This window comes from Protopterus annectens, chromosome 10.part0, assembly GCF_019279795.1.
Source record: "Protopterus annectens isolate FY-2018-M chromosome 10.part0, PAN1.0, whole genome shotgun sequence".
NCBI lineage: Eukaryota > Metazoa > Chordata > Ceratodontiformes > Protopteridae > Protopterus > Protopterus annectens.
The window spans coordinates 1,675,553,011-1,675,697,189 of NC_056744.1; positions in this window are offsets into that span (position 1 = coordinate 1,675,553,011).

Sequence of the window (144,179 nt, forward strand, 5' to 3'; positions counted from 1 at the left end):
TTCATATTCCTTGATCTTATATTTAAATAACATAAGTTCAATTTGTATAGATATATGGGAGATGAAGTGAACTGAACTAATCAAAATGGCTAACTATAGCATAAAAGCAATATGTAGACACAATGAATGATATTTAAGTGTTGAAAAATTATGCTTTCTAAGTATGCACGCTGTATATACGCAGTTTGGTTTCAAGTTAATATAAGAGCCATCTAGCCTATCTCCAAACATTTTATTTTATGGCATTATTTATGTAATAAAATAGGAAAGGTAAAATTTCTCACATCTAAGTAATAACTTAATGAAATGTTTTCCAACATGCTCTTACTCATTCTGTGTGAAAATTGCTACCAAATTCTTCATGTACGTATTGAATATCTCTTTAATCTGCATGAAAATTACTACTAAATGCTACATTTGTGTGTTGAATGTTACCTTTAATTTAATATATTTTTTGCGCCAATCTCCACTAAAGAGGGATATCATATACATTCAGAATTTCCTAGTAAACAAAAGTCAAATAAATAAATAAATGTTAGGAGGCAAGTGCACTTATTAATTCTACTGTTATAAAGCACAGACATCTATTTCAGATTTAATACCAATCCACTCATATGGCTTAGTCTTTCATTACTTACATTGTGCTTTTGAGGAAGGGAAGCCCTGTGCACTGCATTGTCTTTGAAGTCCTTTCCTGGAGGGAGGTCCCACCATTGTCCTGAAAGGTGTGCTCTGTACTACACAAAATGTGAGTCACAGATAAGGGTGACCTTGCAGAAACTGAAGTGTTTTACTGAACATGATCATTATACATATATTGATGATATTTACCATCAAGATGAAAGCTCTTCCATTTGACTCCTTCTGTAGTTCCTGCTGCTAGATGCAATTCTATCTGAAAAAGAAATATATACAAAAAGAAACACAATTAAAAAAATATTAGTATAGCAGCTATACAGCTTCTCATCTTGCACTACAGACGTAAATGATAACTCATATATTCCACGTGCACTGAATGTTAGAAAAAGTCAAAAACTAGTATAATATAATTGTAGCTATTCAAATGAAATGAAGGGCAAACACTATAGTAAAAATTATAGAAGGGCTGCAAATGATCGTAGAATTATATGAATAGACTTGCCATTAAATCTTGGCACCAGCCAAATAGAGTTGCTGTTCCACTGAATTAAAAGGTGGCTCAAAAATATTGAGGAAAAAGCCAAACTAAAGTAGGAGTTCATGATCTAAACAACAATAGTATGGCTACACAATCAAAATCCACATCATATCCCTGCTACTTCATGAGTGCCATTCAGTGAAATTCTTCATTTTAAACAAGACTAGATGGATGTAAGAAGTTTTATTTAAGGACAGAGTGACAAAAGGAGATACTGCCTGCACAACTATCTGAATTTTGTAAATAATTATATGTCATTTGTGAATATCAACATGATCTATATAAGATGCTTGTGTTAAAAATGTGTTATAAATGTATGTCATATAAGTTGGTTTGTACAGAAATGTGTGCTGAAGAGATATTTTGGAGAGTGCTTGTGCTTAAAATGTAACCACAGCATGCCCTACTGGAATAGAATGGAAATTTTGGTAAAAACTCTGTACCCATGAACTACCACATAGGTGGTAGTCTACTTAACACTGAAAGTGTGACAAGAGACATTGGGACACAGATAGACAGTAGTCTCTCCTTTGATAATCACATCACCACAGTAGTCAGGAAATCCTTCTACATGGCACACCTCATCACAAAAGGTTTCTCATCCAGGAAAAAAGAGGTCATTGTTCCCCTCTACTTGTCACTCATTAAACTCATTATAGAATACAGTGCCCCTTTTGGTATGTACCTCACAAGACATCTACAACTGGAAAGGCTGCAGAAATACCTCACAAAGAGGATTACAAGCCTCAAACGGATGCCCTATGCAGACCGTTTCAAAAAATTCCAGCTTTACTCTGTCGCATATCGCCTACTCAGACGCGATCTCTGCCTAACATACAAAGCTATGTCAAACCCAGAGCTGTTGGACATGCTCCACTTAAAGAAATCCCAATCCCTCCGAGCTACATGCTCTAGGGACCTAAACCTTGTCACAACAATAAACAGAACATGTTCGAGGGATAGATTCCTGCCCCAGAGACTTCCCATACTCTGGAACAAACTATCTATCTATATCAAACAAAGCTCCTCATTAGCACTCTTCAAGAAAAATTTTGATGATTGGATGGGAGATAGAAAATTCACGCCGGGGATCACATCTGTGGCTCTGCTCAACAGGGGCACAGGAAAATAATTTTCTTGGGTGGTGAAAGCCAGGGTACCTTTTTGGCAAGGCTTATATAGACCCTAGGGCCAATAGCCTAGTACCTACCTATGAACCTATGAACCTATGTACATGTACTATTTTAACTGTTTAAATGTATATATTTTAACAGTAGAAACTGGAACACAGGTCGTTAACTTCAGCCTAGCAGAATTCAGAAAGAAAAAGCTGAAATTAAATTATTTTATGGCAGCTAGAGACAGAATGTCTGTACAAGGAAACGTTCGGTATTGTCTTGGAAGTGTTTTATGACTTCCAGCCTCTGCCAAAGATTGAGGAAACACTCTTGTCTATATGCTAAATGCAACCATCAATGGTTGTTTTGTGCCTGGAGACTAGAAGTCAAGAAATGAGGTCGTTCTTCAAGCTAGCCCAGCAATAATATTTGAAATATTAATATTTGAGGGGTCTCTTAGGGAGACACAGCATTCTGTATTCTGTCTTTGGCCTGACAACAACTAGAAGATCCATTTATCACATCTGCTGTTGGCAGTGATAACTACTTTATAGTCTGGGCAAAATGGGGCATAGCTAGTAAACTTGTATCAGCCTTTCTCAAGTGTGTGTGTGTGTGTGTGTGTGTGTGTGTGTGTGTGTATAAATAAAACCTCAAATTGTGTGTGTCAGCTACTTGGGCAGGGACATGAAGCACTGGCTAGACAGAGAGGGTGCCACTCAACTGAGATCTCAACCCTATAGCTGTGCCAGTGGGGAGTCTTATTGAGGATCTGGAGAAAGAGGGAGAAACCAACCCTGGACTGAGTCTGGTCTCTGTGTGCTCTTAAAGGAAATTGCAATTGATGCAAAAAGCTGCATTTGGAAATACTGTGTGCGTACCTTGATATCCTCTCAGTGTATGTCCCCCACTGGTTTCAGTGGTGAGGATTGAGGCTCCTTGATTACTGGTCCGGTGGTGGGGTGTCACATTTATTAGTGAGCAGTGGTGGGATATCCACTTATTGTGATTCAGTGGTGTGGATATTGAATTCCTGTAGCCTGTAAACAGTGGTCACTAAAGAAGGTGCTTGTACTTTCAAGCAGCCACTCAGTGAACATTCAGAGTTTCATATCACTATAGTTTTATTTATTTTTTGTTAGCTTAGTTAGTCAGGGAGAGAAGGCAAGCATGTCAGCAGAGGAGTATGGAAAGCTGACAAGGAGCCAGATGGCTGAGATGTGCCAAGCCAAGGGACTGGTGCATGCCAACCTGACTAAAGCAGAAATGATTGCAGCCTTAACCACAGTTGCATCACAGACCATCAACCAGGAAGACAACCAGACTGGCCTTGGGGATGTACAACTCTTAGAAAAGGGACAGTTCAACTTTGTCTTAGAGGACTTAAAAATCCATCTGGAGTTAAAGAGAGTTGAACTGGAGGCCAAAGGGTTACAACTAGAATCAGCAGAGAGACTGCCGCATTTGGAAGTTGAAGAAAAATGTGAAACAGATGGCATTAGAATCAGCAGAGAGACTGAAACATCTGGAAGCCAAAGAAAATGAGAGGCAGAGGTAACATGAAAAGAAGATGCTGACTCTTTCCAGGGTCATGGAGGTAATGGCGTAGGGAGTAACTGAACCCTGGAAGCAGCAATGGTCAGTAGATGTCTTCCACAATTTACAGATGGTGATAATTTTGATAGTTTTAGTCACATGTTTGAAAGGGTATGTAAACAGTATATTGTTGACCAAGGGCTCTGGGTGTAGCTCCTGACCCCCTTACTCCATGGTAAAGCTGTAACTGCTATTTCTAAATTGTCTGATACTGATTGCTTAAATTATAATACTGTTAAAAATTGTTTATTAGAGTGTTTTAAGTTAACACCTGAAGCTAATAGGAAAAAGTTTTGTGAGCATAGATGCAAGGAAGATGCAAGTATGTGTGAATATATTGCTGAGTTAAGCATTTATTTTCATAGATGGGTGAGTGGATGTCATGTCACCACTTTTGAAGGGCTAGCAGACCTTTTGGTGAGTGGTCAAACCCTTAGCACTTTGCCTGAGGACATGAGAATCTGGTTAGCAAATAGGAAATATAATACTGCAAATGAGTTGGGGAAAAAGGCAGACCTATACTTAGCAAACAGGGCATCACTGCACAGGAGAGGGATACCCAGTGCTGCACATGGATCTAAGGGAACCCATGGTGGGCAGCCTAAAATGCCCCAACCAAGTCCACCAGTAACAGAGGAAGCCACTAATTCAGGTACATGGCCAGGATCAAAGGTTAAATGTTTTAAATGTAACCAGTGGGGCCCAGTATCATATACATGTTCACTGAGGCAAGGTGGGGGTCAAAAGGTGGGAAAGACAGTAAGTGGGATTGATAGAATGCCAGCAGTAAGTTATTTAGAGACAAGGGTACCAGACAACCACCAGAGGTTATATCCTGTCTTAGTTGATGGGAAACAGGCTGCTGCTGAGAGAGAGATAGCCTCTGACCTAACCATTGTGAAGCCTGCAATGGTTAAAGAGCGGCACTACTTGCTTGGGCAATCTCCTCCAGTCAGAGCTTTAGGAGGGCCCCATTCTAAACACCTTTGACTAGGGTTCACCTTGACTGGGAGGATGGAAAGGGAAACAAATGAGTAGGTGTGTTTGAGGATGTCCCTGCAGATGTTCTAATAGGGAATGATTTTGATAATGCAGTACATTGTGTGCATGCAGTAACATGCAGTCAGGCTTGAAAACATGCATGTGGATCTAGTAGCCTGTGGGGGACCTAAACAGACCACACACTTGAAGCTAGGACTGGTGAGGTGGCTACTTCAGAGAGGGAGCTACCCTGTAGCAGTGATCCTGAAGGTGAGCCACAGCTGCTTGTGGATACTGATGTTCCCTTGGACAGATTGACTGCAAGGGCAGAGATAAGTAGTAGTACCCAGGCTGACAGTGAGGCACTGCTGTCAGAGGATACAAGACTTTCTGTGGAAGGGGAACTGGGAAGGGTTATAAAGAGAGAGTTGATAGAGGCTCAGATCCCAGACGCTACATTACAGGGCTTCAGGGAGGTAACCAGGGAGGTGCTTAATTCTCAAGGAAAAGCAGAATCTGTGTACTGGGACAAAGGGTTACTGTACAGAGAGTGGACCTGTGAGGGAGGGCTAGAGGATGAGAGAATACAAGAGTTGGTAGTGCCCAGAGCCTACCATCTGGCACTTCTAGCCATAGCCCATGATATTCCCTTTGCAGGTCATATTGGCATAAAGCATAAAAAGATACATATTATGCAGCACTTTTATTGGCCTAGAATTTCCAGGGATGTAACAGGGTACTACAGGGCTTGTGAGCAGTGCCAGAAAGTAGACAAGGCAGGAGACAAGGTGAAAGCTTTTTTGATGCCTTTGCCTGTAATTAAGGAGCCATTTTAGAGGGTAGCTATGGATATTGTGGGGCCTCCGAGTAACCCAAGTTCCACAGGGAAGAAATATATCTTAGTGGTGCTACCAGATATCCTGAGGTGGTGGCTCTGTCCTCCATTGAGGCAGAAAAGGTGCTAAATGCTTTGTTATAGATTTTCAGCAGGGTAGGTTTCCCAAAAGAAATACTGGCTGACAGATATCTCAATTTCATGTCAGACCTGCTGGCTTGTCTGTGGGAGTGCTGTGGGGTGAAGCACCTAAAGACCACTCCCTACCAACCCCAGACAAATGGTCTGGTGGAGAGGTTAAACTGTACACTAAAGACCATGCTATGAGCATTTGCAGACCAGTTTAAGAGTGAGTAGGACAAATATCTGCCTCATCTGTTGTTTGCTTTCAGGGAAGTGGCTCAGGAATCCACAGGTTTTTCACCCTTTGAGTTGCAGTATGGGCATAGGGTGAGGGGACGTCTAGATTTGAGTTGCAATGAGTAGGAGGGTGAGTGTAAATCCCACAAGGAGTCTGTTGTGTCATATGTCCTAAATGTCAGGGCAAGGCTCAGGGAACTCATGGGCTTGGCCCTGGAGAACTTGGCAGAAGCCCAACAGCAGAAAAAGGTCTGGTATGACAGGAATGCTTGAGCCAGAGAGTATGCTCTGGGGCAGCAAGTTATGGTTCTCATTTCTGTCAGACACAACAAACTACAAGCAGCTTGGGAGGGACCCTGCAAAGTGGTAAGGAAGGTCAGTGATGTTAACTACTTGGTAGAACTGCTAGGCCGAAGGTAGGGGCACAAACTGTACCATGTTAACATGGTGAAACCTTACCATGACAGTGAGACCCTGGTGCTAAGTATTTGCAGTTGAAGGCAGGAGGAGTCTGAGGTGGGTCTATGGCTACAAGGAGCCTGCCAGGAAAATCCCAAGTTGCTATGGTGGAGCCTAGGGTTGCATGCATATGATATGACAATGCAACACTGTAATGGGGTCAAAAATAGCATGACTGCTGGGATCTCAAGACAGGGAATGGGGTAATGAAATCCCACATAGGCGTATCCCTCTCAAGCAACATTTCTCAAGGGTCACTTTGAAACACTAGCTTGAGTCTTTGATAGAGTGAAGAAGTGTGACAAAGAGAGATACCACCAGGACAGCTATCTGTAATTTTGTAAATAATTATATGCCATTTGTGAATATCAACATAATCTATATAAGATGCTTGTGTTGCAAATGTATTAGAACTGTATGTCATAAAATTGGTTTGTGCAGATGTGCGATGAAGATATATTTTGTAGAGTGCCTGTGCTTATAATGTAAGCACAGAATGCCCAAATGGTACAGAACAGAAATGTACATGCACTATTTTAACTGTTTAAATGTATATATTTTAACCATGGAAAATGGAACACAGGAGGTTAACTTCAGTCTAGCAAATTTCAGAAAGAAATAGCTGAAATTAAATTACATTATGGCAGCTAGAGACAGAATGTCTGTACTAGGAAACTTTCTGTATTCTTTTGAAAGTGTCTTATTATCATCTGTCAAAGATGTGAGGAAAAGGCCCTTGTCTGCATATTTTTACAGGCAGATGCTAAATGTTACCAGCCGTCATCAATGGTTTTTGGCCTGGGGACTAGAAGTCAGATGACAAGAAATGATGTCATTCTGCAAGCTAGTCCAGCAGTAATATTTGAGATATTAATTTGAGAGGTCTCTTAGAGAGACACAACATTCTGTATTCTGTCATTGACCTGACAACAACTAGAAGATCCATTTACCACATCTGCCTTGCTCTAAGCAAGTTTCTAGGTTATAGTAATTCTCTTAGATACAGTCAGGAATATAGTGAAGCATAGTTTATATGTTTTTCTTTATTTATTTGAGACTGTCCTGCAATATTGTTTTAAATATTTCCTCTGGTTTAGAACTCTGATGTCACTGTGATTATATACTGAGTATTTTCTTGTTCTTTTACTATTTATTATTAAATATATTTAAACCTTTCATTGTGGCTGATCTATGCAGAGATATTTAAGTTCTGTGAGTACTTGCATATTTATTTGGTGACACTGTGTAGGCCACTCCTATTAGCCTTGCTCTTGGTTGGACTACCATTTCTATTAATAGTAACATTACATAGTAAGATTGGACATCATTTGTTAAGGGTCTTAAAGTTGCTGATAAGGAGTTGGGTGGTGATAACTACCTTATAGTCTGGGCAAAAGGGGGCATAGCTGGTAAACCTGTGCCAGCCTTTCTGGTGTGTGTGCGTGCGTATGTGTGTGTGTTTGTGTGTGTGTGTGTGTGTGTGTGTGTGTGTGTGTGTGTGTGTGTGTGTGTGTGTGTGTGTGTCTGTGTGTGTGTGCGTGTGTGCATGTGTGCATGTGTGTGTGTGTGTGTGTGTGTGTGTGTGTGTGTGTGTGTGTGTGTGTGTGTGTGTGTGTGTGTGTGTGTGTGTGTGTGTGTGTGTGTGTGTGTATAAATCAAACCTCAAAGAGTGTGTGTTTCAACTACTTGGGTAGGGACATGAAGCACTGGTTGGACAGAGAGGGTGCTGGAGGTCTTGGCTTTGCCATTCAGTTGAGATCTCAACCCTATAGCTGTGCCAGTGGGAATTCTTATTGGGGATCTGGAGAAAGAGGGATAAATCAGCCCTGGACTGACTGGTCCCTGTGTGCTCTTAAAGGAAATTATATTTGATGCAGACATCTGCATCTTGAAATACTACTTGTGTACCTTGTTATCCTCTCAGTGTACAACCCCCACTTGTGCCAGTGGTGAGAATTGAGGATCCTTGATTACTGGTCCACTGGTGGGGTGTCACAACCAGTATGAGATTATATTTGTTCAGGATCATATTATTATATGATTGACTGTCTTTTGGCTCAGACAGCATTGGCTTCCCCTTATTCCTCACTTGGCCAGGGGCAATCACCACAAATTACATTACTGGGTGGATCTGTTCACACAAGACAAGGGATCTCTTAGCCATCCACACTTGTCCACTCTTCAACCAATGCTGTGGGTGTTAAGGTTTTGATCCCTTTCAGACACCCCTTTTCTGAAGATCTGCTTCAGGTTCTTCAGGAGTCCAAGAAATCCACTACCAGGAAATCCTATATGTCCAAATGGATGCAATTTTTTTGTCTGGTGCCTCTCTCTCTAACAGGATCCCTTATTTGTTTTATTTGCCCCATACTGGATTGGCATATGCTTCAGTTAAAGTTCACCTGTCAGCAATTTTTGCTTGCCTCATCTTGAATCCTCCCCTTCCCTCTAGATTTGAGGTAAAAAAAATTCTTAAAGGTGTTCTTCACATTAGTACTTCCAGGAAGCCTATTCCACCTTCCAGGGACCTTGGTTCCTAAACTTCAGGATCTCATGGTCATTCTTCTTTTCTTAATTTTCCACAGAGACAGCTGTATAAAATCTTACCATAACAGTAGATGTCCTTCTCTTCACTGTTGCAGTATTTGCTCCCTCCCTCCCTCCTACCCCTCTGTTTGAGCTCTTATCCTGTGCCTTTCTTGCCCTCCTTACTGCACAGTTCTCCTTATTCTTGTTTTTTCCTCCTTCTTGATGCACATTTTCCTTATCCCTATGGGCATTCTGTTCCTCCTGGAGCATTTTCAGTTTGGAGTGTATGCATCCGTATATCAACTCTATCCCCCGGGTCTACTATTCTTCCATGCAGGACTAGCTTAGTCCTGCACGGAAGCAGCCATTTAGGAGCAGGACAGCAGCGCGCCATACATATTAATGAGGGCGCGCTGCCTGAGCTCCTAATCCTACATGGAGCATGTACAAGTGCAGGGGGCGTGTCTGAGAGCAGAGCTCTCAGAATATACATGCCTCCATAATGAAGAACAGCAGAAAGGCCAAAAGAATGAGCGAGACCACTCATAGGTGTCTGCATATCCCCAGCAACATTCTCCCACATGTACAACAGCAATAGTAATACATATAAAATAAACAAACCCTTTTTTTTTATGAACCCAATTAAAGCTAACCGTAGGTGCACAGGTGTACCCATCGGTTAGCTATGGTTAATAAGTTCATAGGTTCATAGGTAGGTACTAGGCTATCTGCCCGAAGGCATTTATAAGCCTAGCCATAATGTGTTGGCTTTCACCGCCCCCTTAGATTAGTTCTCTGTGCCTCTGTCCAGCACAGCCACTGAAGTGATCCCCGACGTAAACTTTCTGTTTCCCATCCACTTGTCAAGGTTTCTCTTGAAGAGTGCTAGTGAGGAGCTCTACCTAATGTAGATTGGAATCTTGTTCCAAAGCATGGGAAGTCTCTGGGACAGGAATCTATCCCTCCAGCATTTCCTATTTATTGTTGTGGTGAGGTTTAGATCCCTAGAGCGTGTGGTTCGAAGGGATAAGGTTTTCTTTAGGTTGAGCATGTCCATCAATTCTGGGTTGGACATGGCCTTGTATGTCAGGCAGAAATCACCTCTGAGCAGGCGGTATGCAACCGAGTACAGCTGGAGTTTCTTCAGTTGAGCTGCATGGGACATCTGTTTGAGGCCAGTGATCCTCTTGGTGAGGTACTTCTGTGGTATTTCTAGCTGTTGCAGGTGTCTTGTAAGGTACATCCCAAATGGGGCATTGTACTCTATGATGGGTCTTATGAGTGATGAGTAGAAGGCACAATGACCTCTTTTGATCTGGATGCAAACCCTTTTGTGATTAGGTGGGCCACATAGAAGGATTTTCTTACCACTTTTGCAATGTGATTATCAAAGGAGAGATTAGTATCTACCTGGGTCTCCAGATCCCTTATAACATTTTCCATATTTAGGGGACTACCACCTATGTGGTAGTTTGTAGCTACTTTGTTATTTCCAAAGGGAATAACTATGCACTTTTTGGCATTTAGCTTGAGGCCATGATTTTGACACCAGATGTCCGTCTCAGTGAGACCCTTTTGGAGGATGTCTGTGTCAGCCAGTGAGTCAATTATAGTCCCTAGTTTGCAGTTGTTCTGTGCTTTTCTGTACCTCTGAGAAGTATATGACGAACAGGAGGGGTCCTAGGACTGAGCCCCGGGGAGTGCCACTTGTAACTGGTTTAGAGTCAGACCTAGCTCCCACAACTCTCACCATGTGGGTTTTGTCTGTGAGCCAATTGGCAACCCATTTTGTGACATAGCTGTTTATGTTCAGGTTGGTGAGCTCGTCTATAATACCATAATGGGGAATGGTGTTGAAGGCCTTTGCAAGGTCTAGGTAGACAGTGTGTACCACCTTTCTCATGTCTATAGCCTTGGTAACCGTCTCAATGAAGTTCACCAGGTTTAGGAGGCATGATCTACCCTTAACAAAGCTGAACTGGGTAGGGTCCAGTGTTTGGAAGTTCCCAATGTCTCTGTTAATGAGTTCCATGATGATGCGCTCCATAGCCTTGTAGACCAAGCTAGTCAGGCTTATAGGGTGATAATTCCTGGGGTCTGTTGTGGCTTCACCTTTGTGGAGTGGAATAACCATTGCTGTGCACCAATCTATGGGTACATAGCCTGTGAAGAGGCTGAGTTTGAACAGTGTGTTTAGGTGAGGTGTTAGTTCATCTTTGAGCTCATGTAGGACACAGCCTGGGACACCATCTAGTCCCATTGATGCTGTGTTTTTGGCTTTGGAGATGGCTATTTTAACCTGAGTGCCTGTGATTTCAGGAGCTCTACATTCTTCAGGTATGATTATGGGCCCTTTTGGGGGTGAGAGGGGGGTGAAGTTTGCACTGAACCTGTCTGCCAGGATGTTGGTGATATCAGTTGGTTCAGTGTATTTTGTGCCATTCTGCACTAACTCTGAACAGATCTGAGCATTGCCACTTAGATTCTTGACATAGCTAAAAATGTTTTGTGGTTATCTTTGGAGTTCTTGGCAAGCTTGCCTTGAATGATTTTATGAGGGATCGTAGTTTCTTGCTGTTGCTGATCAGGGATGTCTTCCCTTCTTGGGATTTTACTCTTTTCTGTACTAGTTTCCTCCTCCTATTATATAGCTTGTTTATGGCAGGGGTTCACCAGACTGGTTTCCTTTTCTTGGAGGAGTGAGTCTTGGTTTTGCTTGGGATAGCATGATCAATGCATTCTTGTAGGTGCCCGTAAAATCCATTAGTAAAGGATTTTGCAACTTGGACAGCATTATCCTCTAGCATGGGGGCTTTGAAACTTTCCACCTCCATCTTAAGTAACATGAAGTTTGCTTTTGAAAAGTTTTTCATGGTGGTTTCCTTGTCCAGGGGTGGGGGCGGAATGTGGATATCCAAAGTGATTTGTTTATGGTCAGATCTAACCAGTGAGAAGGTGACCTCCGGTGTGGAACACTGGTCAACCATGTTGATGATGACCAGGTCCAATATGTTGTCACCTCTGATGGGAGTGTTGCCCAGTTGTTCCAAGGCATTTGAGTTTATAAATTCTGGGAAATGTTGGGCAAGGGAGTTAGTACTTGAGTAGTTGTCCCAGTTAATGTTTGGGTAGTTGAAATCACCCAATATTAGGGTGTTTGGTAGGACCTTTATGTTTCCCAGTGTTTCCAGAAATGTGGAATGGGGGTCCTGGGACATGGTGGGTGATCTGTAGCAAGCAACAATTTGAATTACAGTTTTGCCCATTGTTAGTTGCACGTGGATAATCTCTGAAGCATCGTGCTGTGCCACTAACCTGGAGGTGTGGGTATCTTTGATGAATATGAATACTCACCCACCTTTTGTATTTTGGTCTGGGTTCTGTGACCGAAATTTATGGTATGAGTTGTAGCCTGGTAGCACTGGGAAGCTCTATGGAGCCTTAAACCAGGTTTCTGTTACTGCACATATATCAATTTTCTCCATACTGGGAAGTGCCTTGAGTGCATGCATTTTCAGGTTTAGACTTCTGGCATTGAGTAGTATTACCCTCAGATTTTTGTTACTTGTGCTATTTATGGTGGTAGGTTTGTCTTTGAAGCCTTGCCTAAAAAAGCACTATGGGGGTGGCAAGAGCCTTGGCCAGTATTCGAAAGCCTAAGGATGACAGAGGCAAGACATCTCTAGCAAAGCAGCGTGGCTTGTCCAGCATGTCATTCCAGACAGAAAGACACTGAATCCCCTTTGAATGACACCAGAAACTTAGCCAATTGTTGAAATTGATAACTTTTTTTCTTTATACCGTGGTATCATTCTTGGTTTGGGTAGGATGCTACTCAGGGTCAGGGTCATACCGGCCTGGGCTATGTGATCAGAGAGCTCTTCCATGTCTCTTTTCATGTAGTCCAGGGAGGTATGGCTCAGGTTATTCACACCAACATGGACAATGAAAGAGTCGTATTTGTACTTGTTCTGGAGTTACCTGAGTGCTTGTGTTATGTGGCTGATCCTGGCACCTGACAGGTAACTAACAGTAACCTTCTCCTTATTCAGCATAGTGAGTGGGACATCAGTGTACCTGACTATAGAGTCACCTATTACTAGTATGTTGGGTATGTTATTTTGCCTTGAGGGCCGTGATTGCATGGCACACTGTTTTTTTGAAGTATGTGTTTCATAGTTTGTGTTGGGGGGGTGGAGGTTGCTTAGATGTCTGCTTTGGAGGGCTCTGTTGCTTTTGCAGATTTTTATTTAGAGCATCCGAGTATGTTTTCATGTATTTACGTGTGTTTTTTGCCAGTGCTGGTTTAATGGGTCTATGTGAGACTTGTGGCGTGATGCCAGTATTTCCCTTCTCCTCTTGACTGTCTGATTCAGTCTTGGGTTGAGAGAGCTTAGCCTCCAGTTTGGCTGTATAATTGCATCTCTCGCATGTATTAGTGTTTGGTGATAGGAAGAGAGGGTTGACTGTATGTACATGAATCAGTTGTAACATTGCATCAAAATGCCCAGATTCACCAGTTGGAATGGAGGGTACACCTGAAACTGCCCTTTGGACATGCCTGGATAGGTATAGTAAACTGTTTTACTGAATGGCTGGTAAGGTCGAATAGAGAGCCTTGTCCTTCTGTAGTGCTAGGGTTTATAAGTGCTTGCTATGAGTTTTGAGCAAGTGCCGGGCTGAGAAATGAATGACTTGAGTGCTTATGTTGAAAGTTTGTCTAGTTCTAAAGGAAAATTTGAAGAGCAGACTTTGTGGAGCCGGGAATAGTTATACCCTAGCTAACCGGTGCTGCACAGTGCACAAAACCGGGTAAATTCATTTTTTATAGCAGGGAAATGAAAGAGATAGAAATTAGCCCAAAATGGCCAATAAACTACTACCTTCTGGGCTGAAACCACTCCTGGCTGCTTAAAGCTCCACTCTCTCACAGGTAAACAGAGAAACTTCCTTCTATCCAAGTAAGGTATGGGCAAACACAGAGATTTGTAACACCGCCCTGAATTCAGCATTAACCTGAAAACTGGACTATACTAGCTTAGGAAGGTGGGAACAAGTATATATATATATTTTTTTTTTTCAGAAAATAAAGCAGATACAATCAAAAAACACTTTAAATGTGCATACAAAGATGCTTAATATCTCAGTTCAGAGTTGTAGTCAATGCCCCTAGTAATAAAGTAGGAAAAAACACAAATACAGTAAAAGCAGATGAATAAAGTGCAATATATATATATATATATATATATATATATATATATATATATATATATATATATAAAAACAATAGAAAATGAACAATCTGATTTAAACAAGTTACCCAATTAACGAGAAAAAACTCAAAACTGAGCCGTGTTCCAGCAGTCTTCAATCAGACAAATTCTAACTGCACACTCCCGCTACCAGGTTGCAGGGGAACCTTCTCCAAAAAAGATGGCCTGGATCAGTGTTCAAGTTATACGAACAAAGCTAGATTCAGCAGGCCTGAATCTGGTCCTATGCTACAGCAACAAGGTGCACCAAATTCAGAAAGAAACAGTTGGAATAAGCAGGCACAATAAGCCTGTGACCAGAAATTCCCAGCTCAGAAGGGCAGAATCCTGCCTGTCCTCCACACGAGTGCAGACCATAAATCTTCTTAATGTAAAGTAACTGGCCTGAAGCCCAAGTGCTTAAACCAGAACTAATATAGCAATAACCCATGCCTGGGTGTGGGTAATGCTGGATTTACCCACGGTTGGAGTGGTTTGGTCCCAAGGGCGAAGCCCGAGGGACCAAACAAAGTCAACCGTGGGTAAATACAGCATTACCCACACCCAGAAGTGGGTTATTGCTATTATAATGACATTATTTAAAAAAGAAACTATTACTTTTTAAATAATGGCATAGTATAATGCCTGTTTACTGCCCTTCCGCAGATGTCTGGCATCCGCGGCAGTTCTGATGTACTGCGCCGCGCAGTACATCAGAGTTGTGAGCAAAAGCAACGGAGAAAGCAAGATCTCCATTGCTTTTTACTTTTCACTATGTTAAATGGGTTTAACATAGCGAGACAGGTTTAAAATAAGCAACGGAGATGTCCGTTGCTTATTTTAAAACTGTCTCGCTATGTTAAACCATTTAACATAGCGAAACAGTAAAAAAAGCAACGGAGATCTTGCTTTCTCCGTTGCTTTTTAAAAAACTCGCTATGTTAAATGGGTTTAGCATGCGAGACAGCTTAAAATAAGCAACGGAGATCTCCGTTGCTTATTTTAAAGTCTGTCTATGTTAAACCCATTTAACATAGCAGACAGTGTTTTAAGTAGAGTTATACTAATGGAAAAAAGTCCGGGTGACCGGACCTTTTTCCATTAGTATAACTCGATTTACAATGTGCACGCTGGCCAATCAGCGTGCACGTTTTGGGGGGGTCATGGTATAATACCCATTTAGAATATCAGACACTGAACTTTCAATCAACAATTCCCAGTTTAGAAGGATGTAAGCTACCTGTCCTGCCACAGCAGTGCAGACCACAAACCTTCTTAATGTAAAACAACCGGTATGAAGCCCAAGTGCTTAAACCAAATACTTAGAATAACAGTTACAATTTAATCAGGCTACTACCAAGCAGCAATAAGTGCAGCAGAATAAATAAAACTGAGTACTTTTAAGAAGAGGCAAAAGCAAAATAAAGTGGGAAGAAACACAAATACAGTAAAAGCAGATGATTTTTTTTTTGTTAGTAAAGTGCAAGGAGAGAGGAAGGAAGAACCTAAGTGGGTTGGCCTTTTCAAATCTTCTCTCTGTATTATGTAGAGTGAACACAAGACTCAGAATATGATCTAACTGTATTAGGTTAAGTGAGCAAATGAGATGGACTCAGGAGGAGTATTCAAATACAGACTTACAGGAGGGGTGGGCAATTCCAGAGCCACCAACACTAACACCAAAACAAGAACAGCGAGAGTGGGTGGGGACAAACAAGAAGAAGAATAAGTACAGTTGTACAGATTACAGACATATTAAATCAAAATGCAGACAAAAATGAGAATAAACACTTATCTTTTCTCACTATCACAGCTGGCAGTAGGTCAATCTCTCTGCAGCAGCTTGATCAATAGTTATATCTGATTTAAAACACAGGACAGAAACCAAACAATACAGATGCAGGAATACTTTGGCCAGGTGAAACCAGTTCTGAAAACTTACTGGCACTAAGAAAACAGACAAGGCCTCCAGACAAAGGATTTCACTACATCTGATGTCAACACTAAGATATACAGCTATAACACACAAGAAGAAGTACAGTTGTACAGATTACAGAGATATTAAATCAAAATGCAGACAAAAATGAGAATAAACACTTATCTTTTCTCAATATCACAGCTGGCAGTAGGTCAATCTCTCTGCAGCAGCCTGAACAACAGGTATATCTGATTTAAAACACAGGACAGAAAGCAAACAATACAGATGCAGCAATACTTTGGCCGGATGAAACCAGTTCTGAAATTTTACTGCCACTAAGAAAACAGACAAGGCCTCCAGACAAAGGATTTCACTACAACTGAGTTCAACACTAAGATATACAGCTATAACACACAAGAAGATGAATAAGTACAGTTGTACAGATTACAGAGATATTAAATCAAAATGCAGACAAAAAATGAGAATAAACACTTATCATTTCTCAATATCACAGCTGGCAGTAGGTCAATCTCTCTGCAGCAGTCTGAACAACAGGTATATCTGATTTAATGCAGCTTAAATGGCTGAAGAGGATAACAAGGAAGATATATGCAAATGAAGCAATATAGCAATAGTGTAGTGAGCAGAGCATTTGCTTTACAAGCAGGCATTTCTGGTTCGAGTCCCACTACAACACATTCCATTTTCCATGTGAAATCAGTTTATGAACGTTTTTTGCTGTATAACCTACAAAATACCATATAATTCTGAACTGGAGTACTGCATTAAATGCACATGTGAGGTGTCAGTGTCATAATTTTGCAAAGTCCCCAGATAAGCACATGTGTCCTATACAGTATATGTACACAAAGATCATGGATACAAATGGAAGGTAAAATGTGTAATGAATGACAACTTCATACAGCTTCCAAATCCACCATCTTTCCAAGAACCATTAGATATTACTGTCTAAATCACTGCAGCTGTAAGCGGGAGTAAGCACTAGTAAGCAAGTGTAAACACCAATATGCAGTAGTAAGCATATTTAAGCACTAGTAAGTGTGTTTAAGCCTGTTTGCATGGGGGTAAGGAATGCGCACACAGGTTAAGTAATTTTAAAGCTAACTCCCTGTAAGCATAAGTAGCCAGAGGTTAGCATTGCTTACCCTCGCGCAAACCCGCTTACAACTGATCAAAAGTGCCTTAATCACTCTGTATCTAATGGCCCTTGTTCTGCCCAACAAGAAAATAAACAGCCTTGTGGGTCTTGAACCCAGGATCCTATACAGATAGCAGTTTACCATCAAGCCATCACAGCAGTACAGAAAAATGAGGTATCACTAAACAATTCCTCACTCTAGTAAAATCAAACTGAAGCATTGAAAGGAATCAGTATACAGTTATATGTTCTATAACCCACTACATAACATAAATATGTGAACTGGAGTACACCACTAAGCCGAGATATGAGGTATAATGATAATAGAGTGTTGAAGTCCCCAATAAAACACAAAGACCCCATACAGTGTACGTACACATGAATCATGGATACCAGGTATATATATATATATATATATATATATATATATATATATATATATATATATGTGTGTGTATATAAGACGTAATAAATAAGAAACCAATGCCAGAAAGAAAATATAATGCAAAGTCTAATGTAAGCAATGCTAAGAATTGCACAGGCCAGCTTAGCAGGTGTAAGCAATGTGTAGGCCAGCTAACTCAATGTGACCAGTGTAATACCCCTTTAAACAATGTCAACCTTAGGTAAGCAGGTTTGCCCATAACCTAGTCTTTTCAAAACCATCCAATCATGGCAAAGTGTGGGAAATCATCCCTACTTAAACCCAATAGGCAGGAATACATCTCATAACAGGTTGTAGCTTCCCCTTGCAGGTACCATGTCAGGAAGGGGAGTGCGCTTTCGGGTGCAGAGCTCCTGCATCCAGTAGTCCAGAGTCATGGCAGGAATCCTTGTCAAAGATCATGAGCAGAGACTGCTGCAGGTCCAGTACCAAGGTTCCCAATATAAGGCGGAAGCATGGGACTGTCTTGCCCATGACCTCACCAGTGCCACTGGCATACCCTAAACTGGTGAGCAGGTCAGGTATCACTATGCTAAATTGAAGTGGTGTAAGGGGGACCTCTGGGAGCAGTGGATCCAAGAGGCTAGAATGGCAGGGGATGTCCCAGCTGTGTGTAAGTATCACTCCACCATTTGTATAATAATTGCCAGCTCATGTATATCATGGATAGGAATGGCTAAATATTCCTCTTATGTCCTCCACACCTGCAAGTGAGTGGGCGTGAACCAGGAGGCCAATGGAAGTTGCCTGGAGATGTTGTGACATGAGGCAGGTCAGTAATACAGTACAGTACAGTACAGTAATGTACTGTCATAGGAAATAAATCTAAAAGTATCAGTGCATTAATTGCCTGTATAAAACCTGTATTGTTTAAGGCAAGTACTGCATACACTGGAGAATATGGCAGGAGGAGTCTCATATAGTTTGTATGTAAATAAAAGTGTAATAGCCTGACAATAAAGGTCTAACTGCTGGACTGCATGTGTATACTCTGGTATCATATGGTAATGTAGATTTGCAATCATGTAATAGTAGTTTGTATTAAGCACTGTTACCCACACTGTGCACCATACATAGAATATGTAGGAATGCCTGTATATGACTGCTGTAATCCTCTGAGGCCATTTAGTATAACTGAGAGACACATAGACAGAAAACAGGGAAAAGGCAGGCAACAAAACCTGAATCAAACATGCAAATGAGACGTGAGCTGTTAGAATTTTAGCACACACAGCCATGGTTCAAATCCTGGAAGTGGCAGTGGTCTGCATACAGAATCATGCCCCACAACTGTACAGATATGTCCAGTAAAGTGGCCCATATTTGTTGCCTGTCAGCCTGTTCCACTGGGGAATCAGTGGGATGATCCCAGATGTATAGGCAGCAAACAGGAAATACAACTGATTGACACACATCTATGAGAACAAAGTTGGCACCCTAGCAACTCCCCAAAGCCTTATGAGAGTATGTCTCATTTATACCCCCATGTTGCCAAGCTGTGGCCAGAGTGTGTACAGTAACAGAGTGAGATGTATGTGCATAATAGTAATGTGGAATTTGGTACTGTGTGTGGCAACATTTGGGTAGTGGTAACAAACATTTCTCCCACAGGTCTGTCAGATACCAACACTGTGCCCAGAAATACAAGAATGATACCCTGTACTACTACTGTTTACTTTGGTATTGTATGGCATTGTGACTGATGCAGTTCCTCTGAATAATAAGGTATTACTCATCACTGTCGCCCATACTGTCCTACAAAACATAACTGTCTAGGAACTCTTGCATAAGAGTGTTGTAATAAAAGTTGAGAATGCAAAACCACAGGAGAACTATAAGACAAAAAGCAGATAGGAGATATACAGCAATATCTATATAGCACACGCAACTCTGATGGTCAGTGTTTAAGTTGTAGCAGACACAGTCATGGTCTGAATCCTGGGAGTGGGAGTAAGGCTGCATACAGAATCATACCCCACAACTGTACAGATAAGACCAGAATGTCCTGTATATGGGCCCATATCTGCTGCCTGTCACCCTGTCCCCCTTATATGTCTGTGGGATTATCCCAGATGTTTAGGCAGCAAACAGGGAATGCAACTGATTGTGACACATCTATGAGAACAAACCTGTCTCTCTAGCAACTCCCAAAACTGTTATGAGAGTAATAAGCCAAGTATGTCCTATCTACACCCCCATGTTGTCACACTGTGACCAGAGTGTGTACAGTAACAGAGTGAGATGTATGTGCATAACAAACATTGATCCCACAGGTACATTGGATATGAACATTGTGCCGAGAAATAAAAACCTTGATACCCTGTACTGGTACTGTTTACTCTGGTATTGTATGGAATTGTGAGTGTTGCAGTTGCTCTGAATAATAAAATATCGCTGATAACTGTCACCCACACTGTCCTACATAATATAACTGTGTGGGAAAGCATGTATATATGAGTGGCAAGTCACTAAAGGTTGAAGAGGGCAATAGTCTAGATATGATCCGGTACATCTGCATGTGGTCAAGACAAGGCCAGAGTCTGTGCAGAAAGAGTTGGATAGCTATGTGCACAACATCAACCCAGAATCTAGGAGTATGTGTAGAAACAGTTAGTGTTAAAAACATTCCCTCCGCAAGTATACCAGGTAAGAGGTGTATACTGCAGGTAAAACCAGTTCATGTATAATGATAATGACAGTCATATCACTGTCCAAACTAAGGCTATAGGGTAGTGTAGTAATACTTGTAAGGTACAGATAACAGCACTGACTAGGAAAGTAATGTGGACTACAGGAATATACTAGTTGTTAATTGACATCTTTCGCCCCCCCACCATATCTCCAACCATAAACTACATACCCACTTCATCCAGTATGTAATGACTCCACTCTTCTGATTATGTCCTATTGGTTGATATATATTTAAATTTGTTTCCATGCATGTGCTATATTGAATTATTCCAACATTGGTGACATGGGGCTATCAATGTACCTGCATGCTATTGTTATTACCACTGTGGTCCCATATATGCATGTGTTCCGTTTGCTATGCAACTGTTCCATAGCTGGTGTCTGGGTTAATGGGAATATTTGTGGATGCTGTTATACCTAACCCTGAAATGTGCTGACTATTGCTAACCCACATATGATAATAAAATCTAAACACTATAGCACGTTTGGGAAGGGCGGTCCCAGTGGACCCACCTGTCCCACCTCAGCTGGCCATGGCACCGGGGGCCAGCATCTCTGGGGCCCAACCCGGGACTTCCTCTTCTGTTGGTCCTGCACCACCTTCAGGTGGAACCACCTCAGGGGATGGGGCTCATCCCCCCCTGGGAGCAGGCACAGACAGAAACCTGTCACCCGTCGCAGGTCCGGGTCGTGGTGCATAGCAAGTTCTGCAGGGAGGTCGGAGATCTGCTATGCCAGTTGAGGGCCATGTGTCACAACTAGAGGGTCGGCCTGGCTCTGAGACTTAGCCCCCAGCACAGCCACCTTCGGGGCTATGAAGGTGCAGTGGTGACTGCCCATGGGTGGGGATCTCAGTCCCACTGTATACACTAGGGGGCTCATTGGCTTCTGATTTCCCAACACCCCTCCCCATCAAGGTGTGTACCCCCAACATGTGTCATATACCACCCCTGTATGCATCTTGTTTGTCTTGTCTGTTAACCTACCTAACCTACCTCCCCAAATATACCTACCATCCCTCCCCAACATCCCACTCTCACCTGAAAAAAAAAAGGGCAATCTGTTCCCAAAAAAAAAATCTCGCCCCATACATAGCTGTCCATTTCACAGACATATCCACTGGACACAAATAATCTATTCTAATTGGCATTACACCATATTATTGTTGTCCTCACCCCTCTTTCAGGGGTTTGACTGTCCAAATCTACCTCCAAATGCAGTGTATATGCACAGCTGTTGCTGTAGAGGAAATGGGTAGCTATGGACCTTCTCTACACCCTTCCTGCACATCCCTAGCTATTTTCTATACTATTTATTTATTTATTTATTTGCAGTTGATTTACCAGGATAGTCCATTGGGCCAAAAAGAACCCGTTTTCAATGGAGTCCTGGGGAGAAAAGCTCCATTACAGAAATTTATACAAAATTGTAGATAATAGTCATAGGGAGAAAAGCTCCAACACACACAGAATTAGGTTCATACAAGATTGCTAATATTTATAGAAAAGTGGTAGATAAAACATTTAAATTCACAGTTCATAAACATTCAGAACAATACAAACAAAGAGGATTAATGTGAAGTAAAGGAGTTTTGCATATTGGTGGAAGGATGTGATGTATTCAATCCCATTGGGAAATTAGATGTGAGTGAAGCTGTTTTTGAACATGTATTGGTTAGAGGTGGTACGAATGGATGGTGGGTTACAGGATAGTAAGTGTTTACCTGGGGGATAAGATGGTTTATGAATTTCCAGTAGGTTTTGATTGTTGGACCTTAAGACTCTGTTTGGTAGGTGCATTTTAAAGGCAGAAGATAGGGAGGGACAAAGAGAGGGGTTGAGAATGAGCTTATGAGCTAAGGTCAGCTGTATATAGATGAGATGATTAGATAGTTAATTTAGTTTTCGGAGAGAGAGACAGTGGTGGGTGGAGGATCTATGGCTATTTGCTAATTTGGCAATTTTGTTATAGCAGGAGGAGAGTTGTTTTTAGTGATATCTGAATGTTAGACAATAATGGAGCCCCATAGAGAAGAGAGGGATAAGAAAGGAGGAAGCAAGAGTGATTTTGGAGGAGCTAGTAAGATACTGATTAGTTTTGATGAGTTTTTCAAATACCAGTTCCAAGGGTGAGTTGTCTTGGCTGGTAATAGAGAATGAGTTAATGTCGAAGGAAGTAGATTTTAAATACCATTAGTTTTGTTTTGGAGGCATTGAGTGCTAAGTGATTTGTTTTCATCCAATCTTCAGTAATTGAGAAAGCTTCTTGTGTGAGTTTGAAGAGGAAGAGGTGGCAGAGCAGATAATGGTAGAATCATAAATGGAATAGATTTGTGGAAATCATTGATGAATATATTAAAGAGGAGGGACCAAGAATAGATCCTTGGGGAACTCCAGTGGGGTACTAAGGAATGAGGAAGTGGCCTTCTTCCAAATTACAGCTTGTGTCTGTTAGATAAATAGCTGGAAACCAATCTATGGAGGAGGGAGAAAGGTTAAGTTGTGACAGTTTGGATAAGAGTAGGCTATGTGAGATAGTGTGAAGGCCTTGGAGAGGTCAAGTAATAGGGTAGAGACAATGTGGCTGTGATCTGTTTACAGTCTCAAGAATGGACAGGAGGGCTGTCATGGTACTATGATGAGGCCTGAATCCATGTTGTTTAAGAGGTTATTTTCTAACAGATGTGGAAGGAGTTGAAGCTGGATGCACTTTTCTAGAATTTTAGATAAGTTGTTGATGTTACAATTGTTACCTTTAATTAGAATGCTAATGGGATAGGCAATTGCTTCTGCGGCTATACTTAGGAAGTAAGAGGATATTATCCGGGCGTTGGTGCATGGCTTCAGTTTCTGAAGAAGTTTTTATGGTGGAAGTGGGTATAGGTTTAAATGAGAATGGAGAAGAGTGGGGAGAGAGAGGATTTGAGGAAGATATGGGTGAAGAAGGGTTTTGAATAGTGGATGAGGTGGAAGATGGACAGTGAGATGAAGAGAATGAGGAGACAGAGGAAATAAGGGGAGGGTTATTTGTGGGAGAGGGTACGGATGATTTAGGTGTAGAGGTGGGGCATGTGAAAGAGGATGTGAGTTTGCTGATAGAGTCAATGAAAAGGAGTTGAACTGTGTAGCTAGATCTAAGTCTGGGCTACTTGGGTCTGGGTTTGGGGTGTGTGGCTTACTGGGGTTAAGGAGGGTAGAGATCCTTCCAGAATCTTTGAGGGTTGGTTTTGTTGTTGTTTTGGAGTGTGAAGAAATATTTCTGTCTATCAGAAATTATCAGCTTTTTTACTTTGTTACGGAGGGTTTTGTATGCATTATGTTGTTCTGGGGTTTTATTTCTAAGATAGAGTCCCCAAGCTTTGTTTCTAAGCATACTTGATAGGGTGGTCTTATTTTATTCTTTTTGTTCTTAGAGGGGCTTGAGAATTGAGTATTTCTAAGAAGGTAGAGTTAAAATGAGTAACTGCATCTTCTAGGGGTAGTGTCTTTAGGTTATTCCAGTTGATTGCTTTCAGAGAATATATGAAGGTTGATGGGTTAAAGTTTTTGTCATTGCGGGTAGTGATGAAGTTGTGGGTACGATGAGAGGTACAGGGGAGTCGGCGGGTGAAAGTAGGCAAGTGATCACCAAGGGGGTTAGGAAGAGTACCACTGTCTGAGAAATAATACTGTCTTTCCCTCTTTGAGCCCCTTTTTCACCATTTTCCTATCAACCCTTATTTCTCTTCTTTCAAAGAAATTAGCATGGGGGTAAGCGGGAGTAAGCACTTTTAAGCAACAGTAAGCGGGTTTGAGACTGTTTGCACAGGGGAAAGCAACGCCTACACAGTTTAAGCAAGTGAGAAGCTAAATCAGTATAAGAAACTGTAACTGGAAGTTAGCAGTGCTTACCTCTGTGCAAACCTGCACAAACCCGCTTACAATTGCTTAAAAGTGCCTTCATCACTCTGTATCCAATGGCCCTTGTTCTGCCCAGCAACAAAATAAACAGCCTCTGTAACACTTGAACCAAGGACTCTACACACCATAGCCAAAGTGATTTACCACTAAGACATGTCAGACATACATAACCCTGATGTTTTCACTAACATATCATCCAGCCCAGTCATTCATCAGTACAGGGAATGTATTCCAACATGCAGATGTATGTGTGTGTGTAGATATATTAATATCTAAATAGATATAACATATCTATATATGTAGATATATATATATATATATATATATATATATATATATATATATATACACATATATATGCATATATATATATATATATATATATATATATATATATACACATATATATGTATAGATATGTATAGTAAGATACATATGTAGAAGGTGCACACAATATGGAACAGCCACTAAGCCTACAGTTACCACCTTACCAACTGGACACTGTATGAGCCACCCATACAAATGACAATCGTTGCCTGCAACATATACCCACAGAGAGGTCAAAGGATATAACACCACACACAGGTTTACATACATGGTAAAGCTTTATTTGTGTACTATTACAGTGGTATATGCCATGTCATATAGCTGTTTAGACACTGACATCCATATAAGCAGTGTAATGCAACTGTGAAACAGTTATACTAATACAGTAGGCTTGAAAGATTTACAAATGTTGCTGCCCAGGCTGAGGCCTTCAAGTAGCACAATAGTAAAGCCAGACTGAGTCACAGGATACCAAACAATGAACAGTAAATAATGTAGATGTATAGTTCAGCAGCCTCTATCTATACTCTGTACACAATCCCTAGGGGGTAAAGACCTCAGTTGAAACTATGGGATGTAACTGTTACATAACAAGGCATAATTCACACAATCACAAGCACACTGGCAAACAGAACAGTCTGTATGGCAGGAGGCAGTAGGCCTGCATTTACCCAAGGTGGATTGTATGGTAATGTACATCCAGATACCTTAAGGCAGCTTACCCCTGATACCCCCACATGTTGTAACAGCCTAGGTTAGTTATGGTGCATCCACGCCCCCCAGACTCAATAATACAGGGCCATATACCACTGTTACATACACTGGCCTCTGGAGTGCATAAGGGCACACATGTATTGTGTAGGTGAAGGCCGCACATATCTTGCCCCAACCCCACCGTATGTGTGGGGGACACAACAGCAGTGGACTGATGGCAGGAATGGCAGCATGAAATACTCACAGCCCACTACAGAACAACCACCGACAGCATGTCATATGTGCAAAGCCTGATATTTAGGTGGAGGACAGAGGCTGGAACACAGGCCCATATGTGGAAAACTGTTGTCATACATTAAGCAAATCACTGGTGTTATAAGATAGTCTGCAACATACCCTTAGTCAGGACTTTGAAGTTAGAAACAGAAATGGATGTAGCCATGTACTGACAGAACTCAACACACACTCTGCCAGTGAAATATCTGACACAAGACCTGTGTGGTGGACAGACATAACATAATAGGCACACCTCTGGCCATCCAGAGGATAGGCCCACATTTGAGAGCTATACAGACAGACTCCATTCCAAGTTTAACTAGTATGTACACACAAACCCTGTAACACCAGTACTATACAATGCATACAACTCTACTCACACTCTGTCTGTAGTTCTGGAACATCCTACATATATGTAGCTGGCCTGAGTGTGCAGGTTCTCCTGTAAGAGGTATTGCTATCTGCTGTCTGTAACACTGATGCCCACACACAGGAAGGATGTCCATCACACAGGAAAGGTAAAGGGACCATGCCCACATGATGTAGGGATTTATAGTAGGTGGTTGCCATGACAGTGGTAATTGGAAGTACTACACAGCAAGCTGCATAGAGGTAGCAAGTGGAGGACACTGATTGGTGTAGAGGTCATCACCTGATCATGTGCATCACCTACAAAATCCATGCTGCAATCTATTCAAAGCAGCTCAATCCATTTACTGGAGAGAGGCCGAAAGAGAGAAAGAGAGAGAGAGTGAAAGTGAAAGTGGAAGTGGAAGTGGTAGCAAAAGCCAAAGCCGCAGCACAAATAAAAAAACAAAACATTACTTACATCCTGCAAACTATCCAGAACAGACATCATTCCCACAACAGGTTTGTGACGTATATATCCATGTAGTTGAATATAGTACTTGGTCCGTGATAATGGGTTAGATGATGTGGAATGATTTATATGTAGCAAACCAAAAAAGACACGCAAGGTAGATCCAGTGCAAGGCTCAAACCAAAATGTCAAAACGCACAAAACGAGCCAGCACAAAGGTTTAGGCAAGCAGGAAACTACTTTATTGTGGCATGTTGAAAAACAAAATAAAAAAATAAAAAAACTGCAAACCGGTTTCGGCCAATGTAATGGCCTTCTTCAGTGTGGAAAGAAAAGTTAAAATGATGCATACTGATGTTCCTTATATACTGAGAAATTTAAAGGGATATGTAACCAAAAAAGAAAATTTTTTGTATGAACAATTCTTAAAAGCAGAAAATAGTGACAAAAATGAATATAATCATATTACATTAATATCGATCACATTAATCCCCAGTAAAATAGGGAAAATAAGCTCAGTTCAAACCCTAAAATACAACAATAAATGTATAAATATAGAGTGCCCACATACAGCTTTATCCACATTCATTTAACCCAGGTTTGAACAAAGTACCCGGTTTTGTAATTCATAATGCTTCCATGTTATTGAGCTTATCATGCCAGCCTGCCTTCGTCATCCTTGGCAGCTGAATCTTATCAATGATAGTAAATTGAAATTGGGCAGTTTGGTGAATCAAAGTATGCTTGTATAGGGCATTTGTTAATTTTTTAGTTCTGATAGCACTGAGATGCTCACTTATGCGAAATCTTAGTGGACGAGAGGTTTGGCCGACATAAAATGAAGTACAAGTACAGGTGGCCAAATATACCACCCAATCAGAACTACAATTACCAAAGATCCTAATGTTGAAAACTCGTGAAGTGTTGGCACTTGAGAATTCCTTCATTTTGCTCATATACCTGCATGCACTGCAGTGACCACAGGGAAAGGAACCAATGAGTGGATCCCCAAACAAGGTCATTTGTGTGGTTGTTGTAGAGTGAAATTTTTTATAATGTGTAAAGTGTGAATTTAACGTCCTACCCCTATGGTATGAAAAAGAGCATGTCTCAGGTAATATGTCAGATAAAAATTCATGTGCTCTCAACATACCCCAATGATTATCAACAATATTTCTAAATGAAGGGGTATTATTACCATAGGTAACTGTGAATCTGATAGGTTGTGTTTGGGAATGAGTAAACGCCTTTTGTTCATGTTTGTATGTTAATAATTGGGACCGTGGCATATGTCTGACCTCCTGGATGGTTTTATGAAGTCGACATCTGTTATATCCCCTCTGAATAAATCTATCACAAAGATCTTGTTCACATTCTGCATGAGATTTAATAGAGGAATCCTGAATGCCCTTCCAATCAGGGGTCCCCAGTAGCCAAACGTAAACCTTCAGCAGACCCTTTTGATATAGGAAACGGAGGGGAGGCAGGAAACATAGGGGAAGGGGCTTACAGTTTGCAACAGCTACTACAGAAGATAGTCAAATAATTGATAATGTGCGCAATATATCTTCCTTTGAATTATCCTCTGACCAAAATAAAGTTCTTAACAAGGGTTTGAATTTTGTGCCTTCCTCTTTTGTTTCGGAACAGACTTTTGTTAATGAATTAAATGAATTTTGTCGATTGATTAATCTAAAAATATTTTTTGCAGATTGTGATATCTCTCAAAGTTCATCTGGTTTTCATTTTGGGAAATCGACATTCCAACCACCCATGGACAAGCATGTGGCCATATTCAGGGAGTGTGTGCTCAAAGATCTACATTTTTCACCTGGATATCAGCCTACCAAATATAATTTGACCCCTTTGGAGTGCAAGGGGTTACAGGAACTCAGTTCCAATCATGACATCATCATTTTGCCAGCAGACAAAGGGGGTGGTATTGTGGTTATGGATCGGGTTATGTATATTGCCGAAGCTTACAAACAGTTATCTGATGCTAGGTTTTATATGCATATGGTAATAGACCCGACGCCTAATTTCAAATCACTAATTGACTCCTTCCTGGATATGGCCACTGAAGAAGGGGTCATAGACCAACGCACATGTAAACAGCTTAAGGTCACCAATCCTATTCCTCAATATTTGTATTTGTTGCCAAAAATACATAAACATCCTACATGTCCTCCGGGCTGACCTATTGTTTCTGGCAGAGGCTCCCTAACCGAGCCCCTGTCTGTTTTTCTTACATATTATCTAAAACCATTATTGTCTATGGTCAGGTCCAGGCTTAAGGACACAACTGAATTTCTGAATATTCTTCATGATACTCAGTTGGAATTGGATTGGTGGCTCTGCACACTGGATGTTGCCTCTTTATATACTAGTATCCCACACCAGGCTGGTGTTTTTGGTTAGAAGAATCTAAGCTCTATTCTACTGGATTTAATAATTTTCTTATCAATATGACTGAATATGTACTAACTAAAAATGTCTTTTTCTTTGATGGTCAGATATATTGGAAAACCAGGGGAACAGCCATGGGGGCTTTTTGCCCCGATATATGCTGACCTATTCATGGGTTATTTTGAAAAAATCTACATCTATGATATTGGTAACAACAAATTTCTGGCAGAACTAGACATTTGGAGGAGATACCTGGATGATTGTTGGATGGTGTGGCGGGGAGATATACTTTTGGCTAAAGAGTTTATTCAATATTTGAACAATAATATATTGGGTATCAAGTTCACTTTGGAGGCTCAATATCATGAAATTGTTTTCTTGGATGTCAAGGTTACCAGACAACATGATCACACTCTGGTGACGAGTGTACACAGAAAGTTTCCACAGTATAACTCTCTCTTACATGCCTCTAGTAATCATCCCCGCCACATCATCAGCAACATTCCCAAGTCACAATTCATACGTATGAAACGTATTTGTTCCTCTACTAAATCTCATGCAGAATGTGATCAAGATATTTTTGATAGATTTATTCAGAGGGGATATAACAGATGTTGACTTCATAAAACCATCCAGGAGGTCAGACATATGCCACGGTCCCAATTATTAACATACAAACATGAACAAGAAGCGTTTACTCATTCCCAAGCACAACCTATCAGATTCACAGTTACCTATGGTAATAATACACCTTAATTTAGAAATATTGTTGATAATCATTGGGGTATTTTGAGAGCACATGAGTTTTTATCTGACATATTAACCGAGACATGCTCTTTTTCATACCGTAGGGGTAGGATGTTAAATTCACACTTTACACATTATAAAAAATTTCACTCTACAACAACCACACAAATGACCTTGTTTGGGGATCCACTCATTGGTTCCTTTCCCTGTGGTCACTGCAGTGCATGCAGGTATATGAGCAAAATGAAGGAATTCTCAAGAGCCAACACTTCACGAGTTTTCAGCATCAGGATCTTTGGTAATTGTAGTTCTGATTGGGTGGTATATTTGGCCACCTGTACTTGTACTTCATTTTATGTCGGCCAAACCTCTCATCCACTAAGATTTCGCATAAGTGAGCATCTCAGTACTATCAGAACTAAAAAAATTAACAAATGCCCTATACAAGCATACTTTGATTCACCAAACTGCCCAATTTCAATTTACTATCATTGATAAGATTCAGCTGCCAAGGATGACGAAGGCAGGCTGGCATGATAAGCTCAATAACATGGAAGCATTATGGATTACAAAACTGGGTGCTTTGTTCAAACCTGGGTTAAATAAATGTGGATAAAGCTGTATGTGGACACTCTATATTTTTACATTTATTGTAGTATTTTAGGGTTTGAACTGAGCTTATTTTCCCTATTTTACTGGGGATTAATGTGATCAGTATTAATGTAATATGATTATATTCATTTTTTCACTATTTTCTGCTTTTAAGAATTGTTCATACAAAAAATTTTCTTTTTTGGTTACATATCCCTTTAAATTTCTCAGTATATAAGGAACATCAGTGTGCATCATTTTAACTTTTTCTTTCGGCACTGAAGAAGGCCATTACATTGGCCGAAACCGGTTTGCAGTTTTTTTTGTTTTTTTATTTTGTTTTTCAACATGCCACAGTAAAGTAGTTTTCTGCTTGCCTAAACCTTTGTGCTGGCTCATTTTGTGCGGAATGATTTATATGTGCCATCAAGTGTTGTTGTAATGATGTTCAACTGAACAGCTGCTATGGGCAATAGTGTCTGTCCCTGTGGGTAGTGGGCCATAAGCGTCAACTGTGCAGATCAGCACTGACTGACAAGGTGTACATTATCATAGTGTGTTTCATGTAATGGGAAGTATGTATATTACGTGGCCAACAGCTGGTGGTGGAAGTAATGCCATTATGATGGGCACATGGGATCCACAGTCCACCCCTTGCAGGATACTCAAGTTAATCTGTGATGTAGCATGCAGGAATGCCATAGGTGTATAATAGGGTTACCTGCAATCTGGTCCTACATATACCCCACTAATGTCAGGCTGTGTCCATATGTGGCACCTGTCTGTGTTGTAGCAAGGCAGAACAGTGCAGCTGTGCAGAAAGGTGTTGTGGGTTTGTGGACCTGATGTCTGAATGTACCCCACATATAGGTATGCATATGTGTACATATGTACACATATATTAATATATATATATATATATATATATATATATATATATATATATATATATATATATATATATATATATATATATATATATATATATATATATATATATATATATATATATATATATACATATCGACATGTATGTCCACAAATATACAGATACCCATGTGTAGATATATATATAGGAGCACATATATACAACATCACATATATCTACACATATATAGATTATATACCTATATGCACATGTCTACATATATACAAATACACACACAAACATATATGTATGTAAATACATGTCACCTATATTACTACCACAGTGATGCATGTTATGTGCGAGGCACAAGAACACATAGTAATACACACAGATATCTACAGCTGGCAGTGTGTGCAATATGGATGGGCATGTCAGATATTAACCCCTTGTTGGGACCACATTCCCCTTGTCTGTGAAATATGGAATGGGAATATGGGGAAGTATGGCAGGTATAGTTGTGGATGTGATCAGGGTTGGTAGATATAGAGGACAGTCTACAGGGGTGGTATGTGACACATGTAATGGGTAAACACCTTAGCTGGTGTGTGTGGTCTGTGATGTGGATGCCCCATGGGCCCCAATATGGACACAATGGGAACAAGCCTCCCACCCACTGGTTCTCACAACAGCAGTCCATGTCCTGAAGGTGCCTGGCCTAGAGGCTGAGCAGGAGGAGCATGTTGGCCCTGTGAATGTGTACTGGGTGCCTCAGAGTGATGTAGCACATCCCACACGTGTCTGTGGAACCCATTATTGAACAGACCCTGGACCTGACCTCATGGGACAGGAACATGTCTGTGTGTGCCCCGGGGGGCAACATCCCCTGGGTTGGTTCCACCTGACGGTATTGCTGGAAAAGGACATGAAGAGGCCCTGGGGTGGGACACACATGTGATGTGGCCAGGTAACATGGGTAGATGGGTTTGGAGAGGTGGTTCTGCTGGGCAATAGTACATATATATGTTATTACATCACTGTTATAGAACATATGTTGGTAGTAATAGTCTACACAATCCCGGAACATGTCCAACAGCATGCATAGATATCCCCAATAACACAGAATGTCAGATGTGCAGCAATCACAAAGCAGCCATACCACAGGCATATATGGAGCCATAGTGGCCCTGACAATGGCATGCAGGTGAATAGTCTGTAACAGGCCAGCAATGATAGTGTCCACACAGGGAACATGGCTATAATCACATAGCAGAAAGTGTGGTACAATACAATATCAGTCCCACTGGTAGGTAAGCTGTAGCCATGCCTAATGAGTTGTGTGCACAGTTTGTTGTGGCTGATATGGTGGGGGGGGTGACAGAGATGTGTATTAAGAACTGTGGTAACCTTTCTGTATGAGTTGCTCAGACCTGTTTCCATCTTTATGTCTTTTAGCCAAGATGTCACATGTACATCTGCCAACATATTCAGCAGCTGAAAATGAAGTACTGATCACATATTTAATCTAGCACTACCCTGTGCTGTTTGGTAGGGCTGCCCATGGCCATCAGTAGTGGACAGCTTTGTGGAATGTCCTAGTCCACAGGGTCAATGATGTCGGACTGCACAACCACAGTTATGCCAGTCTGGCATCATTGTACTAACCTGCTTTGCAATGTCCATTGGTGGGCTACTGCAGTCCAGGGGGATCACCTCACCACAGGGGGGCCATGCCATCCATCCCCCCTGACACATTTGGAGTAGCTCCTGGCCAGCCTTGTGGCACCTGCCCATCCAGCCAGCCACCAACTGCCAGACACCTATGTGGAGGTGGGTGCCACTCACACACTGGCCGAGGAGCATGCAGATAAGGACACAGGGCATATCAGTAGACCACTGTTGCTTATACATCTGCATCGGTACAGGTAGATCAGTCATATCTGACATGTCATAGATATATTGTGTTGCTGCATAGTAGTGATAAACAGATGCCCAAATGTGGTAGTATTGTGGAAATGTACCATTGATGTATTGTAATACTGCACCCACCCTGTAGCACTGCCACAGGTGTGGCCACTGACATTGCATCTGTCACCCTCTTATGTAGGTCTCTCCAGGATACCACCAAGGCAGCAGTCTGTAGCTGATGAGCATAGTTTATGTAGATGCTTTTTCAACACACTGGGTATGTAATGGCAATTGTATATTCTATGCACACATCTAACACACCTACCCAGAATGTATGCTGTACATGTGCACGTATTGTTGCTGTGAAATGCAGGGCATCACAGGGGTGACCATGATGGGGTATTGGAAGGGTATTTCAGACACCTGCATGATAACTAACATCCTGACATTGCGGAATATGTCCACAGGGAGCAACATAATGGTGGGAGACATAGCCTACAGTAGGGACATGTTCGGAACGACACCCATATACAGTGCAACACCAGTGCATATACCTGTAGGACAATGGCAACTGCTGCAGAGATACACTATGGTATAAGGCATTCCAGTAGTTCACATTATCAGCTGGGACTAGGCTGCAACATGTACTGTTCAGTATATGGGACACTGCAAAGTGATACACGTGTAGGGCTTACTTGTCATGCATCTGCACAAAGGCTGAAGGAAGGGTAATGTCAGCATGGCATACCAGTGCACTGCAGCAGGGATCCTAAGGATGCTAGGAATGGCTCTATTTGCACATAGTCAGGTTCAGGACCTGTGGCAGCCGTAACCCTACTCCCACAGCAAAAGTGACAGAAGTGTGTGAACACCATGGGATGTGCACATGAGCAGGCCTTGCAGTCATGCAGAATAGGGGGACATGTGTAGGGCAAACTGAACATACACTGGCAACTGCAGATGGCCCATGCTGATATACCCCTGCCAGGAGTATTGACTGCTGTAGTACACACAACAAGATGTGCTATAAACCGTCATGATGAGGGGATGCACACATATGCCCACACAGTCTGTATGCATCATGGTCAGCAGCCACACACCTAACACAATCCGTACACATGTGAAAGTACAGGACATATGTCACATATCGGGCTCATATATTGCTAAGACATGCGGTGATGTGGTCCCAAGACAGATCAAGGATGGGTGCATCAAAACAATAAAGGTGTGTACACCCCCATAGTCATGGTATGCTGTGATGGTTGTCAGTGTAAGAGTACTGGATTGGTCATACATGGTCTGCTGATGTTGAGAGCTGTGCATTAGACATCAGGCATTCACAAATGACATCTGTCCACACATCATGCCAGGTATGTGTTGCTGGAAAACATAGGGGCTGTGAGCATTAAAGCTGACATAATTGACACAGTAGTACACATTCAGCAATGGGCCATACACCTGTGAAGCGTGGTGCACAGTACATGGCAGGGTGCAGAACAGGTGCACCGAAATTCTATGGTCATGGGCACAGTGGTATCCAGGGGAAGGGGCTTCACCTAGTGACATAGCACATGCATTACACACATGTATACTGTTGCCAGCTTGGATTGACTGTAGCTGCACTGCATGCTGTTGGGTACCATATGTTATGCATGTTATGCATGTTGACAGAGGGGTAATAGGAGGACTGTGGGTACTTTCATTGTGCAACCTCACTTGTATGTGTGCATGTGCATCCTGGTGGGTAGTCAGTTTGTCTGTAGGGTCACTCTGGTGAAGTGGAGGGAGGTTGATGCATTTAGGATGCTTGTGTGCATGTGTGTGTATTTGTGTGGCTGGACATGTATGCACATGTGTGATTGTGGGGTGTTCATACAACAGTACCTCCATCTGGAATCATGCAGTACATGTACATGGACTGCCACATTACACACCAGGAATACCTGTCATGTGTGTAATCACATGACAACTGATAGTATAATATGGTCTGTAGCATGGAACAGCATCCAGAGGGAAGGTAGACACCAGGTACTCTCTTAACATCTCATTCAGCAGATAGGTCACCTACAACCCATGTATTCAGCACTACAGATGCATTGGGGAAGTACTAGTCAACACCAGGGAGTGTATCCAAATATTACAGTTGTCACATGACAGGCTGAAGGAGGAGCACAACTGGCATGTACTGAGAATTACATACACATGACACAACAGTGCATGATATTATAGATAGAACATAGTAGCCCACACATATAAGGGCCATGCTCATGATGTCTAGTCATACAGAGGGTGCATACTGAATGACAGCAGTGAGGCCATGTAAAACCACTACACATAGATCAGGCAGGTAAAGTAGCAACAGACCTTGTGTTGTGACCACTTGTGTAGGCATTTAGAGGACTGATATGTTACTGAGTGGTATCAATGTGTGTATGTTAACAAGTGTGGTGCAGGATGGGGTACCACATGGACATATACATGGGACTGTCTGTAAAGTCATGGACATGTAGGTATTACAGAGGTGTGTGAGCGTGTGTGTGTTTGTGTGTGTGTGTGTGTGTGTGTGTGTGTGTGTGTGTGTGTGTGTGTGTGTGTGTGTGTACTGTTAGGCAATGCTGCACAGGTTTTAAAGTGCGTTTATAGTTTTCCCCACAGGTGGCAAGGTGGGTCAGGGTCCCTCCTGCATGCAGTCTGATGGTGTCCATACAGACACCAAAGATGATGATAGTACTGTTGAGGCACAAGTGGTGTTGTCAGGGACCGACAGTGCTCCAACATTTGACATCCCTCTTTTAGCCACCCCAACCCTGCACGCAGTTTCAGTGCCTATACACACCCCATCACCAGTGGCCATAGCAGATAGACAGCTGGCATTCAGTGGCAGTGCACAGGAAAGTGTGGTAAGCATGCCTACTGTGTCAGGTTGCAACAGGCATAGCCGGATGTCCAGCAGTGAACTACATAGGCAGATGTCCCAGGGTGCTCATGGTAGGGCTGCTGGACATCATGCCCCTGGCAGAGGAGACATAGATGGTGCCAGCAGGCGTATGTTTCAAGCTGTCATAGCAGTGCAGGCACAAATAGAACGTTACCATAGACAGGGCCTGAGGCTGCAGAGGGCTGTTCTCACATCTGCAAATGACAATGTCCGTAAACTGTCTGGTGCCATCCGTGGATTAACTGAGTTCATGGATATACGGTCTGGTGAGATGATGACCCTCATCCACCATGGTCTGTCTGTGCTTGAACGTGTGGTGGGAGTGCGGCAACGGTTGCGTGGATGTAGGCCAGCAATGCCAAAGGCTGGTAGCCAATGTAGAAGTGCTAGGACACCAAGGGGATCCCATAGTGGCAATACCAGCCCCGGCACTGTGGGGGAGGCGCTGCCCACACCACACCACAGCAGGCCACGAGCATGTAGTCCTGGCCAGTCCCAGGAGGGACCTGGTACCAGCGGATATTTGTCATCGTCAAGTGAGAGTAGCACATTGAAGCCTGTACCGGGATGTGCTCATGGAACCCCTGGCAGGCACAGTCCATGTGTCCATGGCTGGAGGCAGTGAACTGCACACCCTGCCAGGTATGGTCTGCAGCTGTCCATAAACACCTGTGTAGGGCAGCCACATGGCAAAACTGTGTGCATGCATACCCACACACTATGCATACACACCTAGGTCAACCCCATACCTATGCACACCACATCACCATGCCCAGCTCACTACAGTACACCCCTCACCCACACACATGGTGTCGAATGCATGGCCCACCCTCAGCATGTGGCAAACCAACATCATACCCTGTGCATATGATGATACCTGTGCTACATCCCTGTCATCCATACCATCAATGCAAGGACATGCTGATATGGTTTTGATGTGCATGGTGACTGTACTACAGTATACCACTGTACTGCAGCATAACATGTTGTAGGGAGTAAAGTGTAATGCATATATGGCAGGCAGTGTAGCCATCCAGCAATGATGCCTTATAGCTGTTAGTAACACTGGTTGGTTGTGGTCTCTATATTGTTATCCATTTGTGTTGTAGATGTACATGTGTCAGCACAAGGATGCCCTGTGCATATGATGATACCTGTGCCACATCCCTGTCATCCATACCATCAATGCAGGGACAGGCTAATATGGTTCTGATGCACTCGGTGACTGTACTACAGTGTACCACAGTACTGCAGTGTAACATGTTTTAAGGAATAAAGTGTAATGCATAAATGGCAGGTAGTGTAGCCATCCAGCAATGATGCATTCTAGCCGTTAGTAACACTGGTTAACTGGGGTCCCTATAATGTTATTCATTTGTGTTGTAGGTGTACATGTGTCATCATGAGGATGGTCTGCAGTCATATTCCACAATGGGGTATGGCACTGTGGTAACACCATGACTGTGACATATCTGAGTACAGTTGAACACATGTCACAGGTTACTAAAATGGTTATTGCCTGTGCCACATGGACAGTTGACACACTAAGGCATGTATACCTTGCAACCTGATGTAGACCCATCCACATACATGTACACTGTTACTTGGCAACACTGGGACTAGACCCCTACCTAGCCATGTAGTGATACTGAAGTGTGTGGCTTACATTGCACACACCACACAGCGTTTAGGGTGAGGTGCATCCCAGGTTACATGTTACATGCAGAACATCCCCAGACATGTACAGTATGTTAATGGAGGATGTAATGGGTGTATATGGACAATACATAGTGAGACATACCATCATATACATATTAACAGACACATAACAGCCAGGCACACATCCGAGATACCAAGGCCTATCACCGCTAACTAACTTGACTGTGTGTCCAGTGTGTTACAGGTAGGCTGCACACATCACATGCATTTCTGGCTTGGATTGCAGTATCAGTTACCTGTATGGTTGATGGTGACAGTGGTAACCATAACGTGGTACATGGGACATATATGGGGTGTACCTTGGTGTAATGACAGTGTACACAGCACCCACATCCTCCAGTGGATATTGTACTCCCTGAAACCCATTATGACACTCTGCCATACCCACCATCACACACCAGCCGCTAATGTGATACAACCCATTGTATACCCCAACAGTAGTACTACAGGGATATACATCTAATGCACATGCCACACACGTAGTAGGGTGTTTCTTTGTCATGCCTCAACTATGGGCAGCAACAACACTATCTGTACTACTGTGTGGCAATGGGTATTGTAATAGGAGTATATGGCCCCAGAATGCTGTACCCTACAGATTTACAGACATGCACAACTACACACACACATGCCAGAACACAATGGGTATCCCATGCCTATCAACCCATTTGTAATGCACTGTTGTGCTGGTACTGCAATACTCGTGTAGCCGGTATGTGGGGGAGCTTAACAGGGTACATATAATGTCCCATACAGCAGCAGCCACAACTGACTATGGCAATAGGTGTTATGTTGGTTGTGAAGGCCCTCATAGAATTCCCAAGTACAGGTGTGCTAACACACAGACACTGCTATACTCAGACATGCACATGTACACATGTGTCAGTACAAGGGTGCATCGTTGCAGGTGGTCATAGCTGTGTACCTAGCTAATGTCCAAGGGGAGATGGGTTGTGTAGGGGTTGAGTGTACAGTGTTATCCTGCCACCTGTCAGGTGGAAGCAGGCAATGTATCGACAGACAATACGGTGGTGACCCTCAGGGTGAGAATGACTTGCATCAGCCAATCCTCCAGATGCCTTCTGCACATGGCCACTGAGGTGATCAAATTGACATGTTTGCAACATACATTACAACACATGGTTAGTGTCTGTGATGGAGACCTGTACCCAAGCATGTTCTGTTGACTGTGGTAGTGTAATGGAGGTACCCATGGCATGTGGTGCATACAGGGTGACATCTCATATATGCGCCAGTTCTTACACAGCTGGGCAGACATGTCAGTGTCAATCAAGCTTAGGTTGCCTGTACATATCCCAGCTGGATACCTGCCATCTGCACATCTCTACAGGGACTGACACTCATCAGCTTGGCATGTAGCTATGCAGGAGTATGAGTGTGTTGACAGATAAATGTCTGACAACAATATGTATGCCATGATAACATGTCAGAAGCCCTCACTAACATGTGCTGTACAGATGGTAGTCAGCAGTTAAATTCCACATGACAGATCATTACCCAGTAAGGGGTATATACTGTGACACAGCTCACACACCAAGGATACAACAGGGAGGCCTCAGTGTCCAGCTATGCCCACAGGTGTGCCTGTTGTCAGTACTACATTTAGCACTCTGATCTTGTCTCAGTTAGCACTATCAACAGTAGTACTGTTATGATACACTACATGCCAGTGTGACAGCACTTACCATGGGCAACTACACCTGTATGTGACACATTCACATGGATAACAGTGCTGTACAGGCCTCATATATGTCTGTGTCTCACAAATGACACTCACACCCCTTGCTACTGTAATGACAGCACATAGGCGCATGTATTGTACATGGCATTACATACACATATTACAGATTATCCGACTGGGTCGTGTGAACTGGTTACCAGGGCTAAGCCATGCTTAGCAAGTATCAACATTGCTGCAATATAACAGCTGAGCTGATTTGCGCACTGGTAAGTGAAGGCTACACTGTGTAAGGGCCCGTACGTTTACCCATAGCTCAGGACTGCTTAGCTTTGCACAAACCCGCTCAAGCATGCTTAAAACTGCTCAAAACTGCCTTAAACAGTCTGTATCCAACAACCCTTGTTCTGCCCAGCAACAAAATGAACAGCCCTTACAGGTATTGAACCCAGGACCCTGTACATTGAAGTCACAGCACATAACCACTATGCCATGCCCACTTTGAAAACAGTGCTTGTTTTACCAATATAGCTGTCAATACACATATTGAGTAATATTGAACAATTGCCTTTAGTTGCTAAATTGTGTAGACTTTGTTATTAATATGACTGTTGCATCACATAGGTTGTTTTATCATAATGTACACATAGCAGATACATACAGTGAGATACATCTGGAAGGATATACACAACCATGAGGTTTACTCATGACGGGAATATGGTTGTATACATATAATAGATCTATATATGTCTACATGTACATACACATGTATACCCATGCATATGTCTGTATACACATCTGTGTAGTGCAGCATATATATGGACATGTGTACGTCTCTTCGTATGTATATATATATATATATATATATATATATATATATATATATATATATATATATATATGTGTATATATATATATATATATATATATATATATATATATATATATATATATATATATATATATAGATATATGTATATGTATATATAGATATATGTATTTATAGCTATATATGTATGCACATCCTATGTGTACAGATATGCCTAGTTATGTTGGTATATATGTAGATCTATATAAATATATGTGCATACATATCTATTCTGATATACATACTGCTGTTAATAAATATGTAGATATCCATACATATATATGCATATGTATCTCTATCTGTATATGTGCAGACATATATTGCTCTGTGTATGTATATATCTGAGTGTTTATATGTATATATATATATGTACATATACATATCCTTCCATGTATATGTGTATATATATAGATATCTGGAGAATTATATATGCATATATGCTCACCATATGTCCTGAACATGGAGTGGAGCCCTACCTCAGCCCCTATAGTCCCAATTTCGTAGTGCAAGGGGATGTCAGGTATGCATTGCAGGTATATTTGTAGACTATTGCTACTGTAATAGGGATTGTCTTCACAGACATGATGTGTGTGGGAGGTCACATCTTCCTTTAACATGTGCACCATTGGCTACTGACAGACATCCTAAGGACATCATAGTACAGTACCGCTGCTAGCACAGTAATGCTCCTGTGGACTACAGCAGATATATTGCCCAATATATCTGGACAGTCTGACCCACCATGGGCAGTCCAAAGGTATGCACAGAACCCCTTAGTGCAAGACATGTGGACCAAGCCTTACAATGTGGATGTTAACAGCCATGTAGATGGGTATAACACATACCTACTGGTATACATTTGCCCCCTTAGGTTATGCATTCATGCACTCCTGTCTGTCCTGACACATAATAACTGCTGGTACAGAGGTGCCATGGCCACATAGTACCCACTAGTTATTGACATACATCTGTACTGCATCCCGCTGCTTTGTCTGACATACATGACTGTTATGGTGGCCCAACAGCAGTACATCTGGCAAGTATCTGGACATGACATCTCAGTGGATAAGTACACTAAGCTGCTAGGCATGTAACAAAGCACTGTGTAGGCTACAGGCAAACTGGCTCAACACTGGCCAAATTTCCTATGGGGGAAAACACATGTCCCTGCATATATAGCAGGCTCTACAGGCATGTCGCAGCACAGAGTAACAGACACCTGTGTGAAAGTGCATAACCACAACCAATGTGAACACAGCCACATATGGTAAGCTACCATTATATTGCAGTATATGGACTATCTGTTCAACACCATCCTCATATGTGCAACTCACACACTAACCCTACATATACTGGCCTGCTACACAGTGTGGTCCAATGTCTGTCTGTGGTATGAGACATGTGTGCATTTGGCCCTACAAACATGTAAGCCAATAGGGTAACATACAATACAGCAGCATGTAACATCAGATAGACCAGGACCAAGAACAATGGCATCTACCACAGTCTGTACACAGGCCAAGGTTCATATTAACAATACACACACTGTCGACACTTACCATAAGTACACAGACCTCAGTACTGTACACACAACCACAGAATGTCCAAGTTATGTCATCAAATATAACGCTTACTATACATAACATGAATAGCAGTCTGATATCTCACTGGCTTGTTATCAGATATGATGTCATTAAATATGGTCTACAGCACATATGCACCTCTTTCTGCATGACATATGTACAAAGGGTGACAGAGTTGTGGCTGGAGGCACAAACACAGGGCCAATATTGACATGTGATAACCTCATACATTTACTGTTGCAACAGGGTTTGTTGAACCATATGTCCTATGAGGGATATGAAGTCAATAACTCTCACGGCTGTCACCATCTACAGACTGCAATACTCACACTACCTTCTGCAGTTCACAGTTAGGTGTTCTGTGGGTAAAATATGAAATAACAGACACCACACACTGCCCAGTCTGCGGATGACCCTCCAGATGGGGGTTTCCTCATAAACATAGCACTGACATGACAGGTATTAAAACATGTAGGACAGCCATAACCACACACACCCTGTTAAACCAACATTACTCCAAATGCAGTATAGCAGCACTTACATTTTGTAGTCAGGTCAGCCACATCCCTCTCCCATGTGTTGGCCTGTTTCCACAGTGTATGTTGTTAGAGGTAAATCCCCAATACATTTGTGATGCTGTTTGCCAAACAACAGATTGAGTTCCTGCTTACAGTGAATAAAAAGGCTCAACACCAACATGATGCTCCTAGATTTTGGAGTGTGTTACCATGCAATTGGCTATGGGAATGTTACCACACTGTTTCACATGCATTCAGCTAGAAGAGGGCTGCAATTCATGCAGAGGCCATCAGCTGATCATAAGCATCACTTAGAATACACATGCTACTGCCTAAACAAAGCAGGTGTAAGTCTCCGCATCCACCAGAGAGGGAGTGAGAGAGGCAGACAGAGGCAAAGATAAGTCAGGGAGGGGTGGGAGAGTAGAACATAAGCATGTTTGTGTCACACACCTACCGGTACAGGTTATCAAACCCCTGACGACTATGTAGTGCTATCACATGTCTATGCAGTTATTAGATATACTACATAGGTTACATGTGCAGGAGCCCTCCAAACTTATATGTGATGGTGAGTGACATCTGCAACAGTGATATGGTAGCTATATGGTAGGTGTAGTACACGTGGCTGTCCCCATGAACAGGTGTCAGCATCAACACAGCCACACTCTCACAGGGATGCACACACATTGACAAACTTGGCAGGGCCAGGAATACAACTCATCACTAGTGAGATTGCCACAACACAGTACTGTGCAGGTATCACATCCACCACATGGGTCATACGGATGTTATATGGACAAAGGGTATGTGGAGGTGTCTGACATCAGACAGCATGCTTCAGTATGCCAATGGGGGTTGCAGTGAGTGTGGATGTAGTCACAGGCATTATACAACACACACACAGACACAAGGTGCCAGTACTGACATGCATTGGTCCATTGCTTCACAGCTGTGTAGTGGTCGACTGTGCCAGATGGCTCTACAAGGCTATGTGATGGGCAAACCTTGGCATCAGGCCTCATGGCAATGGTCTGCAGTGTGGCTCGGGAGTGTAGTGTCTGGATTTGCCCACACATGTGGGTGTTGTATTAACCATCCAGTCACCTGGGTAACTATTGTGTGTGACCAATGCTGTGTATTGCTTGCCATGTATGTGTTCCTTAGTCCATGACATGGATGGTGTCTGGGATGTGCACAACTCCCACATGCATGTAAAGTGACATGTGGAACTGTACCTGGGGTGTCTGGCCCATGTTGTGTACACAGATTGTTATCATTAGATGTGCCAGTCCTGGCCTCATGTGGTGGGAACTGTTAATGGACAGCAGGTTGACCCTGTACCTACATTGATAGCATGATGCTGATATTCCCTGGTGTCAGTGGCATCTGTCCATACAGGGCATGTTTTTCAGGCATGGTATGTCCTTTGTGGGTCACATTTGATGGCACCACAGATGTTGCAGGTGTCCAGTGGGTAACATAGGGAAGGTGCACTGTTGGCATGTAAGTGCCTATTGGACTGATGGACAGGGTGCCATGCCCTCTGTAGCCCACTGCAATTACACCATGGTTGCTATCAGTGGGCAATATGCAGGGTACTATCAGCATAGCTGCTGTTGCCTAGGCAACTATTTGCGTGTGTGTGTGTGTGTGTGTGTGTGTGTGTGTGTGTGTGTGTGTGTGTGTGTGTGTGTGTGTGTATGAGACATGGGGTGAGAGTGTTCTCTGGGTAATATAAGGGTTGCTAGCTTTGTTTGCCTGGCCTTGAAGTCACTTGTAGTAGTATGGATTTGCACCAGCTCTCAGCTATTTCACATCTGTTATCCCTGTACGGTGGACATTGTGATGTATACTAGGGCCAGCATATAAGAAATTTGCAAAACCCACTCCACATTGAGTCCAGTTATTACACACTCACATCCACCTCCACACAGGCTATGAATGACAAACACAGACACACACACACCTGTCATGTTTCGGATTAGAAATCTTACCTAACTAGTTTACTATGCTACAGCACTATGCAGTTATACGATGCGCCATGGAGATTACTGGAGTACTTCTTCCCCAAAGTTGCATTTCACAGTGAGTGACATCAACAGGATTGCCAAAGTTGGGCATTTGACTTGTAGTGAGTGTGACTAGCCTAAAATGCATTGCTCCCTACACAGACAAAAACATCCACAACTGCCATGTGTGGGAATAAACCCCCTACCAGAGTTCTATATCACACTACAGCATGAAGCTGTTATAGGACACGCCACGGGGATTATTGGTGTATTCCTTCCACAAAGGTGTATTCCACAGTGAATGACATCAGCAGGATTGCCAAAGTAGGGTACTTGAATTGTAGTGAGTGTGACTAGCCTAAAATGCATTGCTCCCTACACAGACATAGACACGCACAAAAGCATCCACAACTTCCATGTGTGGGAACAGAACCCCAAAAAAGGGTTCCATAGTATGAAGAAGTTACCGAACACACCACAGTGATTACTGGAGTACTTTTCCCCAAAGGTGTATTTCACAGTGAATGACATCAGCAGGATTGCCAAAGTAGGGCATTTGAATTGTAGTGAGTGTAACTAGCATAAAATGCATTGCTCTCTACACAGACATAATAACACACAAAAACACCCACCACTGCCATGTGTGGGAATTGAACCCCTACCAGTGTCCTCTATTACACTACAGCATGAACTTGTTATAGGACACGCTACTGGGACGACTGGAAGGTTCTTTCTCCAAAGGTGTATTTCACAGTGAATGACTTCAGCAGGATTGGCAAAGTAGGGCATTTGAATTGAAGTGAGTGTAACTAGCATAAAATGCATTGCTCCATACACAGACAAAAATGCACATTTGCTATGTCTGGGATTAGAACTCCTACCTCACTAGTTTATCACACTGCAGCAGTATGCAGTTATAGGATGCACTACAGAAATTACTAGGCTACAGTTTTCCGAAAGGTGTATTTCTCAGTGTATGACATCAGCAGCTTTGCTAAAGTAGGGCATTTGAGTTGTAGTGAGTGTGACTAGCCTAAACAGCATTGCTCTCTACACAGACAGCACAGTTACCATGTCTGAGATTAGAACACCTATCTAACTAGTTTATCACACTACAGCAGTACACAGTTATAGGACGTGACACGGAGATTATTGGGCTACAGTTTTCTGAAAGGTGTATTTCACAGTGAATGACATCAGCAGCCTTGCCAAAGTAAGTTATTTGAATTGTAGTGAGTGTAACTAGCCTAAAATACATCGCTCTCTACACAAACAAAAACACACACACAATTGCCATGTCTGGGTTTAGAACTCCCACCCAACTAGTTTATCACACTACAGCAGTACGCAGTTATGGGACATGCCACAGAGATTACTGGACTGCACCTTTCCCAAGGGTGTAGTTCAAAGTGGATGACCTCAGCAGGCTTGTCATAGTAGGGCTATGAGGAGGGCAGTGTGTGCATGGTTGTCACACCACATGCGGGCACACGCAGGGTTATATTTCTCAGGTACGTGTATACAGCTGCTAGATGACTACTTCCTTGTACAGTCATGTTGCACAGCTAGCACTTGCACCACATAGTCCGTAATGCTGACAGATACCGGTGGCTAATGTCTATAGTTCTATAGTGAGTGACATCTGAACATCATGTGGTTGGAGCCATTTGGCTGTGTGTGCTGGGTGGGACATGCCCCATAATGGATGGCTCCTTGTCACAGTCACTCTCTTCCACACATCTATGTACATCTACTTTTGGCTTATTATCGTGTGTTGTCCTTGGATATATGCCTGTATTCCTATCCACTGTGTGTGCAAAGCATGAGTGGTGCATACTGAGGAGTGTCTGCACTAACATCTGCAACTGCCAGATATGTTTGTTTCACTGTTGTTTGCAGACATGGGCTTCATTTGTTTAAGTGTGTGAGTATGCCCAGTATGCCCTTCTGTATTGAATGTGTGGATCGATTCCAGGTAGTTTGTACTCCAGTGCAGTCCCTTGTGTTGTACACCTACAGGAAGCAAACTGTTTCTGCAGGGTACCCATCAATCTTTCGGCAATATGGGGACAAACTGTGAAAGGATAGTGTGTATTGCAGGTGATTGTGTCTGTGCTGCTTCAGCTGTATGGTACTGCTGTTAGCAGAGATATTCAGACATGTGTACTGTTATACACAGTGATGTTTTCTGTCCTCATGTACAGTCAGGTGGACATTCTTGCTCACAGTGATGTCTCAAGGGACAAGGGTGACTACAGCTGCCTCCGGTATTGTGGGCAGACACCTACATATTCATGGTAAGTTATGCCATTCTGGAGGGGGAGCTGCAGACACTTCCTCTTGGGTCTGTGTATCCAGTTCAGCACCTTGGTACAGTGCTGGCAGAGGATCCTATACTTGTACACCCATCAACATGACAGTATGGGCTTATCTTGCTGTGGCAATGCCTCACAGCTGTACAGATTCGCACAGAGGCAGGGCCATGGGTCTGGACATTTACCCTATTATGGTGTACGGGCAGGTGTGTAGCCACCCATTTATGTGTTTGCAGCCAGGGATAGTGTGTGCACACAGCTTGGTGTCAGACCCTGCACATTCCATGCTGCCCATACTCCCATCCTTCTCTATTATTCTATGTTCTTACATACATTATGGATACATTCTCTGATACTTTCCCTAAGGTTATCACCTCATCACAGGTGTGTTTTGGTGCTGGTCCACAGTTCATGCAGTGGGACATGGTGGGCATGTTACTGTGGTTTGTCCACATGGCCTTGCATATGGCTTACGTGGAGTGTGTTATGTTGTTATTTGGGTGTCCATGACATAACATGCATTGGCAGTATGTGTGAGACACAGGCCTTTGGCAGAGGCCTGTGGGGCATTAGGTGTTGCTGAGGGCCAGATATGGCAGGCCATTGCATTCTGTCAGTCCTACATTCTCAGGCCACCATACAGTATATTCCCCTGGCATGACAGGGTAGGTGTGATAGGTGTTCATGCCAATACTTTCTATCAGTCTTGATCAGGTGGTGTGGATGCTGGTAGGGTGCTACTCACAGCTAGGGACACACCTGCATGGGACACCCGCACTGCATGCTGCATTCTTCAGCTATTGCCATATACAGGTGGGGTCATACTGTACCCATTCCGCACAGCAGGGATCTGACCAGAAACGTACCTGTGGGATATGTTTGCATGAGCTGGGTGCATGTGTGCTATGGACACTACTTGCATCTGACACACAGATATGCATGGGGCATTCCAATTATGCTGACATGTGCAGTTACATCAGCTGCTTCCCAATACATCAGTCCTACCTCCTTTGTCATCTGCAAGTGTTCAGGCAGACATCACCAGTATCCCCTACTAAAGGACCAGTTACTTTGATGCATACCTGTATGTACAATTCCAAAGGTGTCTCCATTTCACAGTGACACAATATATATACACTGTATGTCTGGGGTACTTTCCCCCTGTGTACTGCTTGCGTATCTAGCCCAACAGCCATGCCATGTCAGTCTTTCAGATGGTGACACATATTACCACCATACATGTACAATGGCTTACTGCTGTCTTTGGCACTGCAGTTGTGAGGGCTTGTCCCTGTTATCAGCAGTAGTAGGCAATGTATACCAGGTCTTACCTCAACATGCATACATACTGACCACCCTCACACAATATGAAACATACACCATCCTAACACACACAGACCTGCATATTGTGTAAATGCTACAACCTATCCTGCTACTTTGGCCAACTCTAGCCATCTGTGCTCTACTCATATTATACCTACTCATACATGTTACTACATTTCTACACAGGATTGGGGGTGGGCACACCTGACTGTCACGACATTTCTACACTGGATTGGGGGAAGGGCCACACCTGACTGTTTCTATATGTCTACATTGGAGTGGGGGGGCACACCTGACTGTTACTACATTTTTACACCGGATTTGGTGGGGGGAACACCTGACTATTACTAGATTTCCACCCTCGATTGGGGATAGGGGCACACCTGACTGTTTCTACATGTCTACATGGGAGTGGGGGGGGGAGCACACCTGACTGTTACTACATTTCTACATAGGGCTGTGGGGGGACACACCTGACTATTTTTACATTTCTACACAGGATGGGGGGACACATCTGACTGTTTCTACATTTCTACACAGGATTGGGGGGGCACACTTGACTGTTACTACATTTCTACACATGATGGGAGGACACATCTGACTGTTTCAACATTTCTACACATGATTGGGGGGGCACACCTTACTGTTTCTACATGTATACATAGGATGGAGGGGCACACCTGGCACTTGTACACATTTGCTATGACTGTGCTGGCATATCAGGTACTCCATTTCATTTTGTAGTCTAACCTATCATGCTGACTAGAGGCATATCAGTGTACTACAGGTCTTAGGTTTGATTGACCTACATTTCAGTTTCTGACCTACATATTAGTGTCTGACTTCCTACCCTTCAGAACTAACATTCCACTGCCTGACCTGCTGTAGTCTGTCTGTGCAGGCCTGGGGGGGGGGGGGGGTATTCATAGGCGTCATTCAGAGGCAATAGTACAGCCACTGTTTGTGTTTGTCTACACCTGTCCTGTTGGCTGAGACTGTTGTTGGGTATGTGAACCTCCCTCACTGGCATGTGTGAGTTATATGGACACACATGTCACCCAACACATTTCCTGCAGTGGGTTTTGTCACCCTGTGTAGTACTGGCTACTATGGTGACTCCAGTATTTGTTACAGATGTCATGGTACCGCTATGGGTGTCTACTATCTGCAGGCATACCATTCAGCCACCCGATTCCCTTGCATGCTCACATCCATACCATAGATACAGGTAATGACACATTCTACTCCATTCGGAAATTGGTAAGTTGACTGACTTACCTTGTGGGTGTGCCAGTATTGAGGATGGTGTTGCAGGGCTGCCTATGTCGGAGGCACATAGTACACTCCCTATACATGGTTGAGCACAGGTAGTGTCATGTTTGGCATCCTTTTGACTGTATGTGTGAGTCAGAAAGGTGTCATTACCTGGGTCCCTACTGTGTCATTGTATGTACTATGGGTTGCCTCTTTGCCAAGGCCAGGGCATACTGGGCATGCCTCCATCTGCCTACTGGGGCAGGCTCAGGTTGTTCCTCCTCCGAGTCACTCTGTGCCTGTGTGGCCCTGCCCCACGCTGTCCCTGCTGTAGCTGTTTCTGCAGGATCATATTATGTAGCATGGCACATACCATAAAGTTTGAGTACATGTAGCTGGTGAGTACTGAAACTCCTACTTACAACTTCCTGTATGAACACAACACACATCCAATCAGTAATATGTTCCTCTTTTCAAAACTTACTTTGTTGTACCTTCTTCTTTCCTCTTTGCCTCCCTATCCCCCTACTACCAATAACAAACATCTTTAGCAAACACTTACACAACTAATTGTCAAATCACTATGCGTTACCCCTATTTCCATAACTCCTCACCAAATAAACACCACCACAACCCTGAGTAATCAGACCTAAAACATTGCACAGCTCACCACTGTCAGGATTACTCTTTATATGATTATATAGACTCAGCAACATTTTTCTCTCTGCCTGAACACACCAAAGACATCCTTCAGACTATCCTTTCTAATCTTTATACTCATTCTTAAGAGTAACATTGAAACCAACCCAGGCCCAGCAAATCCATTTCCTCAAGATTGAAGCTATTTCCTCCCTACATTGGCCTGTGCCCTTCTCAATGCACATAGCATCAGAAACAAGCCAGACCACATAAGTGCTTTTATTTCACAGCACAACCAGATATTCTAGCAGTCCATAAATCCTGTGTCAAAAAAGACTCCCCCAATTTCCAACACATTGTAACCTCCTACAAGTATGTCAATGATGACAGGCCAGGCAAATGATCATGTGGAGGCTCTCTAGTTAAGTACAAAAATAAATTAAACCCAAAAGTCATTGTCCAAGAAAACTCCAAAAGACCCCAGTCCTTAATAGATTCTCCTAAAATTTTCAGATCACAAAGGAAAACCTCTGTTTATCGATGCAGCCTATCTATCACCCCCTGCTTCCCTAAATAAATTCAAATCACTCATCACTAACATCCTTAATAACTGTCCCAAAATACTAACATAATAATTCTAACTGGCTTCAATCTTAATTATCTTGACCCTCCTTTATCTGGCATGGGTACTTTCCTAGCAGACCTAGGTCTTCTTCAACTGATGAAAGAACCAACAAGACCTAACCTCAGGTCCTAAAACACTCCACACTTCATCTGATTATATTACAAAAGTACCAAATTCCATCGCCAACATAAACAGTCTTCCACTATCACTAAGAGACAACTGCCTAATCATCTTTATAGTTGTCAACTATCCTATAAAACTGACACCAATATTAAAAGCCTTCAGAATCCAGAGTGGCATAAATTTGCTTCTCAACTCCACCAAGACCAAAACTATGCTTTTTGGTACTCTAAAAAAATTCTCTAACCATCTGACTCTTTAACTATCTTTTACCTACACAACCCTTCCATAGAGACAACATCCTCCTTTAAATACCTAAGAATATGGCTTGATCAGTCACTAAACTGAAAACCAAAATAACTCCTTCCTCTTCTGGGCCAAAAAGATCATTTCTATCCCAACCAACCAGAGCAGCCATTGGCAAAGGAGGTCTCCCTTCTCAACTTGAATATTGGCTCCTGATGCTTGCTTCTGTCGCCAGGAAAACATTGCCACACTATCTCTAACAACATCTGCAGACTGATTACAAACTCACTTCTCTGTGAGCATCACTGCATCACCCTAGAAAAAGCCAAATGGCTACCCATAAAACAAAGATTGTGCCTACTTTTAGGATCTCAATCTACAAACTACTCCAACTCCCTAAATTTACTGCTCTTGTAGCTAGACTTAATGAAAAGTCTGGTTATATTGCTCAAGATGCTACTCACAAGCCACACCAACTCCCATTACCCGTAAAACCAGACTACACAGCACTGCATATACCTTCTCCTGTCAGGCACCTACTCTTTAGTAAGCTGTCATCATCAACATTAAGGAAATCAACACTAATTCCAAATTCAGAATACAACTCAAAAAAATGCTTCCTCATCCAAGCCAAATGGTCCTGCTTCAACACAGGACATATCACCTAACATATCTCCTTTTCGAGTCACTTCTCTGTCAAGATTCGGTGAAGACTGGCACACTTTAGAAACTAATGTATATATTGCACATTACACTCTGTACATTGCACTGTGCTTGTTTACTGGAATGTATATACACAGTTTTTCTTTCTAGGTAATTAGTCTGAACTATTCTGTTATTGCTTACATTTCTGTATTTTTTATGTTTTATATTTCACCTAAGATGAGCCTGAAATTGGTCACTGTTGATCAGTGCACTACCCCGATAAACAAATATAAATAAATAAACCAGGCTAGTAATCAGATCCATACCACAGCCTATGGTTACACATAAACAGAGTTAACAATATACAATCTACACATTATACAAAACTGTACAAATGTTTTAACAAATATATTTCTAGATGTTTACAGAAGTCATAACAAGCAATAACTGTAAATTAATCTGAAAACATATTTTACAACATTTAAGAGAAAGGATTGATTAATATTAGATTGAAATACTGAACTGTAAATTACGTTTTGTCAGTTTTTTTTAAATCACATGCAGTAACTCATAAATGACTAACACCATCCCAAAAATATATGTGCTGCTTGGGGGAGTTTGACCCATGCAAGTAGTTGATGTGCCCCCCCCCATATTATTCTTTTTACTAAATATGATAGAAATATACTATTGTTTATATGTTTTAGAATAAAATATTCTGCCAACCTAACTTGGCCTTCTGGATAAAATGTCTGGATATGTTGCTTACAGGTAGATTTTAATTCGAATGAATTCTAAAAACTGAGTTGGAAGGGAAGGGTATGGATCCTTCTATTGAGATGGAAGGAAGTGAGTCCTGTGCCCTTCATGGCAGCCCAGTGCTTCTTGTAGGTATGGCTCAACCAATCATTGTTTTTCTAAATGTCCTCCTGAGCTGCATTTGGTGTGTTTTTGACTTAAGCAGTGTATTTGTCAACATCTTGTCAGATATACACAGATTAAAATCATATTGATATTCATTACCCCTTTTTGTTTTTTATGAGGAAATCTGAGGAAAAATAAAACTAACAAACAAGAAGGAAATGGAAAAGAAAAGAAAAGCAGGAACTGTATCTGATGTGGCAAAGCCATAATCTTCCAGCTAGCAGAACAGGCTAGTACTGATGAATAGCTATGGTGGATGAGATATATGGAGAACATATGACTGCATTTGAGCTTAAGCAAACATAATTTCCTAAAAGAACAAGAAGTGTGACTTAACATACATGGATCCAGATTAATTCTTGAATAGAAGGAGAAGAGTGGCATTTCTATTTACACGTAAGCAGCATTCAGGAACAGTGCAACCCATGGAGTGGCTTCACTATACAAAAAATCAGATATGGTTGGAAAGTATAAATGAGGGATAAAATAAAAAAACTGACCACACATGGTAAAAGAGCAGGATCATCCACAAACAACTTTTCAGACCAGTAGAAGTCAGTTTAGATACCAGCTTAGCAGATATGAACAGTGACTGGGAAGAAGGATTTGGGAGAAAGACATTCAATAGTGTAACTCAATAGTCAGAATAAACAGGAAGACATATAAGATGACCTCATGAGGGTTTAGTGTTACATTTGACTAAACGTTATGCTAGTTTTTTCAAAAGTAGTAATTGAAAAGGCTTAATAGGTGTGTCGACTGACTATCTACTCAATTAAAAACAGAGCTATACAGGATCATAGACTATGTAAGAATTCTTCTGGGGAACCTAACATCTTGTTGGGCTTATGAAAGTGTTCACTTTAATGAACTAATCTGTTTTCAAGGAAATGCTTAATGTTACCCTCAGTATCAGTACAGCACAACTTGGCCTTCTTCAGAAGTGTTTTCACATAAATCATGTGGTGTTCGATACATAAATCATGTGGTGTTCAACTCATAAATCATGGGGTGTTCAACAAATAAGTCATGCGGTGTTCAACATGTAGATTAAAACATTGTCCAGAGTGGTGTCAGAGGAAAATGCATTTATGAATGACTTAGGCAAGTCGGGTGATGTGTTTATAGCTTGGGGGGGTAAATGCATGAGCTCCTTGAGTCTACTAGGCAGGAGTTATTGAAGGTAGAAAAGCAAACTTTTAACCTATATTGTGGGACAACTGTGTCATGCCTCATAATTTGAACAATGACAATTAAATCAATCCATATTACTGACCTGCACAGCAGGTGCAAAGTCAGTAAAGGATATTATTATCAATCACTGGGGAATTTTTCAACATGCTGAGGGAATGAGTGGAGCACTTGGCACATCTTCAATTTTCGTTTCTAAGCAATTAAAAAGCCTAAAGAACTATTTTAAACCTGGCCATTCTAGTTCTGCAGGTCACCACATTAAGGGTTTAATACATCTAGATGTGGCAGGTGCCTTCAATGTCCTCACATTAATGTGTAAATAAGGGCATTGCATTGACACTAACCAAACCTTGTATGCAATATGTAAGGTTCAACTGTACAAGTAATGCTGAAGTTTATTTGGCTTGCTGTGCCTCCTAGGATGCATTTTATGCAGGTAAGACTGAAAGATATTTGAGGGGATATGAATATTTATTTATTTATTTATTTATTTAACATCTGTTTACCAGGAAAGTCTGACTTGGAACAAAGCTGATTTTCAGCAAAGACCCAGGGAGAAATACTCCAGATGCATGTCTTTGAAATGAGGGAAGAAATCAGAGCCCCCAGAGGAAACCCACATGAACGCAGGGAGGACATGCAGACTCTGCACAGAAGGCACTCCAGCTGAGAATCGAACTGGAGAACCTCTAGCTATGAGACAACAACACTACTGTTGTACCACTGCTCCATCCATGTATGAATATCTATATAGAATTTGCAGTGATGACCCCAAAAATGCATTAAGTAAACATGCCAAGACATGTAATCATTTTAGAAAAATTCTATTCACTGTTTTGGACATGGCTCATTTAAGTGATGGCAGCTGGGATAGCACCTTAAATTACAGGGAACTTTATTGGGAACTCAGGTTAAACTCTGGCACTTTGCCTGGACCAAATGAACATATTAGTATTAGCAATATGTTAAAATTATGTACTGCAAAATTGTTATTATATATTCATTGTTTTTTAACAGTTTTAGAATATATTTTTATACATATAAGTTTTTTTTTTCATATTCCACTGTTGTAATGTGTTTTTTAAACCACACTGCTATAAAGTGTTTTTAGGAAGCAGTCAGTTTACTTCTTTTGCTCATGTAATCTTTTAGTATTTAAGTTGGGTTCCATATAATTATTTCATTCAGATGAAGTCCTCTCTTGTTTGGGGTGAAATTACTCAATCAGTTAAAAATTGGTTTAATAAAATACTAGTTTGCATTTCTTTGTAGCTCTGTTCACTTTGCAGGATTTTGTTACTTTTAATTTTAGATTAGAAATTTAGCTCATGTTGTTGTAATTGAGGTATAGTAGAGGACAGACAACAAGGCTAGTGTATATGGGTTATTTCTCTTTTAGAGGTGCATCCTGGCTTGTTACAGGACACTTCAAACTTATCCAGAGCCCATGCAATGACTGCTCAGAGTCAAGAATGTACTTTATGAAGGTTAAAGACAAATCCTTTAATGTAGAGTAGGAACCTGAAAACCTCAGAAAGTAGGTTTTCACCTATAGCTTGTTCTTTGTAGGCAGCATTACATACTCCCAGGTTTGTTTAATGGGTGACTGCAATGAAACTGCCCATGGAAATATCCACCATACAGAATTTCAGAAAAGAAAAAGAAAAAAAATGACTATGTCCAAATGTAATTTAGCTCAAATGGTATAAAGTACAAGGTAAAATTAAGACTTAGAAAATATGTTCACAGATTTATAGGTGTTTACTAGGCTAAAAAGCACAAATGTCTTTTTTAAATTTAGCCATGCATTCCAAATCTCTGACAAGTTCTGGTACCCTTGATAAGTGTAAGCTGTTGTTGGGCGAGAGTTTTCCTGGCTCAATGAGGTCTGAGAGAATTATAAATGTGCCATATGTGACAAAATTAGATGAGCACATTAAGTGGGCATATATTCTGTATATCCACAGAATAAGCAAAGTTCCTGTTACCAGCAAATATATATGAAGTGCTCATTCCAGCTGTTGCTCAGTATAGGCATTCTTTACCGAAATTTCATTGATGGGAACATTGTATTCCTGTATAAGAAACAGATGCTGAATGATGTTGTGTGAGATAATAAAAAAACTCAGTAGGGTCACAGGCTAATGATATTCCAATGAGAAATACTGCTTGTTTTGAAAACACAGAAAGTACACAGTAATATGGTGATTCAGAGTTATGCGGTTATCACTGTTGTGAAAACTAAATATTAAGGATGATGGCTTACCACCATTGTCAACAATTAAATAAATTAAAGAAACAATAGCAAAAGTATTTAAACATCATGCATAACAGTCAATAAAAAAGGCTCTCACAACTGCCAACTGTTTACATAAATACAGTCATGCCTGGAGAACTTAGAAAAAAGAGCAGGCATGAAAATTAGAAGATCAACACTATTAATGTACTGCAGGGAAATAACATTAAGTGTTCAAGCTAGTTCCTGAGGGAGCACTTATCCCATGCCGTCACATTTTATACTTGATTGCTCAAATGCCTGAGAATAAATGCCAATTCATGCATCAGTGAAAGTTATATTTACATCGGCAGTGTATGTTACGACAAGAGCAACACGCGACAAAATCCTGGCCACAACAGTCATTTATTTTTCAGGTGATCATAATGCTATCCCAGAGGATAAGTTCATTTGTTGCACACCCTGTACATTAAGCAAAATCTCTGTTTTACAAATGATTTGGTAAGATATCTGCTGTAGTACCTTAATTCATATGCTGTACCAAGTCAATGATGCTAAAATTAAAATTCCAGCTTCCTGAAATAGATCAGCAGAATAGCTAAATTTTCACATGCACTTTGTCAAGATGAGCTATTAAGCATAATTTTTATGCTACAGCGTTATTTCAGTTGCACAATTCTCCAGGGAATAGTATATGTATACTGCTAAAAATAACTAGAGAACAGCTGGAATTCTATTACCCTGGCTACCTGCTCCTCACGTGTCCATTTGGATATATGCCTTGGCTTTTTCTCACCATAAAGATAGCTTTGTTAGTTAAGGTGGTGCAGGGCGCTTTAGCCCCCTCCATGGGAGGTGTGGGGTGCTCTGTCTGCTTATAAAAAAAAAAAAGACTACTACCAGTTTGATGACTTGGCTATACTGAGCAGCTCTCACTAAACAGCAACTTAGTTTAGTAAAGCATACCAGGCTAAGTTCATGAAATCTCATTCCAGCATTGTGAAACTGCTAAAAAATAATGACTCATTGCAAGTAGGCCAAACTCGAACCTTCCCAAGCACAAAACAGAATCAAATGTCTAAAAAAGGAGTACTTATAGCAATAACTAATAAAGACATTTTGACAGGGAATAGCTTCCTACTCGACTAATATACAAGGACTTTTTCTCTTTAACCATATCATCTTAATATAATTAATGCCGATGACTCTGTGCCTTAGCGGAAAAGGTTATACTCCAACTGCTGCTGCCTCAGAATAGCATATCACGTATCAGGATGCAAACACACACACACACACACACACACACACACACACACACACACACACACACACACACACACACACACACACACACACACACACAAAACTTCACAACTCTTTTATTATTTACACACACACCCTCCACAGAATTAGTCCTCCCAAACTGCCAATGAAAAACAAAAATACTCAGAAAAAATGTTGCCGCTCTCCTGATAATAACTGCAGTCAGAAGCATTATTACAAATGAACACTGTGTCCTGATTGTGATGACACATTCACTGCCGTGAGAGCAGAGTGTGCAATTCATGACCGTGAATCAAAAGTTTGTATACCTTAGAAATAGGCTAATAACATCTGCCTCATGTTCTGATATGTCTGATTTTCAGTACATTTCATGAAATTGCATAAGCAAGACATCCTTCAGTGGTGGAAGGCTACTGTGGGATACTTAAAAACAAGGAAAGAGTAACAGGCACAATTAAAATAAAATTGTAAGGATACAGGTTCCAAGTCCACTTTGACCTACAGCTGGCTTATGTGGGTAAATCAGGAGAATTAATGAATGACCAAGTATCTAATAAGAGGTTATACAGTATTTCTAGTTATATGTTATAATGCATCTTAAGAAAAGAGAACAGCTGTAGTCAACAGGCTAAATTCACTGATTCTTCTGTGAAATTAATAAACTTTTGGGACCAGTGCTCTTTCAAGTATTAAGATGAAGTAAGAAAATTCAGTTAAAAATTTATTTTCAGAAAATTATTTGTCCAAAAGCAATTTCTTTTTTATTTATAGACATGCATTGGATATAATTACAGTAGAATGAAGATATGTTGGATGGGATCCACACAACACAACAATTCCTGGGGAAGCAAGTTATCATTTTTCTTATATATAGTATAAAAAATGATAATTGGAAGGCACAGTAAAATGAAAACTATTTTGATAGTGTTCATAGGTTCACAGGTTCATAGGCAGGTACTAGGCTATCTGCCCGAGGGCATTTATAAGCCTAGTCAGAGTGTGTTAGCTCTCGTCGCCCCATTGATTAATTAACTGAGCTACTGTCAAGAAGAGCCAATGAAGTGATCCCAGGGGTGTATTTTCTGTTACCCATCCACTCATCAAGGTTTCTCTTGAAGAGTGTTAGTGAGTTGCTCTGCCTAATGTAGTTAGGAATTTTGTTCCAAAGCATGGGGAGTGTCTGTGACAGGAATCTGTCCCTCCAGCATGTTCTAGTGATTGATGTGGCGAGGTTTAGCTCACTAGAGTGAGTGACTCGCAGTGACTTAGATTTCTTTAGGTGGAGCATGTCCATCAATTCTGAGTTGAACATGGCTTTGTAAGTCAGGCAGTGATCACCTCTGAATAAGCGATATGCCACTGAGTACAGCTGGAGTTTTTCTAGTCAGGCTGCATAGGACATATGTTGGAGACCAGTAATTCTCTTGGTGAGATACCTTTGTGGTCTTTCCAGCTGTTGGAAGTGTCTTGTGAGGTACATCCCAAACAGGGCATTGTACCCTATGATGGGTCTGATGAGTGACGAGTAGAGGGGCACTATAACTTCTTTATTTCTAGATGCGAACCCTTTAGTAATTAGATGGGCTACATAGAAGGATTTCCTAACTACTTTGGCAATATGATTGTCAAAGGAGAGATTACTATCTACATGGGTCCCCAGATCTCTTATTACCTCTTCTGTATTAAGGGGGCTGCCACCTATGTGGTAATTCATGGGTGTTTTGTTTTTCCCAAACAGGATGACTGCATTTTTTGGCATTTAGCTTGAGACTATGACTTTGACACCAGGTGTCCATCTCAGTCAGTAAGGCCCTTTTGGAGAATTTCCATGTCAGCCAGAGAGTCAGTTATGGTTCCCAGTTTGCAGTCATCGGTAAACTTGGTTAGCCATAGTCCTCCTGTGTTTGCCTGTACTTCTGAGAAGTATATGCCGAACAGTAGGGGTCCCAGGACTGAGCCTTGTGGGACACCACTTGTGACTGGTTTAGAGTCGGACCTGGAGCCCGCTATTCTTACCGTGTGAGTTCTGTCTGTAAGCCAGTTGGCAACCCATCTTATGACGTAGGGGTTTATGTTCAGGTTGCTGAGTTTTTCTATAATTCCCGAGTGAGGAATGGTGTCAAAAGCCTTGGCGAGGTTAAGATAGGCTGTATGAACTACCTTCCCCTCATCTATGGCCTTGGTGACTGTCTCGAAGAAGTCAACCAGGTTTAGTAGGCATGATCTGCCCTTAACAAAGCAGAACTGGGTCGAGTCAAGTGTTTGGAGGTTCCCAATGTCATTTTTAATGAGTTCCATGATGATGCACTCCCTAGCCTTGCAGTCCAGGCTAGTCAGGCTTATGGGGCGATAGTTACCAGGGTCAGTTGTGGCCCCTCCTTTGTGGAGAGGAATAACCGTTGCTGTGCACCATTCTATGGGCATGTAACCAGTGGAGAGGCTGAGGTTGAACAGTGTGTTTAGGTGGGGGGTTAGTTCGTTCTGTAGTTCGTGCAAGATGCAGCCTGGGATACCATCTGGCCCCACTGACGCTGTGCTTTTGGTTTTTGAAAGGGCTGTTTTCACCTGTGCATCTGTGATTTCCAGGACACTACACTTTTCCAGTATTATTGTGGGCCCTTTTGGGGGTGAGAGAGGGGTGAAGTTTGCACTGAATCTATCTGCCAGGATGTTGGCAACATCAGTGGGTTCTGTATATTTTGTGCTATTTTGCACTAGCTCAAAGCATATCTGTGAGTTGCCACTTAGATTCTTGACATAGCTAAAGAAGGCTTTGTGGTTATCTTTCGAATCCTTGGCTATTTTTCTTTCGAAGTTAGCCTTGGAGGATTTTATGAGGGACCTTAGTTTCTTACTGATACTGATCAGGGATGTCTTTCCTATTTGGGATTTGTTTTTTTTTCTGAACTAGTTTCCTCCTTCTATTGTATAGCCTGTTTATGGCAGGGGTCCACCAGACTGGTTTCCTTCTCTTAGGGGAGTGAGTCTTGGTTTTGCTAGAGATGGCATGATCCATGCATACTTGTAGGTGCTCATAGAGTGCATTTGTAAAGGTTCCTGCATCTTAGACACTGTTTAGCATGGGGGCTGTGAAACTTACCACCTCTATCTTAAGTAAGTTGAAGTTTGCTATAGAAAAGTTTTTCACTGTGGTTTCCTTGGTTGGCGGTGGTGGTGTGGTGTGGACATCCAGAGTGATTAGTTTATGGTCTGATCTATCCAGTGACGGGTTGACCTCTGGTTTGGAACACCTGTCGTCCATGTTGGTGATGACCAGGTTCAATATGTTTTCACCTCTAGTAGGGGAGTTTACCAGCTGATCCAGGGCATTTGAGTTGATAAATTCCAGGAAGCGCTGGACCTGGGAGTTTGTACTTGAGTAGTTTTCCCAGTTAATGGTAGGGTAATTGAAATTGCCCAATATCAGGTTGTTCGGTAGGACCTTCATGTTTTCCAGTGTCTCCAGAAAGGTGGAGTGGCGGTACTGGGTCATGGAGGGTGAGCTGTAGCAGGCCACAATTTGCGTTGCAGATTTGCCTGATGTTAGTTGCACATGGATGATCTCAGAGGTATCATGCTGCGCCACTAACCTGGAGGTGCAGGTATCCTTGATGAATATGGATACACCCCTCCTTTTGTGTTTCGGTCCATGTTCTGTGGCCGAAATGTGTGGTATGAGTTGTAGCCCGGTAGTGCTGGGGTGCTCTGTGGAGCCTTGAGCCAGGTTTCAGTTACTGCACGGATGTCGACATTCTCCATACTGAGGAGTGCTTCGAGCACATGCATTTTGAGATTTAAACTCCTGGCATTGAGTAGCATAACCCTCATTTTTTTATTTGTGCTGTTTATGGAGGTGGGTTTGACTTTTGAGCCTTGCCTAAAAAAAAGCACTATGGGGACAGCAAGAGCCTTGGCCAGTATTTGAAAGCCTAGGGGTGACAGGTGCAAGCCGTCTCTTGTGAAGCAATGAGGCCTGTCAAGCATGTCATCCCAGGCTGACAGACACTGGATCCCCTTTGAATGACACCAGAAGCTTAGCTTAAGTTATAGTCATATCTGCAAACTATACATCAGTATTTGAATCTTTTTTTTTATTTAGTAAATGGAGCTCAATATCTGCTAACGTCTGAACTGAAGAGGTTCTTGACAAAGGGCACACAGATGTCTTACTAGAAAAGTATGGATTGTCCCTGTCTGAAATGATTTCTTTTTTCTTACAGCTGTTAAGATATTACAGATTGTAGCACTGTTTTTACTATGTGTATGTGTGTGTGTGTGTGTGTGTGTGTGTGTGTGTGTGTGTGTGTGTGTGTGTGTGTGTGTGTGTGTCTGTATCTTCTAAGTATGCCTTTGTGTGAGTGTGTATGCAGTGGTTACTGTGTGTACATCAATATGTATCTATACCTTTAAGAAGGTTTCTAGGAGCTTGCACAACTGTATAAATACTTAGCATGTGCGAGCCTGACTGCCATTTTATAGTTAGCCGTTGAGTCGTTAGCATGTGTCTGTGTAGTCTGTCAATTAATCAGTTTGTTTATATTTTGTACTGCTGCTATCCATCCTGATGTGTTTCTCTGTAATAAAGCATGTAAACAAACTACCCTGCATGTTTGTCTTTAATGGGAAACAAGACGAGCGATATGGTGTCAGAACAGGATCCAGAAATCCATATTCCAGACTGAGAAGGCACTCAGTTAAAGGTGGAGGAATATAGAAGAATGGATCTTCCCCTATTGTATGTATAATTTGCAAAAACAGGTCAGAAATGTATTTCAGGTATCGAAGCTTACTTAAATGATTTCTTATTCGCAAAATGCAAAACAAAGCACTCAGAATGCTATAAGCAAATTTCTAAGTAAAACAAATGTCCAAAACTATGGCATATCGAAAAAATGTTTGAATATCTATGGAAAATGTTTGAAATAAAGTCTAAATCACATAAAATGAATAAAATAAGGAAAACAAACGTATTTTTTTCCGAAGTAGCTCATGGCATGTACTTTTTCGCATTTCTTAAAGCTATTCAAGATATCCAAAGTGTATGAAGTGTTCGCATGCTAGTTCAGTATTACATTACAGTTATTTCACAAAATACAGCCATTTCAAAGCATATTTTGCAAAGTACAGTATTTTGAAGAGTTTATTGTGCATTTGAATGTTATTGCAAGTACTGGCTGTGTATGCATGTTCGTATATAATTACAAGGGTAATTTTTCTAGTGTGTTTAAGCATACTTTGTTACCATGGCTGAAGGATTTCGTAGACCAGCTCCACTTATATTTGACAATAATATTGCAGAGCACTGGAGAGTGTTTGAGCATATATGTTCATATATGCTGCATTTTCTGATAAAGATGACTGTACAAAGGCATTTATTCTGCTTAATTTAGCTGGTAAATGTGTGGCATACCTGGGAATTTTATTGTAACAGGTTTCAAGTTTTTGTAAGTCAGATTTCTTAAGATTAGTGAGCATGGGGGCTGCAAACAGTAAGGTTGAGAGTAAGTGAGTTTGGGCAATGGCTATTTTGGTATTTTTGGTGAAGTAGTGTTTGTTTCTGTATAGGGTATCAAGTTTTTTGTGTACTTTTTTAACTGTCTGGGAAATATGAATATCAAATTTAAGTCTGCAGTATGGTCAATTTCTACTCCCAATAGTTTAGTGTGCGGTGAGGGGGTTATCATGGTATTGCTATGTGTGGCAATGTTGATCAATTAGAAAGCTGTGACCTTAATTTTTATGTTGATGGTGTGTCAGTGCTTAATAAAACAGTCAATGCAGTAGTTTTATGGGCAAAGAATGAAGTATTTTGTACTGTTCGGATAAATGGGAGAATCATAGGGGTCTAATACACATTGGTGTATTAGAATTCTTAGTTATTTTTTAGATAGACATCACGAGAAGGGTGGACAAGTTATGTAACTAGGTACTATTAGTGATCATGTGACTTATGCACAGACTATTTAATGATTAATTGGTTCCATGGTTTTTACTCTGATGAAGCCCTGTTAATGAAGGGTGAAAGAACTTAGTCTGTGGTTTTGTATATTTATTGTATTAAAGTGTGTTCATTTTAGCTGCATGTTCATGGTGTTTTTTAATTTTATATATATTTTTTTTTTGGTTACTAGTGTTTTATCCCCCAGGGACACTTGGTTTTATTGAGTTAGCTATTTTGAGAAAGCCTATGCATACAGCTCCAGCCAGATTGCAATGCATGATGTTGAAATTGCAAATGTATAATTTCAGTCTTGTCTACACAAAAGGCAAACTTCATTTTCTTGCTGGTACTTTATCCAGATCACTCAGAAATAACACTGAACAGCATGAAAATGAGAAACTTGATTTTGAAGTCATGGAAGTGAGAAATTTTTCTTCCATGCGTATTGATGAACTTAGAAGTCATACAGCCTCAGATGCAGTTCTTCAGAAGCTCAACCACTTTATCAGTCCAGAATGGCTTTCAAAGCCATTTTGCTTACCAGTAGAGGGTTGCATCCTTATTTTCCTTACAGAAATGAGAATTTGTTTGACAATGGTATCATCATGAAAGGTCCAAAAGTAATTGTTCCAAAGTCCTTGCAACAAGAGTATATTACCATCTTGCATTGTGGCCACCTAGAAACTGATTCTACCAAAAGAAGGGTGAGAGAGCTAGTATGTTGGCCTTCTATGTCACAGGACATCGAGAGGGTACTTTCATCTTGTTCTGTATATAATAGTACAAAGCCACATCAACAGAAAGAACCACTTCAGCTAAACCAGATTCCTGAACTACCTTGGTCAACAGTAGCTACAGACATTTTTGAATGGAATGGTCAAAATTACTTGGTCTTATTAGACTATAATTCCAATTGGTTTGAGAATGACCTACTTCCTAATCTAGTGTCCAGTACTGACATTACTATGATGAAGCATCATTTTGTAGTCCATGATAGACAGCACAAAGTTATTTCTGACAATGGTACACAGTTTACAAGCCAGTAGTTCAAAAGACTTGCTGATGAGTGGGACTTTACTCATGCCACGAGTAGCTCTGAGTACCCACAGTCAAATGGTTTGGCAGAACGTACAGTTCAATGTGCGAAACAATTACTAGAGAAGTTGAAATGAGACAATAGTGATGTTTTCTTGAATCAGAAATGTTCCTCGTAGTAAACATCTTGGTTCACCTGCACAGATACTTCTGTTGAGACAAACCAGAACCAGAACCACACGACTAATTAGTTCATTATTGGTTCCATGCATCAAGTACAACAGATCAGTGAAAGCCAATCTGTTAAAGAAGCACTTATCTCAGAGGTCCTGTTATGATAACAACATCAAACCGCTCAATCCATTACGAGAAGGGGAGATAGTGGGGATGCAGACATCCAAAATTTTTGATCAGATTGGTGTCATGAAAAGTGTATGTCCAGAGCTGAGATTATACATTGTCAAATTGCAAGGAGCAGAACTTAGATGGAATTGGAAACATTTAATCCCTGTGTCCGAGCCTGTATTGCAGTATCATACTTGTGAGAAAGACTCTATATCTCACAGTGAGTTATCCAGCATTCCAGTTCCAGAGGACATTCCAGTAAATATCCCTGTTCCTGAGAAGAATCCCGAAACTCCTGAAGCAAGTTGTTTACCAATGACTGTCCCTGTTGCTAAACCCAGTTCTGATCACAATATTACTAGATTGGGTCACATTTCCAGACCATGTTCCAGATCCATGGCAGCTTGGACATGACTGCTGTGTTTATTTTTTATTGTCTGTACAATTGCATGTTTCTTTTTCAAATGTTATTGTAATGTGGACAATTCATTAAAATGGGAGGATGTAGATCAATATGTATGTACACCTTTAAGAAGTTTTTTAGGGGCTTGCACAAGTATATAAATACTGAGCATGTGTGAGTCTAACTGCCATTTGGTAGTTAACTGTTGAGATGTTAGCATGGATGTCTGTGTAGTCTGTCAGTTAATCAGTTTGTTTATATTTGGTACTGCTGCTATCCATCCTGATGTGTTTTTGTGTAATAAAGCATGTAAACTAACTACCTCGCCTGTTTGTCTTTAATGGGAAACAAGACAAGTAACAGTGTGTATGTCTTATCTTGTTGACTAAGTCATTCTGAATTATTAGGAATCTTGCAAATATCAAAGGAAGATATTAACTCTTTAGGAATCTTGTAAACTTTAAAGGAAAATATTAACCCTTTTTTGGACTTAAAGCGAGGATGTTCAACATTCTTCAAGACTAACAAGATCATGGAGGCAATTAGGTATTGAGTTTTCTCTTAAGCCTTTTCCATTCAACTAAGAAACCTAGTGAGCCAGGAACAGACAGATGCTAGCCATTTCCAAAAACTGAATTTAAAAAAGAAACTAAACCCTCAGTTGTTTTTAAATGGTGGAAATGATTCCAAGAATAAAGTTAATGTTGAACACAACCCACAGCCTTTTTACATTCTCTTGGAGAACCTGAAATAGTTGCTGCTGTGTGATATATAAACGATATGTTGGTCTCCTGAGTCAGTGCTTTATCACAATAACCACATTAGCCTTGCACAAGTCTTTCAAATATTCCCACCACCACCTTCATAATTGTCCTCTGGGGTCTACTTTAATTAAACTAAAGCGGAATCCATCGAATACGAATCTGTCGACACATAAACAACGAAACGCGATAATGTCGAACACGCAAAACCGCGAAATTTAAACATCGAAACTGCAATTGTCGGCCAACTCCACCGCCCGTAACATACTACATACGCAAACACAACAACAAAAAACACATACATACACTAACCAAAACCCTACTACTAACCCTAAATTAAAGCACCAAAACTCCACTTGTAACCCTACACTAAACCCCACATACACAACTATCTATGCACTACCCTTAACCCCTCCCTAACCCTAAGGTCCATAACTACGTCACACTTACCCTACAGAACTATACGCACACAAAGTAAATATTCCACACACATACACTTAACAAAACCCTACACTAAGCCTTACATACATTACCTATCTATGCACTTACCTTAACCCGCACCCTAACACTAAGGTCCGTAACTATTGCACACTTACCTTTACGGAGCTATACCGCAGACAGGCCAACTATGACAATTCGACATTTCCAATTTTGCTATTTAGTGCATTTGACATTTCCGCGTTTTGCTGTTTACATGTCGATGGATTCGTATTCGATGGATTCCGTTTTCGTTTAATTAAAGTAGACCCATCCTCTGTTCTTCCCATGGAGCACACCACACTTTTCCATTAAAGGGAGGCAGTGTTCATTGTCTTACCTTTGTCTGCATTCCTTTGTGCCATTAACCTACCTTTTGTCCATTGTAAATTAGCAGCATGAAGTTCATTTTCCTTAATAAACACTGTCTTCCTCCGGTACTGTCCGATAAAATGTAATGAGTTCTACATATTTCCTATGGCTTCATACGCTTTAACTGTATAATATTCTCTGTGTATATTTTCCTTGTTTAAAGTAGCTTTCTTACAAATGTCAGATGTCCACATCCTCATGTGTAATTTCCATGATACCAGTACCATGTATCCTATTAAGATAGTGAAACTGTTTTATTTTTTTTTTTTTTTTTAAGGGAGTGAGGTCCAGTCTCCCTCTGACCATCATGTCCTTCCCCTGACAATGATATTAACTGTATTTTATGCACTCTTTCACCTCAGGGTAATTCTTGAGCCACCCAGAAGTGGTGCCATTGTTCACTGGAATGCTCAGAATTTTATTTTTCTTTGTTGCTTAATTGTTGCTTAATTTCTTTCCATTTTCCCATGCACATACCAAAGATATATAATGGGATGGTATGCAATGAGACAATGTAAGGAGTGCCACACACTTCTGACAGTGGAGTAACCCTCAAATCCCTCCATATGACAAGTACCTCTATGTGCTGTATGGTGTGTGCTGAAAAATTTAACATGGAGCATAAACCCCAAACATCTTCCCAACCATCTACTGTGTAGGAAAGATGAGCAGCAGGTAAGGTGTCATCATTCATCTCATCCATGTTGTCAGCTCCTGCAGAACCCAGGCCATGAATCAAACCTGGCTCTCCTGGTTCATAGTTAGGCATTACTCCCTCTCACCATAGAGTTGACCATCATTTGTGTAGCCACTGTGTTAGATACTGCTAGACATTTCTCCTTTACTTACAACTGTTTAACTGCTAAGTTAGTGTATTTATCCTCATAGTGGAGGTATGAGGGTAAGACCCCCACATGGGTGGATCAGGAGCTTGCTGCAAAGCAAAAACTTTGGCTCCCAGTTTTGGGGGGATAGCATTTAGGATAGCTGTGTTATCAATCACTTGTGATTGACATTAAGGCTTTGCAAAGTTGGGAACTGGCTCTTCCAAAGGGAAACCCTTTAAAGCTATTCAACATTCTATCTAGGTGCAGTAGAATGCCTTCATCCTTCTGTAACTCTCCCATAAACAGTGTACAGCTGCAGACATGCCATCACTTGATAGTATAGTTAGTACTCTCTATTCTGCATGAACCACTTGCTCACTGTATACTATTTATTTTTTATTTATTTATTTTATTTAACATCTGTTTACCAGGAAAGTCCACTGGGTCAGGAACTCATTTCAGTTGAGGCCCAGGGAGAAAAGCTCCAAATGATACTTGAAAGTTAAGACACTTTACATGAACAAGATAAAAACAGGCATTAAAGCACACATTAATAATAACTGTATGCTAAATAAGTACAGAGAGGTAAATACAATAATAAATACAAAAGAAGTACAGAGAGGTAGATACAATAATAAAACATGTAAAGTAAAGTGGTAGACTGCAAAGTTTTTTTATATGTACATCAGGTAGGAGTAAGGTAAAGAATGAGGATCAGAACATTAAATGCAAGTAGATGCTTAGAAGGATGGGAAAGTTAAGGGTGTAGAAATATGGAAAATCTGTTAGTCCAATATGCTATTGGTTAGCAGATGAAATTCCTTCTTTAGGGATAGAAAGGAAAGCCCCTAGAGAGTGAATGGAGCTCATATTTCAGGGAAAGAGCAGGTGTAGGTCTGATGACATAGAAAATGTTTTTAGGGTGTGTTTGAAGTTGTTAAAGCTCTTAGTGGTCCAGAGCTTGGCAGTTGCATGAGAGTATAGGCACACCAGCTCCTTTGTTAGGAGTTGTTTGTTTTCAGAGTGGAGGGCTCTTGTAGGTATGTAGGGTTTTTGGACAGATTTGAAGGCTGGGCAGCTATCGGGTATGTATACTATCATTCTATTTGCAGAGAACAGCTGTACTAGGCTTAGGTGTTGTGTGAGTTCAAGCCAAATGTTGTTCTTTCAGACCTAGGCATTGGTATGAGCGGTAGGGGTAATCTGTGGCGAATTAGGCAGTTTTATGGTAGCAGGATTGGAGCTTGTTTTTAAGAGAAAATTGTAAATTGATGTATAAAGTGGCTGCATATAAGAGTTAGGGAAGCAAATAGGTGTTGGCGAGGGTTTTTCTGGTGGAGTTATCCAAGAAAGATTTTTGTCTACTAAAACATTTTTCTAAAACTAAGTTTTTTGTGTACTAAAACCAATATACTTAACAGTTCTATAGCCAGAAAATCCTGGAACTATCCTGTCTCCCTTCAGCAGACTGAAAAACTTACTCAAAAAGATAAAATCAATAAATGAAAAAAAAATATTTCCACTCCAGTGTGTTAAATTCTGACAATCAGTACTCCTTAAAATGGCCACATGCAGAGTTACTCTGATTTTCCATTCATCATTCTTTTAAAGTTTCCTTACCCTTCCCATCACATAAAATCTTACAATTAAAGTTCCTATTACAGGGTATCTTGACATTAATCAGCAAACACTGGGCTGTGATATTCTTCAGATTCACCTTATTGACATTCACTTAATTACCCTTATATACCCTTATATCCCACACACTTCAACACACTATTATGTTTGCTCTGAATCCATAAAATTAGCACCTTAGCCCTGACATGCTCTGTTGCTAAGTAGTTCAAAATCCAAATACCCTCAGAGTAGTATTAAAACCTTTGTGCCTTCTCCACTTCCAATTTTCATTTAGCTTTACACTCCCTCACATAATCTCAAGCCTAACACTGCTTAATATGCTGACAAATTTCACATCATGCATGAAAAATATCTATGCACTTTCAGTGTGGGAGACAATACTTTGCACACCTGCCTTTGCTGCTAGAAGATCAGAAAGCGGTGGGGAATATTGTCACTGCAGGAGACTGGATTAATCTGCAAATTTCTGACAGTGTATGTAGCATTAGAGGGTGCTGCGCTCCTGAATGTGCTGTTCATTGGATGAGATGTTAGTCTGAAGACTCAGCTGCTTGAGGTGCTGGTAGCTCAAGAGCATGCAAAAGATCCAGTATCACTTGTAAAACTTGGAAAAGATCCAGTGTCACTTATCAATAAGAATGGGGGAGCTCAGTATTATGCACACATATTATAGTTTCAAAGAAGCAAATAATATTTACAAGCAAAAACAAAGCAAGAAAAAAACCTCAAGACGTGTATAAGAAATGGAAAAAATTATATTATCAAGAAACTACCAATTCATTTCCTGATCCTTTGAGGCACAGCCATTGTTTCACTTTTTTCAAGATGAAAGCACAATCCCAGCATTAATTATAAAGTAATTCTTCATATCTTGTTAAAGAAGGAGCCATAATGTATCTTTTATTTTTGTCACATATACCATGGTAACCATAAATTAACACAGATAAAGATAGAGGCAAAAGATCTGCAAGCTGATATTGTTTTGCCAATTCTCATCAATATTTTTGAAATCTCTCATATTATATTAAAGTACGTTCCATATTTCTTCTAACTTACAAAGGCTACAAAGTCTTTCACCTAGTACTTTATACTCCATTTAACCTGGGGGTGGAGCGATCGAGGAAGATGGTGACAGGCTGAGGTGTAAAGCTCCACACCAAGTTATTATTTATGCTGTGTTTAGATGATTAAATCTCTGCATTAAAGGACCTTTTTAAGGCATGACCATTTTTATGCAGACAGGGTATGGAAATTCTTCTTCATATCTCAACAATATAGCCTGAGTCAGCAGAGGTCCACAACCTTGGGAGACTAAGGTTGACACCCTCACATCTCTGATTAACCAAATCCTGGCAGACACATCAGATATAAAAATGTTGCAGCCAGGCATACTGATGAAATTAAAACTCTTGCATGTAAACAATACTTTCTGCAAGCTGTCACTATGTTTAATGCCTCCAGTTTAATGAGAACTGCAAACTGCTGTGAAGAAACAAGCAGCAGAAATTAAGCTACAGTGTCAGTTGGATGTACTTCGAAATAGAAAGAGAAAATGTGTGCCTCCTGAGTCTTAACAAAGGAGCCGAAAGGCCTGAGGTATGAGAATTTCTGGAGGGGGGATTATTGTTACTAAAAGGCCAACATACTTCATTTGACTTTTAACAGGCAACTTTCTTATCATCAAGCACCACAAGGAATCTTTTACTTTTTCTGCATCCTTAATTCTGTCTTTGTACATACAGTTTTACAGGTTTCAGTCAAATTTTCCCAAGGCCTAACATAATGAGAACTCATAATCATTTAATTCTACAACTTTCTGTTAGCAATTATTTCTCTAGGATTTCATTTCAAGTCATGAATTTTATAAGATATTCATGTATAAAAAATTATTGACATCTTTTTTCTTTTCTCTTATTGTTCGTTATACTTTCCCATATAGCAGCATGATTTTCTAAAGAATTTGCCCAAGAAAATAATTTTTTTTGTGTTCTAATTTTATTTCAACCCTTTGTAGATGAAGAGATGCAAGATACACATCTGGCTTAATTAGTGCTGGACCATGTTCTGCTTTTTTACGTACATTATTCCTCTTTTTATGTGTTTCAACGTATTCTCTACTGACACTCAAAAAAGGTCCTAACTTTTTTTTCTCTAACCATAGCAAAGTGGAAGGGGAATGCACACCAAACCTATTATAATCATTATGAGCCAAAGAATATAACAGCTAAACTAGTTTACTGAAATGCAACTTAAATATGTTCCATATGGATAATATTCTTCTTGTATTATTTATCCCATTGATGAGAAATAACTAATCGATTTCTAAAGAACACACCTGATATGTTTATTTCATGAGATGTAAAATTTATTTTTTGAATAAAAATTGAATATCAATAATGTCTACTTTTCGGTGGATAATCCTACATTTGTTAATCTTTTTTTAACTTCTTGTAAGACTAAAATTGACCAGACTTCTGAAGATGTAATTATGTTCAAGTCGTCTTCAGAAGAATAAACATAAAAGAGAAGAAACTCCAGTTATAATTTCCATTTCACATTTTTACACACATCGCGATATTCCTCAATAACAGCATTCATTACTAATTGAAATAAAGTACCACTTAGTGGACAACCATCCGGGGAATTCAGTAAAGCTTACATGATAATTTTTACTGTGTGCACATTATGGCTTGATGTGCACGTGGGTGCAGCGTTTTAAATTCAGTAAACTTCACGTAGTGGCGTGCAGAGGCGCACACACGAGCAAATATGGAAACTTTCATGGCATGCAAATTACATCATAAGTATCTGAATTTTATGCTAATGAAGCAAATCAACACAACAGAGCAATTCAACAACCTGTAAAGTAACCGTGTAGACTCTGCATTTGTGCTGGCCATGTATTCCAAAACTTTCCAAATACAGCCACAGAAATGAGTCTACGAAGTAAAAGCTCTTACATTTGTACAGAACTGCAAACACCCCACACATTTTGATCTAATTACACAAGGTAGATGCTAGAAAATCAGTGTAATAATCATAATAATGTCATTTTAAGTGCCATCACATAAATGCAGCTTTGCTGCCCCACTCCCAAATGAAAAATATACTTGTCAGTAATGCAGGCTGCTAAAATGTGTAAATCTCCATGAAACAAAGTATTATACTGTAATGTAAGCATATGCAGGATGTAGCTGATGGATTACAGTATTCCTGTGTTACAACATTGCGCTCCTGTGCAGTTTCCCTGCCTGCATGGTTACTAATTAGATAGATTCTGGGCTGTCAGCACAGTGAACATGTAAACGAGGTCAAATCTCATTAAAATTGTTGACTCACCAAAAAGAGTAACCATCTAGGGATGGTGACATCGTGTAGGCACTTCCACAGTGTTCGTTTTGAATGCATGGCAACAGTGAATGCTGACATCGGGGGCTTGTGTCAGGTTACACTTGCAGAAGTGAACATGTAGTGCTGGGAAGGGTGAAAGTGTATGTGCACAATTCCTAAGTTTTGTGTCATCCTCTTTATTGTTTATTAAAATGTATCAGGATACATCTGCATTAATTAAAATTTCATCCATGTTTGTGCAATGCAGCACTTAGCACAACCATGACAAACAGAGGAATGAATGGTAGGTTTCTCTGTATTGTTATGTAACTATTCCTGTGGCAGCACATGTATGTGTTAGGGCTGAAATACAGATGGTTCCAGGTTTGATTCCTGCCTATGCAACATTTCCTTCACTTTTTATAGTCCATGTTTGCATGATATCCTGAGAATAGAAGAAATATAAATTTTGCCTATACTTATCTTATTTATGCAACGGTAAGCAGAGATGTGCAGAACTGTGCATAGCTATGCATAGTGCACTAATGAGCAAGTAACAGGTGTGTTTAGTAGATGCTATTTATAGCATAAGTAGGTGAATATGTGAATTGCATGTTAATCAACCAATCCAACACCATGGAGCTGTTCGACAATGTATAAAGTATCCATGTAGCCTCTGTTCTGCTTTTTTCTCTTTATCCTTTAATACCATTGGTGTAGAGACAAGGACATTTTAACTGATACAATGCTAGGGGCTGCTACAGCTATTCTGCATCTGCATGTGCTGGAGGCTGAAACCAATGCTGCTGGTGCTGCTGACAATAGGCCTAGGCCAAGAAGGAGAAGAGTGTTCAGGCCCAGGGTAACCTTCCAGATGCTACATGAGTTGGAGATTGTACAGTGCTACAGGGTGGACAGGAACAGATTACCAGAACTCTGTGAACTCTGCCATGCTCAACTCAGAGCCAGAGCTAACCAAGGGGAACCCATCCCAGTGGAAACTAAGGTATTTGTAGACTTAGAATATTAGCTACTGGTACCTTTCAAAGACCAAATAGGGACATGCTGGGTGGGTCACAGGCATCAACCTCCAGGATCCTCCATCAATTTTTGGATGCTATTCTCATACATGCCAGTGAGCACATATTTTTCCCCTGCACTTCTGAAGAGAGGGCCAGTAATATGGAACTGTTTACTGTGTAACACACTACCTTGAAGTACTGGGTGCCATAGACTGCACTCATGTACACATTACGGCACCATCTGGTGAGCAGGATAGAATCTACAATAACTACAAGGGATACCATTCTGTCAATTGCCAAGTGTAATGCCTAGGGAATTATCTTGAATGTATGTGCTGGCAAACCTGGCAGTTATCATGACCCCTATATCTGGCAAACATCACAGCTGTGCCAGATGTTTGCTAGGGGGATATCCCACTAGCCCATTTACTGGGGGATGTGGGTGTTGGCAACACTCAGATCTGCTTTGAGTTACAGCACAATGGCACTAAATATACAGAACCAACTGATATTGCCAACATCCTAGCAGATAGGTTCAGTGCTAACTTTAACCCCTCTCACTCCCTAAAGGGCCCATCTCTATACTGGAAGAATGCAAAGTTCCTGTAATCACGGTTGCACAGGTAAAAAACACACTCTCCAAAGCCAAGAACACAGTATCCATGGGACCTGACAACATCCCAGGATGTGTTCTACATGAACTGCAGAATGAACTGGCACCCCTCCTAAGCACCAGGTTCAATCATAGCCTCACCTTAGGCTTTGTGCCCACTGAATGGTGCACAGCAATAGTTATCCCACTCCACAAAGGGGGAGCCACCACGGACCCTGGGAACTACTGCCCCATTAGCCTAACAAGCCTGGTCCGCAAGGCCATGGAATGTATCATTAAGGATCTCATACACAAAGACATTGGTAATCTCCAAACTCTGGACCCCACCCAGTTCGGGTTTGTAAAAGGCAGATCATGTCTTCTAAACCTGATAGACTTCTTTGAAGGAGTCACCAAAGTCGTAGACAAGGATAAGGTTGTTCATGCAGCCTATCTAGATCTCATCAAGGCTTTTGACACCATTCCCCACTCTGGAATTATTGATAAACTCACTAAACTAGGTATAAATCCCTATGTCACAAGATGGGTTGCCAACTAGCTTACTGACAGAACCCACACTGTGAAAGTAGCAGACTCCAAATCCGACTTCAGATCATTGACAAGTGGAGTACCACAGGGTTCAGTCCTGGGTCCTTTCCTGTTTGGTATGTATTTTTCTGAAGTACAGACTAACACAGAAGGTGTTTGGCTAATGAAGTTCACAGATGACTGCAAACTAGGAGCCATAATCAAAACACCTAATGATGTGGACATCCTACAGAAGGGCCTCATGGAGACAGATGCCTGGTGTCAAAGCCATGGCCTCAAGCTCAATGCCAAAAAGTGCATTGTCATCCCCTTTGGTAAAAACTTAGTACCCATGAGCTACCATATAGGTGGCACTTTACTTAACACTGAAAGTGTGATAAGAGATCTCGGGGCACAGGTGGACAGTAGTCCCTCCTTTTATAATCACATTGCCACAGTAGTCAGGCAATTCTTCTACATGGCACACCTCATCACAAAAGTTTTCTCATCCAGGAAAAAAGAGGTCATTGTTCCCCTCTACTCATCAGTCATTAGACTCATTATAGAGTACAACACCCCTTTTGGTATGTACCTCACAAGACATCTACAATAACTGGAAAGGCCACAGAAATACCTCATAAAGAGGATTACCAGACTCAAACAGATACCCTACGCAGACCATCTCAAAAAACTCCATCTTTACTCCGTCACATATTGCCTACTCAGATGTGATCTCTGCCTAACATACAAAGCTATGTCAAAACTGGAGCTGTTGGACATGGTCTATGTAAAGAAATCCCAATCCCTCCAAGCTACATGCTCTAGGGACTTAAAACTTGTCACTACAATAAACAGAACATGCTGGAAGGATAGATTCCTGTCCCAGAGACTTCCCATACCCTGGAACAAACTACCTATCTATATCAAACAAAGCTCCTCATTAGCACTCTTCAAGAAAAATCTTGATGACTGGATGGGAAATAGGAAATTCACCCCGGCGATCACTCTGTGGCTCTGCACAACAGGAGCACAAGAAAATAATTTTCTTGGGTGGCGAAAGCCAGGGTACCTTTTTGACTAGACTTATATAGGTCATAGGGCCAATAGTCTAGTACCTACCTATGGACCTATGAACCTATGCCCTGGAACCGTGGCTGGTGACACCCATCAGAAGTGCACACACACCCACGGAATATGCCATAATGAGGCACATACTCAAACAAGAAACATCATAGACCATGTGTTTGGGCTTCTTAAGTCATGGTTCTGGTGCCTAGATATATCTGCAGGAGCCCTGAAGTATAATCCATGCACATGTAGACAAATAACCCAGTATCTGCTAGTCTCCACAATCTGATCCTGTGGAAACAGCTGCAGCATGATCAACAAGGGGAAGAGATACACATCCCCACCACTACCTAGGTCACCACAGCCAGAGGAGGACTCGGATGAGGAACCCCCAGCTGCTGTCCTTGTAGGCAGACATATATGTGCTCAGTATGCTCTTGCTTTGGCTAAGAGACAATGCATAACACATCCACTGACCAACTAGAGAGCTAATACCTTTCTTCTACTCACATACATATAGTAAAATTGATGCTAAGCAACTCTCACAACCTTTGACTCCCCATGTATTGGTTGTATACTGCTTGCATCAGAGTCAGCCCTGAACTTAAGGTGTGTCAACTGCTGCATTTGCAGAGTAAGTCCTGAACCTAGAGTATATTCTTTAATAATATTATAACATATCCCTGTATTTTCTAAGTTGGTACAGTAAGCAAGTAAATTGTGGTGGACTTGTACAGAAAGTACCTTAACATGTGACACCAGAAACTCATATTACTTATATTTGTCCATTAGTAATTAGTAGGCCACAGGCATGAAAGATTCTCACAGTCATACCTCTGAAGAATTCGGATGTTTCCTGCATGGCCTCAGTTAAGCACCATACCTTTGTACTGGTAAGGCATTGATGACAGAAGTTAGAAAGTGATTATACACATTGCAGTTTCAGACTTCAGATTTGTTTGTGTCATAACAGTAACTGAGCTTCTTCCACCAAAAGAGGATTGTACCTTTGTTCCTGCCATAACAGTAACTCAACTATGCTACCTCCAAAAGAGCAGTATATGTGTGTTTGTGCCATCCAACCTGGACTTCATTTCTTGGCAAATGCATGCCATATTATTCCCAGTTAATAGCCACTCACATGTTAAGGACAATGATATAGAATGACTTACACACTGCATGTGTTACATAACTGATAAATGATCAAGAAACACAGAAAGGTAACACAAAGCTGTATATTTGTAAGCATAATTATGAGAAGTTATGTGATCACTGTTCTATGTCCAAATATAGTAGAGAATTAAATATACAAATCACAGTTGATGGTTTGATAGCAGTCTACATTCTGATACAATTGGCTGTGTGAAGAATGACTTTCCATTTTATTGTTGTAAAGCTATTTCTGTGGCCAAGAAGACTAAGGCATCCTTCCTGTTTTCTGAAGCTGTACTCGTGTGAGGGTTCAAATCCTGACATATTAGAACTTTGTGATGTATACTATCAAGTTTTACTGTGCTTGTACAGATTTTGCATATGTGATCCTTATTTTTAATATATTTTCCTCTTTGTCTTCTTTTAATTCCAGTTTTGCATGATGCACTACTTCCTGAAAAATAAATGTTTGGCTAAGCTTATCTTGTTTGCATGATGCACTCATTTATCCACACATATATCAACCTCAATACAAAGTGTTGTACATAATGTTGTATGCTCATTCATGGACAGGAACTCTTGGCGGTGCTCACTGCCTTGCTTTGCAAAACTCAAACAGCCAAGTATGCTTAATAAGGCTATGTGTGTTGCTGCACAGCTAGGTTTCCAAACAGCCTACTGCTATTAGGCTACTAGCCTCAGATAACACCATGAAGCAATGTACTTATGCAGACCTCCCAACCTCTTGTCTCTCACATGGCCTGTCAGTGTCATCTACTATAAGTTCACCTGCAGTCCTAACAAAATCAGACTTGTGCCATGGCACATGTGCTAAGTACTGTGTTCTGTAGCCTGTGTTCTTACATAGGTAGGAGTTCTATTCTCACTGCAACCAACTGGTTGTGTGTGTCTACACAAAAGAGCAGAAGTGTGTATCCCACAGTTACTTCTCCAATGACATGGCTTACCAGTGTTTTGAGACTTGCCCAAGCCTACCCATCCATTTCATGCAGTACTCCCAACTCCTTCTCTCCCACATGGCCTGCAATGTCATCTACTATAAATTCATCTACAGCCCTGACAAAATCAGACTTGTGCCATGGCACATGCATTAAGTACTGTGTACTATAGTCTGTGTGCTTAGGTAGAAGTTCTATTCACATTGTTGTCAACTAGGTGTGTCTGTCTGTCTGTCTACCCAGAAGAGCAGAAATATGTATCTCACAGTTACCTCTCCAATGGCATGGCTTGCCAGTTTTTTCAGACTTGCACAAGCCCGCACATCCATTTTATGCAGGCTTCCCAACCTCTTGTCTCCCACATGGACTGCCAATATCATCTAATTCACCTGTAGTCATGACAAAAACAGACTTGTGCTGTAGCACATGTGATAAATACTGTGTTCTGTAGCCTGTGTATGCAGGTAGGTAGGGGTTCTGTTTTCACTGCAGTCACATGGGTGATTGTGTGTGTGTGTCTACACAGAAGTATAAATCCCACAGTACATCTCCAATGGCATGGCTTTTGCAGTTTTTTGAGACTTGTACAAACCTACACATCCATGTCATGCAGGCTTGCCAACCTCTTGTCTCTCACACAGCCTGTTGATATCATCTACTATAAGTTCACCTGCAGTTCTGACAAAATCAGACTTGTGCCATGGAGTGTGCAATAGGTACTGTAGTCTGTGTACTTAGATAGGTAAGGATTCTATTCTCACTGTAGTCAAATGGGGTGGTTGGTTTGTATGTGTGTGTGAGCTGTTGCTGCTGGACTTAAGTGAGCCTTTTGTAGCTTCCTGTGGGACACTGTTATTTTGTCCTGGACAGGCACACGTCTGTCATTATTAGGCTATAGAGTAAGCAAAAGAAGTTGCTGTCTACAAATACAAAAGTGAGAACCTAGAATTGGAGACCACCCTCCTCAGCCTAAACAAGCAAATAAGGCAAATTGTGGAATCACTAAATCCAACCCTTATTTTCCCTTTTGTGTTTTTTTCTTTGCCCTGCAGCACAGCATGGAAGGGCTGGCCCACAGGATCCACCTGCCCCCAGTCCACTGGCTATAGCACCAAGGCCCAGCATGCCTGAGACGCAACCTGGTAGCACCCCTTGTGCTGATTATGCACTACCTGGCCCTCAGGTACTTCTGCTGCAGAGGACAGGCCTGTGGTTCCCTCCAGGAGCAGTGGCAGAGTGGATGATTTTATCACCCGAGAACAACTTCCAAGGATGGTGCATAAGATTGTGTACTGCACTGTGGCCACATTCCTATGCCAGATGGAGACACTGCTTTCCATCATTATACTGAATAACACAAGGAGATGCAGATGTCAGACACTACATCCATTGGTGCAGTGAGGTGACAGTGATGACAGTCCAGTGGGTGAGGACTCAATTCTCACTGTCACCCAGCTTGATATCCATTGGTTTGCAAGATCAACACCCTTACCCCAACCATGATGTTCACTGACCTCTTGTGTTCTTCACCATCCCCATCTCTTGTCTTGTATGCACTGTCTGTCAGCAACCACTTTCTCACATTGCCAAATTACCTGCCACAAACATACCTGTGTCCCTTCCCCAATATTCTTCTCTTTCTTTAAAAGAAAAAAAATACAGTACCTGTCCCAAAAAATGTCCCATACATAGCTCTCCATGTCGCACATGTCTACTTGACACACTTGATTCAGTCCAATTGGCTACACAACATGATTATGCTGTTGTCACCTCTCTCACTGGAGGTGACAGTCCAAATTCAGCTAATGTTCTGTACATATGGTCAGTTTTTTTCAGGGCATATTCTCAGTATGCATCATATATTCACAATATATACATGTGTTCTCCACCCCCTAAGAAATAAAAACCTGGGGGCTCAGTATTTTTTACACACATATATCAACCACACTAGAAATAATAGATAATGTTGTGTGCTCTCTCATGGACAGGGCCAGTCAGTGGTGTTGACAACCTTGCTCTGCTAAACTAAAATATTCAACTATTATCTCAATAAGGGTTCTTGTGTTTTTACACAGCAATGACTTCTACACACCTAGGACACACTGTACAGTTAGGCTACTGGTCACCTATGAACCAATGAATCTATGCAGGTCTCACAACCTGTTGTCTCGAACATGGACTGCTGATGTCATCTACCATAAATTCACCTGCAGCCATGTAAAAGTCATACTTGTGCCATGGTGCTTGTATAAAGTACTGAATTCTATAGTCTGTATACTTAGATAGGTAGGGGGGTTCTGTTCTCACTGCAATGAACTGTGTGTGTGTGTGTGTGTGTGTGTGTGTGTGTGTGTGTGTGTGTGTGTGTGTGTGTGTGTGTGTGTGTGTGTGTGTGTGTCTACACAGCAGAGTAGATGTGTGATCCTACAGTTACTTCTCCAATGGCATGGCTTGCTAGTCCTTTCATACTTGCAGAAGCCTATACCATACCACTCAACCTGGAAACATCAACAATCTGGACAAAGGCCTATGAAAAGTAGGTACAACTGGCCAAAAATAAGAACACTGATTAACATAAAAGTTGCATACATAATCATGTAACCCTGTCCACTTCAATGGAATTGTGGGATACCAACATGAAGATTGAAGTCACTAAATAATAATAAATAATGACAGACATTTGAATTCATATCCCTCAGATAATACATAATGCAAAACATGTTATTCTTGCAACTATCCTACTTTATAGGAGGAATATTTAAAATCTGTCACTATTTTTGGGCCTTTGTCCCACCATTATTTTTGGCTTTGTCCAGATTTCTTGTTCAGTGAGATTGAGAGGTATGTCTATAAACTTAACTACATCTATCACATGTTCCCCTTTAAATCTAAAATCCTTAAATTGTTTTGCCAAATCTCAAAAGAGAGGTCTGAACTGAAAATGCAGCATTCAGGAAATAAAATGAGACCACAAATCTTTGCAGACTTTAAGCATATTGCGAGAATTAAATCCAAGTACCCTACTTGATTCTTACAAAAATCCAATCATTCCCATATCAGACAGCTGAGAGTCACTCCCAACTAAGTCATTCACAAGGAAATGCAAGAAGAGATTCACAGCAATATAACTGTCTACCACCAGATGTTCAGAAATCTTGTACTTCACCTGGAGAAAAGCAAAACGTTTGCTTTACAGTCTCCAGTGTTATCCCCACATTTAAACTGTCTGTAACCAGCAAGCTTTAAAAATAGCTTTACTGCCCTTTCATATAATTTCTATTAATCATACTAATGTGTACTAATAAGCCACCAAATCCAATTAGTTTTTTTACATCCCAAAGGTGGAGAGAAGACAGCATGTGGATTTTTACTTGCACAAGTTTCTTATGCACTCAACTGATTTAAAAATGTACACAGACACTGTGATATACAAAGTGTTAGCTTTGGTAGTAAGTACCACTTACCTGTTTCATTGTGATATGTTTTGGTAAGGAAGGCTTAGAAACAGCAACATACATATAGTTACAGCAAGTTGTCATATGCAGACAGCGACCAGACAATGATGTTAAAATCATCACCTTAAATAACCTAGCACTACAGTTTCCTCAACAACAGACATTTCCTTGTTTAAAAAATAAATAAATGAATGAATAAAATGGCTAGGACTACTGCTTTGTGTTGGCAATACCATTCCATCATTTATAGCCTCCAGGTACACATTCTAAGTGTTGTTACCTCATATTTACACCCACACCCAGCACAGTATTCACCACCATTACCTGCAAGACCAGTGGAACAGGAGTATTCTGTTCTTTTCTGTTCTGTTCCACATAACAAATTTTTATCTCCAGCCCTGCTGAATAGTCCAGGCTGGAACACAGTGCCCCATTATTACTACTGCTTAAAGGAGAGGAAGCCATTCCTGCTGTCGGACTGCTCTGAAGTCACTTTTCCCTGCACTCAACTACTGACTTGTGATACGGTTGGCACCAGGCTCCACCCAGGAGAATGCAAAAGAGAAAGTCACCTCACAACAGCACATCACAAACACAAATGTATCTCCGATGTTTCTCCTCTGTGAGGAATAAAACTACAAGAATGTACTGTAGTCTGCAGGCTGTAGTTCCAGACTTCCCGGTGCAATTTTTTTCTAAAAGTAGTGTTTAACACAGACTTACAGAGCCATGAAAGGGCTATAGTAGAGAGGTGCAGCACTGCCTGAAAACACTGGAGTGATTGGATTTACCTGCTGACTGATTCACAGCAGAAGAAGCAAGCAAATTGGCTATTAGTATGCTGCTGTAACTGATCCATTGATGACAGCAGCCATATTGTACAATCACCCATGGCTTGAAACTCATGCCCAACACAGTCTCTGAGTCTGACAAGCAGGCATTGCCTCATGATCTGATGATGTTGTGGGATACGTGATGCATGATGACATCAGCCATCAGTTCAAATGTTTACATAAAAAGAAAAAAAAATGTGAAATGAAGGGGCCACTTGGACTTTTATGGCACCCCATTATTTTGCCCTAAAAACCTGTAAAAAATAGGAATTTGGTACAGTTGAGAGGTATGGCATACAAATACATTTCATGCAGCCCTCCCAACCTCTTGTATCCCATAAGGCCTGCTGATATAAGTTGACCTGGAGACATACAAAAGTCAAACATCTGCTGTGGTGCTTGCATATAGTATTGTGTTCTGTAGTCTGTGTACTTAGGTAAGGGTTCTGTTCTCACTGTAGTCAACTGTGTATATGTGTGTGTGTGACAGATGTTACTTGACATGACAGAGATCCTTTTACACTAGCATGCAGGACCCTGTTATTACTGTATGTTCAACAAACAATGCTGATGTAATCAGCTATACCAGATTATTACATATTCAACCATCCCACCAGGCCAGGATCAGACACTGACCTGGATCCCAGGCAGAGATCATCTTAGGTTCATAGGAAGTTACTAGATAGAGGACTAGTGACAGGTATGCTTCAGGGAATGTGTGGTGGGGATGGGGGATGAAGTTTGCCCCAAGCTTTCTGGTAGCAGGTTGGCAATGTTCTCAGGGTCAGTATGAGTGGTACCATCCATTACTAGTTGGTCACAAAGCTGGACCTTCACTTTTAGATGTCTGATGTAGCTAAAGAATCCCTCCTGATTATCTTTAGCTAGGGATGCTACTTTAGGCTGGTACATGGCTATAGTAAACTTTTCAAAATAGCTAATTTCCCTGTTCAAACTGTGAAGGGTGTTATTCCTCTGCTGAGTCAGTACCCTTTTGTTCTTAGACATTACTTTCTTCTACTAACCTATTTATATTTAATTTCCACTAGGGTGACCTGTTTTCTGTGAGGAACTTGGTTTGACCCATTCATGTTCTGCCAACTCTATACATTTGTATATTTGTTTATACTGGACATTTATATGCACCTCTGTATAACAGTCATTGTTGACAGTGGTAACAGGGGGTTTGCAACTCTTTATAGCAATGGTTAGGAACCTATAGTTTGATTTGGAGAAATGTTTCATTCTTTCTGCTCTTCAGGGGGTGTTGAGTATGATTGTGAATATGAACAAGACTGAATTGTGATCTGACCTGGCTGGGGGGGGGGGGTCAACACACATGGGTTAGTACAGAGAACCAAAATGTTGATCAGTAATAACTGTAGGACATTCAAGCCCCTTGTGGAGTGTGCACTATCTGTTACACATAATGTGTATTAATAAAGTCCAGGAACCTTAGGGTGAGTGGATTTGTGCATGTATATGGCTCCAAATCAATGCAAGGATAGTTGAAATCACACATGACCAAGGTGTTTGGCTGTCTAGTGAGTGACTAAATTAGGACCAAGTAGGCAGAGTGGTCCTTGTGGTTCAGGGTGGGGGACCTGCAGCTATCAATGATATGGAAGGGGGTTTTACATACAGTTAGTTAGATGTGGAGTAGTACTACAGAGTTGGACTGTTTGACCAGTCTTGTGGTGTATTTGTCTATAACAAAGATGTATAAACCTCCACCTTTAGCTATTTCATACTCATGTTAATGTGGGAACATGTGGAAGGCATTGTACCCCTGCATGGCCAGGGCTGTTTCTGTGGCCTTTAACCATGTATCTGTGACTGCACAGACATGGGTATCTTCCAAGGTAAGGAGTTTTTTCCAGTAAGTGTAGTTTTCTGATTTACACTCCATGCATTAAGCAGAATAACCTTCAGCTTGTCTGTGGTGGATTCTTTTACATTGGGACTTTACTCCTGACATTGCCTAAAAAGGCCCCTATTGGGAGGCAAGCAACTATATATTGTACAGTGAGGTATGTCTCCAGTCATTCCCTGCAACATGGACTATAACAGAATCATAATGGCACATGTTGAGAGAGTTGAGTGCGTGCATGATCTAACGGATCCCATCACCTGTCAGGCAGCTGACTGTGGCCTTCTCCTTGTCTAGTTTGGCAAGGAAGACATCTGTGTGTCTTATTATGTTGTAGCTTAAGACCAAGACATTTGGTTTTCAGGTGTTTTGCCTGAGGGGTTTATTGGCTGAGACACTAGTGTGCGTATCATTATGTGTAGTAGATTCTGTTGGGTCTGCACTGTGTGCAGTAGGTTTGCTCCTGGGAGGTCTCTGATCTTTAGTTAGGTTTCTAGTGAGTACTTCCGCTTATCTGGGTTCATGTGTTGTGAGCTTATGTGCAGTGGATGTATTCTGTGTGTTGACAACATGTTTGATATTTGGTTAGTTGTTATGTGAGAGAATTGATTCCAAATTCATTGTATAGAAACAGCTCTCACATGTTGTATTAGTTTGTTTTAGCAATAATGGGTTGTCAATACACATGAAGCAAATGCTCAGTTGTCTCAGGATGCCCATATCCATCAGGCTGCCTGGAGACATGGTGGGACGCAGTCTATCCATTATGAAAGGTATATAATTTAGTAACTAGTGGGGACTGGGCTATATGGACCAGGTTTTGGTGTAAGACTAATCGAATGTATCTAATTATGTGGAGGGCTAAGGCTACAAAAATGTATCAGTATTTCACAATGCACACCTGGTAGCAGTGCAAGCTCTGAGCAGCTACAGTAAACTGAGTGCAAACACCCAAAACACAATGCAGGAATACAAGTGAAGTTAAACTATTTTAAACAAGTAAAACAAGGGAAACACCAACAGTGATCCTTATTCCAGAAATCCCTAAGTCAGATGGTTCTTGGCTGCACAGTTCTGCCAAATGGGTGCAGGGGAATGTCTTCATGTAAGAGGGCTGGTTTTAGTGTTCCAGTGATACCAAACAGTCTAGATTCAGCAAGCTTGAATCGAGCCTATGCTATAAAATCCAGAAGTCCTAGAAATCCAAAGTGCAGAAAATCACAATCACAATAGAAGAAAAACATTTTAAATAAAGCAGCAATCCAGTAGAATACTCCAAGAGTGTAGACAACAAGCATTCCTAGTGTGAAATAAGTGGTCTAGAACACAAATGTTTAAAACAGAACTAAGACACTTTCAGAATAATAGACACAACAAGTCTTCAACCAGCAATTTCCAGCTTACAAGGGTATAGGCTATCCTCCCCTGCCACAAGAGTCTGCACACAAACCTTCCTAATGTAAAATAACTGGTTTGGAGGCCAAGTGCTTAAACCATAACAAAGAGACTTGGAAAAACAGCCATAATAAGCATTCAATCAGCAATTTCCAGCTCAGAAGGCCAGAGGCTAACCTCTCCTTCTAACAAAGTGTAAAATACAAACCTTTGTAATGTAAGACAGCTGGCATGAAGCCCAAGCGCTTAAACTAAAAGTAATAGTGTAAGAATCACAGCTACAATGTAATGCTATACCAGACAGATGACAGTGAGATGTCTGTTAATCTATCCACATACATCATATCATGGTTAGTGTTATCTTGATGAGAAAGCCCTATGGTCTGTCCAGCTGCTGTATGTATCTGGTGAGGTTCCTGCAAAAGAGAGCATTATACTGTATTACTGTTCTGATGAATTTGACTACAGTTGTTGTCATACAATTCTGAGATCAAGGTGGTGACTTGCCTTATGGTGTACACCAAATGTATGCACTGGAGGACATTAAAGAGAAAGTTTATAAAGTAATGACACACAATGCAGTTCCTGACTTCACAACTCTTACAAGAAAATACACTATATGATGCTGTCATGATGATGCTATCCACTGTATCATTTGGCAAGACAAATATAACTGACAAGTTATTATCAGTTCAACAACACAAATGCAGATATACTAGGCATTAATGTAGCCATGCACCCTATGCATCAGACACAAAGCTTTTGTATCCCTGAATCTAAAAGAGAGAAAACAGGGATATGTCACAGTTATTATCACTTACACAGGGTGCTGGGGGCGGGCAGGCATGAGGCTTAGGTTGACACTAAAGGTCGGTGAGTGTGTGTGAGGGAGACAGTGAAGCAGGCAGGCTTTTTGCGTGTCTGTAGGATTCCTCCATGTGAAAGTGGTGTGTGTGAGTCTGCAGCTCAGTGCTATTTCTATATCTTGGTATGTTCGACAGGTGTGAGCCATTCATGGTAGAGGTGTAAGTTCATTGTTGTTGCCCCCAACCATGAAAACTGGCAGTGCAAGGAGTCGCACTGGCACCTCCACGCCCAAGGTCAGATGGTGTGCTGCTACCTGAGCATGACCAATGTCTGCTGGACATGATTCCTCCACAGGAATGCCCAAGACCATGACTCCATGGCCTGCCATGTCTGAGTGTGGACAGCACCCTCCCCAATGGGCCAGCAGAAGTACTGCCATTATGGCAGCATGATTGGGAAAGGCCATGTTGACTCTCAGCGGATGTTGTGACTGATCTACTCCCATGATGACACCATTACCCTCCCAGAAGATGTTCCATCACAGACACTGCCCATTCCATGACAGACACCCCTCATTCCATCACAGACACCCCTCATTTCAAAGTTTAATTAATTTGATCCAGGGAATTCGTGACATGGTGGAGGTAGTCAAGCATGTCAGATTGTGCCACATCCACAACCCTGAGAATTTGTCTGAAGCACCTTTCTGAATGGGCCTGTGCCTCCATAATGGCCTTAAACATATATTGAGTGACAGAGGAACAGACACCTGCTGCAGGTGGAGGAGAGACAGAAGCCCCACTCTAGTACCAATATCAACCCTCCTGTGTGGCACCTCACCAATACTTTGGCTACAGCCAGACTCAACAGACACTGAAGCCACAGTAGACACAATTCCATGCTCAATGTCATCACCCTGTACTGGTCCTATATCTGTAGGCTCAGTAGACTTGGTAGGCATAGGCCTACTGGCTGTGTCCATAGGAAAAGAAGGTAGTGGCTGGATGTCAACTTTTGTGTCACCCCCAGACTGTGCCTCAGTTTCACCACCACTATCATCAGTGTCTGATGAGACACTGACATCAGGTAGCACAGGGCCCACATTTCCACTGTCATGATCACTTGTGATAAAAAGGGAGAAACACAGGCATACATTAATACCTGCACTACTAAGGTGCAATATATGCTAAACAACTAACAGTGTTACCACTATTACAGACAGCACAGCAATATACACAGCAGGCCTAAAATGGCACATTAGATTACTAGAATTTGACCTGCAGTACTGAAATAACTTGATTTGGCTTACCACATGCAGAAGGCCTATGGTGCTTGATTCCTGATGGTCCTGAAAGAAGTTAAGCAAGAGGTAAGGCCAACATCATCAAATTTAACAATAAGACAGGAAGTACTACATGTAGTCCTCTCAATCAGCATGACGTTTTACTTTCACAAGTACATGGCTGAAAACGCCAAACTGAGCTTATCACTGTACTAATATTCAATTCCCTCCATACCTCTCAACCTGGAAACATCAAAAATCTGGACAAAGGCCCATGAAAAATAGGTACAAATCTGCATGCTGATTAACATAAAATCTGCATGCATAATTATATAACCCCACCCACTCTGAAGGAATTGTGGGATACCAACTTTGAAATACAAAGTGGAGAACAGACAACCAAAATATCGTCCAAGACCCTGTAGTAAATGGTAACCTTTTTTTTAATGTGTAGTAATGATGCTCACTGGGAAGGGAGAAGATGATGAACATTAGGATTTTGTTTTAGTGATGTGCAGTATGTGAGTTTTGTGTTAAAAGTAGGGCATTTAATGACATGTAATATTCTAATCTTAGCAAAAGAATATTATAATTTGTTAGGACCTCCAAAAGTCATTCTATGGTCTACTGATCAGTGACGTAGCTTGAGTTTGTGCCACCCAGAGCTGTCTTTGAGTTTGCCACCCTCCCCTCCTCACAAAATCATGGTTGAATGGGGCACCCCATACACAGCCCTTCCCTCCTGCAGACATTCCAATGTCCCATTACTCGACTATTTCACCCCATTTACCATAAACACTGTAATGTGCATACTGCTTTACTTCTACAATGATTATTTGGATTTCCTTTAAAACTTTTGTTTTACATTTTATAGCACAAACACTAGTACACATCTGATAAACAAGGCAATACAGTCTCACAATGAAAATAGACTTAGCATTAAAATGTCTCTGCCCTTAAAACTCACATTCATTGAAACAACACTGAAACCCACATTCAAAGAAAATGCATGCCATCTGGCCAGTGGCAGATAAAGATTACCTTTGGGCTGTTTTCAAATCATAGGCCCCTTACACACGAAACATACATGTATTCTTTGATACACCTTCCTGATTGTATTAAATTGCATTCCTTGTATAATACAGCACTTGTTAGAGAGCATTTTAAATTTACTGTTTTGATCATATTTCTAGTAAGCAATGAAACAAAATGCATGAAACAATAAAGACAAAACTGCCCAGTTCAGAACACTTCCATCATAAAAGTCTACTCAAACTTCTGCAATCCACCAGTATCAGTAAATATGCACAATCTCTGCAGAAATAAAAGTCATCTAAATAATTCCACATTAAAGAGAGCTGTAATATCTGTAACTAATGAAGACGTTGCTGTTAGCAAACAACTTTATATTTCATTGTTTTATCTACAAATAAAGTACCTGTTGCCCTTGAGAAATAAATTGCCTATGTTACATTAAAAAAATGATAAGCTAGTAATATTGCAATAGGGAATGGATAGCAAACTGATAACAGGTTCATAGTTACTAGGTACCTCCACCAATGAGGACATTCTGAGGACTGCAGCATCCACGCCATTGAAAGATACAACACAGTACAATATCAGCAATCCATCTACATACTGTGGAAGTAGAGCCCACAGCTTTCTGCATCAAAAACAAGTATGATTCCTGTTGTGCTACTAACACAAACTGACTTGGTATAAGCAGCTGCTTATGCCAACTTTGTGTAGTTAGTAGCACAACAGGTAGAATGCTTGTTTTTGATGCAGAAGGCTGCGGGTTCTACTTCCATAGTGGGAGTAGAACTCACAGCCTTCTGCATCAAAAGCAAGCACTCTACCTGTTGTGCTACTAATAACATAGAGTGGGAATAAGCAGCACTAAATGTCAACCCCCCTGAAGAACTATGCAGCACAAGAAATCTGGAAAAAGCCAAAATTTATTGGGTGGGGGGACGACAAAGGTCCAAAACCAGGGACACATTTTAAACATTGCGTGTATAATCTTAGAAAAGCTGCTAGAATAAAATGTTTTGTGTTACCATGTGTTTCCTGAAACACAGGAAGACTGAAACTTAAATGGCTACCATTATTTAGTGAATTCAGTTCTCACTGATTTGACAGAAAACCACAAATTTTAAGAGGAACATTCCAGACATTTTGTAAAACTTTGGACAGTTGAGAATTATGGTTAACTCTTTAAATCACAAGTTGTGATGGAACAGGTAGAGAATTTAGACTATTGCTCCTTGTACCTAAGGTACAGGATTTAAGTCTGAGCAATTCTAACCAGCAGTTATATCTAACTGGGGCATTTACACACACGCACTAAATGTAATGTGTAAGAGTACATAGCACACACACAGTAAAATGTAATGCATAAGAGTACATAGCACAAACAGTAAAATGTAATGTGTAAAAGTACACACACACACACACACACACACACACACACACACACACACACACACACACACACACACACACACACACACACACACAGTAAAATGAATGTAATGTGTAAGAATACATAGCACACACAAAGTAAAATGTAATGTGTAAGAGTACATAGCACACACAGAATAAAATGTAATGCGTAAGAGTACATAGCAGCATACACACAGTAAAATGTAATGCGCATGAGTAGATAGCACACACACACAGTAAAATGTAATGTGTAAGAGTACATAGCAGCCGTCAGTAAATGCATTCCTTTAAACAGCTCACACACACAGCCGTTAAAAGTCAAACAACACTGTAATGTCTCCCTCTGATGCAAAGCAGCTCAGCTGTTAAAAGTAAAATGTACCTGCCATTAAGAGTAGATAGCAGCCATCAGTAAATACATTCCATTACACAGCTCAAATGCTTGTAATTTCTGCACAGTTCAAATGCTTGTAAGTTCTGTTAAGTCTAAATGTAAAAGCAGCTCATTAATCAGTAAATATATCTTCTGTAAGCACATAAAAGCTCTTAATTTAACTTCTTCTACCTGGAGGAGAAGACAAATGTGCTCAAAGGCAGACTGATCTAAACTGGCTGGCAGCCTTGTGATCCTGATGTCATTGTGCACGCCCTGCACACAATGAAGTCAGGAGTAAAAAAAAAACAAAAAAAAAAATAGGAAAAGGTCATTTAATAAATCCTACCTGGAAACTCTTTCTGGGACTGAGAAGGAGTTGCACCCACATCAAGGACATATTGTGGGCCACCCTGCTGTAAGTTGTCCTGTGTCAGAAGAGTCACCAGGAATTCCTCATTGGGGTTGAGAGGTGGTTCTGAAGCAGGCCTACACTAGTTAGTCTCTGGTCTTGGGCAACAGCAGCTGCACACCTTCATGGAGATATGAGCATGTCAGTGGCCCTGTGGCACACCTGCTCATAAATACAGCCATGCCCGTCCACAGCATTTATGTTATCAATGATTTGCTGCCATATCCTCAGCCTCTCTGGTATATTGGGACAACCCCTTCTAAGAAGAAAAGAGCCATATTGACATAGCATGTCCACTATTGTGCTGTTTTCTGCCTCAATGAAGGGGCGTCTGGGCCTCAATGACATTTTCAATCCTAAAACAGAACAGGATGATAATACACATAACCACATAAAACAGTTAAGGTAGGCAGTCAGTAGTATACACTGGGAAAACATTATACAACATGTGTGAAATACCAACAACAGGCAGAATGCAAAACAAGGAGAGAAGCAATGGCAACATATCCTTGTATGTGCCATAGCAGTAACTCAACTGTGCCACCCCCTCCCCAAAATAACAATCCATTCTAGTTTGTGACATAACAATAACTTCTCTTTGCTTCCACCACCCACTAAAGAACAGGCACATAAACCATTTTGCTAATAAAACACATTGGAAATGCTAAATATGCATTCAAAGGACCTGTCCCTGAAACATTTGTACATATATATCACACAGCTTACTATTTTCATGTATTATCAATCATTTGTACTTCTGAAATGGCTTGACAAACATGGTCATGCTATTAGTACACTTCATGGTCATGCTATTAGTACACTTCTAACTAATGCATACAGACAACAGTGTAAAAGGCTTTGCTTCACATTCTATATATATATATATATATATATATATATATATATATATATATATATATATATATATTTATAGTTTGTTTGCCAGGATAGTCCATTTGGCCATGAGGAGCCCATTTTCAATGGAGTCCTGGGGTGAAAAGCTCTAGAAAATTACAAATTACAGATTTAACATAAGAGTAAGTTATTAGAGAAATGTAATGTGCACAAATGAAGCAAAATTAAACAAATTGAAAAACACATATTAGTAGACTGCACATATTAGTACAATGCAATAAGAGTAATATTTACAGACAGTCAAAGTTTTTAACAGTTTAACATATTAGCACAATGCAATAACAGAAACAGTTTACATTTTTTAACAGTTATGCTAATTCATGCAGTTAATTTCTAGGCTACTGAATTGTACCATTCTAGGAGTTATGCTAATTCCTAGAATTTATTAGGGGTACCAAACAATGGGAGGCTATTGTGAATTATAGCTTATAGAGAGTATCTATAGTGTAGGGAGATTATGTGGGATGGGAGCCAGCACATTTCCATAGTGAAGTTAGGTGTGTGTGAAGTAAGGTTTTGAATGAAGAGAGGCTGCTGGTGGTGCAGAGGAGAGGTGGGAGGGAATTCCAATGATGTGCTAAAGAGAAGGACATTAGATGTTTGCCTGGTGGACGGGCAGGTTTATGCAGTTCAATTAGATTTTGGGAATTAGATATCAAAAGTCTATTTGGCTGGTGTATTTTAGAGGTGGTGGCAAGAGAGGGACAGAGAGAGGGCGTGAAAATAAGTTTGTGTGCTTGGACAAGTTGAATATAGATGAGGTAACTGGACAGCTCAAGCCAATTCGGTTGGTGTAGGGCAGTGCAGTGATGGGAAGTGGATCTATGGCCGGTTGCAAATTTTGTTATTTTATTATAGTAAGAGGATAGTTTAGTCTTGAGGGAGGATTGCAGTTTAGTAAGGATAGAGGCACCATATAGGAGGGATGGGATAAGGTAAGTGTTGGCGAGAGTGAGCCTAGTGGAGGGAGAGATGTAACGGTTGTGGCAGTAAAGCATGCTTATTTTCTTGTGTGTTTTTTTATATTTACTAGTAGATGATTATCAGACTTTAGCTGGTCATTGATCAGGACTCCTAGTAGTTTAGCATTAGAGACTATTTTGAGAGGAATATTATTTTGACTGGTGACTGAGAATGAGGTTTTATCTAGGGTGGTGGTTTTGGAAGCAGTAAATATCATGAGTTTAGTTTTAGTAGCATTGAGTGCTAGATGGTTGTCCATCATCCATTGCTCAGTGGAGGAGAAGGCATCTTAGGTTAATTTAACTAGGGTGGGTATAGAAGAGGCAGAGCAGATTATTACTGAATCGGTATATTGGATAAGATTGGCATTTGGGATGGCTTGGTAGAAATTGTTTATGACTATATCGAATAGAAGGGGGGGTAAAATTGAACCCTGGGGGACACCTGTGGGAGTATTGAGAAAAGGGGAGGTGGCTTTTTTCCATCGGACTGCTTGTTGCCTATTTGAGAGGTAACTGGTAAACCAGTTAATAGAGGAGTGTGATAGATTTAGTTTGGAGAGTTTAGTGAAAAGAAGGTTATGAGAGATAGTGTTGAATGCCTTAGAGAGGTCAAGGAGGAGAGTGAACACAATGTGGTCATTGTCACGGGCCTTATTAACTATTTATAGAAAGGAGAGGAGAGCTGTGGTAGTGCTGTGGCCGGGTCTGAAACCATGTTGAGTAGCGGTTAGAAGTAGGTTGTTTATGAGGTAAGGTAGAAGTTGTAGATGGATGCATTTTTTGAGAAGTTTAGAAATGGGGGATAAGATAGAGATAGGTCAAAAGTTTGTGATATTATTGTTATTACCCCCTTTATGGAGTGGAATAATAAAGGCCTTTTTCCAGAGCTGGGGAATTTGACATTCAGCAATAGATCAATTTATAAGAATGCAGATGGGTAGAGCTATGCCTTCTGTGGCAACTTTTAAGAAATATGAGGGTACATCAATAGGGGCATTGGAGCCGGGTTTCAATGTTAGTAAAAGTTTTTTAATGGTGGCTGTAGGGATGGGGTTGAAGGAGAAAGGAGGATGTTGGGAGCAGGAGATGGTAGGGGAGGGAAGGATAGGTGGAAATAAGGGTGGGGAAGCCAAATGGGAAGGAATGTGAAGGATGATGTAAGTTTACTTATGGCATCAATAAAGAAAGTGTTAAATTGGGTGGCTAAGTCCAAGTCTGCAGCATCTGGAGCAGGGCAGGGTTTTTTTTTTTTTGCCAGGGTTAAGAAGGGAGGAGATTCCACGCCAGATTTTTGGGGTTGGTGTTATGGTTGGTTTGGAGTGTAGAGAAGTAAGCTTTGTGATCTGAGATAATAAGTTTTTTTTACTTTGTTATGAAGTGTTTTAAATTCATTAAGGGTGGTGATAGTTTTATTTTTGAAGTAACGTTTCTAGGCTTTATCCCAGAATAGCATGGCTAGTAAGGTATTTTTGGTTAGCCAAGGTACATGATTGCTTCTTATGTGTTTTGTTTTCAGAGGGGCAAAGGAGTCCAGCAAGTTGAGGAAAGTTGAGTTAAAGTAGGTAACAGCATTTTGTAAGGGAATGGTTTTTAGTGAGTTCCAGTTCATTTTGTTAGTGCATTTGAGAATGTGCTAGGATTAAAGTTTTCAGACAGTGAGTGAAGGTGTAGGTATGAGTTAGTTGTATGGAGGAGGGAAGACGGTGGGCAAAAGTGGGGAAGTGGTCGCTTAATAGGTCAGGCAGATTGCCACTATCAGAGATGTAATGTGGATGAGAAACTAGAATCCAGTCCAGGGTGCTTCCAGTAAAGAAGTTCTTGGAAGGCATAGTTGTTGATTTCATTAAATGATTGAATTCATTAATATATTGCAGAATATGCATTATGCAGGCAAAAAACAGCAGCATACCTGCTGAAGTTCAATACTCCTCTGTAAAGATAGGTTGGAAAACAGTTTGTTTTGCTGAACTTGTAGAAGGTATCCTCACCATCAGTTTGGATAGTTACGCATTTGCCTTTTTATAATGGAGTACATTATTAATGGACTGCAACTGTCTAGGCTGTGTTGCAGAGATGCTAATTACAGCATAAGCAGCTGAAGTGCATGCAAATCAACCAGTCTGGTGGAGCTATTCATGAAGTTATAAAGCAACAATGTAGACTCTATGCTGGCTTTTCCTGTGGATTTCAAAAGTAGTGGAGTGCAGACCCAGAATGTCTACACAGACAGAATGTTAGGAGCTGCTGCTGCTGCTTAACTCCATTTGTATGAGCTACAGGCTGCAGGTAATGCTGCTGCTGCTGCTGCAAAAAGGCCTAGGCTGAGACAGAGAAGAGTTTTCAGGCTACATTTAACTTATCACAACACACATGACATGGACATTGTAGAGTGCTACAGTCTGGATAGGGAAACAATACAGGAACCTTGTAACCTCTGCTGGCCTCAACTTAGAGCCATAGCCTTTACTTCCCCATGTATTGGCTGTGTACTTGTATCTCAGTCAGCCCTGAACTAACACTGTGTCAACTGCTGCATTTGCAAGATATGTACTGAACATGCACTGTATTGTATAATAACATTAAGACATGTCCTTGTATTTCATCACTTGGTACAGTAAGCAACTACAAGGTGGGATATTTGTATAGAAATCAATGTCCCGTGACAGCAAAGACTTACTTGTCTTGTATTGGTCCATTAGCAAGTAGTAGATCTCCAGCCTCAGAGATTCACACATTGATACCTCCCCAAAGTAATGATCACTGTAGGCCCTCAGTTTAGTAACATACATTTGAAATGGAAAATCATAACACAGAAGTATGAAAGTAATAAGACACATAGCAGTTTCTGGCTTCACCACCCTCACAAGATCAAACTAGCAGGATGCAAAACAAGAGCAGTAACAAGAGCAACATAATCTTTTTGTGCCATAACAGTAGCTCAACCTGGTTCAGCTCCCCTTAAAAGAACATTATACCTTTGCATGTTCCATGACAGGAGTCCACCTTTGTTCCCCAACTCCAAAACAGCATTCTTTGTTTGTTTATGGCATTGAACCTTCCATTAATTTAATGACAACTGTATATCACATTGACCACAGTGAATATCCTCACACATTTTAAGGTAAATGATGTAGACTGGCTTACACACTGCATGTCTCTAAATACTGGTCAGGTAATTGATGAATGACCAAGAAACATAGAAAGGTAGGATACAGCTGTATATTTGCAAGGAATAATCATAGCAGGTTGTGTGACCAGTAAGTGGAGCACATCCAAATATATTACAGAGAACACATTTACAAATGTCAGGTTATGCCTTGATATCAGTGTACATTCAGTTGCCCTTGGTTGTATGAGGAATTATGTCATCTATTTACTGCAAATGTTTTTGTGGAGCACAGATTGATAAGTCCCCCCTCCTGTTTTGTGACAGTGCATTCCAGTGAGAGCTGGGATCCAGAACTCTGTAGTCATATATCATGTGTGCTAACAGTTTCTACTTTGCATGTCATAGATTGATTTTCTGTATTATAACTAATTCTCCACTTTTTATACATTTTCTTTTTATTTTTTGAGCCACTCTTTGCACAATGCACTGCTTAGCACAAATGACTTTGGCTATGTGCATTTTGTTTGCACGTGGAGCGGCAGTGCTACATCGGATGAATGGGCCACCCATGTAGAAGACAGGACTCAAACAGCCACACACATACACTGGATGCATTAAATTAATACTATTGGTCACAACAGCAGTGTGCACTCTCGTGCAATGTGTCTGCATGATGGTAAGTGATGCACAACACTTTCAAAATCTCCAAATCCAGAAAGTGCGCAGTCCCAGTAAGCATGATACCTGCAATTGGCAGGAAAACACGATTCTACATTGGTCTTGATCTGTGATAGGTATGCCTGGAATTGCTGAGAGTTTTTGAAATTCTGTATTGAAAATGGGGTGTCCACAAGTCCAAAGTGTTTGTTGGACTCGTAGCAAATGAACATGGGCCCAGGCTGCTGCAGAGTAACTATGGTGGCTCATATTACAAGGTAGAGGCATGGAATAGTCTGTCCTGGTCTGTAGTTTTTCCTACAGTCCCAAAACAGCCTCGTACATTAATATACCCTAATTATACCCAGTCCAGACTGAATTTTGTACTTGTTGAAATTTTTACCTTTCTGTTTTATATGAAAGTATTTTAATGTACTTGGTTTTAAATTAATTATCTAAACGTGAGAATGCTAGAAAAGAAAATATCACTTTAAATTTTTTTAACTGGAATGTTTGAACCTGATAGGCTGTTGAAAACAGCCGCTAGTATTTAAAAGCAGTTGATTATGGTGGCACTTTTTGTCTGAAGAAGTCCGGATAGGATCCGGACGAAAAGCGTTTTTCAACATTAACTTGGTTGGTTCTGCTTAACAACATTTACTTGGTTGGTCCTGCTTAGAGTTTATTAAGTGAACAAGCGGTCACTTTTTACCATGTTGGATTGACATTTTAAAATACATTAAAGGTGACGAGATACCCGTGCGTTTGGAAGCTGGTGTTTTTGTGGCTTTTTTCAGCTTGTTTTTTGTTTATTGGTGCTTTTGTGTTCTGTTTTTTCCATAGCCATCACAAACCAGGCACTGAATGTGTGAACCCATGCCGCTAGAATGGCATGGATGCTAGACTCATATGGTAAGTATGCACCCCAACAATGGGGTTATTTTAGCATTAAAAGTTACAATGTGTTTATCTGTTACTTATAAAGTTGTATCAAATTGAGCATTCATTTCTTAACTCTAATAGGGAAGTATGCATGCATTACTCTGGATGGAAAAACAACAGTTCATTATTACAAAGTACCCATAAGTTGTGCCTTCAAAATCCACACTAACCAAATACATTAAGTATATATATATATATATATATATATATATATATATATAAAATGTATTAAATATGTTAAGGTTTCATCAGTAATGAAATGTAACATCAAAGCTGTAAAGCAGTGTCACTACTTGCTTGATGTGCACTGTAATCAGTATATCTGTACCACACATATGTGCAATGCATGCACACATCAAGGATTTATTACTGCAATTTGTAATATATTGCACATATATTAGAAGCTGGGTGGTCTGAACAGTAAACAAAGATATTTGCTAGGAGCTTGTAATGTTAAAAGTAAAGGTAACAAAATAGAGTAAAATAATTGTATCAATGCTTTTCATATCACATATAAAGTTACAGATGTTCTCCCTTTTTTCTCTTACCCCAGCCCATTTCTCTCTTTTTTTCTCCTTTTTTTGCGGGGAGGGTATTATTTATTTATATATATTTTTTGTGTTTACTTTTTATTTTTTGTTTTTCCCACAGCAGAGTAGGACTGTCCCATGGTATCCACCTGCCCCTACTCCACAGGCTACAGCACTGCTTCCCAGCATGTCTGGTGCAGAATGTGGTAGCACCTCTTCTGTCCCCCCCTGCACTATCAGGCCCCTCAGGTAATTCTGCCCCTCAGGATAGGTATGTGGTTCCCTCTGGGTGCAGTGGCAGAAGGTGAGTTTATCACCCATGACAAACTGCCAGGAATGGTGAGTAGGATTGTGCACCTACATGGGTGCACACCTAGACTGGCTGAAGACACTGCTCTCCATCATTGTATTAAATAACACAAGGAGATGCAGACATCAGACACTGCAGCCATCAGCACAGTGAGCTGACAGTGATGACAGTCCAGTGAGTGAGGACTTGATTTTCACTGTCATCCAACCTGACATCCATGGGTTCACATTATTCCCACTCTCACCCCACCCATGGTGTTCACCCACCTCATGTGTCCTTCACCATCCCAGTGTTTTGTCTTATTTGTCTTGTCTGTCGGCAATTGCTTCCTCACCTGCCCAACTTACCTCACCCAGACATTCCTACAGCCCTTACCCAACATTCCTCTCTCTCTCTCTTTCTCTCTCAAAAAAAAAATGGGCACCTGTCCCAAAAAAAAATTGTCCCATACATAGCTCTCCATGCAACATATGTGTCTTCATGACACATATGTTTCTGTCCAATTCTCTATACAACTGATTGTGTTGCAGGCACACCTGTCTCTGAAGGAGACAGTCCAAATGCATCAAATGTGCATGTTTTATTTTGGAAGAAATGTATAGCTATTGTTCTTTCCTACATCCTTCCTGCACATTGCTGCCTTGCTTTCACTTTGTGCATTCCCCTGCTTGCTTCCCATTTCACCACTTTCCTATCTTCCCCATTTCTTTTCTTTAAAGAAATATTGTGTGATGGTATACATCATGCATTAACATGCATCTATGGCAAAACTAGTTCTAAGTATTATATAGTTCAATTGGAAACCAGTACCATCTAACCATGTTTTATACACTCCAAAAAACTATTACACTTCAGAATTTGTATTTACACAAGTAAAATTATTTGACACTGTTAACACACACCTGGATTCAAACCAAGTACCATCTAAATAAAAAAATCATGAATCATTGCATTAACAGGTGGTGCTACAGACTCAGTAAATTAGCAAGTTTATTTTAGACACTGTATAGCAAAAAGCAGACAAGTGCTGTTGTGTAACCTGCTAGTTAACTGAATGTCTGGCTGCAGGAACTAATGCACTTAATGCAGTAATAAGTTCCTTTCTGAAGCAAGTGGTTTAGTTATAGGTAATACATTCAGTATTTTGGTAGGAGAATTACTTATCACACAGCTTCACGTAACATTGTGCATTAATGCTGTGCAAAGCTAAATAAGTATTGCACAATAACGGTTTATACAACATTACAGGGGATTGCACAATGCAGATTCATATAAATTTAATGAAGACAATACAGCATTTGTGATATGGGGAGCAAGCACAGGGAAGTACAAATGGAAATCTTTCCTAAACTGTGCCACTTACTATTGAGTGTATTAAATCCATCTCCTATTTAACTGAATCTGTGGCAGCAAATGTTAATGCATTGCTGTTAGAGGCAGATAGTACTAGGTTTGAACATGGGAGGAAGTAATAATTTTACAAGCATGTATGATACTTTAAATATATTTACTTATATTGCTGCCTTTTACCATTGCTGCACATTGGTACACATCACACACACAATCTCACAATACTTTTTTAAAGAAAAGAAATCAGGAACACAGGAAAGTGGTGAAATAGGAATCAAGCAGGGGAATGCAAAAAGTGAAAACAAGGCAGAAATGTGCAGGAAGAGTGTAGGAAAGAAACATAGCTATCCATTTCTTCGAGAATAAAACATAATATTTGGCTGAATTTGGACTGTTACCCCCAGAAAGAGGGGTGACCACAACACAATCTGTTGTATAGAGAATTGTATAGAGAATTTGAAAGAATCATGTGTGTCATGAACACACATGTGTAATATGGAGAGCTACATCTGGGATTTTTATTTATTTATTTATTTTTTTGTGGACAGGTGCCCATTTTTTTTTTTTGAAGGAGAGAGGAATGTTGGGGAAAGGCTGTAGGGATGTCTGGATGAGGTAAGTTGGGCAGGTGAAAGAAATTACAGACAGAAAAAGACAAACAAGACATGATATAGGGATGGTAAAGGACACAGGATGTGGGTGAACACCATGGATTTGGAGAAGGATGGGAAATCTTGGTCCCATGCATGTTAATTCAGTTGACAGTGAGAATCTAGTCCTCACCCAATGGACTGTCATCACTATCACCTCACTGCACCACTGTCTGCAGCACCCATCATCTGGGCATCCTACAGCTGCTCTGCATTAGAATGGAGTGCAGGCACTCCATCCATCTTAGCTGTATGCCAACAGTGTGGAGCACAATCCTAAACACCATCTCTGGCAGTCCATCATAGGTGATAAACTCACCCCCTCTTCCACTGAGCCTAGAGGGAGCCACAGGCCTTTCCTCCAGGGCAAAACTATCTGAGGGACCAGGTAATGCAGGAATGGTAGAGGAGATTCTACCAGGTACTGCACCAGATGTGTTGGCAGTGGTTCTGTAGCTGGTGGAGTGGGGGCAGGTGGATCCTGTGCAACAGTCCTGCCCTGATGTGCTGTGGAAAAAACAAAAAATGAAAAAGTAAACACAAAAAAAGAAAATAAACACACACACACACACACACACACACACACACACACACACAAAAGAAAAAGAAAATAATACACACAAAAAAGGGAGAAAAGTGTTGGGTGACAGAAAAAAGGGAGAACATAAGTAACTTCATATGTGACATACAAAGCATTGATACAATTATTTTACTCTATTCTGTTACTTTTACTTTTAACACTACAAATTCCTAACAAGTTTCTTCCTTACTTTTCAGACTACCCAGTGTACAACAGGCACACTATAGTACATATTACGGCCACAAATCCTTGAAGTGTGCATATATTGCACATATGCATGTTCCAGTTATACTGATTACAGATTACAGAAGGTCATTTGTGCCACTGGTATAGAGCTATGAAGTTAAATTCCAATAATGATGAAAACATTACAGTATTACATACTTGGTAAGTACAGTTTTGAACCCACAACTGATGACTACGATAAAATACTGCACTGTTCTTTTGTCCTACATACTACTGCATTTATACTTTTGCTTTTACAATTTAAAGATGCATGCTCACTGCTATTTGAGAATATGGCACCATTGCTTTTTGTTACAGACTAAAGCATGCATAGTTTCTTTTACAGTTGGGATATGTATGCTCAATTTGATACATATGTATGTTCCAATTATACTCAATGCAGATTACAGAAAGTCATTTGTGCCACTGATATAGAGGTATGAAGTTGCATTCCAGTAATGAAGAAAACTTAACAGTATTGTATATTTGGGAAGTTTGTTTTTTTTGAACCCACAACCGATGATTAAGTTAAAATACTGTACTGTTCTTTTGGCATACAGACTACTGCATGCATACTTTTCTTTTTACTGTTTAGAGATACATGCCTATGGCACCATTGCTTTGTACTACAGACTATGGCATGCATACTTTCTTTTACAGTTGGGATATGCATGCTCAGTTTGATACAACTCTATGTTAACTAAGCAGTCCTTAATTTTTAATGGCACAAAATTACTATACAAATTATTATTATTATTATTATTATTATTATTATTATTATTATTATTATTATTAAAATACTATTTAGACACTGCTGTTCTGGTGCATACATACCACATGCTTCTCACATCATTACTAGGTGCATGGCATAGGCTCGATCATTCAGGACTCTCTCCTCAGCAGCCGTGGAAAAAACAGAACACCATTATGAATACCAGCCTTGACTATATTCAGCTTTTAACTCTTACAATTACTCACTGAAATTGATACTTACACATCTGTGGGGTATCTCTTGCCTAACATTCCCTGAACCAAAGCTCGGGAGTATCTCACTTCTTCCTCTGGAGGTCATCAAAATGATGTCTGCATTGCTCACCTGTGTGGGGAATACCTGTCACACTGGTTAATGCCCTGGAAAACTATTCCAGGCTTCAGATTTATATTCTGAGCTGGAATAGTCCAGCTGCAGAAACCTGGGCCCGTGATCTCTAACTAGGAGTCCAACAAAAATTTTGGAGTCCTGGATACCTCAACACTGTGCCCAAAAGTGCACATCCTCTCCAGCAACTCCAGATATGCCTGCTATAATTCAAGCTCAATGTTTAGTGAGCATTTCCCTCCAATTGTCGTTTCCTGCCTATTCCATGTCTTGTGCTTACTGAGAGTGCACGCATTTTGGATGTGCAACATTTGAAAATGTTGCTATCGATTACCATTGCAAACAAGGTAGGCAAGGATGCACAATGCTGAGCACCATGTTTGTATGATAGTAAGCAATGCACAACAGTTGCAAACAATGTGATTTGTAGCTGATTAAGTATACATGCACTTGTGTATATGGGCTAGTCAATTTTATCATATATACAGTTCTCCTACATGTGCAGCTATTACAACAAGAATGTTGAAAACACAGTTGTGTATCTTGCACCTTATTGCTATAATCTGCAATCTCACAAAAGTAAAACAAAACTTGCACACCGTGTACCATCTGCACTCCACCCCAACACTTAACATCTGCTGCCACAAGATTAGTGAGATGGATATCTGCTACCTTAGTAGCTATTGTAAGGTTCTCATTGTTAACTGTAGTACAACGCTGCTTACAGTGGTTGCACAATGAACATTATTATTAATTGAATGCATCTGGTTCATATGTGTGGCTGTCTGGGTCCTGTCTACAGCTTGGGTGGTCCATTCCTGCAGTTTGTGTGCAGCTGAGGATAGCTAATAATGTTTATGCCAAGCAGCACATCGCACAACCACTGGCAAAAAAAAAAAAAAGAAATTAAAACACAAAATGCAGACATTCCACAGTTTTGCACAAAGTCCAGATATTTGCATCATATATCTTGCCTGTTCCTTGTAAAATGGGTGGTTTATTGTGAAATCACTGAAGATTGCATTCAGCTTTTCATGATATATACATTTCTGTTCCATACTTCATATCTTTCAGAAAATGCATGCTTGCCCTTTTCCCTGGAATGAGCCACATTCACTATACAGGTTTCACAGCTAGTAACACCTGGGGGAGCCGCAAAACTTTCCCTATGCATGCCACATGTCATTAATATTCATGGCACAAGATTGCACAATGCTGCACTATGTGCAGTATTGTATACACAAATATACTCCGTGTAGGCTCTGAGTGGAACCTACACAGAGTTTGTTGAATCCTGCAGCGTATTTGATTCATCTACATTTTATTTAGTTATCTATTGATCTGTTAATTAGAATTATATTCCAAGTATTACTGTATATGCTTTTTATAATCTTTTTGAATTTTGTACTAATTCTATCTACTATATACCCCAATCCATCATGTGCCACCTTATTAAAAGCTTTTTTCCATGTCACAGGTTAACCCGTACACATTATTCTGTCAATTATTAAATGCAATAAAACTAATATATCTTTAATTAGCTTATTTTTAATACAATAAATACCACCAACATAAAACCATTATTATTATTATTAGTAGTAGTATTATAATTATTAAGCATTAAAGGGCTCTAGTTTGCTCTCTTGTTCATATTTCCCTTGCCATATATAAATTTTACTGCTTCCTCACAGATATATCTGTTTCTAATACTGCAATTTACACATCCATTCAAAATAGTTATCTTTTTTAAGGGAGGGGGTGTCCAGATGTTTATAGAAACAATAAGGAATTCCATCTGGGCTCAGGGAAGTATCTTCATATAGTTTTCCCATTATATAAGTAACTTCTTTAAGTCTAAAAGACTTTTCCAGACAGTCATTTTCTTCATCAGTTACCTGTTTAACATTCCATTTTCTACCATCTATCTTATAGGCAGAAAATGGTGCAATAACATAATGTTTAATGATATGCATAATATCGTATTATGTTTCGACTACCCTAAAATTTTGTCTTTGTAAGAATTCAGTTTTACTACTTTTTGTTTATTTAATTCACAAAGAGAAGGGGAACTTTCCTCTTTATTACCTTGAAATCACAAAATAATCCAAAAACATGACAGGTGTACTCAGAAAACATAAAAATAACAAAACACCACTCAGAAAATGTCCACAACTTCTTTTATTGTAAAAAAAAAAACAAAGTGCTTTCATTCTTGAACTTAACAGAGCTTATTTATTTAACATTTGTTTACTGTGAAAGTCTGACTTGGACAGAGACCATTTTCAGCAGATGCCCACAGAGAAACATTCCAGAGGCATGTCTTTGGAATGTGGGAGGAAACCAGAGAACTCTGAGGAAATCAATGCAAATGCAGGGAGGACATGCAGACTCCACACAGAAGGCACCCCAGCCAAGAATTGAACCAGATAACCTTTTGCTGTGACACAACAATGCTAAGTGCTGCACCACTGTGCCTCCCATGACTTCCTTACAATTAAAAGACAATACATCACTTCTTGATATCTAAATATAAATTTTGGCACCAAAAACAAGAACCAGATTTAAAGAGAAATATACCTTTAAAAACAATAATCCCAAACAGTGTGAAAAGGCGATTAAAATAAAAGGAATAACACAACACCTTCTCACCTATCTGATATGGTGCAAATAAGTCAGGCTGAATTACAGTCCACAGTCAATTTATTCCAGCATAAAACACAATAAAAAAATGGTCAAGCGCTTTCATCCAGGAAACCCTGGACTTCATCAGAACCAATGACACAATTAAAACACTCCATTTAAATATGTTGAAACAACCAATAAAAAAACACTGGGTGCATACATATTAATTAATTATTTAAAAACACAAGAACAGTACATTTACAACAGCTATAAAACATTTATTAAATAAATAAAAAAATATTTAAATCGATATTTTATAACACTAGGCCTCTATACTTTAAAAAGGGCATGATAGAAATATGTTTATTAATACCAGGGGTGTGGGTAGCGTTTAACCTTATTTGCCATTTCATTTCTGCTCTCTCAAGTGCATTAGCCCAATCACCCCCCCTAGAATTCATCACTACTATTTCTAGAATCCCAAACAAAAACCATGAACAACCCACACTACTATCCAAGTGTCTAAACAGGGCATTATTAGTATTCTTTTGTCGAATGGCATACATGTGTTCATATATTCTCCTACGGAGGGTTCTTTCTGTTTTCCCTACATAGAAGTTAGAACAGTCCTGACATACTGCCAAGTAAACACAACCCTTTGAACCACAGTTACCAATTATTGTCCTCACTTTTATCCCAAATTCACCAATATACAAAAATGGTTCTTTAAAAATATATTTACAATAGTTACAGTGCCCTCAACAAGTGGCACCTTTATCAAAAATACTTCTTACCACACTAGGGTGTTCAAACAAAAATTTTAAGTTTGCATTAGTTTTAAACAAAAAACTGGGATTATTCCACATAGCTGACTGAAGTTCTTTGTTAGTCCTAAACAAAATCCAATTCTTACACAGTATGTCCTTAACTTTTTTACTATAGCTACCATAAGTTAGGACTATACTGTTCTCAAATCCATCAAGGGTAGTTGTCTCCCTATGGGTAACCATGGAGTTCCCTAATAAATGGGGTGTAACTAACACCCCAATTCTCTTTCACAAAATTGTACATGTCCATAACAAATTTATCTGGGTAACCTCTATCTTTAAAAAAATGGCACAACACATCCATCTCCCTAATAGCACTGTTGAAGGATGAACACATTCTGGCCACTCTAATAAACTGGACTTTAACAATACTTTTCTTCATAAAATAGGGGTGACTACTACTGAATTCTAAGTAGTCATTAGAAAATGTAGATTTCCTGTATATAGTGGAAGAAAATTCTTTCAACATAGTATCTTTGTTTATAGTCACATCCAAATAATTAATTTCCACATTATTATGTGTGGAAGTGAACTTGAAATAGTCACACATTTCGTTCATGTAATCACAAAACTGTTCACCATATTCATCATCCTTCCATAAAATAAAGATATCAGCCGAAAACCTCAAGTACATGGTCCATTTGTATTGAAATTCAGTACAAAACACATTCTTCTTTTCCCAACTATACATAACCAAGTTAGCAAACAGAGGGGTGCAACTAGAACCCATAGCAACCCCTTGATTTTGTTTAAAATATTCCCCTTCAAAACAGAAGACATTATTTTTTAGAATTGTGTCCATACACAACATAACAAAATTCAATAATGTGTTGTTCAATTATGTTTTCTCCCTCAGGGTATCATAAAATAAATCCAGACCAATCCCATGGGGAATAGAAGTGAAGAGGTCACATACGTCAATTGTAGTAAAAGAAAAATTATCATCATATAATTCCTTCTTAAACCTTGAGAGGAAATCCCACGAATCCTTAAGGATATAATCTATTGGGGCTAAGGATTCTCTCACCAACCTGTCCACAAAAATACCCAATGAATATGTCATACTATACCGAGAAGTAATAATGAGCCTGTATGGGGGGGGGGGTCCAAAATATCCTTATGTGTCTTCGGAATACCAAAAGCAAGGGGTATTAATGCATGCTTATTAACCAGAAAATTATGTATAGCTTCATTAATGCTACCCTGGAACAAACTGTCCTCCAACATTAACCCTATTTTTCTCTGTGCTATGTTAATTTCATTTTTAGAAACCACAACAAATGTCCCCTCATCATGTAACATAACCAAAATATGACAGTTATAATCCATTTAACAATAACAATACCCCACCCTTGTCAGGCTTCATTACTCTAATATTATTGTTGCCCCTAATGTTTTCCAGAATTTTACTTTCATCCTCAGATAGGTTAAACTGTTCCCTTTTACTTGTATTATATAAATTAAAAATTTCCTGCGTTTAAACCTCTTCAAAAGATGCTATGGCTGGGTGTAGTTGGGGGTTCAAACAACTTTTCTTTTTAAACATCTGAGGTAACATAGCACCTTCACTCTTACCAACAACACTGTTGTTCTTAAAAATAAACTTTAAATTTAACTTCCTTGTATAATTTTTAAGTTCTAAAAGTGTGTGGGATATATCTTCTTTTCTAGCAGGGATGAACTTCATCCCTTTCTTCAACAGTGCAGAGTGCTCCTGTGTAATAACCTCATCAGAGTAGTTAAAAATGTTAAACCCCTCAAGGCTTAAAAGCCTCCCTTCATAATCTACAGTTATAACCTCAGTCACACTATTATTCAATGATTGTAACTTCCCCTTGTCCACCTTTGTCCTCTGGGTGTTTGGCCTCTCCCCCGACCCTGTCTTCCTAAAAAATTCTGATTATTATTATTAAAGCTGTTACCTTTATTTAAAAGCCTTTTGATCTCCTCAAGGGTGGGAACTCCTGATTGTACACTTCATTTTCATTCTCAGGATAACCATTGTCCATTTGGTTCCCAACATTGCCATAATTCCTCCCTCTCTCCTGTGGGCCCTGTGTATTGTTGGTGTTGAGTAAATAAGATTTGGGAAAGGGGTAGGCCAACCTATCCTTGTATTCAATCTCATTCCTAAATAGTTTGTTTTTCTTCCTTTTAATACTGATATCTGTTTGGTTTTATGCTGGCAAAAATGCCCTCGTACCAAGCATTATAATCAGCAAAATGTACATCGCTAACAATAATGTTATTAAGTTTATCCACTTCAATTAGTAGTTTTTCAATTCTCATGTTGTTAACATTAATAATGAACTCCATGAGTTCAAACCCATGCCTGTTGAACATTTCAAACAAGTCCTCACAATCAGTGTCATATTTAGATAACCCGTTAGGGAATCTAAACACTCTAAGCCCTCTAGATACATGTTTTTTGTTTAGAGATTCCTTCAAAAATGCGTTGTCACATTGAAGGTTACGTACCTTCAGTAACGTAGTTTCAAAGTCCCTTAGTCCATTTTTAATGTTTCCTCCACTGACCTTCGAGTAGGAACCTGAAAATTAAAATTATCCATATTCAGCCAGTCTCGAACATTTTGAGTATAATTCGGGTGTTTAGAGGATCCCCTCTCCTGCCCACACAGCTCCTCCATCTGGGACAGTGAAACGGCACCAGAATTAAAAAATCCCGGAAGTGAATGATCACATGTGTTGTCCGAACATGACTCCTTGTAACTATGGGAACCCGATCTTGAATGAAAAGTGGTATTTGCTTTTAAGTTATCCACTCTTTCCTGCAATGATGTTACCTTTTGTGTCAGGACCATAATAAGTTGAGTTAAATTATCACTATTCAGTGCTGAGTCCTCAGTAAGAGTAGACAGACCATCATTAAGCATATTGCTTTGTGCCCCTTCCATAGCAGGCAGGAACTCTTCAGCTCAAAAACACAGTCCAAATACCAAATACAGATAAGGCACACACCGCAACCAAAACCAATAATCCCAAACAATGTGAAAAGGCAATAAAAAAACAGGAACAACACAACACCCTCTCGCCAATCTGATATGGTGCAAATAAGACAGGCTGAATTAACAGTCCACAGTCAATTTATTCCAGCATAAAAAAACAATAAAAAATTGGTCAACTAACTTATGGTAGTTATAGTAAAAATGTTAAGGACATACTGTGTAAGAATTAGATTTTGTTTAGGACTAACAAAGAACTACAGTTAACTATGGGGAATAATCCCAGTTTTGTGTTTAAAACTAATGCAAACTTAAAATTTTTGTTTGAACACCCTAGTATGGTAAGAAGTGTTTTTGATAAAGGTACCACTTGTTGTGGACACTGTAACTATTGTAAATATATTTTTAAAGAACTAGTTTTTTATATTGGTGAATTTGGGACAAAAGTGAGGACAATAATTGGCAACTGTGGTACAAAGGGTTGTGTCTATTTGGCAGTATGTCAGGATTGTTCTAACTTCTATGTAGGGAAAACAGAAAGACCCCTCCGTAGGAGAATATATGAACATATGTATGCCATTAGACAAAAGAATACTAATAATGCCCTGTTTAGACACTTGTAGTAGTGTGGGTTGTTCAAAGTTTTTGTTTGGGATTCTAGAAATAGTAGTGATGAATTCTAGGGGGGTGATTGGGCTAATGCACTTGAGAGAGCAGAAATGAAATGGCAAATAAGGTTAAATGCTACCCACACCCCTGGTATTAATGAACATATTTCTATCATGCCCTTTTTAAAGTATAGAGCCCTAGTGTTATAAAATATCAATTTAAATATTTTTTTATTTATTTAATAAATGTTTTATAGTTGTTGTAAATGTACTGTTCTTGTATTTTTAAATCATTAATTAATATGTATACACCCAGTGTTTTTTATTGGTTGTTTCAACATATTTAAATGGAGTGTTTTAATTGTGTTATTGGTTCTGATGAAGTCCAGAGTTTCCTAGATGAAAGCGCTTGACCAATTTTTTATTGTTTTTTTATGCTTGAATACCTTTAAAAATAACTTACTTCAATAATTTAATAGTAACTGTATTAAAATCAATAAACAACATTGTTAGTAAAAGCATTTCATAAAAAAGAGATGTTTTTTTCTACAAAACACATCCTATGGAAATAACATCATTATTACCTGGGGTATTTGCAGCATTAAGAATAATCTACCAATAAAGTTTCCTTTCCTTCAAGGAAAGCCCCCATTCACCCCCACCCCGATTGGGGGCGGGGCTTTTTTAGAACGCAAAAAGAAACATTTTTAAAGTCTGTACAAACCATAGAATGTTTGCATAATGCATTTCTACTATCTTTCACATGGATAGCATAAGTGTACTGGTAAATCCTTTTCCTAAGGGGTCCCTTGGTCTTACATACATATAATGCAGGACAGGTGGTGCAAAAAGCCAAATCCACTACCCCTTTGGTATTACAGTTGTACCTACCCTTAAGTGAAATCACTCTAGACAAGCCAGTTACTGAAAAATGGGTACCGTGTATATAAATCTGCAATGTTTACATGCTCCACAGTGCCTCATACCCAGTTTCTTGGCAGAATTAGTACCCATGCTTTGATTTATTTCAAGTATTGTCTTTAAGTTAAACCTGTTTTTGTACACAAACCTAGGATTCAGCTCAATTTGGTCATAACATCAAATGCACCAAAAATGGTGGTCCATTGGGAACTAATAATCTTTGTTAGGAGAAGATATATCCCTACTATCTATAACATAACACCATGGCCCTAGACTGGTTGTTGTCATTGATAGTTCTCTCTGCTACTATGCTCTCCCTATAGTACAAGGGTTTGCAGCGTACATGCCTTTGTCTTTTCACCCAATCCCTTAAATTCAGCAACATGTCTCATGGTAACCTTGATCTAGGAACATATCTAAAAGACTTTCCAGGCAGTCATTTTCTTCATCAGTTACTTGCTTAACATTACATTTTCTACCATCTATCTTATAGATATAAAACAGTGTAATAACATATTTTTTTAACAATATGCATAATATCGTATTATGTTTCAACTATACTCAAATTTTATCTTTGTAAGAATTCAGTTTTACTACTTTTTGTTTATCTAATTTACAAAGAGAAGGGGAACTTTCTTCTTTCTTACTTTGAACTACATATTTTTGTCAAAATAATAAATGCATTGTTATTTTTCCATTAACAGTGATAATTTGTTTTCCCATTTTAAAATACAATAATGTTCATTTTAACAAAAAACTGATTCATTGTTCTGCTGTACATGTTTATACAATCTTTTTTGCTACATGCGTTTCTCTAAAATGCATTTTTTATATTTCAAATATCTTCCATTAATGTGTCCAATTATTTATTTATTCAACATTTGTTTACTGGGAGAGGCCGACTTGGAAAAAGCCAATTTTCCATGGAAGCCCAGGGAGAGATGCTTCAGATGCATGTCTTTATAACGTGGAAGGAAACCAGAGCACCCGGAGAAAACCCACATGAATGCAGGGAGGACACGGAGACTCCGCTCAGAAGGCACTCCAGCTGAGAATCGAACTCGAGAACCTCTTGCTGTGAGGTGGCAATGTTAACTGCTGCACCACTGTGCCATCCAATTATCATAGAACATAACCATAGTAAAATGTTAATTCCATAAGTCATACTTTTTGCTTCCATTCTGCTGCCTCAGTAAGATTTTTAATTAGCTGCTTTTAATGTCCTTACCTTTAAGTATCTTCTTATTTTTCCTGTTTCAAAGCACAGAGCAAAATGACGTGCAAATGTTAATTTCAGTTTTTGACTATAACATTTGTAAAAAGTTAAAGTATAAGAAATGGTCTGAAATGGTCTATCTCAGTAAATATATTTATCATATTTTATATGTGCATGCCTTACTAGGACCTAATGTTAGTTTACCAAATTATATCACTTCTTGGATTTTTCCCTTACATTTTTCAAAGGTAACAATTTATATCCCCAACTATAATTATCCCCATACTTACAGTGACATAATGTCTAAGGAGATGAAACAATTATTCCCTATCTGCCATCCTCCAAATTTGCAACCAGGATTTGAATTTCTTCAAGTAACAATGAACAGAAAAGATATTCTCTCCCTTTGTTAAATGTTTTTCTCCCTGTTCTCATTTTTATTTTCTTCAGTATTATTGTATTTTCCTTTATTTCCTTCACTAAGAGCTACATCAAAGTCATCAACCTTTTATCTTTCTATTTCTTGTCATCATTTATTGTGTGAAATGTCTCCCCATTCCTCACAATCTCCAACTGGTTCATGTCTAATACCTTCTTTATTAAGATGTTTGGGTGAATGGCAGAGGCACACAAACATATAACATAGATAACACTGGGAAGGGATGTGGTGACACAATCAGGGATATGGAAGACAATGGAGGGAGAAGCTTCATACATGCAGAGGAAAGACAATGGTGCTGATTGGTAGGGTCGTGAGTGCAGTAGCTGGAGATACCAATAACTGATGATGCTGGTAGTAGTGTAGTCACCACTGGTCGTGGGTCAACAGTCCTCAGTGGTGGCAATGGTAATTTTCTGGATGCTGTTGCATATAAATATAAAAATGGTTGATGCTAAAACTAAATAAAAAAAAAACAATTAACTGTATGTAGTGACAGTATACCCAGCATCACCAACAAGGGGCCTCCGGTGGAAATCACCCCACACAAAACATTGGTACTGGTCACATTTGCTGTTCACTTCCTGTTTTGACCACCCCTCAGCAAGCTAATGGGAAGCAAAAAACTCCTAAGTGGGTCATCCTTTAAATGATACATTAAACCAACAGCCCTTCTGTTGTAGTCGGTGGTAGCTTAAGTTGATGTTGATGGCATCTGTTGAAAAGAGTAGTGATCCTTTATTATATACAAAAAAACTCTTATTTACAAAATATTTACATATTTACACATATACCAATATATAGATATACAAATCTGTTTACACAATCATACTAAATTTCCATCCCTGTTAGACCCCCCCACTGCTTTTTCCATAACCACCATCTGATTTTACTTAATATTGTTTCTAAAATCCATTTATCATTAAATATAATTTCATTTATTTTTTCATTCCATATAACATAAAATAACATTTTGTATTCTTTTAACATATTCTCCACTTGTATTCTTATAATATCCATATAAATCACATCCATGTTTATTTTATCCATTTCTTTTACATCTTCAAATAATCTTCTTTACATAATTTTTTTTACTCTTTTTATATTTCAAAAACACATGTTCCATAGGTTCTTCTTCTTCTTCTTTTTCTTGAAAATGTAAATATATTCTATCACTTTTCTTCTTATATGGTATATTTAATTTTACTGGCAATGTATCTATTACCAGCCTCCACAAAAATGTCTTGATATTCTACTTTCTGATTACAACATTTGCTTCTTATTTTTGTAGCTTTAATTGTTTTTCATCTGTTAGATTTTCCCATCGTTTTACACAGTAATGTTTCATCATTATAAACTCATACCATACATTTCTGTCTTTTTCTGTTTTCCTCAATTTTCTGCCATTACTACTGTCTTATCTGTATTTAGTTTTATCCCATGTGCCTTCATCACGTGGAGCAGCATATACAACTGGTTTAATTAACCCTAAACCTACTTCTTCTTTATTTACACACAAAACTCTTCTTTTTAATGGGTTTAAGCTAGAATTGAATATAAATGAAAACAATATTTGTAATAATTTATTTTCACATGCTGTTGGCAACATAAATATACTTGCTAAGTAAGCAATTTATCCCATTAGTTCTGAATTTCTCAAATAAGCATTTTTTTTCCGAATGATAATTTACATGTTCTCCAGAAAAGACAGGTTTATTTTATTCTATTTTTTTCACTGAATTCTACTTACATCTTTATTCCCAGATTTTATACCTAACACAGAAATTTCATTAATTGTAAAATATATACCCCAGTCATTACTGCATCACCTAGCTTTTACTTTTCTCTTCATTTAAAGGCATCCATATAATCTCTAGACACTTGTTTGTGCAAATTATTACTTATTTTATCCAAACTTTGTTTTTTGCAATTATTATAATGTCATCTGCATCTGCCTCCTTCATCTTTCAATTTATTTCACATACTATCACATTCATAACTACTGCAAAGGATATACAACTCATTGGATATTCCTGTCTTGCACCACTCTTCATATGTGCCTCTCGGCTTAACCAACAAGTTACAAGTATATTTACTTTATTATTACTATATGCTGACATACATAATTTCATAACTTTGTCACTCATATTATATTATACTCTTCCATTATTACTCACAAGATTTCATGTCCAGTTATGTCAAATGCTTTATTAAGGTCTCTGATCATGATTTTCACTTCTTCTTTTCTGTTCATAATATCATCCACAGTTTCTCTAACTATCATTAACAATTCTTGACAATCCTTCACCTTTATACTATATATGCTATTTTCCATAATATTTTCCATTTAGTTTCAAATGTCTGTTGTATTATTTTCATAAAAATCTTATACTCATTATTATTCAGCCATATTGGAAGATAATCAGAAAATCCTGAATCAGCTACCTTCTCTTCTCCTATAACTAAACCTTCTGATAGTATAAAATAATCTTTTTCAGTTCCATACATAACTCTTTTGTAAGAGCATGACATTTTGTCCCAAAAATTTAACTTACCACATCTTATAACTTCTATCATGCCTCATGAATCACAATTAACATCTCATGTTACTATAATATGTATATTTATCACTGCATAGTATAAAATCAGATAAAATAAGCTTTTCCTTTCTTTACAATTAGTATAAGCATATAAACTTATAATTCTATATACTTGTTCTTTCCATTTTAAATCTACAATGGTTAATCTTCTCATTTTTGCAAACGTTGCTGTATTTCTACAAACTATGACTCTTCTACATCTCTCATTTCCCAAATTCCAGATTATCTTTCCTCCCCATAATTTCTCTGTTTGTAATCTTTCTTCATTTTCTAAAAATCTTGTGTCTTCTAATACAGTTACATCTACATCACATGCAATACATGATTCCAAAATTCCTAGTTTTCTTACTATATTTTTAATACTTTTCAAATTTAAAGAAAGTACTCTAAAATTCTCATTTCCCTTTTCCTTAAATTCATGTATTTTATAAGTTCATGGCAAATTTCTAGGCTAGCTTTCTTAATAGGCCCTTCTAAGCCTAACCAATTTCCTCCACAAGGTGAAAATCAAACAAGGTGCCTTGTGTCTGTGAGTCAAACAACTTAACCATTATACCAAAGCCCAGTCATTAGCTATATATTTTTTTCATCCATTTCCTTTCTTTTTCCTTTTGCTTAAATTTTCTTTTTCCCTTTTACTACCTCCCTTTTTCATCATTTCTTTCAGAACCATTTTCCATGTCCTTTTTCTCATCTAATTTTTCTTCTATTTATACTACTTCTAACAATTCTTCTCTTTTTTCATTTCTTCTTTTTCTTCTTCCTTACTCTTATTTTCATTTTTGCAATCCATCCATAAATGTCCAATTTGTTACATTTATAACATTTCAATTCACATTTTTTGCATCATGTCCCTTTTCCCCACAAATATAACATGTTCTTTTGTCACAGTCACTGATCAAATGTTCTTCTTTTCAATAAAAAACATGTTTTGGGTTGTCCCCAGTATTTTACAACACCCCTATTCCCTTCCACATTTATCATGTTTGGTAGATGTATGTTTTTCTCTTTCTATTCTTAACACAATATTACAATCTCAGGCACCAGTCCATGAACCCCTTTTGTCATAAACATTTGTAATGTTCAGTACTTAGTTACATAAAGCTTTCAAATGTCCTTTCAAAGTCTCTTTTTCTACCTCTGTTCGAAATTGTACATGAATCTTTTTTTTGTTTCCCTGTTAAATGTTTTATCACATAAAGACTCCATGGGTTACAGTCTTTATTTTTTTCTTATTCTCCATGAAAATTTTCCATTGAAAAAACTGTCTCAGATATAATGTCAGAAAGTGTCTCTTTGTTAATAAGAATAAATGCTCTTACCTCAAGTGCTTTTACACCCAAAGGAGCTATTAAATTTTCCCACACTTCATATCTGTCCATTCCGCTGTCTTCTTTGAATCCTTACCACACACTTTTGTTTTTCTTTTTCTTCTGCCTTCTTTTCTGCTACTCCACTTTTGCCTTCTTTTACTTTCTCTGCATATGTTTTCTTTTCCACCTCACTACTATTCTTCATGATTGTCTCTGCATCCTCCTTTTCTATTTTCTCTATAATGTTACCCCAGGAAACATCTTAATTTTCTGGCTCACTCTGCACCATCAATTCTTTAAGTAAATCATCCCACAATCCTCCCGACTGAAAGGCTGTAATTATACATCCATCATTTGCTGACTCATCTCTATCAGACAAGTATCTTTAAAACATTTCCTCAGGATCCTGTACATATTCTCCAGTCTTGACATTTGCTTTTACCTTTAGTACTCCATCATCTTTCTCTCTCCATCTGCCTCCCTGTTTCTCCAGATTCCTCTATGCCTGGAATGGAAACAGGAAGTGCTCCTCCAAAATGGCTCTCACACAACAATGATGAGTATTTTTTTTTATTTGTAAACATTCATATATTTCATATTATTTACATATTTACATATTCATATATTTACATTCTTTACATAAATAACATCACTCAGTGTATCATCAACTTCGTTTTAAGAATTTTCCCCCACCATTTACCCACAACCAAAATCATGCTGTTCCAATATTTTTGTTAATATCCATTTTCCATTGTATTTGATCTCATTAAGTTTCTTGTTCCAAATTGTCCATGTTATATAAAATACAACTCTGTCCATGTTCTTTGCCTTTTCTTGACATCTTGTTTCATAATAACTGTATTCAATCATGTCCATATTTAACATTTCAAATTTCAAATAATCTTTAACCAACTCATGTTTACATACTTCTTTCCACAACTTTTGAATTATTTCACATTTTAAAAATACATGTTTGGCAGTTTCAAACTCTTTACACTTATTACATATTTATCTTGTTTACTTTTGTATGCCATATTTGCTTTCACTTGTAATTTACCTATGGACAACCTCCACAAATAAGCATTACTTTTTTTAATTCTTTTATAATTTGTATATCTCACCATTTTTGCTTTTTCTTGCTTGTTTCTAACTCTTTCCATGAATCAACAAAATAAAACAATCGCATAATATTAACATGCCATTCCTTTCTATTATTTTCTATTAATTCTTTTTTGTTTCCATAACACAATTTTACTATAAACTTCTTTCATTTCTTCATTAATGACATTTTTACTTATTTTCTTCATTTCCATACCTTCCCAAATTTGTTTGTATTTACCTTATATTATTGTCTCTACCAAATTCTTATTATCTTTCATAACTCCTTTTAATACTTTATACATATTTAAAGAGGCTGCATGTACAATTGGGTTTATTAATCCAGCCCCCCCCACTCTTCTTTCTTCTGTAAAATTCTTCTCTTTACAGGGTTCAATCTCAACCCCAAATGAATGAAAATATTGTCATCATAATTTCTTTTTCATACCTCACTGGTTTCATATAAATATTTGCAACATAGGCTAGTTTACCCAATATTATAATATGCATCAAATATGTTTTCTTTCAATATGAAAATCTATACATTTTCCAGAAAGCAATCATTTCTTTAATTCCTTTAATAACCATGTCCCCTTGCTCATATTTATATTCACTTCTAACAAATACTATCACCAATATATCTATACACTGTTCATTATATTCTATACCTTCTATTATCCCTTCATAACCAAAAACCTTTGCTTTTCTCTTTATTTACACTTAAACCAATTGTCTTTAATATAATACTTCATTTATTTATTTCTTCCATCCATGATTAATTAACAAATATTACAATGTCACCTGCATACGTATGCATTATCAGTATTTGTATCTTCTTCATCATTTTATATCCTCTATTACTTGTCATTTTATTTATCCCCAACACTACTATATTCATGACTAATATAAATATCACACTACTAACTAGACATCCTTGTTTTTTTCCACACGCTATTTTTACATCTTCCCCAATCCAACCGTTTATGTTTAATGTCACATAATTTTTTCATATATTGATTTAATAATTTGTAATACTTTGTCACTTATGTTATATTCCTGCAAAATTCTCCATAATGCTTCATATTGGATATTATCATATGCATAACTTACATCACCTATCATAACCTTCACTTCCCCTTTTTATTAATAATGTCAATTACTTCTCTTATTAACCACAACAAATCCTGACTTCCCTTTACCATTCTTCCATACACATTTTGATTATATAACCTTTCCATTTTACATTGTATTGTTTTAGCTATTATTCTCATAAAAGTGTGTAGTCATTATTATTTAACCTTATTTGTCTCCAAATCTTTATCTCATCTTTGTTTCCATTCTTATACATGAATTTTAAACCTCCATACAAATTTCCTTGTACTTAATTCCTGTTTCCATTCATTCATTCATTCATTCATTCATAACTTGTATAAAGATCATATTTTACCAGTCTTTCATTTCTTTGTACATATTATATTCTATCCCATCTAATTCTGTGGCTGAACTTATATTAATATATTTTATAATTTCAACCATCTCCTTTATATTTATTTTTTTCTCTGAATATTCATCGTCTTTTTTTACTAAATCTCTTACCATCATAAATTTGTTATATGTATACTTCTTCTTTACCATATAAATCTAATACATAGCTCATAATTATTTCATATATTCCTTCTAGCATCTTGACTTGTTTCCCTTCTTTATTTTTTTAATTGTCTTCTTATTTTTTATCTTTAATTATTTTACATAAATATGGCACTACTTCCTCTTTTTTCCATTGTAAGCAATATTTTTTTATATAACAAGTTATTCATTGTTTCTTGATTTCTTTTGTATATTTCTCTCTTTTTAATGTAATATTGCATCCTTTTCTACTAAACCTTTGAAACATTCTTCACTTGATACTCTGTATTCTTTTTTCTTTTTCTCTTCTCTTCTATACCTTCTAAAATTCTTTTTTACATTTATTTTTAAATTAAATCCACCAAATGCTCCAATTTTCATAGAAAGGTGTCATTCTAATATGTTGTTTCCATAATTCTATAAGCTCTTTTCTTTCTTATATATCCAATTATTTTTTCATTAATTCTTTTTATTCCTTTTCCTAATTTAATATATTCCTCATTTTCATGATTTTTATCGAAATAACCACATGATCAGAAAATCCAGTATATTTTATTCCTTTTTCATAGGTTCATAGGCTGGTACTAGGCTATCTGCTCAAAGGCATTTATAAGCCTAGCCAGAATGTGTTGGCTTTCACCACCCCCCTTAGATTAGTTCCCTGAGCCTCTGTCCAGTAGAACCACTGAAGTGATCCTCGAGGTAAACTTTCTATTTCCCATCCACTCGTCAAGGTTTCTTTTGAAGAGTGTTGGCGAGGAGCTCTGCCTAATGTAGATTGGGATCTTGTTCCAAAGCATGGGAAGTCTCTGGGTCAGGAATCTTTCCATCCAGCATGTCCTATTTATTGTTGTGGTGAGGTTTAGATCCCTAGAGCATGTGGCTTGAGGGGATAAGGTTTTATTTAGGTGGAGCATGTCCATCAATTCTGGGTTGGACATGGCCTTGTATTTCAGGCAGAGATCACCTCTGAGTAGGCGGAATGCAACTGAGTACAACTGGAGTTTCTTCAGTCGAGCTGCATAGGGCATCTGTTTGAGGCCAGTGATCCTCTTGGTGAGGTACTTCTGTGGTCTTTCCAGCTGTTGCAGGTGTCTTGTAAGGCACATCCCAAATGGGATGTTGTACTCTATGATGGGTCTGATGAGTGATGAGTAGAGGGGCACAATGACCTCTTTTGATCTGGATGCGAACCCTTTTTTGATTAGGTGAGCCATGTAGAAGGATTTTCTAGCCACTTTGGAAATGTGATTATCAAAGGTGAGCTTACTATCTACTTGGGTCCCCAGATCCCTTATTATGTCTTCCTTATTTAGGGGACTACCACCTATGTGGTAGTTTGTGGGTACTGTTTTTTCCAAAGGGGATGACTATGCACTTTTTGGCATTTAGCTTGAGGCCATGATTTTGACACCAGGTATCTGTCTCAGTGGGACCCTTTTGGAGGATGTCTGTGTCAGCCGGAGAGTCAATTATAGCCCCTAGTTTGCAGTAGTCCATGAATTTGGTCAGCCATAGTTCTCCTGTGCTTGCCTGTACCTCTGAGAAGTATATGCCGAACAGGAGGGGTCCTAAGACTGAGCCCTGGGGAATTCCACTTGTAACCGGTTTAGAGTTGGACCTAGCTCCCGCAACTCTCACAATGTGGGTTCTATCCGTGAGCCAGTAAACAACCCATCATGTGACGTAGGGGTTTATGTTCAGGCTGGTGAGCTTGCCTATAATACCAGAATGGGGAATGGTGTTGAAGGCCTTAGCAAGGTCTAGGTAGGCTGTGTGTACCACCTTTCCCTCATCTATAGCCTTGGTAACTGTCTCAAAGAAGTCCACCAGGTGTAGAAGGCATGATCTTCCCTTAACAAAGCCACACTGGGTAGGGTCCAGTGTTTGGAGGTTCCCAATGTCTTTGTTAATGAGTTCCATGATGATGCGCTCCATAGCCTTGCAGACCAAGCTAGTCAGGCTTATAGGGCGATAGTTCCCGGCATCTGTTGTGGCTCCACCTTTGTGGAGCAGAATAACCATTGCTGTGCGCCACTCAATGGGTATGTAGCCTGTGGATAGGTTGAGTTTGAACAGTGTGTTTAGGTGAGGGGTTAGTTCATCTTTGAGCTCATGCAGGACACAGCCTGGGACACTGTCCAGTCCCATTGATGCTGTGTTTTTGGCTTTGGAAAGGGCTGTTTTAACCTGAGTGTCTGTGATTTCAGGGACTCTACATTCTTCTGATATAGTTATGGGCCCTTTTGGGGGTGAAGGGGGGGTGAAGTTTGCGCTGAACCTGTCTGCCAGGATGTTGGCGATATAGGTCAGTTCAGTGTATTGTGTGCCATTCTGCACTAACTCCGAGCAGATCTGAGCATTGCCACTTAGATTGTTGACATAGTTAAAGAATGTCTTATGGTTATCTTTGGAGTCCTTGGCAATTTTTCTTTCAAAGCTCACCTTGGATGATTTTATGAGGGATCTTAGTTTCTTGCTGATACTAATCAGGGATGTCTTCCCTTCTTGGGATTTTACTCTTTTCTATACTAGTTTTCTCCTTCTATTGTATAGCTTGTTTATGGCAGGAGTCTATGAGACTGGTTTCCTTTTCTTGGAGGAGTGAGTCTTGGTTTTGCTTGGGATGGCACAATCCATGCATTCTTGTAGCTGCCCATAGAATGCATTAGTAAAGGATTTTGCAGCTTGGACAGTGTTATCCTTCAGCATGGGGGCTTTGAAACTTTCCACCTCAGTCATAAGTAACGTGAAGTTTGCTTTTAAAAAGATTTTCACTGTGGTTTTTTTGTCCAGGGGTGGGGGCGGAATATGGTATCCAAAGTGATTTGTTTATGGTCAGATCTAACCAGCGAGGGGGGTGACCTCTGGTGTGGAACACCAGTCGCCCATGTTGGTGATGACTAGGCCCAAAATGTTGTCACCTCTGGTGGGAGTGTTGACCAGTTGAACCAGGGTGTTTGAGTTTATAAATTCTAGGAAAAGTTGGGCAAGGAAGTTAGTACTTGAGTAGTTCTCCCAGTTAATGTTTGGGTAACTGAAATCACCCAATATTAGGGTGTTTGGTAGGACCTTTATGTTTCCCAGTGTTTCCAGAAACACGGAATGGGGGTCCTGGGACATGGTGGGTGACCTGTAGCAAGCTACAATTTGAATTGCAGTTTTGCCCATTGTTAGTTGCACGTGGATGATCTCTGAAGCATCATGCTGTGCCACTAACCTGGAGGTGTGGGTATCCTTAATAAATATGCATATGCCCCACCTTTTGTATTTCAGTTTGGGTTCTGTGGCTGAAATGTATGGTATGAGTTGTAGCCTGGTAGTGCTGGGGTGCTCTCTGAAGCCTTAAACCAGGTTTCTGTTACTGCACATATATCAATTTTCTCCATACTGAGGAGTGCCTCGAGTGCGTGCATTTTGAGGTTTAGACTTTTGGCATTGAGTAGCATTACCCTCAGTTTTTTGTTACTTGTGCTATTTACGGCGGTGGGTTTGTCTTTTGAGCCTTGCCTATAAAAGGCACTATGGGGGTGGCAAGAGTCTTGGCCAGTATTCGAAAGCCTAAGGTTGACAGGTGCAATCTGTCTCTAGTGAAACAGCATGGCTTGTTGAGCATGTCATCCCAGGTGGACAGACACTGGATCCCCTTTGAATGACACTAGAAACATAGCCAATTGTTGAAATTGAGAATTTTTTCTTTATACCATGGTATCATTATTGGTGAGGGCAGGATGCTACTCAGGGTCAGGGTCATACCGGCCTGGGCTATGTGATCAGAGAGCTCTTCCATGTCTCTTTTCATGTAGTCCAGGGAGGTACGGCTCAGGTCATTCACACCAACATGGACAATGACAGAGTCATATTTGTACTTGTTCTGGAGTGTCTTGAGTGCTTGTGTTATGTGGCGGATCCTGACACCCGACAGACAGCTAACAGTAACCTTCTCCTTATTCAGCCTAGTGAGTGGGACGTCAGTGTACCTGACTATAGAGTCACCTGTTACTAGTATGCTGTGTATGTTATTTTGCCTTAAGGGCTGTGATTGCATGGCACACTGGCTTTGTGAAGTATGTGTTTCATGGTTTGTGTTGGGGGGTGGAGGTTGCTTGGATGTTTGCTTTGGAGGTCTCAGTCGGTTTTGCAGATTTTTATTTAGAGCATCCTAGAATGTTTTCATGTATTTATGTGTGTTTTTTGCCGTTGCTGGTTTAATGAGTCTGTGCAAGACTGGTGGTGTGATGCAAGTATTTCCCTTCTCCTCTTGACTGCCTGATCCAGTCTTGGGTTGAGAGAGCTTAGCCTCTAGTTTGGCTGTATAACTGTATCTCTTGCATGTATTAGTGTTTGATGGTAGGAGGAGGGGGTTGTCTGTGTACATGAGGCAGTTGTAACATTGCCTCAAAATGCCCAGATTCACCAGTTGGACTGAAGAGTACACCTGACACTGCCCTTTGGACATGCCTGGATAGGTACAGTGAACTGTTTTACTGGATGGCTGGTAAGGTCGAACAGAGAGCCTTGTCCTTCTGTACAGTACAGAAGGGTCTAGTGCTAAGGTTTATAAGTGCTTGCTATAAATTTTGAGCAAGTGCCGGGCCAAGAAATGAATGGCTTGAGTGCTTAAGTTGAAAGTGTGTCTAGTTCCAAGGGAAAAATTGAAGGGGAGACTTTGTGGAGCCGGAATAGTTTTACCCTAGCTAACCAGTGCTGCCCAGTACGCAAAACCGGGCAAATACATTATTTATAGCAGGGAAATGAAATAGATAGAAATTAGCCCAAAATGGCCAATAAACTACTAATTTCTGGGCTGAAACCATTCCTCCAGGGACAGATAGGCTGCTCAAAGCTCCCCTCTCTCACAGGTGAACAGAGAAACTTCCTTCTATCCAAGTAAGGTATGGGCAAACACAGAGATTTGTAACACAGCCCTGATTAATTTTTAAACTTTCTGATATTAAAAAGTAATCAATTTATGTCTTAATTTTATTCCTTTTATGTGTCCGGTGTTTATTTCCTCGTGTCTTTAATTGTCCACTCCTCATAATTTTTGTAACTATTTTAACGTCACAGTCCTTCTTTTTATTCCTTAGGTTACAGTTAAAGTCACTTGCAATTATTGTATCCATATTCACACAAACATAATTAAATATACTTTTAATCATTGTTTCTTTCTCTTTTTGTCACACATGCATATAAGGCTATAACCCTATATACATACATTGTCTATCTCAGATCAGCTACAATTATTATTCCTAGTTCTAATATACTTACATTTAATATAGTTATATTCTCTTTACACAATGTACATATACCTAAACAGGTTTCTTTACCTATATTCCAAAGCCTTTCTGTCTGTACCCTTTCTTCTTCCATTAACAGTCTGATGTCTTCTAACACTATTATTTGAGCATCTACAGCTGCATACCAATACATAATATTAATTCTCCTCTTCATATTTTTAATGCTGTTCACATTTAAAGCTAAAATTTTCATATTTTTTGGACAGATATATACAAGATGTTTTTATCCCCTCTCCTTTCTTATTGTCTCTGACTATAGTATTTTTAAATGTTCTTTTTCTTTCCCTATTTTTCCTATAGACTTTTCTTGCATTTTACCACATACCACTCTGACTCTTCTTCATTTGCCTCATCTATTTCTTTTTCTTTATATTTCTCTTTAATTTTAAAGACAACTTCTACATTTTTTAATTTGTGGTGTAACTTCCTGTACAACATAATCTTCTCTTTTTCTTATATAACTTCATTTACAGTTTCTTTTTTATTTTCATTTTCTTGTGTCTCCATCTCACAATCTAACCATGAATGTTCTGCATTGCCGCATTTTTACACTTTAATTCACATTTTTTTTGCATTATGGCCTGTTTGACCACATAAATAACATATTTTGTCATAATTTATTAATTAAATTATCATTATTTCCACAAAAATAATACATTTTAGGTCATACTCTGTACTTTACAAACCCTATGGTACCATGCACATCAATAATACTAGGTATATGTATCACATTGTCATTTTCCATTTTTAAAATTACTCCACTTTCCAATCCTCCAGTCCACAGTCCTCTTTCATCATATATTTTAGTAGTGTCCATCACGTCTTTACATATTGTCAACAGATGTTGTTTCAGTTCTTTTACTTCCACTTCAGTTCTAAACTAAATCAAACCCCCTTTTTTTGTTTGTCTAAACAGGGTTGTACAACATATTCTGACCATGGAAACTCAGTTTTTTTTCATAAACCTCCAAAAAATATTCCATAGCCTGCCCAGTTTCAAATATCAAATCACAAAATGATTATTTTTTAATTAAAATGAAAGCTCTTACCTCTTTAACTTTAACACCCAGTGGTACTATAACATTGTCCCAGACCTCATATCTTTTCAAACGTTCTTCCTTTTTACTGCTCACCCAAACAACAAATGTCTTCTTTGTTTCCTTTATTCCCTTTCATCTTTGGCAGTTTCTCTCACTGTTTCAGCATAAGTATTTTTCTCTGTATCTTTTTGTAGCTCATCTTCTTCTTCTATTTTCTCCATAATCTCACTCCAGAATACTGCAGCTCCACTTTCTGGTTCACTCTGGTTTATCATCTCCTCCAGATAAACATCCTGCAAACCTCCCAACTAGAGGGTTGAAACAATACATTTTCCCACTGTTTCTGTTGATTCAAACAGATTTTTTGGAAATTTTTCTCCAAATCTACTTCCACCTCTGCATTCACCTATGTTTCCTCCTTTACCTCTTTTCCATTTGAAAACATTTTCTCTGCTCCCAAATCATTTGAGAACATTCTGGTAGCGATTCTACCATTTTGACTGCATTTTCAACAACTTTCATTTCAGTTTCAGCAAAAGCTGAATCAGCCATGCTTTCTCCCTGTTCCACTGAGTTGCCTCTGTGCCTGGACTGGAAACAGAAAGTCAGTTGTATCACACACAAACTCTTCACCTTGCTACCAAAAGTAGGGTTTTTGATTGTAAATCATAATTAATATTTACAAGTCTTATTATTTAATTATTTACAATATTTACAATTGTTAGCACATTGTCCTGCTAAAGATTAATAACTGTCCCCACAACCTTTCTTCCACAACCTAAAATGTATCTTTTCCAATATTCTTGCCAGTACCCACTTGCCATTAAATTTAATTTCATTCAGTCTTTCATTCCAAATTGTCCATGAAATATAAAGTATTATTTTGTCCTTTCTTTTAATGTCTTCTTGTTTTTTTCATGCCATAATAAGCAAATTATATCATGTCCTTAGTTATTTGTTCAGCTTTTATAAAATTTCCCACTATATTATTTTTACATGCATGTTCTGTAGTTTCATATTTCTGTCAATTATTACATATCCTATTTTATTTGCTTTTATAAGGCATATTTGCCTTAACCAGTAATTTGCCTATTGATAATCTCCACAAAAAGGCTTTACTCTCATGTATCCTTTTATATCAGTTATAACTCATTACTATGGCTTTTGTTTTATTTCTTTCTAAATTGTTCCATGGATAAGTAAAAAAGTGTATCCTCATAATGTTCAAATGCCACTCTTTTCTATTTTTCTTGGTCATATCCATTTTCAACTTCCATAATATAATCTTATTTTGATATACTTTTATTTCCTCATTAACTACATCCTTTAATATTTTTCCTATTTTCATTTTTTCCCCAAAATATTTTATATTTACATGTAAGAACCATACCAATTAAACTTTTTTTTTCTTTTTCTTTTGCAATACAAAGTACTGTTTTTTATAAATTCAAAGATGCCACATATACTCTTGGGATTATTAAACCCAATCCTCCTTGTTCTTCTTTCACATATAATATCCTCCTCTTGACTGGATTCACTCTAGAACCCCATATGAAGGAAAACAATATTTCCATCAATTCTTTCTCATGTTTTGCAGGAATCATATATGCACTAGCTATGTATGCAATTTTTCCAATATAATAGTATTAATCAAATGTGCCTTCTTTCTGTACGAAAGTCTAAATGTTTTCCAAGAAGTTTATTTCTCTAAATAATTTTTCCATTGATCATTTTTATATTCTTCTGTCCAAATATATGTATGATATTTATGCATTTCTCACTGAATTATATATCTCCTATATTTCCCTTATATCCATTTTTTTTTACTTTTTCCTTGTTAATACTCATCAATTCATTATTGATTTATTCCATCTATTTTATTTTTATTTTTAGTTATTAACACTATATCATCTGCATATGTGTTCATTATAGGTATTCATAATTTCTCTATTTTGTTATATCCTGCATCTTTTGTCATTGTGTTAATTTTATTTACAAATGTATTCATGACTTAAGAAAAAAAATAATGCTACTAGCTGGACATCCCTGTCTTACACTACATTGTATCCCTAATTCTTTACTTATCCATCCATTCACATTTACCTTAACATACTTTCGTTCATGCACAAATGTAATTACTCGTATTGTTCTCTTACCAATATTATATGATTCTAAACTGTTCCATAATGACTCATACTGCATTTTATCATAAGCCTTACTCAAATCTCCTATCATAAGTTTTGTATCTATGTTTTTATTTATTATATCATCTATTACTTCCCTTATAATCCATAGTAGATTCTGGCTTCCTTTTCTACCAAATATAGCTTGATCATATAACTTATCAATGTTATATGTCAGTCTTTTAATCATAAGTCTCATAAATATTTTATAATCTGTATTGTTTAATGTTATTGGCCTCCATTTTGTAATATCATCTTTCTCACGTTTCATCCATATAAATTTTATGACACCTATGCATATTTCTTTATATTGTATCCCTGTCTCCAACCATTTATTCAATACCTTAAGGAATAATAGTTTTTGCCAATTTTCCATATTATTGTACATATTATATTCTATACCATCTAATCCTGTAGCAGTGTTCAAATTTATATCTTTCAATACTTCGTTCAACTCTACTATATTTGTTTTCTTTTCCAGATATTCATTATCATCTTTACTTAACTGCATATTTACAATTTTTATGAATGTCTTTCTTGGCATACTGTTGTCTTACATAATCCCTAATCATTCTACATAACTTTTCATTTTTCAATTCTCTTATTATCTTCTTTTCTTCTTTTATTAATTTACTTAAGCACTGTGCTACTTCTTCTTTTTCCCTTGTAAATTATATCTTCGTTTATATAATAAATTATTAATTCTATCCTGAATTAGCTTATAAATTTATTTTTCTTTCTCAAAATATTATCTTTCATTTCTTAACTACTTGTCTAAATGCATCTTGAATTGATTTAGTATATATTGCCTTTTCTTTTTTTTTCTTTTCTCTTCTATGCATTCAAGAAAGCATTTTTTTATATTTTTCTTTAAATCTAATCCACCAAGTAGTCCAGTTCACATAATAGTGATATAATCTTTCCATAATTTATAAATTCCTTTCCTAGTATTTGGTTCCAATTCCTTTTCATTTAACCTTTTAATTTTTTGCCTATTTTAATTTATTCTTCTTTTCATTTATATTTAACCATATAACTAAATGATCAGAAAATTCATTTTGCTTTACTCTGTTTTGTATAGCTCTTAAACTTTCTGATGTTAAAATAGTCAGTTTCTGTTTTTAATTCATTCCTACTACAAGTTCAATGATTATTCTCGCATGTATGTAACTTACCACATCTGATTATCTTATTTAAATTTTAATGTCACATCCATTCTTCATGTTTTGTCTTAGGTTACAATTAAAATCACCTAATAATATAATATTTATATATATATATATATATATATATATATATATATATATATATATATATATATATATACCCACATAATTCAAAAATGTTTAAACTTTGCTCCTCTGTCTTTTCTTGTAAGATATGCACATAAAGCTATGATTCTGTAAACATTATTTCTCCAATTCCTATTTCAACAATGGTCACATCTAATATTTTAATATCATCTTGACATGATCTACATATTCCAGAGCATCTTTCTTTTCCTATATTCTGCTTGATTGGTCCATTGCATAACTTTTCTGTTTGAATCCTTTCTGTTAAATGTCTAATATGCTCTAATATTATTACATTCACATTTAACTGCATATATCATTCCAGTATGTCTATTCATCTTTTAATGTTTTTCATGCTATTAACATTCAATGCTAACATCTTCATTTTCTTACGATGGAGTTATTATATTATCTTTCTCATCCTTTGCCATTATTGCTTTCTTTTGTGAATGTACCTTTATTTTTCCTTTTTCTTTCTTTTACTCCTTTTCCTGTAGAGTTTTGCTTCTCTCTATTTGCCAATTTACTTCTTCCTTCTCACTTGCCTCACTATTATCCTTACCTTTATTTTCTTGTTCTACATTGTCTTCTTCCTTGTCATTTAATTCATGTTGTATTATTTAATCTTGTATTATCATTTCTACATGTTCTGTATGTTGTATTACCTCTTTTTCAAATATTATGGCACCATTTTTACATTCTAACCATGCATACTATAACATTTTTTTACACTTTAAATCACATTTCTTTGCTTCATGTATGTCTTATCACATATAAACATTTATTTTATTACAATCAATTATCAAATGATCATCTTTACCACAGAAGAAACATGTTCTTGGTTGACCCTTGTACTTCACATAACCCCTGTTACCATTCACATTTATTACACATGGAATGTGAATTGCATTATCATTAATCATTTTTAATATAACATGCCCAGTCCATAGAACTCTTTAATCATAAACCTTTGTAGTATCAACAACATCTTTACAAACAGTCGATAAATGGTGCTTCAGCTCTCTAGCTTAAATTTTAGTCCTGAATTTAACCATTATTCTTTTTTCTGTTTGTCTAAAGAAATATTGAATAACATATTCAGACCATGGGCTATTGTTTTTTGTTGTTCATATCTTCCTAAGAAATTTTCCATAGTCTATCCAGTTTCAAATATTTTATCACAAAAAGTATCTTTATTAATTAGAGTAAATGCTCTTACTTTGTTAGGTTTCACTCCTAATGGTACAATTATTGAGTCCCAAACCTCATATCTGTTCAGTCCTTGTTCCTTTTTTTTTTTTTTTTTGCTTACATGCACAGTAAACTTCTTCCTTGTTACTTATACTTGTTCTTTCCTTTCTTCTTCTTGTCTTACAGTTTGGTCATACGATATGTTTTCTGCCTCCTTTTGCCTTTCTCCTTTGGCCTCTCCCTCAATCTTCTGCATTATCTCATTCCAAGAAACTATATTTTGTTTTCCGGTTCACTTTTGTTAATAAGTTTGACCAAATAATCATCCCACAACCCTCCAAACTGAAGGGCTGTAATAATACATCCATTGTGCTGCTCCATTTTGCCCTCAAATAACTCTGGTGCATCAACCTGCTCCTTTCTCTTTTTTTCCTCCAGTATGGACTCACTCTCCACCATTGCAACATTTACTTTTCCATTTGGCAATGATTCTGCCAGCTCTATATTCTTTTCAGCAACAACCACAACATTAGCACTATCAGCACACTGGGTTACATCCTCCATGGCTCTACTGTCACTATGGACCACCTTCGCACCTGGAACAGAGACAGGAACTGGATGTGCCATCTTCAATTTTGTTCCCTATGCCAAAGAGATGGGGAAGTTCCCTGATGCTCTGGACAAATTTCCCCTGGTATTGTATATAGCATCTATGGTCTCCCCCAGAAAGATGCTACTGGCCTAGTGGGACTAACTTGATCAAGAAAGGACAAATAAAATAAATTAAATTTCACCCTGTATGACAAAAAATGCCTATAAATCCTGCAAATTCCTTGGACTTTACCTACCTCTCAATGCGCCGAAGATACATTCTCCTGGTTAACTGCTTACACATACTCTGAAATAATCTTCATGCAAGATGTAAACATTGAATATTATTCAAAATCTCTTACATGACTATGTACAATTCTTTGGCACTGCCAAGTAATAAACATAGGCAGGCACACATAAACTTAATGGCTATAGCGTACTAGACCAGATACTTGTCACTGAACCATCAAACTTTAGATCAACAGATATTATGACTGAAATGGACTTTCACCATCCACATTTGCTGTACAGCACAAAGTTAAAATTGTGAGTCAACAAGGGTACTTCAGGTTTGGAGCATGAACCTGCAATATATAAACCAATTAGTCTCTTCTTCAGCTGGTAACCTACTTAGATGATGCTATAAATCTCTTCATACAGAAAAGTATTGGCATCCTTGACACTGGCATCCCCATTATAGCCTCTTGAGTTAAAAGTCCAGAGCTGCCAGCATTAATTAGAAACAGACACAGCCTCGTATATTGCAGAGAGAGAGATATATAACATTGCAAAATATACTGTAATACTACCTGCAAATTCTAGCAATTAAAATAATGAAAAGAAGAGGCAGCTTAACTATGAAAATATTAGAAAGGGGGAAGGTGGTTAATAATGAAATATGGTATATGTTAGTAGTATAGCAAATATGAAAGTATCATTGCATTTAAGATTGAAAAGTAAAGTAATTAGGAAAGTGAGTAAAGGTTGGGACTACTTGGACTGTTATTAGGAGTATTAGTTTTGCATAGATGAAGAGAAAGAGAGAGTGATAAAACTGTGATGGGACGGTCAATCTGAGACAGTGCTTGATCTAATTAGATCAAAGAAGAGATTTACCCCGGCACTCAATACAATCTGTGTAGGCTTTGCACGAAGCCTACACAGAGTTTTCATGTTTGCATGATGAGCAGCAGTGCTAATTGCATGTGCATGCTGTGCATCATGCTTACACGGACACATGTAATGTTGTTACTGGCCAGAAAACCATGCAAATCAGCACAGACACAGATAAAACATGTAGACAAGTTTGCCTATGGGCAAATCTGGTCTGCAAATTTGTGTGGGCAATCAGGACTACCAGGGGTTAAAATTACTGACACAACTGCAGTGTTAACCGATTACAGAAAAGCATACTCACTGCAATGTACACCACAAGTTTTTCTAGATTGAAATAATGTATGTTGTAGTGATCAGCAAGGGCAAATACAAAGCAACATAAATGCAATAGTCAGGGAAAGTGTGCTGATTAAAATGGCCACAAATATGAATGACAGGTATGGAGAAAGGGGGAGTATGCATGTACAATATAGCAATGTACCCAAGATAGGATATGTTAAGTTATGTACAGTTCCAAAACAAGTTATTAGCATAACATGACGCACTTATGTAGATAGCACAGTACGCACTGCAGTTTACACTTCCTGTTTGAATATATGCATATCACCACACATGATAGTATATATCAGTGACTGTCACATAAGGTTACATGTCAATTGAGATGAATGGTTGTGATGTAAACATCATTGACATATTCACTGTAGAGGACATTTAGCAAGGATGGTGTATACATAGAATAAGGAGTATGTGCTTGCTGTAAAGATCTTTACAATGACTTGCTTGTATATGACTGGAATGTCAGAATAACTCACAATCATAGAGACATAGCATCAGAGTCATGGAAAGTTGCTGTCAGAAGCAGGATCAATCAGAAACAATTTAAAAGTATCAACAACATTAATCTGTGACATTACAAGAATATGTGAGCTTAATGTATTATACATGCGGTGCAGGAACAAATATGTTACAACTATAATAATTGTCAGTATTCCATAACAGGAATGCACCAATCTTTTTCTAATAATAAACTCTCATTATAGGGGTTAAGTGAGGTAGTGTTAACCTGGAGTTGAAGTGAGGTGCAATCCTAACCATTTCAGAGGTTGGCATGACACTTAAGCTACATGCCACATGTCAGCCACATGTCTAACAATGGAACCCATGCCATCAATGTTGTCACTGATGTCCGTGTATACTGTGTACAACACAAAAAGATGTATCACACATGCATCTTCTACAAAATCTTGAAAGGAAGTCTGCACTGTCAATTCCTAATAGGTATGCATACCAAATAATAGTTCTTTACTAGTGATAAGATGTGTGCAAGCTCACTGTGCTAAATGAAATACACATAGATAAAACATCCCTGGCTGACATAGGTATTGGCCATAAGGATAACAACACTTGCATGCAACACACTGTTGTGAGCAGATTCCCTGCATATAGCTCTGTATGGCATGCATTAGCCACAATTAATAGCAGTAGATACATTGCCTGAAGCATCTTCAAGTGATGGTTGAATTACAAACTAGTGTGTTATAATGAATGGTACAGCAGTATGTGATACTGATGACAATGCACCAACTATGCCCATGTGCACAAAAACTACAGTAGTGCAATGGCTAATGTCAATGAACAAGGAAGTTGTTACTTTTATAATTTGTTCACATACCAAACAATGCATGGAGCACTCTGTGAGTACATGTCTAACCTCAAGTCATGTGCCACACAGTTACTATCCTCCTGAAACTGCCAGCGAAAATGTTATAGTAGCATGAAATTGTGACTTGCATACATACATGTGTTCATGCAAAATATCAAGTGGTAATACTAATGTGATGTACAGTTACATTTGTGACACTGTACAGTCACATTATAGATGAACCTAAGATACAATTTGGAGTTCAGAGGATCAAAGGATAGTACTAGGCTAATAGTCCAAGATGACATAAAAGCCTAGTCATATATAACACAAGTTTCATACTTTTAAATATCTCTGTAAACAAAGTTCACACAGTTATGAGCCTATGCTATGTTATCTAACACCAACTGCCTCTATCCATAAGGGAGTTGGGCACATCTAGATTACAATTAGCAGTAACCATCCACTTAAATGCAGTCAGGAAAGGCCTTTATGTGAATGGGAAGCCTCCAGCATTGAAAGAGTGAACCGCATGCAGTTTTCTTAACTAATGTGTGACATTAACATCAGGGCCTGATTGAAGACTAACCTGTAGGCCAGACACAAACTGGCCCTTATTAGCCTGCAGGGGACAGTACACAGTGTTATTGGTTTCAATCTTTCCATGTTGGACTTGTCTAGTACACTGTGTATCTTTCTTGGCTAAAATCTCTGATTTTGCTCCAGCTGTTGCACGTGTTCAACTTACAATTGCTTTCTACATGAGTAGGCAGATATGTACAACTGTATATACTCATTGCTGTGTGCTATCTATATTGTAAATGTGTTGGGTTTTTTATTTAGGAAAGAATATACTTTCTGCAGAATATCATTACTGTTACAGGATTCACACAATTTGCAATCATCCATAAAGTTGGTTATATGAAGGCCATCTAAGTTTGTCTCGACTTCTATGAATTACATACCAGAAAAGGGCATAGTACAGAAATCTGTGTTAATGCACTGGTCACTGGCCTCTTGCTATAGGTGAATTAAAACAGTTTGACAGTATGTATCCTGGTGGTGAGCTACTGGGATACCCACTTGATGATGTTGTGATTTATGACCAGTTGAGACAGCTTGTCTGTAATGCCTGAGTATGGAATTGTGTCCAATGCCTTGGCAAGGTCAAGTTATGCTGGATGCACATTATTTCTCTCAGTCATGGCTTTGGTGAACTTCTCAGTGAAGACTACCAGAATTAATAGACATGATCTAGCCTTAAAAAAATCAAAAAGGGTTTGGTCACAAAGTCAGAAGATTACAGATGCTTGTGTTGATAAGTGCGACATCCACACTCTGAGCCTGTAATCAAGGAGCTTGAATTCTCACCACTAACACTGGAGAGAAACATTCACTTGGAATACAAATGGATACACTCAGTATTTCCAGATGCAGACCTTTCTGCATCAAGCACAGTTTTCGTTAAGAGTACACAGGGAACATGGTCAGCCCAGGATCTGGGTTTCTCTCTGTCTTTCCCTATGTCCCTAGTAAGACTACCCACTGGCACAGCTTCAGAGTTAAGTCCTCAGCTGAGTGTCCAAGCCAAGTCCTCTACTACTCTCTCTATGAAACCAGTGCTTCATACCCCTGCCAGTAGGTGACACACACACACACACACACACACACACACACACACACACACACACACACACTTTTTCAGATTTAATTTTCACACACAAACACACCTGAGAAAGGCTGGCAGAGATTACTGATCAACAACTTTGTCCAGACTATAATAAGCCTTTCCCCTCTTTGAAGATTCAAGCTAGTTTTTAAAGTGCCCCTTGAGAAATGTTGCTTGAGAGGAATGTGCCTAGATGGGAATACATTATCCTATACCCTGTCTTGAGATCCCAACTGCCCTGGCATTGCCACCAGTCAGTTACCTTAAGACTCTTAAAAAGTATACAATTATACTGAGTGAAATTATTATTAATGCAAATGGTAATATTGATCAAACAGTCAGGATTTCAGGAGTGGCCAGAGTTATCACCAAATAAATATGTGCAAATATTCTCAAAACTTAAATATTTTCTTAAAAGGACCAGCAACAATGAAGAGTTTAAATATATTTAATAATAAATAATAAAATAACATGAAAATACTAAATATCTATTTACAGTAATCACCAGAGGTATAGTCACAGGAACTACTGAAAATAACACAGTTGGAAAGAGTCACACAGTTACCAAAAACATGATGCTTAACTATTCTCACTGTATTTTGCTGACTAATTTAAAGAATTACTGTTCCTACTTGATGAACTGAGCAAGGCAAGATAATGTGGGTGAGAGGTCCTTCTTGTCAGATCCAAGACAGAATACAGAATGCTGAGAGCAATCTTTTACTAATATCTAAATATTATTTCTGGCTTACAGAATGACATCAGACACATCTGGTCACCTGACTCTGTTTCTCACACTATCCCCTATCAAAAGAAGCTGTCAGTGCTTAGCACCTATGTGCTACAATACACACTAGATCTTTAGCAAAGTTGTATTAAAGCATCTGGGAGCCATAAAACAATAAAACCATTCTGCTATTCCTACAGGAGTTACAACCTATTCTGTAGCACAGACATTACGTCTCTGGATCCATTCAAAACTGTGAGATAACATCTTTATGGCTTAACCCATTAAGTAATTTATTTTCAGATATATTTTAAAGTTTGAGATTAACCTCTTCTCTTCTAGTTCTCTGTTAAAATATATACATTTAATTCAGTTACAATAATACATGTACATTTCTTTTCCTTCCAGCAGGGCACACTGCTGACACATTTTAACACTTGCAAACCTCACAAATATATTTTCAGCACAAACATCTGTACAAATCAGTTTTATGTACAAATGACATATAATTATTACAAAATTCAAGCTAGCTGTGCTGGCATATGTTACACATCCACTGCCCACTTCTCCTGGCATGGCTGGCAGTACCTCCTATCATCACACTTCTCCCCCTTTTGAAGCCTCAAGCTAGTTTTTCAGATACCCCTTGATAAACATTGCTTGAGATGAATTAGCTTATCTGGGAATACATTATCCCATATCCTGTCTTGAAACGCCATTTGCCTTGACATTGGTAACCCCACTGCAGTGTTGAACTGTGATATCATAGGCCTGCAACCCTAGGCACCAACATATTAACTTAAGATGTTGATGTCTGGCTCCCTGTAGCATAGATCCCCCTCAGACTCCTCCTGCCTCCTATTTCAAATACTTAGCACCAGGACCTCCCTACCATGGTAAGGTTTCATCATGTTAACAAGGTTTAGTTTGTGTCCCTGCCTCCTGCCTAGTAGTCCTATTATGTAGTTAAGATCACAGACCTTCCTTGCTACTTTGATAGGTCCCTCCCAGCTTATTGGTTCTGACAAGTATGAGAACCATCACCTCCTGCCCCACAGCATACTCTCTGGCTCGAGCATTTCTGTCATACCAGACCTTTTTCTGCTGTTGGGCTCCTGCCAGGTTCTCCTGGGCCAAGCCCATGAGTTCCTTGAGCCTTGTCCTGAGGTTTAGGACATATGTCATGACAGACACCTTGTGGGATTCACACTCACCCTTCCACCCATCACAAATCTAGTCTAAAGTTCCTCTCACCCTATGCCCATACAGCAACAAAAAGGATGAAAATTTTGTGGATTCCTGGGGCACCTCTCTGTAAGCAAACAGCGGTTGGGGCAAATATTTGCCCCACTCTCTCTTAAACTGGTCTGAAAATGCCCATAGCATGGTCTTTACTACAGAGCTTAACCACTCCACAAGACCATTAGTCTGGGGATGGCAGGGGGTGGTCTTTAGGTGCTTCAACTCATAGTGCTTCCGCAGACAAACCAGTAGGTCTGACATGAAATTGACACTTCTGTCAGTCAGTATTTATCTTGGGAAACCTACCCTGCTAAAAGTCTCTAGAAAAGCATTTGCCACCTTCTCTGTCTCAATGGATGACAGAGTCACTGCCACAGGGTATCTGATAGTTTAATCAACTACCACTAGGATATACTTTTTTCATGTGGAACTTGGTGTACTCAGAGGCCCATGGTATCCATAGCTCCCCTCTGAAATGGCTCCTCAATCACAGGCAAAGGCATCAAAGGAGCTTTGATCTTGTCTCCCACCTTGCCTACTTTTTGGCACTGCTCACAGGTCTTGAAGTACCCTGTTAATTCCCTTGCAATCCCATGCCAATAAAAGTTCTGCATAATATGTTTTTTGGTACACTGTATGCCCATATGGCATACAAAAGGAATGTCATGGGCTATGGTTAGAAGTGCCAGATGGTAGGCTCTAGGCACCACCAATGGCTGTATTACCTTACCCTCTATCCCTCCCTGAGGTGTCCACTCTTTATACAGTAACCCTTTGTTCCAGTGTACAGATTCCTCTTTTCCTTGACAATCCAGTACCTCCATAGTTACCTCCTTTAAGCCTCTAAGTGTATGGTCTGAGAGCTAAGCCTGTCTCAGCTCTACTTTTGTGACTCTTCCTGGCTCCTCTTCTACAAGAAGTCTGGTATCCTCTGAGAGCAGTGCCTCACTGTCAGCCTGTGCACTACCACTCACCTCTGCCCTTGCAGTCACTCTGTCCAAGGGAACATCAGTATCTACCAGCAGCTGTAGCTCACCTTCAGGCTCACTGTTACAGTGTAGCACCCTACCTGAAATAGGCACCTCACCAGCACTGGCTTCAGGTGTGGTGTCCGTCTGGGTCTCCCCCAGGCTACCAGACTCACATGCCCATCTCCAAGTCTGACTGCATGTAACTGCATGCACATAAGGTACTGCATTATCAAAATCATTCCCTATCAGGATGTCTGCATGGATATCCTTAAACACACCTACTTGCTTGATTCCTTTTCCACTTTCCCAGTCAAGGTGAACCCTGGCCAAAGGCATTTGGAATGGGGTCCCTCCTAATGCTCTGACTGTAGTGGATTGTCCAAACAAGTACTGCTCCTCTTTAACCACTGCAGGCTTCACAATGGTTATGTCATTGGCTGAGTCTCTCTTAGCAGTGGCCTTTTCCTCTACTTAGATAGGATATACCCCTATTGTCTCCAGGCAATGTACCATTAGCATACTGTTATTCCCACTTGCTGACTCCCACACCTTTTGCTCCCCACCTTGCTTCTGAGGACATCTGTATGATACCTGGCCCCATTGGTTATATTTCAAACATTTATCCCTTGATCTTGGCTGTGTACCTGAGCTAGTGGCTTCAGCTTTTACTGGTGGACTCTGCTGGTGTGGTTTAGGCTGCCCACCATGGGTTCCCTTATATCCATGCACAGCACTGGGTATCCCTTTTTTGTGCAGGGATGCACCCTTCTTCTCCAGCTCACGTGCCTTACTTCTATGGTCATGAATCTTTTTTTCTGCAAGCTTCAGGTGTTAACTTAAAGCATTCAAGTAAACATTCATTGACTGTTTCATAGTTTAAACAAGCAATATCACACAATTTAGAAACAGCAGTTGCAGCTTTACCGTGGAGTAAGGGGGTCAGGAACCATACCCAGAGCCCCTGGTCAACATTATACTGTTTACATTCTCTTTCCAATATATGAATAAAATTATCAGAATTATCATCTTCTGTAAATTGTGGAAGAAATGTACTTACCTTTATTGCTTTGGGTGTTCAGTTGTTCCCTTCCACATTACCTCCATGACCCTGGCAAAGAGTCATCATCTCCTTTTCATGTTGCCAAAGCTTCTCATTTTCTTCAGCCTCTAAATACTGCATTCTCTCTGCTGATTGTACTTTGTCCTCCAAACACCTCAGTCTCTCTGCTGATTTAATTCCAAATGTTTGGTCTCCATTCAAGTATCTTTAACTCCAGACAGATTTGTAAGTCCTCTGAGGAAAAGGTGAACTGTCCTGTTTCTGAGAGCTGAAAATTCCCATCATCAGACTGGTTATCCTCCTGGTTGCTGGTCTGAGCTGCAACTAAGGATGAAATAATTTCCTCTTTAGTCAGGCTGGCATACACCAGTCCTTTGGCTTGGCACACCTTGGCCAACTGGTTCTTTGTCAGCTTGCCATAATCCTCTGCTGACATTTTTGCCTGATCCCCCTGACTAAACTAAGCTAACACAAAATAATAATAAACGAGTAAAACTGTTGTGATATGAATCTCTGAAGGTATACCTTCTGGCAGCTGAGAGAATGCACACCTTTAGTGACAACTGCTTGCAGGCTACAGACCTTCAATATCCACACCACTGCTCACCAATTTGAAGTCCCTACTCTGGGCCAGTAATCAAGGAGCCTGAATCCTCCCCACTGACACTGGAGAAGGATTTTCACTTGGAATTGAAAGGGATACACTCAGTATTTCCAGACACAGACCTGTCTGCATCAAGCATAATTTCCCTTAAGAGCACACAGGGAACACACTCAGCCCGGGGTCTGGGTTTCTCTCTCTGTCTCTCTCCGGATCCCCAGTAAGGCTCCCCACTGGCACAGCTTCAGAGTTAAGTCCTCAGCTGAGTACCCAAGACAAGTCCTCCACCACTTTCTCTGTGAAACCAGTGCTTCGTGTCCCTGCACAAGTAGCAGGTGCACACACTTTTTGATATTTAATTTTCACACACACACACAAAGGAAAGGCTAACACAGATTATCACTCCACCAACTTTTCCCAGACTATAAGGTAGATTCACTGCCACCAGTTACTATAAGGTAGCCAATTATACTGAGTGAAATTAATATTAATACAAATGGCAATGTTGACCAAACACCCAGGCTTTCAGGAGTGGCCAGATTTATCACCAAATAAATATGTGCAAATACTCTCAAAACTTAAATATTTTCTAAAAAGGACGAACCACAATGCAGAGTTTAAATATATTTAATCATAAATAATAAAAGAACATGGAAATACTATATATCTATTTACAGTAAACACCAGAGTTTCAGTCACAGAAATATTGAAACTAGCACAGATGGAAAGAGTTACACATTTACAGAAAGAAAATGCTTAACTATTCTCACTATATTTTCCTGACTAATCCAAAGAATTACTGTTCCTACTTACTGAATACAGCAAGTCAGGATAATGTGGGTGAGTGTTCCTTGTTGTCAGATCCAAAACAGAATACAGAATGCTGAGAACAATTTCTTACTAATATCTAAATATTATTTCTGGCTTACAGAATGACATCACACACATCTGATCATCTGACTCTGTTTCTCACATTATGCCCCATCACTAGAAGCTGCCAGGGTTTATCACCTATGTGCCACAATACACACTAGACTTTTAGCTAAGTTTCATTAAAGCATCTGGAAGCCATAAAACAATAAAACCATTCCACTCTTCTTACAGGAGCTACAACCTATTATCTAGCAAAGGCATTGTGTCTCTGGCTCCATTTGACACCATGGATTAACATCTTTATGGCTTAACCCATAAAGTAATTTAATTTCATATATATTTTAAAGTTTGAGATTAACCTCTTCCCTTCCAGTTCTCTGTTAAAACATATACTTTTATTTCAGTTGCAATAATACACTGTTGATACATTTTAACACAAGCAAATCTCGCAAATAAATTTTCAGCACAAGCATCTGTACAAATAAGTTTGATATACTAATGACATATAATTATGTACAAAATTCCAGCTAGCTGTGCTGGCATTTTACACATCCACTTTTCCACTTCTCTTGGCATGGCTGGCAGTACCTCTTATTGTCACAATAAGATCCATGACACACAGTGAAACTCTTAACACAGCCATACAGCTTGAACTATTTCACATAACTGCACTACTTGCTCATCATATAGCTATAAGTTTATCACTAGAAGATGGATGTGTTTCATGCATAACAGATAATAACACAAATGCTGACAGTCACACAATGCTGCTGGCCAACACCTGAATAATCCTGTGAATAGCAACACAGCTGGGCATACAATGAATTCACCACAGTTACAAGTGAATCTGAACTGATTATATGCTTGTGTATATATCAGCATGACAACATGTGGATGAAACAAGACATATATGCCCATGTAATTAGTATGATATAATATTGTTGTATGCCACATAGCATTTCATGGTGGTAGTTATGCACATGCACACCTGTGCTAAACTACAAGTGCCACTGTGATGGCTGAATGAGATATGTGGAATGTTAATATACTCCACTACAGGGAAACATGCCTTAGTAAGGCAACAATTAACATAGCATCATCCCATTGCAACAATCATCAGGAGGCATATTACTACAGCTGTTATGGAAGGAGCACGTAATTAAACAGCAGCAATGTCCATCAATACATTATGTCTAATCTCATATTGGAATACACTGTTCTAGAAATAACGTACATCCATACCTCAACACAGCACCTGTGGATGATAACATTGACATGTGCAATCTTCATATGGTCATAGGACATTAGCAGGATAATGGCCAACATCACATAAAATCCTAGCCATTATTCTAGACTGTAAACCAAAATCAATATATTTATATCATGTAAGTTAGTACGGGTAAGTGCACATGTGTATCTGTGATTGTTTTACATACTATGTCTGCCCATATGTGAAATATGCACCACCCCATGACAGAATTATTAATCATACATCCAGTGGTGTGCAAACGGCCTGAAGAGGGTCATTGAAGGGCTGTGCTTCATGATATATAGATGCATCTTTGAGAGGATGACATTATCCAGTGCTCTGCAACAGCATGTTATGTAGGCAGAGGGAATTAGGGGATCTTGGATTCATAGGGCTCTGTTAAAGGTTCTCCTGAGTAGTATTCAAATGAAATGAAATTCATAAGATCATATACTGGCAGTAATATACCAACAACCCCACACACAACAGTTGACTGAGGTCAGATTTGAACATTAAGCCTGTGTAGGCATACAAATTGGATTCCATACAAAGCAACGGTAGCACCACCACACATGTCTGACTTTACATTGCCACATTACATTTTATAGAGGATTACAACATTATTGTATATTAAGAAGAAGATGTTGGGAGGAATGTGTAATGTAGATGTGGATTCACATTTTTGTGTAAAGTTGTTTACTCACTCATATTTGAAAAAACACACACATTATCTTTTGTGAGATTAGAATCACAAACTATCTGGCTACACAATCTAGAGAACACAGTAGTTAATGCTCATGCCAACACAGATATCTGAGTGTATTACTGTCAGAGTGAACTTTAGAGGTGATCACCCAGTGCATATTGATAATAAGAAGTGGGCAGCAGTGCATAGCATAACTGTAGTCTCACACACTGTTTTAAATTTGTCTCCAGACTAATACTAAAATGAACATACACAAACACAAGTTAACTGTGGTGAGCTTAGAACTCCTTCCTAGCTATCTACACTAATTAGAGAATACTGTACTTAACATTAGTGCCATGGCACAAGTCTGACTTTAGAGTATCAGACAACACTTTGTAGCTTTCAGTGTCCGGTGAGAAGATGTTAGTAGGAATGTCTCACATGCTGCTCTAAATCAACATACAGAATGACAGCTAATTGAACACAAACTCACACGAATTGACTGTAGTGAGATTAGAACCCATACCTATCTAGCTATTTTAAGTGAGAAAGCAGAATACTTAATGCCAACACCACAGCACAACTCTGATGTTTGTGTTGTCAGAGAACAATTTTATAGCAGATGACATCATCAATGTATGTTGAGAAGAAGATGTTGAGATGGTTTTACAAAACTGCTTTCTAGCCATGTATGACTGTAAAACTTTGTTCTCAATGTGATGATATTGGGACGTGGACTCATGCTCTTTGAATGATGCACACACATACATTTATACACACAAGATGGCTGCAATGAGATTAGAACTCCTACTTACCTAGTTACACAAGTTAAAGAACACAGTACTTAATGCAAATGCCATGGCACAATTCTGACTTTAATACTGTCACAGAACACTTTATAGCAGATGACATCATCAGTGTATGTTGGGAAGAAAATGTTGGAGGTCTGTATGAAATTGCTGTGTAGTCACATATGATTGTAAAATTTTGTTCTCTGTGAGACTTGAGTGATGACATTAGTTCACAGACTCATGCTCATCTGACTATGCACGCACACAGTTACACATTCAGGCACACACAAGTTGTCTCTTGTGCAATTTGTACCCCTAGCTATTTATTACAGCTGAATAACACAGTATTTATGCCATCACAGAAGTCTGATTTTTTTCATTGTCATAGTGGTCTTTATATTATAGAGGATGACATCATCATTATGTTGCAGGTATATACTGTTATGAGACTTGCGTGGAAAGTGTGGACTTTAAATTTGCTTTTATGCTTGCAATGTGCAAAAATAATTTAAAAGACAGTTTCATAACCTATATGCAATAAGCTGTCATGATTCCATGTTGAAGAACTGAAACATACATGTACCTGTTTTTCAATATGTTGTGTACATAGCACACTCAGACACACACACACACACACACACACACACACACACACACACACACACACACACACACACACACACACACACACTTTGGAAGCAGCATGAATGCAAGTGTTGATGTATGAGTGTTCATATTCTAATGAATTGATGTCCACTGTGATACATTTATCAGACAATCTCAATACCTAGTGTCAGTATTAAGCTTTAACACATGTAACAATTTAGCAGTGCTCTTTATTTCTGCATTGTAGTTCACATTATACCTATTAATGAGACATAATTTTCAGGTGCATTGGTGCAGGGCACACGAGTCCATGTAAATATGGGTTCAGTGAATAACAAGCCCCTTCCTTCTGTTGTATTTTAAAATGCCTTTTTATGGGATGGAAAACAACTGGCAATATCCATAGTAATACACGGAAAACAACTTTTTTACAAAGCTGATATTCGAGAAAATAATCTGCACGAATGAAGGCAAAGTGCGCATGCGTGATTCATATTTAATGAATACAGCTTGAACTTGAGACATAGTTATGAATATATGGATAAATAGCTGACAGATACAATTAGATACAATGCTATTCATATTGTAGTTTATATTGGAAATGTTGCATCATGACATTTATACATTAAAAATTGTACCTATTGACTACCCCGTTTGTTCAGAGTTAAGCAATGAGCAAGCGCAGTTCTCTGCATAAATAAAAAATAGTTACGCTTCTATTGGTTTGCCTTCCTTCATGCAAAATGGATAAGTAGTGGCATGTGGCCATCAGCACTCTGGGCAGCACAGAGTGTAAAAAATGCACTTGCTGCCTAACTTTCCCTGTGGCAGCAGGTGTAAGAGCAGTCAGCTCATAGTCAGAGATCAGATAACACAGGGTTCAAATCCAGCTTATTAAATTTTTTTTACAGATGGTGTCTGGATGTTATTATCTAAGTAAATGTGATAATTACTACTAATGTGACAAGCAGTGATGACAGTAATGTATGTGTATTCCACAATTTATATCATTAATCCATACTTTTATACAGTTGTAGAATTATTAGCTGCTTTGCAGTCCTCACTGCAAATCACAATGTAATTGTGTGTACAGCTTTCTAGAAATGACAAGGGGTGGAACTTTTTTGAAATTACTATTTCTGACTCAGCATATATGCTATTTGTGTCTGGCCATATATCCTGAGAAATGTATGCTCTATGCTTCGACACAGTAAGAACAGTTTCCACATGACATTAGATGAAGAT